At 38.3% G+C, this 126,056-nt stretch overlaps 4 protein-coding genes and 1 non-coding gene across 13 annotated transcripts; 4 read left to right on the top strand and 1 right to left on the bottom strand.

Annotated features, from left to right (window-relative positions):
- Nucleotides 1–25,551: 25,551 nt before the first annotated feature.
- On the top strand, nt 25,552–32,766 carry SIKE1 (suppressor of IKBKE 1). 2 transcript variants are annotated; one of them, XM_060090314.1, is made up of 5 exons: nt 25,552–25,790; nt 26,024–26,129; nt 27,059–27,201; nt 28,403–28,516; nt 30,403–32,766. In XM_060090314.1, exons 1-5 carry the CDS (start codon nt 25,632–25,634, stop codon nt 30,502–30,504), a joined length of 624 nt encoding a protein of 207 aa, XP_059946297.1. In that variant the 5' UTR covers nt 25,552–25,631; the 3' UTR covers nt 30,505–32,766. The 2 variants fall into 2 exon arrangements, with proteins under 2 accessions (XP_059946297.1, XP_059946298.1); XM_060090315.1 differs by lacking the exon at nt 30,403–32,766 and adding an exon at nt 30,051–30,346.
- A 10,567-nt stretch (nt 32,767–43,333) lies between these two features.
- Nucleotides 43,334–80,150, top strand: CSDE1 (cold shock domain containing E1). Of its 4 annotated transcripts, XM_060090306.1 has the most exons (21): nt 43,334–43,439; nt 50,604–51,025; nt 58,726–58,872; nt 60,517–60,715; nt 61,727–61,836; nt 62,238–62,330; nt 62,953–63,050; nt 65,519–65,600; nt 65,937–66,065; nt 66,186–66,311; nt 66,933–67,145; nt 69,008–69,148; nt 69,234–69,398; nt 70,695–70,802; nt 71,412–71,587; nt 72,201–72,313; nt 73,549–73,668; nt 76,571–76,749; nt 77,614–77,777; nt 78,340–78,472; nt 78,842–80,150. In XM_060090306.1, exons 3-21 carry the CDS (start codon nt 58,735–58,737, stop codon nt 78,887–78,889), a joined length of 2,535 nt encoding a protein of 844 aa, XP_059946289.1. In that variant the 5' UTR covers nt 43,334–43,439; nt 50,604–51,025; nt 58,726–58,734; the 3' UTR covers nt 78,890–80,150. The 4 variants fall into 4 exon arrangements, with proteins under 4 accessions (XP_059946289.1, XP_059946291.1, XP_059946290.1 ...); XM_060090308.1 differs by lacking the exon at nt 58,726–58,872; XM_060090307.1 differs by lacking the exon at nt 62,238–62,330.
- On the bottom strand, nt 53,284–53,369 carry LOC132484773 (small nucleolar RNA SNORD35). Its single transcript, XR_009531323.1, has one exon. It is a non-coding gene; the product is annotated as a small nucleolar RNA SNORD35 (small nucleolar RNA).
- Nucleotides 80,151–80,292: 142 nt separating the features above from the next.
- On the top strand, nt 80,293–90,351 carry NRAS (NRAS proto-oncogene, GTPase). Of its 3 annotated transcripts, none has more exons than XM_060090310.1 (7): nt 80,293–80,414; nt 80,914–81,041; nt 83,077–83,255; nt 85,530–85,689; nt 86,255–86,378; nt 86,692–86,733; nt 86,841–90,351. In XM_060090310.1, the coding sequence occupies exons 2-5, from the start codon at nt 80,931–80,933 to the stop codon at nt 86,372–86,374; spliced, it is 570 nt and encodes a 189-aa protein (XP_059946293.1). In that variant the 5' UTR covers nt 80,293–80,414; nt 80,914–80,930; the 3' UTR covers nt 86,375–86,378; nt 86,692–86,733; nt 86,841–90,351. The 3 variants fall into 3 exon arrangements, with proteins under 3 accessions (XP_059946293.1, XP_059946295.1, XP_059946296.1); XM_060090312.1 differs by having other exon boundaries at nt 86,823–90,351; XM_060090313.1 differs by lacking the exon at nt 86,692–86,733.
- Nucleotides 90,352–103,849: 13,498 nt separating this feature from the next.
- Nucleotides 103,850–124,474, top strand: AMPD1 (adenosine monophosphate deaminase 1). 3 transcript variants are annotated; one of them, XM_060086630.1, is made up of 16 exons: nt 103,850–103,970; nt 105,284–105,295; nt 108,642–108,822; nt 110,144–110,309; nt 113,338–113,503; nt 116,466–116,685; nt 117,147–117,276; nt 118,314–118,508; nt 119,101–119,232; nt 119,993–120,156; nt 121,524–121,650; nt 121,834–121,997; nt 122,689–122,809; nt 123,472–123,645; nt 123,844–123,954; nt 124,316–124,474. In XM_060086630.1, exons 1-16 carry the CDS (start codon nt 103,850–103,852, stop codon nt 124,472–124,474), a joined length of 2,343 nt encoding a protein of 780 aa, XP_059942613.1. The 3 variants fall into 3 exon arrangements, with proteins under 3 accessions (XP_059942613.1, XP_059942622.1, XP_059942631.1); XM_060086639.1 differs by lacking the exon at nt 105,284–105,295; XM_060086648.1 differs by lacking the exon at nt 105,284–105,295 and having other exon boundaries at nt 103,949–103,976.
- The last annotated feature ends 1,582 nt before the right edge of the window (nt 124,475–126,056 follow it).

The raw sequence follows: 126,056 nt of genomic DNA, 5'->3' as shown, positions 1-126,056 counted from the left end.
CCATAACAAATATAATAATAATGAAAAAGTTTGAAATATTAAGAAAATTACCAAAATGTGACACAGAGACACAAAGTGAGCTAACTGCTGTTGGAAAAAATGGTGTCACTAGACTTGCTCAGTGCAGGGTCGCCACAAAGCTTCAATTGGTAAAAAACCCAGTATGTGCAAAGCGCAACAGAGCAAAGTGCAGTAAAATGAGGTATGCTTGTAGTTATAATCCAGGGCATATATGGGATACAAACATAAATAGGCCATTGATTAAAATATGCCTTTTAAAATATGAAGTATTTCTCTCTTTTATATGCTTATAGTAATAGTTGCATTATTTTCAACATAAAATGTTCACTAATTAAATTTTTCTTCAGACTTCTAAATGTCTAACAGAAGTGTTATAATATGTATGCATGGTAAAACAAATTTTCAGAAATAATATGCTTATAAAATTAGCTTAAAACAAATTATTAATAACGTAGAGAGAGGTATGTAATCAAAAACTTCCTATCCTATTAAAGTAAAGAGAAAAATTACAGTGGTCTTGGAATGATTCTGTTTCATTACCTTCCTAGTAAATATATATTTAAAGAGAAAATAACTTAGTTAAGAGAGGAGATTTTGTCAAGAGGATCAATTTGGCCTGCGTAAAGTCTATTTTTTTCTTTAACAAATATAACTTTATCAAAACCCATATTTTTCACAGATTATGATAGCTATTTTACTGAAAAGATGTGTAATTGCACAAATGAATTTGCATCTCCTCTGCTTTAACCATAAATTGTTCTTAGTAAATCTTCATGTCTAAAACCTTAACAGGAAAAATATATTGATTACTGAGAACTATATCTATATGTTAAAGAATTTTACAGTTTTCACATTTTTACTCTTGCAATATATGTCATTTGAATCATGAATAATGCATTGCTTATTGACATAATTGACATAATTGAAAAGTATATTGCTTCACAAAAAAAATTTTAGTTTTCATAGTAGCATCTACTAAAAAATGAGTGATAGTGCTATATGATACATAATAATAAAACGATTTTTTATGGTAGTGCTTCTTTGAGCCAGAATTCTCTGAGCTATTGGAACCAGGAAAAATGAAAAGAATATATTTGAATAATAACATAAATTAAGGCTTCTTGATTCCTCCATAAGTATCTGTCCTTTAACTTTTGAATACAGAGAGGACTTTACACTGTGAAGTCTTCTCATGCTTTTATTATACAGCTTTATCAAGAAGTAATTTATATAACATCATATTCATTCTCTTAAATTCACTGTACAGTTCAGTGGTTTTTAGAATATTCAGAGTGTGCAGCTATTACCATCATCTAATTCCAGAGCATTTTTGTCAGCCCAAAATGATCACCCCATACCTGTAAGCATGGCACCTCATTCCCTCCTCCCCCCAATCCCTGACAACCACTAAGCAACTTTCTGTTTTTATGGATATGCCTATTTTAGACATTTCATATAAATCTAATCATATAATCCATACATAGTTTTATATGAAAAAAGTATTTAATTAATATGTTAAGTAATTTTCACATCATAAGACAGAAAGAAAATAGATTAAATATTTAGAAAATTCATGACTATGAAAGTAATATTTTATATACTTCAGAAGTATAGAAATATTTGTGTCTATTTCCACAATCTGACATAATTTTCATAATTATATCATCATAAAATTTTCAACAAAAGTATAATTCCCTGAATATATCTTTATCAGAATTTATTTCAAATGGTTTGAATTTACATATAACCTATTGCTTCAAAAAATAAAATATTTTATCAATAAGTTCTTGATTTAAAAACAAGTTTAATTTTTAAAATATAACAATAAACATTACTGTGAAGTGACTTATCACATCAAATGTCAAGTCCAACCATAGTCTAAAATTATCTTGTCATTCTTTAGGAAAGAACCAAATTATTGTGTAATCTACTTGATTAAATTTCTTATTTTCAAGGGGAAAATGCTTTTTATAGCTTGACTATCGTAGTAACAGCAATTGTCTTACCTTGCAAAAATTAAGTTAATGCTAGTGGAAACTAAAGATCTCAAAAAATACCCTCTAATTTATTAATATCTTGCTGTTTAATAATGAAGTGAGTTGTCAATAAAATTAGCATTCATATTTAATTTAGACAGTATAAAATACATTTTTCTTATTTTAGAGAGAACAAAATACTCACAGTTCAATGATATTACTAGAGATTGTCTTTTCCTCACAGAATGAGTATAGATAGATTTAGCAATGACTTTAACTGTAACTTTCCATCTGGAGCAACTGAGCCTTTTCTCTATTTATCAAGGAGTGGAAATAAGGGCACTCTGCATACATTTAGGCTCTAGACACTCTGCAGAGCAATGCTTCAGCTCCATCTCAGAGACAAACTTCCCACACAATCCTCTCAGGTCAAAGCAAGGGCAGTTACAAGCTGACATAAATCAAATAATAACCAGATCATCAGGGATAGAAGCCTTTGGGACCTTCAGGTCACACTCTCCCAGAGTTACTTATTGTTTATTTAATACATACTTTGTTTTCATGGTTGAATTTGACATTCTTCCATTCTGATTACAAAACATTGGGTCTCTACAAACTACTAAATAATATATACAGGAAGGAAAAAAACCCTTCATTAAATTCAAACTCCACTAATACAGGTGCTATAACAATTCAACTTGAAGTTTATCTTTTCATTACCTATAAAAAAGGGAATTTGTTAAACCAATTAGTAATGTGTAATAATTCATAGATTGCTGCAATGTTAGATGTATACAAATCATCTAATCCAACTCTCTCATGTTTTTGGCTAAGAAAAACTGCAACACCAATAGATACTACTCCTTGTTCAAGTTCTCATAGCTAGTTAGTAGCAGAGATGAAACTCAATGAAAATCCAAGCAGTTGAACAGGATATATAAATAATTTCATTATGATTTTTTTAATGTCACATAAATAAAGTCTGTTAGATACCAGGCTCAGAGTCTTATTCCCTTAAGGCATTTCTACAGAGGCAAGTCCACAAATGCGTTTTCTACCACTAAACTCCATTCTCCTAGTCACACCACCTCTGACCTGATGACTGACTTTTCTCATCTGACTCTACGCTCTTGTCTCAGTCCTGACCAGTTCCACTTGCATGTAAACATGGCATAGCCTCAGTATGTATCTCTACCTTTCCTGGCATCTGATCTTGTCCACCTCCAGTTTCTGACTTCAAACTATAATACTGATGATGAATTCTTCAAGGGTCTTCATCTACTACAGAGCAGAATTCCTGATAAAATCTGCAAGTCATGTCACATGGAGTTTTGTTTACTTTTTAAAATAAGAGGCTCTGTATCTGTGAATTTTAATTGGTTAACCAAAGAATAACAGTCATGCCATTATAATTCATTTGTGTTGATTCTAAAATGTTCCAAAAATAGGCTCCAGATTATGTCTTAAAAGAGGTACTCTCCACTAGCAACCTTACATTGAAAAATAGCAAAACAACTACATGAGCCTGGAAATGATGAGGTTCTATGTCAATTTCTACTGCTTAACCCTAATATGTAAAACTTTTTCCTCAATAAATGATAAAATAAGTAAAAAAAAAAAAAAGAAAGTAAGAAAAAATAGCAAAACAAACATATAGTACTTGATATCTTTTAAAAGCAATGCTTAACTTCTAAATATTTATCTGGAACATTTGTTTCTTAAAAGAACATATTTTTTAAAGAACTTTAATCCTTTCACTATTAGTATTCAAACATCAGGGATAATGTATACAATTTTATTGCTTAGATAATTCCCAACTTTAACCTCTGTTTATAAGCAGAATTATTAGCTTCTGTAGTTAAAAAATACAATTTCAAATGCTCAATGATTCAAACTTTTCACTTATTCATATCATCCTGACCATGCATACCCTCAATCCCATCCCAATTATATCTGAGATTTTACAATTCACTGACAATCAGCTTCCTTGTTTAGTTTTACAAAAAATGATTTGGGAATTCCCTGGCAGTCTAGTGGTTAGAATTTGACACTTTCACTGTGGTGAACTGGGTTCAATCCCTGGTCAGGAACTAAGATCCTGCAAGCTGTGTGGCCGCAGACAAAAAAAAAAAAGATTCATCCAGAACTTTACAGCTACAAATTTTTACATGTACGTCCCTGGTTTATAATAATACTCTAGACTTACTGTGGCATTAGCATAGTGCTCATTCCAAGGTACTTAAAGATATGTGCAAATATATCTTGATATTTTAAAATAAGGAAAGCAGATTTATATTTTTCAAATTTTACACAAGCTACTGTCAACCGAGCATTCTACTTGTAATCACATGGTTCACTGATATCCCTTAATATGCATAAATGAGGAAATTTCTTGAAATTTATTCTTTTTGGACTGTCACTCAATACACAGGTGGCTTATATTTATAGATACATGCTATTTAAAATAAATATTATCATTACATTATCAGTAACAAATAATCTAAAGAGTTACAAATCTAACCCACTTGTTTGCTGTATAGTTAGGAGCATCATTAGGGAAGGCTCTATGAGAAAGTGACATCCAAGACCTAAAGGATGACAAAAAGCCAGCCACAGGAAGAGCTGAGGGATGAATGTTTTAGAAGGAACAAGACACTGTTCTGTGTTGGCTTGTGTAACATCAAAAGAAGGTCAGTGTGGTGAATGGTGACAGAAGACAGGAATTGAACAAGATGAGACTGGAGAGAAAATAAAACCAGATTGTAAGAGCCTTAGAGAGAAGTCTGAATTTTATTCTGGGTATAACAGGAAATCATTATTATTTTGTTGTTTTGTTTTTAACTGACGTTTTTATTGAGACCATTGTAGATTAACCTGCAGTTCTAAGAAATAATACAGAGAGATCACGTGCTTATTCTAGTTTCCCCCAATGGTAACATTTTGCAAAATTGTGGTACAATATCACAACCAGTATATGGACATTGATAAAAACCACCTTATTCAGAGTTCCCCAATTTTACCTCTGCTTATTTATGTATGTGAATTAAATTCTGTACAATTTTATCACTTGTAGGTTCATGTAGCCATCACAGAGTCAAGATACTGAATAGTTCCCATATCAGAACCCCTCGTGTCACCCTGTTTTAACCACACTCACCTCCTTCTTCCCTCTCCCCATTCCTAACCTCTGGCAGCCACTAATTTGTCCTCCATTTCTAAAAATTTGCCTTTTCAAAATGTTATACAATTGATCATACATTGTGTAACCTTTTATGATTGGCTTTTTTTCGTCAGCATAATTCCCTGGAGGTTAATCCAAGTTGTTGTGTAGATCAACAAACCACTCATTTTCATTGCTGAGTAGTAGTCTATGGTTATGGGTGTACCACAGTTTAAATATTAAATACCCTTGGAAGGGCACATGGGTTAATTCCATTTTCTGCTATTGCAAATAAAGTTGCTATGAACACTCATGTACAGATTTATGTGTGAACATAAGTTTTCATTTCTCTGGAGTAAATGCCCAAAAATATAATTTCTAGTTTTATGATAATTGTGTATTTTATAAGAAACTGCAAAACTTTTCCCAAATAACTGTATAATTTTATATTTCTACTAGGAATGTATGAGTGAACCAATTTCTCTCCGTCTCTTCCAGAATTTGATACTGTCACTATTTTTAATTTTAGCCTTTCTGATAGATGGGTAGTGATATCTTGTGGTTTTCATTTGTGTTTCCCTTGTGGCTAATCATACTGAACATTTTTTTTAATATTTATTTATTTTATTTATTTATTTTCCTTTTTTTTTTTTTTTTTGGCCACGTCAGATCTTAGTTGTGGCAAACGGGATTTTTGTTGAGGCATGCAGGATCCTTACGTTAAGGCACGTGGTCTCTTCCTTGCAGCGCTCAGGTTTCTCTCTAGTTGCGGCACTCGGTCTTCTCTGTAGTTGTGGCACGTGGGCTCTGTAGTTTGCGGCATTCGGGCTCTCTTGTTGAGGCGCACAAGCTCAGTGGTTGTGGCACGTGGGCTTACTTGCCCCACGGCATGTGGGATCTTAGTTTCCCAACCAGGGATCGAACCTGCATCCCTTGCATTGGAAGGCGGATTCTTTACCACTGGACGACCAGGGAAGTACCCTGAACACCTTTTCACATTTTTTTTTTTTTTTTTGCCATCTGTATATCCTCTTTGGGGAAATGTCTGTTCATGTCTTTTCCCCATTTTCTAATTGAATTGTTTATCTTCTTATTGTTGAGCTTTGAGGGTTGTTTATATATTTTAGATACTAATCTTTTGTTGCATATGTGATTTGCAAACATTTATCCTAATCTGTAGTGTGTCTTTGCATCCCCTTTACAGGGTCTTTTGCAGAGCAAAAGTTTTTATGGCCTTTTGTTTTGTTTTGTTCTGTTTCATTTATTTAACATCTTTATTGGAGTATAATTGCTTTACATTGTTGTGTTAGTTTCTGCTGTATAACAAAGTGAACCAGCTATGCATATACATATATCCCCATATCCCCTCCCTCTTGCGTATCCCTCCCACCCTCCCTATTCCACCCCTCTAGGTGGTCACAAAGCACCGAGATGATCTCCCTGTGCTATGTGGCTGCTTCCCACTAGCTATCTATTTTACATTTGTCAGTGTATATATGTCCATGCCACTCTCTCACTTCGTCCGAGCTTACCCTTCCCCCTCCCCGTGTCCTCAAGTCCATCCTCTACGTCTGTATCTTTATTCCTGTCCTGCCCCTAGGTTCTTCAGAACCATTTTTTTTTAGATTCCATATATATGTGTTAGCATATGGTATTTGTTTTTCTCTTTCTGACTTACTTCACTCTGTATGACAGAGTCTAGGTCCATCCACCTCACTACAAATAACTCAATTTCGTTTCTTTTTATGGCTGAGTAATATTCCATTGTATATATGTGCCACATCTTCTTTATCCATTCATCTGTCAATGGACACTTAGGTTGCTTCCATGCCCTGGCTACTGTAAATATTGCTGCAGTGAACATTGTGGTACATGACTCTTTTTGTCATAACTTTTTTTTTTTTTTTTTTTTTTTGCGGTACGCGGGCCTCTCACTGTTGTGGCCTCTCCCGTTGCAGAGCACAGGCTCCGGACGCGCAGGCTCAGCGGCCATGGCTCACGGGCCTAGCCGCTCCGCGACATATGGGATCTTCCCGGACCGGGGCACGAACCCGGGTCTCTTGCATCGGCAGGCGGATTCTCAACCACTGCGCCACCAGGGAAGCCCCATGACTCTTCTTGAATTATGGTTTTCTCAGGGTATATGCCCAGTAGTGGGATTTCTGCGTCATATGGTAGTTCTATTTTTACTTTTTCAAGGAACCTCCATAATGTTCTCCATAGTGGCTATATCAATTTACATTCCCACCAACAATGCAAGAGGGTTCCCTTTTCTCCGCACCCTCTCCAGCATTTGTTGTTTGTAGATTTTTGATGATGGTCATTCTGACCAGTGTGAGGTGATACCTCATTGTAGTTTTGATTTGCATTTCTCTAAGGATTAGTGATGTTGAGCATCCTTTCATGTGTTTGTTGGCAATCTGTATATCTTCTTTGGAGAAATGTCTATTTAGGTCTTCTGCCCATTTTTGGATTGGGTTCTTTGTTTTTTTGATATTGAGCTGCATGAGCTGCTTGTATATTTTGGAGATTAATCCTTTGTCAGTTGCTTCATTTGCAAATATTTTCTCCCATTCTGAGGGTCGTCTATATCTCCTTGATTAAAACTATATCACTGGCCATTCAGCTTCAAGGGAGGCTAGGAAATGAATATTTTATTTTCCAGTCTCTAAAGTAGAGAAAAGCAGGGAGAAGTGTATTGCAATGGGCGCTAAGTGAGCCAACCCAGAGTACCTGCCACATTAGGGATGATGGAGAATAAGGAATAATGGATTACTCCCATGTTTCTGGTTGACAGATTATATTACAGTTTGCTAGGATGTGTAAGAGTGGAAGAGATATGGATTTTTAAGGGAAAGCAATAGTTCAACTTTGCACATGGTGAGATTAAAATGTTTGTGAAGTATCTAGAATGTCAAGCAAAGAATTAGATACATGAGGCTGGAATTTAGATAAGTCAAGGCTGGAGGTAATAATCTGGGAGTTGTCAAGATATTGATAGCATTTAAAGCTGTTGAACTATATAAGATCACCTAGGAAGAAAAAAAGTAGTTGGACACAGCCTTGAGGAACTCCAATATTTAAGTATTGCTTTGGGAAAAGGTAACTCACAAAATAGATTGAGTAGCTAAAAAGGTAAGAGAGAAACCAAGACAGAGGCATCAAAGAAATAAAGGGAGATATGTGTTTCATGGAGAAGGTATTCTATAGTGTAGAATGCTACTGAGAGAAGCTAAATAAGATAAAGAAAAAAATTTTTCCACTGAATTTAGCAGCATGAGAGTAAATGATGATTGAATTAATTAGAACTGATTTCAGAGTCAAGAAACGAAAAATCCACTTTAACCCCAACTAGGAATCTGCTATTTTTCCCACACAACAAAAAGCCTGGATGTAAGCAGCTAAAGGCATTAGGGAGCCAATTGTCAGAGCCTGCTGATTTGTGATTCCCTTGGACTCTCCCTCATGGCTGGAAAGTTCTGGACTCATGTACAAGACAGAGGGAAAAGAAAGCAAAGGTGTGGTGCCAGCAACATATGCCCCTTTAACTAGAGTAGAAGAACTTTCCCTTCCCTCGGAATTATTTTGCATCTCATTAGTGAGAACTATGTAACACAGCCATCCTGAACTGCAAGGGAAACTCTGGGAAGGTGAGAATTTAAGTTTTCTAGCCTCTACAGTGAAAATGGACAAAAGAAAGAGGGGTTGAGAATGGATGGTTTAAGCAATCGAAAGTGCCTGCCATGATGACCTCAACAACAACAGCTTTAATGGTGTGGTGAGACTGAAACCAGATTACAGGGAACTGAAGAGTGAATGGGAGGCGAGGTAGCAAAATGCAATGAATAGAAACATTTTCTATTCATTTGGCCAGAAGTTTATCTGTGAAGAGGAGCAGAGAAGTAGGATGGTATCTAGATTGGGTTATAAGGTCCAGGGATATTTTTTGTTTTACTTTATTGTCGTTGTTATTTTTAATATGAAGTAGTAGGCTATGTTTGTAAGATGATAAGAATGATCATTGTGAGGAGGGGTGAGACTAATGATGCAGGGAGGAAAGAGAATGAAAAGGAAGACTCCAAAAAACTCATGCCCATAGGTTCTAGCCTGCTTGTGATCTTCCCTTCCTGATCACCTGGACTTTAGACTCACCTAGCCAGCCTCCACAATTGTATCAACTTATTCCCTGTAATAAACCCCTTAAAATCCCTGGTTCTGCTTCTAGGATTGAATCCTGATGTAGAATTTGATTCTCAAAAAAGTCCTTGAAAAGGCAATAAAATTATGCACTAGTTTCTATGAAAGAAGAGAGGAGGTACACTTGACCTGAGGAAGCAAGTGAAGACTTCTGGAGTGAGATTTCACTGAACCTGAGTCTTGAAGAGTTATTAAAAATTAATAAGGCAAGGCAGGAGTGGAAGCAGCAATGAGCTAGTGAGCCAGCTCACTGGAAAACAAACAAACAAACTTGATTTGTAGAATTCAGCAATTTCCCTGGTGTATATACTCCTAGCATGGCCAATTTTAAGCTCTCAACATGATGTCACATGAACGCAGAGTTAGAAAGAGATGCACACAATTGGCTTTCATAAGTTAGTATGAGTCCACACCACTAAGTAGAAGGTATAGGGCCGGAACAGCATGTACAGTCAAAAAGTAAACACTAAACTTCTTTCTTGTACAAGACCCTTTATCATGGAGAAAAGATCCAGTGGAACCCCTTCCCCACCAGTTGTCATAGCAGTAAAAGAACAATGCTCAGAAGCATAACTGCATTTTTTTGGCAACATACCAATGATGAGCACCAAAATGATTAATTCAACTAAGGAACTTCTAGACATTGTCCTATAAAAGCAGATAATATAATTTGCCTGAGGTCAATGACAAGTAAAGGCCGAGGTGTGATCAAACACTAGGCAGCCTAGAGTGAATGCTCTTTCCACTATAGGATTCTTCACTACCACATCCTACTATAAGGACTAAACCTGGAGTCCAGAATATCTAACACCTGGAAAATCCTCACACTCCCATTAGTCTGGAATCAAATTTTTAAGAATCACTGTGGTAAGATAGAAATGTCCACTTGGTTTTGAAGGAATTTAAAAGCCAGTCTTTAAGCCATACATCTATGCATTTTGACAGGGTGCCAATACCATTCGATGGTGATAGAATAGTCTCTTCAACAAATAGTGCTGGGACATCTCAATATCCACCTGCAAAAGTATGAAGCTGGACCCCTACCTCACACCATATCAAAAAATTAACTCAAAATGGGCCCATGACCTAAATATCAAGAGCTAAACCATAAAACTCTTACAAGAAAACATAGGAGTAAATTGTCATGATCTTGGATTTAAAAATGGTTTCTTAGATATCACACCAAAAATATGCGTAACAAAAGAAATATAGATAAATTGGACTTCACCAGAATTAAAGACTTTTGTGCATCAAAGAAAATTACCAAGAAGGTGAAAAGAAAATCTATGGAATAATAGAAAACATATTCCAAATCATATATCTGATAATGGTCTAGTATCCAGAATATATAAAGAACTCTTACAAATCAATAACAAAAAGAAAAAATTCAATTAAAAAATGGGGAAAGGACTTGATTAGACATTTCCCCAAAGAAGATGTACCAGTGGCCAACAAACACATGAAAGGATACTGAACTTCATTAATCACCATGAAAATGCAAATCAAAACCATAATGAGGTACCTCATCACAACCCCTAGGGTAGCTATAATAATTTTTTTTTAAAACAGAAAGTAAGTGTTGGCAAGCAGGTGGAGAAACCAGAACCCTCCTACATTGCTGATGGGAACGTAAAATGATTCAGTGTTGTGGAAGATCATTTGGTGATTCCTCAAAAAGTCATATCATTACTACACGACCAAGTAATTCTACTCCTAAGTACATAACCAAAAGAATTGAATACTCAAATAAATACATGTTCATATCATCACTATTCATTTGAGCCAAAAATGTAAACAATGTAAATGTCCATCAATAGTTGAATGGATAAATAAATTGTGGTGTAAACATGCAATGAGGACTTCCCTGGCGGTCCAGTAGTTAAGACTCTGCACTTCCACTGCAGGGGGCATCGGTTCCAACCCTGGTTGGGGAAGTTCTGCATGCTGCCTGGTGTGCAAAATAAACAAACAAACAAATTAATTAATAAATAATTAAAAATAAACGTGCAATGAAATATTAAGCCATAAAAAGAAATGAAATACTGATATATGCTACAACATAGATGAACCTCAGAAACATTATTAAGTGAATGAAAGTAAACACAAAAGGTCACATATTGTATGTTGCCATTTGTATGAAATATCCAGAATAGGTAAATCCATAGAGACAAAATACACATTGGTAGTTTGCCAGCAGCTGGGGGTGGGGTGAATGGGAAGTAATAGTTTAATGGTCATGGGCTTTCCTTTTGGGTTGAGGAAAATGATTTGGAACTAGATAGAGGTGGTAGCTGCACAGCACTGAATGTACTAAATACAACTAGAATGTTCACTTTAAAATGGTTAATTTTATGTTACATGAACCTCACCTCACATGAACCACACTTCACCTTGTTTAATAACAAGAAAGGCCTGGCTCTATAGCTGAGGTTCATATTGAGCAAACAGAAAGGCTGTCTCTTAAAGTTGCACTGATTTTCATTTTATGGTAAGATCAAGTAAATTCCATTTTGTGTTTTTGGAGCTGTTTCACTGGATTTGAAAACTAAACTAGATGTGGCTTTCAATTCTAAACAAAACAGTAAGCAATAAAGTTACATGATAGGTGGTTTGGTTGTTTTTTTTCCTCAAGTGTTTTAAAACATTTTTGAGGTTTTTAATAGTAAAAGGAAATCATATTTAGTACAGCTGGATCATTTCTACATAATTGGCTTTTCATTCTTGATCTGGTTTTCAACTGTTTACCCCACTTTAGTATTTAACCATTATCAGCTTCATTAATGAAACAGAAACCATCTCCTCTAATCATTTATAAAAATGCTTGTCAAACAAAATTTAAACAAAGAATAGGATCTGGGCAAAGTAACATCTCTTTAAAAGCTACTGCAACTAATTATAGGAGTGTTCCAAGTTATTTTGTTGTTGTTTTCCATTTATTACGAAAGAATCTTAAGATCTACAGCATTTCTCTTGGCAAAGTTATCTGAATTCTTTAATACAAGAGTAATTATTTTAACAATACTTTTCACTGATATGAAAAGCAGAGTCTTCAGCTGCTTATTTATGTCTATAAGCTATAAAAATCAGATTCCTATTTAATCAAGCCACCTTTAGAGACATCATTTTCTAGTCTACTTAGTTTTCAGTTGATTGAGTAAAAAAGAGCATGGGAGACAGTTTAAAACATATTTCTTAGTTTATGATATGCTTATGAGATTGCACAAGCAAAATTACCAGTTTGTGTATCCAAAAACAAAATTAGATTTAAATATTCAATTCCAAAAGACTGTTCTACTGGAATTTAATGAGAATGCCACAAAGTTTTACGTGATTTATAGTTAAATATGCTCCACTCTTGTAATCATTTCTCCTCAAGTCTTCATATTTTGTAGGGTTGAGAATGTTAGAAAAATAAGGCAAAAAACTAGAACGCTAATTCAAAATATAAGGGATAATGATGAGATGCAAGCTTTATATATATAAATGATGCTACTGGCTGATCATCAATTGAGCATGTTGTCTGAGCTTCTTTTCTAGTTCACTTTGCTGAATAAGGGGGTCAATCTGTAGCTATAGAGCAGGAAAGGTTCTTAGGGTGATTCAGTCAATGATCTTTTTTCATTACTATTCCGTTAGACTATTGGTCTGTGGCAATCTTCTTCACTATTGTGTTCCCAGTGCCCATCACAGGGCTTGGCTCATAATAAATGCTCAATAAGTATTTCTTGATCGAATAAACAAATAAATGCATGAAGAATGAATGGCTGCTATGCTAACCAGCCGAGCTAACTATCCAGGGAGTGAAAGTAAAGATGTAATAAAGTAACGGCTCTGGCATTCAAGAAAGTCAAAATACTCAATTAAGGACTTCATTATCTTATACCTCCTGTTTTGAATCCAAGATTTATTTATGCTCATTTTGTGGGAGGAAAACTGAGCACTAGCAGTTGACACTTTGTTTATGAATCTATTAGTGTTTTATCTCCCTGGGCTATAATTGTTTTTATTCATATTTATCCTAATGAATTCATCATGTATACCTTATAAGCAGAGACCATGTTTATTTTTATTTCCCCAGTGCTTAATACAGTCACTTGCACATAAGAGATAATCAATAAATGCTTGTTGAACCCAAAGTTGATACTTTCTCTAAAATATTTTCTTCTTCATTTTTATTTTGTTCCTAGTATATTAATGTAGTACAGACCTTTCAGAATATAGAATCTGTAGACAATGGCAGGGACATTTCTATCTATTTATAATTTATACTTAATATATTTTTAAAATCTTATTGATTAGCACTGGTTTATGAAGAAACAGCTCCAAAAATATATGGCTTTTAATTAACATTAAATAATAATTTATGAAATTTCTTCACTCAGCTTTTGCAGAATATTATACATTTTAAAATATCATTTTAATAAAATAACCAATGAAAAATTAAATCTTATAACAATCTCAATTTCAAGAGTGGGAAATTTTTCTAAAGTATTCTAGTTACAACTTTCCTATCTAGAGAATTTTTAAAATAATACTACTCAATATTTTCCCATAATACTAGTGAAAATCTGCAAGGGAAAAGTATTATTTTTTCTCCAAAGTGGCAAAGGTATAGGACCACCTGTTAAGGGTTCTTATTTTGAGGGGAAAAAAAAAAGTCACCTGGTTTAAATAGCCAGGTGAATCTCCTTTGTATGAATTAAAAAGCTGAATAATATCAGAGAGAATTTGAGAGTCACCATTTATGATACTGACACGCTTTACCTGGAAATTTAACCATTGGTTTTAGACTGTCAGATATTTTGTGTAAATGCACCTTAAAATATAGAATTAAATCTTCTAAGACTTCTTTTCATTCTACTTTCCCTTTTCCTTAATCAATATCATGTTTGGCATAATGTTACAGAAATACACATGATTTGTGCAGGCCTTTTTTTGGGGGGGGCGACTTATCAGACTGTTTTATTTAATGGGTCCTTGACAGATCAGCTCAGGCTCTAATTGTTAGGATAAAATATTAGTCACATTTTTTATCCAGTGTTTATGAATACTTGGCACCTCCTTTTATATTAATGCCAGAGTTAGAATGGGTATTTTTTAAATTATCTATGGAGGAGGAGAGTTGCTCTTCCTTGTTTTTTTAACTAAATCAAGTAATTCTTTGTTAGCAGCTCTTCTGAGTCCTGCCAGAATGAATTTGTATCATTTTGACAAGATGCAGAAGTGGCGCTAATAGTTATTAAAAGCATTAAAACATTAACCTTTAGCAACCTCATTTTTCACTTGCTACCCTCATTTAAGTATTTTATCAAACTGAAGTCAAACACTAAAAATTAGAGTGAACAACTAATCTATTCTTTTCAGCCTAGAAAGAATAAATGTGACAGAAAGTAAAAGCATTAGAAGGAAGAGACAGCATAAATTGTTGTTTTAGTGTTAATTAATATAATTTTAGTTATCTATGACTGGTGAAACTGAAGTGTCGGAGAGGGAATTGTTCAAGAAACAATTATCATTATAATTATCATTTAATCTTCAGAATTTCAAGATTACAGATTTGATAGTATCAGGACTCGGTTTATTAAACATTACATGAGAGACTTCCCTGGTGGCACAGTGGTTAAGAATCCACCTGCCAATGCAGGAGACACGGGTTCGAGCCCTGGTCCGGGAAGATCCCACATGCCGCGGAGCAACTAAGCCCATGTGCCACAACTACTGAGCCTGTGCTCTAGAGCCTGCAACCACAACTACTGAGCCCATGTGCCACAACTACTGAAGTCCGTGCCCCTGGAGACCGTGCTCCGCAACAAGAGAAGCCACTGCAATGAGAAGCCCACGTACCACAATGAAGAGTAGCCCCCGCTGGCCACAACTAGAGAAAGCCTGCGCGCAGCAACGAAAACCCAACACAGCCAAAAATAAATAAATACATTTATTAAAAATTTTTTTAAATTTAAAAATAATCATTACATGAGCACTCTAGATTAAAGAATTTTCAGGGAATTCCCTGATGGTCCAGTAGTTAGGACTCTGAGCTCTCACTGATGAGGACACGGGTTCAATCCCTGCTCAGGGAACTAAGGTCCTGCAAGCCGCACAGCCAAAAAATAATAATAAAATAAAATAAAGAATTTTCAGATCAGAATATTTTAGCCCCTCTAATCACAAATTTAATTGAATTCAATTTACAGCACACCTTAAGAGGAAGTTCTTAACAAATATTAACGACTGCCCCAAATCTCTTGTCACCTGACTATAAACTAAGCACTTCACTGGCTCCTAAGGCAGAGCAAAGATAAATAAAACATAATTGCTTTATAGGTAGGGAGTAGGACATGTATATAAGTAACTACTACACAGGGTAGAACATGATAAGTGCTAAGCAGACAAAGAACTGTGAGGACACAGCAGAGGAAGAAATAATTAGCATAGCCCACAATAAGCATTTGTAGATGAAATTTATCATTCTTTCTAGCCACCTGGTACCTGAAACTTTTCACTGTTTGGAAAAGTTCCTCTCCTTATGATTCTTGGTAAGGCAGAGCCCAGATTTCACTATGGAAGCTAAAAATGTGGCATTCTTCCTTGCAGCTAGAACATGACTTAGGCTCAATTGACCAGACACTGTCCCCCACACCAACTCTTCCCAATAGCAAAGGCTGCAAAGAACTCTCTGTGGGGGGCTTTCCTGGTGGTACAGTCGTTAAGAATCTGCCTGCCAATGGAGGGGACATGGGTTTGAGCCCTGGGCCGGGAAGATCCCATATACCGCGGAGCAACTAAGCCTGTGTGCCACAACTACTGAGCCTGCTCTCTAGAGCCCGTGAGCCACAACTACTGAGCCCGTGAGCCTAGAGCCTGTGCTCCACAACAAGAGAAGCCACCTCAATGAGAAACCCACGCACCGCCACGAAGAGTAGCCCCTGCTCACCGCAACTAGAGAAAGCATGCAAGCAGCAACAAAGACCCTGCACAGCCAGAAAGAAAGAGAGAGAAAGACAGAAAGAAAGAGAAAGAAAGAAAAGTTCCTGGAGCAACTACAGTAGAGATATTTGAAAACTCTCTGCAGAGCAAACTGAAGCATCTAGTGATAAAGATGGTAGGTGCAATGGTCTCACTACACAAGTTCTTCAGCATGATTTTGAACATTGTTCCTGGTTGCAAAACAGTGAACCTGATTTTCCAGTCTTCCTAGTGGATCTTTAGGCAACACAATATCCTTAAAATAAATGATTCTGCATTCAAACCCACCAGAATTTTATTCTACAGCTAGCATGTAAGACTGTTGGTGGACACAGCACCTAATAAATGGTAGCATGCTTTTCTTGTGTCATATTTCTATCTGCTGACCCAGTCCAGGATGTTAAACAGGACCTTCTAGTATATGTAATGCAATGGTCCTCAAGTCCACCTAACCATCAGAATCAAACTGAGGAGCTTTCAAATTCAAGCTAATGGAACTTGATTGGGAGAACCTGATGGCATCATTCATTTGTTCCACAATATTTATTGAATACCTACTATTTTTCAGGCACTCTGCAGGTGCTAGGGATCAATGATAGCAAGAACAAACATTATCTCAACTCTAGTGGAAATTACTGTCTTGTGGGGAAACAAAGTAATCTCATATGATGAGATTTCATCAGATGTTTCTCACTGATGAAACATCACTATAAATAAAATAAATGTGTGAAAGAACATAATTTTATGACAGTATATAATAAAAGAACCTAACCAAAACTGAGAGATTTCAGAAAGCTTCCCAGATGAAAGATTGAGTTGAGATCTGGAGAATTAAAGGCATTTGATTTAGGCCTTGAAGGATCTCTGGCAAATATGCAAGAATGAAAGTGTCAGATCAGTGATTAGATTAGATGCCATATATCCTGGAACTCTGAGAGAGTTGGAGACCAAGAGACCTCTTTTTATTTTTTTTTGATGGTTCTTTTTTGTTGTTATTATTGAGAAATATTGACATACAACATTTTCAGTTTTAGGTGTACAACATAATGATTCGATACATGTATCTATTGTGAAATGATCACCAAACTAAGTCCAGTCAACACCCATTACCACACATAATTACAATTTTTTTCCCTTGTGATGAGCTCCCTCAAGATCTACTCTCCTAGCAACCTTCAAATATACAATAGAGTATTATTAACTACAGTTATCATGCTGTCATTACATCTGAAAGACTCATTTATTTTATAACTGGAAGTTTACCCTTTGTCCACATTTACCCATTTCACTCATACCCCAGCAGTGTCTAAACTAGGATTCTAGTACCCCTAGAAATGCATGAAAACATCCTTACATCATTGAAGGATTTTTTGAGAAGTCAATTTCAAGAATCTCAAGAAGGCTTTTTCACAATTGATCTGTGTAAGAATGAGCTTATGTTCATAATAATAATTAACCTACTTTACAAAAGAAGTACATATTCCTCATCCAACCCAAATATTAGCACAATACTTTCCCCTGGGTTATATTTCCAGAGCATCAAACAAGAGCATAAATGAAAATGCTAGTTTGGGAGAAATCTCCTTTAACAATAAATCAAAGCACACTAACCCATAGGGCTTCTTATCTTGCTTAGTAAGACTTAGCATTAGATATTGGATATTTTGGCCCGCATTAGGATATTCTGAATTCAGAACAGATGAATCAGTATAAATTAGTGAGGATTTTTCTTTTCAATATAAATAGAATACATATTTAATATATGTTATATATTTATGTATAATATTTATAAATGGAATATTTGGGAGACTCCCAAATTTTTTGAGATACAGTGACTGAAACCTACAGATAAATGATGTGCTTTATTCAATTAAGTATTGAAACCAAATTTGTCAAATCATATAATTAAATATTCCTGTTAGTTAATTCTCATCTTATAAATGTTTACTATTTCCTACCTAATTTTACCAAAAAATAAGTGTATTCAGATATAGAGAACAAACTAGTGGTTACCAGTGGGGGGGGAGGGGCAAGGTAGGTAGGGGTGAGGGAGTGGTAGGTAAACACTACTGGGTGTAAGGTATGCTACAAGGATGTATCATTCAACACAGGGAATATAGCCAATATTTTGTAATAACTGTAAATGGAGTATAACCTTTAAACATTTTATTAAAAATTCAAAGAAGTCATAAAAAAGTGTATCTATATTTATGGTGAAAAATCACAAACAACTTAAAAACGGTAAGTAGGTTGATATTTTTTTCAAAATTCTTGTAGAGAATATACTAACACAAATGTATAAGGAAAGGGTTGTGCTCATCTTTAAGTGAGTGTGAGCAGTGACCATAGTTTTATTTGGCAAGCACTATATTTAAAAAATTTTTTAATCTGAATGTATTTAGGTAGGGTTGGGGGGGAGGCATACTCTCTTGAATTCTTCACCACAGAGCCTTCCACTCCCTATTATTAGCACTTAGCTCAGTTAACTCATTTACTATTCCTGTATGGCCCCTCTTGGGCTTTGAGTTTACAACTCCTATAAAGGTATAGTATGTGTTTGGAATAATACTAGGAGGTAGCTGTTGAGAGTCAATTCTCCAAGGGTCTCTAACATTTATGCACATCTTGCAACTGATGCACTTTTCCCCTTTATTCATACTATCTTTTCAAAGGTGTTTGACTAGAAAACAATCTTTAAGGATGAGATAGTGTCTCCCTCCAGACCAAAAGGGAGGCACGCTTACTACCCTTTGTAAAAAATCCATGTTCCCTAAGCTCCAGTTTCTCCTATATCAACCTACTACATGTGCAGGTGTCATCCTGCTCCCTTTACATCACTTTGTGGGAAGTGAAGATAGGGGAACCAACATGAAAGTCCTGATGCTCTGGCTACTGTTATTGCAGATAGTAATAAACTGCCCTTCACATCTGATCCAGGAATTTTGAGCATGGTTCCCTCTATCTAGTCTTCTAGGTGGTTCTTTCCCCAGCCACAGGCAGTTTCCTAATATTCTTGTGCTAATCAGTACTTGGCTGAAGAATTTAGGATGACACTTTGCAGATCCAGGCCTGGGACTAGGGTAAGGCAAGAGAGGTGCCCAGGAACAAACTTTAAGGAGGCCTTCACTCTCAGGCTCAAGCAAAAACCTAAGAATAAGTACCTCCTTGAAGTCTGTGGTCTGGACTTCTCTCTTGCCTCACCCTAGTCCCAGTCATGTCCACATCTCCAGAGTACTCTTTCATTTCTCTCTCTCTCTCTCTCTCTCTCTCTCTCTCAGGCTTTTTTTTTTCTCTCCACTATTTTATCCTCAGAACTCTGGGATGTTGTGAAGAGTAAATGTTCTAATATCTGTAAATGTTTATTACATGCTTAAAACATAAAATGTGCTCAATAAATGTTTATTATTATTGTGGCTATTATTACAAAGATATTTTTGTGCTTTTTGGTGGATATATTTGGGTTTTGTTGCTACTTACTTTCTAACAAAGATGTTCCATTAAATCAAATTCACCAAAGAATTCCTATAGCACTTTTTAAAGGGAAAAGAAGATGTCTAACGATATCTGAAAAATGTTCACATTGTTTAGAAATTCAACATTACAACCCCAAACCTTTATTAAAAGCATATATAAACTTATAAGTGGAAAAGCTGAAACTTTGGCATCAGTCCAGTGGAGGAAGTCAACTACATAATCACTACTACCCCATTTGGGAGTAACAAAGCTAAAGTTATAACCCTGCCAGTACTCCCCACACATACACATACCACTCACAAGTAGAAAAAAAGAAAAGAAAAATAAAGCAAGCATGCCTACTTAATCCAACTTTCCAATATATCAAAAATTAAAGCCACTATCTTCTTGGGAATTGTGGTTTATATTGTGTATGAAATTTAAAAACCTAATGTATCACCAGTTTTGCTCCACTTGCTCTTTTAAGACACCTGTCTTCTAGCAAAATTCATTCATATTTATGGATGTCCCAAAGAATGTATTACATATGATAACAGACAGGACCAGTCAAAGACTATCTGGAATCCATGTTGTTTTGCCCCTCCTGTCCCACTAAAAGCAGTAATCTCTACTAGGCTCTCTCTACTGCATGGTTCTGCCTCTATCAAGCACCACTGCCCCCTCAGTTGCATATCAGTCCATCCACAAAGTACCATCCCCCATGTCCACTGCCTTCTTCTTCAGCTGGGCCTCATTACAGATTCCCAAAGACCTCACTCTCTTCCACTGCTAGTACTACAATTTGTCTCTAAGAAGTTGAACCACGCTACAGAAAATTGTAAAATCATGGAGACTGTGCCACCACAAAAGTATAATTTCTAATTTTAGTCAGACCCCTAACACCATTCATTTATCTTTAAACATTGGTACCTCTCCTTCTATGAGAGATCGCAAATCTCCTATGATAGATTGCAAAAATGACACACATTCTTTCCCTCCCAGAAAGAAGTGGAGTCTGTTTCTCCATCCCTTGAATGTGGGCTGGCCACATGATTTGCTTTGACCAGTGAGACACTATAGTATACATGAATAAGCAGAGGTGAAAAAAAACTTGCACATTTGGGCTTGTAATGATCTTGTTATCCCATAGCCACATGAACAAGCCATGGCTAGCCTACTAAAGGATGAGACACATGACCAGTCACCCCCATCACTCCAGCTGACAGCTGGCCTACCACCAGACATGTGAGTGAACATGTCCAGGACCAGCTAGCCTCCTGTCAACCAGTCAATCACAAACCAGAATCAGCCAAGCCTGACCCAGACCAGAAGGACTACCCAGAAGACTCATGAACAAAATAAATGATTATTGTTTTAAGCCACTAAGTTCTGGGGTAGTTTTTTATGCAGCAATAAATAAATGATATACCCTCTGATTCACTTCAGTAATTACTTTATTCCAAACCCTTGCACCATTTAATAACCACCCCTACTACCATTCTCAGCACCTGATTTTACCTCCTTCTTTAATGAGAAAAACAAACATACTTAACTCCCACCCTGTCCTAACACCACACTACAGTGTAGTGGTAAAGAGTACTGATTCTGAAGCCAGACTCCCAACTCCTACCTTGGCTCTGGAACATATAAGCAGTATGACCTAGAGAAAATTACATGTTCCTTCTCTGTTAAAGTAGGGGTAATGATAATACCTACCTCATAAGGTTGTTGTGAGGATTATGAATAAAGCCTTAAGATCATTACACTGCACATAGTGAATGTTCTAGAAATATAAGCTACTATTATTTTTATTGTGACTAGTCAGTGATCCAGAACTTGATTGTTAACAGCTTTATTCACATATTTATTTATTCATATCCCATAAAATTCATGTATTTAAAGTGTACATTTCAATGGTTTTTAGTATATTCACAGAGTACTGCAACCATCACCACAATCTAATTTTAGAGCACTCTCATCACCCCAAAATAAAGCTTGATTTTTAATTTTTTTTTAATTTTTTTTTTTGCGGTACGCGGGCCTCTCACTGTTGTGGCCTCTCCCGTTGTGGAGCACAGGCTCCGGATGCGCAGGCTCAGCGGCCATGGCTCATGGGCTCAGCTGCTCCGTGGCATGTGGTATCTTCCCAGACCAGGGCACGAACCCACGTCCCCTGCATTGGCAGGCGGACTCTCAACCACTGCGCCACCAGGGAAGCCCCCAAAGTTTGATTTTTGAGGCCTGAAAAACTAAGGTGGCTCTGATCCAAATCCTTAAGGAAGGGCCAAGAGTCCAACAGGGAAGACCAAATACTGATGACAGTCCAATGAGTAGGAGCAGAACTGTAAACAAGAAGTGAAGCCAAGAATCAGAGTCAGATAGAAATAGGGTTGGAGAGGAAATGAGGTTTAATACTTAGACACAAACAGCACCAGACTGTCTCCAGCTAACATTATCACGTATGCCAGACTGACTTAAAGGTGTAGCATTAGGTGAAGCTTCTCACTCCCCACAGTCAGACCTACCCTGTGAAGGCTGACAAAGCCAGGATTGCCCCAGATTTCTGCCCTCTAAAAAGGTCCTAACATATCCTGGTAAGCTTCAGTCAAGGTTCCTTGGGTTACACGTATAACCTTCAAATTATCCCCAAGTTCTCCAGAATTGAGGTGATCACCTTTATCTTTAATGTCCAGCTAACATAGTCTAAGCCCCCATCCTATGTGACCTCAGGGAGTTCTGTCCACTCCCTAAGTATTTCTAAGATTCCTTGTGAAATGCTTATGTGTTCCACAAATATATTATTGTTTCTTGCTATCTCCTCCTCCAGTCTACTGCCCTGTGTTTCTCACAAGATCTCTTCATACTATCTCAAAATCATTTCAACATCCTACCAGGATTATCTCCCTAAAGCTTTGCCCCAAGTGTAGACTTAAGCACCTACCTAAAATCCCTAAGTACAGCTAACCTGAGGCTTTAGTATTTATAAATTTAACTGCTGGCTCAAATATAAAAGGGACTACAACACGGGAAAAGATGATCATTTAAAACAAAATTTTAATTATCATTGCCCTAGAATCTACTGGCAATACTTTATCCCTGAGGGTTCTCTAACAGTGAGCTCTCTCCTTATCCTCCAGTTGGTCATGGTGTTGTAGAATGGCAGCCTCTAGTAATTATGTTCTGTCACAGAGCAGCCTAAGACTGGAAATATGAAGAATGCTATTAACTGTAGGCAGTCAGTTTTATTAAAAATGCAATATATGTGCAAAAGATGCACATAATTCGTTCAGACCCTTCCAGGAGTATATATACTATACAGTATATGGATCTTATTACCTTTCTAAAGTATTACATTTTCTGAATCTCAGAACATATCATGTCCCAAGGTTTTGAATAAGGAATTATGGACCTGTGTAATCAAAAGCTGACTTAGGGAAAGTGGTCAATATCTGGAAAGAAAAGTTTGAGCTAGATAGATAATACTAAAGCTCTCTGATGCATAAGACATTGTTTGCAGGAAATTTAACCTATATGGTAATTATGAGGATTAAATAACTTAACTACTATAAAGTCCTTAGAACAGTGACAGACACAGAGTAAGCACTTAACATCAGTATTGCTGTCAATACTGATAGCAATTCTGGATACAATCCTTTCCATAGACCAGGTGTTAGAGACGGTTATGGTACCATAGAATTAGTATATCTTCTACTGTAAACTTTGGCTTCCCAGGTTAGGAAAAAGTGGGGAGGACAGGATCTAGGCCTCCTGAGGCATACCATAGAATGGTAATCGGAAAAAAATTCCACAGGATAGCATAATAAGTAGAATTCAGTAGAGTCGATTACATACTTTTGTGGCTTTCTAATGGACCTAAAATGTTGTCTTGCAGATTTCAGTAGGAACAGATTGTATGAGTGTAACAAAAAGAGAATTAGAGAATTCCACTAGATTGTCTCTCCTATGGGCCACTGCCTGTTGTGTATACTTAGCACCTCTCCTTTGCATAATGTAAATGTTCTGTGGGACTGTGGTTCAAATCATGTGGGAAAGTGGAGGAGAGCACTAATTGCTTGGAATTGTGGTTTTAGTAAAAGAATATATTAAAACATTGTTTGCAAACTCTGCAATTGTGGTATAGGTGGGCCAGCAGTATTATCTATAGGAGGTGTGGTAGGCAGATTTTCTTCCAGAATCTGCTGGGAATACAAAGGTAAAAAGCCCAATTCTCCTCCCGCACCCCCTTCTCTGACCTCTCACTACTGCTGTGACACTCTTGCCCCTTTCACCATGCTCCTAATCATGCCATTACCTTCAATTACTTATAAGAGTATGAACTCTTTCTCCCATTAGAATGTAAACTCCCTATTCACTTTGTTATACAGCAAAAACTAACACACCATTGTAAAGCAATTATACTCCAATAAAGATGTTAAAAAAAAAAGAATATAAACTTCCTAAGGGCCAAGACCTTGTGTCATTCTCTGCTGTATTCCCAGACACTAAACATTGCCTGAAACAAGACTCTCCAAAAGTATTTACAGTACTAAAGTAATTAATGAAAAAGAACAAAGTTTGACACACAAGCTTGACAAGGTAAACTCATAAACCGATATAACAGCACAAGTCATTGCTGTTCTGGTTAAATTTATTTTCAATTAATAATCGAATTAAAACAGAAAAAAATAGGTAAGCAGAAAATAATGACTCCATCTCACACACATTAAGATGGCTATTAAAAATAAAACAGAAAATAGCAAGTGTCTACAAGGATGTGAAGAAATTGGAACCATTGTGCACTGTTGGTGAAAATGTAAAATGGCACAGCCACTGTGGAAAACAGTATGGTCATTCCTCAAAAATTTAAAAATAGAATTACCACATGCCCCAGCAATTCCACTTCTGGGTATACACTCGAAAAAATTGAAAGGAGGGACTCAAACAGATATTTATACATGTGTTCATAACAGCATTATTCACATCAGCCAAAAGGTGGAAGCAACCCAAGGGTCCATCAATTGATGAATGGATGAATAGAACGTTGTGTATATATATATATATATATATATATATATATATATACACATACACACACACACACATATATATATATATACACACACACATACATATATATATGAACACTATTCAGCCTTAAGAAGGAAGGAAATTCTGCTATACATGGATGAAACTTGAGGACATTATGCCAAGTGAAATAAACCATTCACAAAAATGACAATTATGATTTATATGATTCCGCTTGTATGGGGAACCAAAAGTAGTCAAATTCATAGAGACAGAAGGTAGAATAGTGGTTGCCAAGGGCTGGGAGGAAGGCAGAATAGGGAAAGTCTAATGGGTGCAGAGTTTCAGTTTTGCAAGATGAAAAGAGTTTTGGAGATGAATGGTAGCGATGACTGCACAACAACCTGAAGTACTTACCACTATTGAATGGTTAAGATGATACACTTTATGCGTATTTTACCAATATTAAAAAAAAAATTTTTTTAAACGGTTACAATAACAATCCACATCAATCAAAACCAGTAGGGAAAGGAGAAACTCGGACTAGCCCAGCTTTAACAGAACTTGACCACCAGGCTGTGGAAACAGGAAAGCAAGGGCGTGGCAAGGGCAGGCCTCCCGGGCTCTGCCCTGGGCGAGACTACAGGAAAGCCGCGGGTTGAAGCGGGTCACTGGCCGCCTAGGCTGCCACTGCGCAAGCGCATATCGCGGCTACCACCGAGACGCCTTTTAAAAGTACCCGGAAGTGACGTCTGTAAAGCTGAGACCGGCTCAGGGAGATCTGAACACTTCGCCCAGGTGAGCGGTGCTGCGACTGTCGTCCTGGGGCCGCTATGAGCTGCACCATCGAGAAGATTCTGACAGACGCTAAGACTCTACTGGAGAGGCTGCGGGAGCACGATGCGGCCGCCGAGTCGCTAGTGGATCAATCAGCGGCGCTGCACCGGCGGGTGGCCGCTATGCGGGAGGCGGGGACAGCGCTTCCGGACCAGGTCAGGCAGAGGGTGGGGGTCCGTGCCCTCGGGTTCCGGGCATTTGAGGGGTGGAGGGTGAGGTAGAGTGGGCACTCGGCCTGGAATTTTGTCCTGGTCCAAGAGGGCGGTGGTGAGAACTTTCTGCGGGGTCGGGGCTGAGGATGCTGCCCTGAAGCTCTGCCTCCTGCCTATTAAGTTGCATCTGCGGCTGTTCTGTTTACTGCGCGATTAGTCTGTCTCTGTTTGTCCAGTATCAAGAGGATGCATCCGATATAAAGGACATGTCCAAATACAAACCTCACATTCTGCTGTCCCAAGAGAATACACAGATTAGAGACTTGCAGCAGGAAAACAGAGGTTGGTCAGGCCTTTTTGTGTAGTTATGATTTTTTCATATCCAGTAATATTTCATAAGTTCTTGCAAAACTGACAAACTGTTCACAAAAGTGCACATTCTGTATGTATTTCCAAGTCAGAGAGGGGCATTGGTGGTACAGTGGTAGAATTCTCGCCTCCCAAGTCAGTACTTTTAACAGAAAAGTTAGCCTGTGCTCGCCCAGTATCAGTAAAGTTTGTTACATTACCCTTTTCAAGGTCTTACTGATTTTTTATTTAAAGGCAGCTTATCAAAGAGGTGCTTAGTAGAGTTGAATTATTGCATGGCTTATTAGGTGTCCCAACATGGAGGCTTGCATAACAAGAGAATATCCTCAAGGACTTAAAATTTAATGGTTAAATATTAATTGAAATAAACTTTAAAGTTAAGATTGAAGGTTTTTTTTATGTTCCTTGTGCAAGGTGGAAGAGGTAAATCGTATCCTCGGGTGTATATTCTCGGGCTTAATGAATACATTATTAATGATAGTATGAATAGTTATTTGTACATCAGTTTACAGAGGGCTTTCACGTGTATCACGTCATTGCATTCTCATATCTTCATTTTGAGGTAGACAAGCAAGGTTTTTATTATTACAAGGCAGATAAGAAATAGGCTCAGAGAGGTTCAATGATTTGCTTAAGAGTCGTAATCTAGTAACTAACAGAACTGAACCTAAACTCATGTCTTCTGAGGCCACATCCCGTGTTGTTTCTACCAGCTTATGCTGCCACTGCCTAGAAAGATATTTTTCACATAGACCGTAACTGTTGAGTTCTGTGGACTTAAACACTAATTTACAACTTTGGATTCATGTTACATGAAGCGTCATAAAATTCCAACTGTTTGAGTTTGGCTTTAGGACGTATCTCTCAGACATCACTGCCAAGTTATTTTATTTTTTTGATAGAGCTATGGGTTTCCTTGGAGGAACACCAGGATGCTTTGGAACTCATCATGAGCAAATACCGGAAACAGATGTTACAATTAATGGTTGCTAAAAAAGCAGTGGATGCTGAACCAGTCCTGAAAGCTCACCAGTCTCACTCTGCAGTAAGAAACTTTGATGAATAAATTCTAAATGAATTGAAATCTTGAAATTGTTTTAGATTGTGTGTTTGCTTTTGAAGAAAAGTAAGCTTGTTTTCCTTTCATGTTTATCACATTTGCTGTAGGTTTTACTATAGCTTTGTAAAGATATGATTAGAAAGAAGGGGGTAAAGGGCTGCTCAGGGCTTTTTATTTGAGTAAGGCTAAAGTTCCTCCCCCCTTCACCAAGATCTTTTTTCAAGATGTTAATGAATGCTTAGTTAGTTCTGCCACTAAACAGAATGCCAGTTAGTGTTGAAGGTGCTCACTAAATACTTGGGTGGTTATTATTGTACATTTCACTGGTCTGTAAGCTCCTTGGTTGTAAGGAGTATGAATTCATCTTTTGTCCCAAACATAGTACTTGGCACATAGCAGGGGGTCAGTAAACTTTTATTAAACTGAACTACATAGCATCATACTATGTTGTTAGGAGAGAGAAATATGATTTTAAAAAAAAGACATGGCATAGTTTCTATACTTTGGTTGCTTATGATTTAATTTGGGAGACTGAGTAATTGTTCTTAAGTTTGTAGAGTGCTTCAGAGTTGTCATTGTACATTCACAGGTAGTATATCATTTAATCCTAGATTAATAGATTGACACCTCACTATTTACTGCGGTGGAATTTATGGAAGATAAGTTTCATCTTAGATCCCACTGAAAGCATTTTAATGACTTCAGTTAACTAAAGTCATAGGGCACAGGGATATTTTAAATATGTGAATGGCTTTCATCTGGACAAGATAATAATCTGTGGTCCAGAGGAGAAAACTTGATCCTTGAAGGAGACAGAGTTTAGCTTTTATGAAAAACTTGCTAAGAGATATGTCCAATGATAGAATAAGATACCTTGGAGTATGGTAAGCTTCCTGCCAATAAAAGTATTCAAATTTAAGTTAAACATCCATTTAGAGATAGTGTCCAGTATCCAATGGGTGGTTAGACTAGAATTGATCTTTTGAAAACAAATTATCTGTGAATATCAGAAGATAACTTTATTATGACTTTACCTCTGAGGACTTAAATTGTAGTGAAACTCCTTTGTAACCTCTGTACCACAGATTAAATGAACTTTTAACATCATAATGCACGTGTTTTCATGAACTTCTTATCTGTAAAAAAAGATGACTTTTTCACCTTTTTATTCTTAATATACTCACAGGAAATTGAGAGTCAGATTGACAGAATCTGTGAAATGGGAGAAGTGATGAGGAAAGCAGTTCAAATGGATGATGATCAATTTTGTAAGATTCAGGAAAAACTAGCACAATTAGAGGTGAGATTGTTGATATTTTAGGTTCACAATATTTTACAGAGATTTCAGACTCCGGAAGATATGCCATCACTGTATTATCACTGTTATGTACTGATGTTTCCTTTGTGGTCTGATTTGAAATTAAAATACATCCTCCATACCCTTTTCAAGAAAGGAAATGTAATCAGCAGCAAACAATGAAAATGCCAACTGTGTACTGGCTAGAAATTGAGATATCATATTGAGAGGGTAGAGAGAGTGGAAGGGACAGATTACACGTGAGCTAAGGTGCCTCATCTGCCGTAAAAAGAACTCAAATAGGCAATGTCTAAACTTGATGATCAGGAAAATAGCAGTACTGGGCATATTATGTAGAATTATGGAAGTAAATACAAAAAGAAATAGATAAAAATATTAAAAGTGGTTGCCTTTGGGAAACAAAGTCAAGGGACTGCAGTCTTTTATAAGTCTTATAGTCTTGATTTTTTTAAATTAATTTTTATTGGATAGTCTTGATTTTTTTAAAAGCTATTTTCATGTAATATTTTGATTAAAATGGGAATAATTTACAAAGAAAGGCCTGGGGTGTTAATGTGCCCATAAAATTGTTAAGGAAAAGCATTACAATAGATCAGCAGTCCCCAGCTTTTTTGGCACCAGGGACTAGTTTCATAGAAGACAATTTTTCCACAGACTGGGGGTGGGGATGGGGGGATGGTTCAGGCAGTAATGTGAGCGATGGGGAGCGGCAGGGAGCGGCAGATGAAGCTTCGCTTGCTCACCCGCCGCTCACCTCCTGCTGTATGGCCCGGTTCCTAACAGGCCGTGGACCAGAAGCCATCAGAGACCCGGGGGTTGGGGACCCCTGCAATAGATGATTTGAATGTTCCTTATTACAAGATGCTGTCATGGGCCCTTTGAGAAATACTGAAGAGAAAAAGACAGGGTCCCTGCTCAGAGTCTAACGAAAGGAATAAGACTGGTTGTATTTTGGTATGAAATGGTATATAAATGCTAGGAGAGAGATACAGAGGATTGAGGGAAGCACTTTATATGGTACAAGGTTTAATGACCATGGGCTCTAACTCTCAGTGCAACCTGAAAATGCTATGGCTTCCCAGAATTTCCTTCAGAGAGAATAATGATGAAGAGTGCAAACTGCCCTACCTGGAAATCAAAGGGAGTGGCAAGGTCCCAATTAGGAACTAGGAGTTAGGTAAAATGATAGAATGATCTTGTCTACGCCGTCCCTAATTTATCTCACTTATGGAAACAGCCTAAGGAAATGTGGGACAAATTTTACTTAATATTTTAAGTGGAAAAAACATGGGCATTGGATTGAGACCCCAGCAATACCACATCTAAGTTGTCTAAGTTTGGACAAGTTTTTGGACTTTTGTGGGCCAGTGTCCTCATTTCAGAGAGAACATGGATGTAGGCAATGGTACTTACCCTACCTATTGTGTGAGATAATAGATGTAAGACACGCATGTGATACCTGGCTATGTGCCCAGTAATTCTTTTCCCCCTTTCCTTCCTTTCTCAAAAACCGTAGGACATCTAGGAGAGAAGATTGAGCGAGTGAAATTATTATTAGGAATTTGAAAGATAGAAGAAACAATACTAAAACTTGTGGGAACCATAAAGAGTTTGACAAGCAGTGAATTCCTCAAGTGGAGAGGGACCTTGTTTGTTTCTGCATAGTCCTAACATGTGGCATGTGGAAATTACTCAGTAAATGTTTTTTAAATGAATAAATAAGTAGAATTTTAGGAAATTCTCACATCTTTTGTTTCCTTAAAACTTTTAAAATTAAAATAATATGCTGTTTCAGGCCCAAAACAACGTGTTCTGATGCAATTTGACAGTCAAAATACCTGAAATGAACATATACTTTTTTTTTCCAGCTTGAAAATAAGGAACTTCGAGAATTATTGTCCATCAGTAGTGAGTCTCTTCGGCTCAGGAAGGAAAACTCAATGGACACTGCTTCCCAAGCCATCAAATAATTCAACTTCTGAATGACAGCTAGAGATTGTTTATCGAGGAAGGAAGTTATTATCTCTCTATTCGAGTATTGTCCATTCAGTGTCTTGCCTCAGACTTGATTTAACGTTGATTAAATGTATCAAGTGGCAGTTTAGAATTCGCAGTCAAAAGTGGCTGTCCACGAAACAGTTTTGGGGTATGTTAGTGAAAATACTCACTAAAATACACTGAGTTTCACCATTCCTTTCTCTAAGAGGCTACTTTTAATTTTCATTTCTGGGACCTCAATTTATATGAACTGTTTTCAGTTCATTTTTCTTCTTTCATATCTCTGAAACTTAGAGCATTTTATTATAAACCAGCAATTTTATTTTATATAGGATTGTAAATTGCAATTCTTAAAAATTTAAAAGAGATTAGCTTTTTCAATCTATTTGGCATAAACTTGGATTTGTTTCCATTTGAGAAAAATAATACAATTCCACAGAAGTAGATTGGAAGATTCTCTAATTTGTAATGTCATTCACCTTTTTTGAAGTTTTATGTCTCTCTGGTGCTAAGAGTTGGCACTTTATGGCCTGGTGTCTTTACTCTTAATTTGAGAGAACCTATTGCTATTCCCTGGGAAACATACTTGAAAATAAGTCAACTGTTTTTTTTCTAGTGGTAGTATAATCATCGTATTGTTCAAATGCTGAAAAATACATCCTGTGTGGGTTTACGCACACATGTGCTCTTAGTTCAGATGCTAAAAGTAACTTTTATTTATTCTATTAGATGTTAGTAGTCAATTTTTCAATTTTGTCCTACTAGGAAATCTTCAGCTTGGGTAGTTTACCCAGTGTGAAGAAGATATAATAGGTTTATTCACATCATAGTTCTTAGGTACTACATTCTACAGTTTATATATAACTTCCATTTATAATTAAGAACCATCACTTACTTGGATGTCTTTCATTACTAGTACTAGTAGTTGGCTTTCTTTTTAGATCCATTTTTCACAAGGAAGCAAAGTTTTATCACTTAATGAGAGTTTATTATATTCATAGAAGCTGTGTTGAGATTCAAATGCTAAGTGGTCAGCTAGGCCCACTCATCATTTCATTCCCCCATCTCAGTTTACTCACATTTCAAATTTATAAATTACTTCATGTAATACTATCAATTTAGGTTTGCCCCAAAATAATTGAAATAATGAATGCTAAACCTGTCAATATTTCCCAGTAACCGTAAGCACTATACTGCATGGGAGAGACACGTCATTAGAAAGAGTTTTTTGTTAGTGCTTTGTGTGGTGTAACCTTTTTTTTGTACAGCCATAAAGAATTAACTCCAAATAAAACAACAGATTTTCTCCAAGATATCCTAAGATCCCAGTAATACCAAAGGACTTTGCCTAAAATGGTAGGCTGTAATGAATCGGTATATGTCATTTTTGGATTTGTCAAATTTCTATACAGGATCCTGCAAACAATTTCCACCTGAAGTGTGGACGTTTTTATCTCATTTCCTAAGAGTATGTAAACTTTTAATCTAGCCATTTGCCTTGCAGTATATGCCCTAAGTGCCACTCTGTGTTCCACAGTTCCATTCAGGAGGCAGGTACCCTATACCATTGGTCAGCTGCCATGGCCAGTTTTCAGTGAAAATCTTAAGGTAATCAAATGGCCCATTAAACTATAACATGGTGTCCCTTTATTTGCTTTATGTTCCTTTAATAGAGTTGTTTGTAAAGTTCTTTACATCTCAGATATCAGGATAAATCTAAATGTTAAGTTTTCCCCCTGGCAAATCAAAAGCTTGAAGCATGAGCCTCAAGAGTTCTCAGCACCCTATATAATATGAATTCTAGCTGGTGTTAATACTATGAAAATAGTGTGTAGTTAGAAAATTGAAGGGGAGAAGGAATGTTCTTGACTTTGGTCTGAGTGGGTATGAAAGTTTATTCTTCAGTGGATGATGGAACTTGACTGGTGTGCAAAATTTTAGTACAAACTTATCTTTTCTAATAAAAATCTCATTTTGAGAATATCAGCTAATTTTACTCAGTAATGAGTCTAATTATTAGGAAGTGCAAGGGTTTATTTTTCACTTACATAGCAACCTGTCAGGTACACAGGATTTTTCATAAATACTCTCTAATTATCACATTGTAGTTTGGATAAGTATAAATAGTTGTTTCTGAAATGGTTTTAGAGGTTTCCTCATGGTTAGAAATCATAAGTTACGTGATTACAAGTCAAAGTATAAAATTAAAACTGTTTGGAAATATCTTGGAAAAATGCGTAAATATTATTGATACCTACCTTTATTACCTTATATTAATACTTTATGCATAATTTGATTCAAACATTGAAGGTCTATTTCAGTGTTCCTCAAAATGTGGTTCACTGACGTACTACAATAGAAGTTTGGGGATGGAATCCAGGAATTTGTATTTTAATAATCATCCCAGATAACTTCTAAGGACACTAGTTTGAGACTGTCTAGTCTACTATGTTAGGCACTTGATTTGTAGTTATGAATTTTAAAAAGCAGGGGGGAGGCATTGACAGTGTTTTTGAAGAAAAATCTGGTAGAAGAGGCAAACAAGGTGATAAATCCAATATAAGGATGTATAGAGTACAGAGGAGGGACTATTTACAACTTGAGAATCCAACAGAGACAAAATGAGTAGAACTAGAAAGCTTAGTGCTTTCTAGTTATTATATAATCTCCATTTCAACTGTACCTTATTTTACAGATGCTCAGGCACGAGGAGGTTGTTGTTATTCCAAACTGAAACCAAGATTCAAACCCAGACTTAAACATATTCTTAACCATTAAGTTAAGATTCCTTTAAATGCCAAATACTATTCAGAGTTCAAGTGGTTCTTGAGAGGAAAATCTATTTTATTAATGGTGCAAAAGATACACCACAGCCCATGTATTAGAAAATATCATGAATTTAATAAATGGAGTCTTAAGGAATGAGACATAATTGTCATCTGTTTTCTAGAGTGGTGTAGCTGAGAGTATGTGCATGCAACTGAAAAGAACAATGCTTAATCAGTGCTTAACAATCCTTACTGTTGATACGCACAGGAAAGGGTGCAGTTCTGTCTTTCAAATGTCTCCTTAGCATGTTGTTTTTCAGCCTTCACGCAATTTTCTTGTTGCAAGAAGGTTGCTGCTCTGCCAGAAGTCATGTCCATGTTTGAAGGCAGAAAAAAAAAAGGGAAATGTCGTATGCCAGCTATATGTATTCTCTTTTATGAGGAAAAGCAACGCTTTCCCAGAAATCCAGACAGACTTCCCTTTGTCTTATTTGCCTGACCTGTTACATGGTCGCTTCTAGCAGCAAAGGAGGCTGGGGACATAGCTGCCGCAAATAAAATCAGTATTCTATTAGCAAAGAGGAAAGAGTGTTGAGAAAGCAGCTAACAATGTCTGACACACGTCCTCTTACACTGAATAGTTTTTAACAAGTGTAAGCATTAGCCAAAGGAGTGTGTTGGTGTTGAGTGGCCAAGGAATGGGCTGCGGAAGACATCTGTCATTTCTTTTAGGCTGCCCATTATCCTAACTCCTATACTACAGTTAGGGAACCCATCACCTAATGAGGCAGAGCCTTCCTCCCTCGTAAAACATCTGAAAGTGTCAGATGTTTGTTTTCCCAGCCACTTTGCAGCCAGTGAAGATACCTCTGCCTTAAATGAGTGATACAAAGAAGCAGGGAACTATGCTGAATTCTTTGAGTAAAGGCAGTGACTGCAACACTGGCTACTACATCCACCTCCACAGAAGCAGCAGCAAGTGGCTGTACTGACAACATTCAGTATCCAGTGTCAGCAAAGTCAACGGTGTAAGCTGCAGTGTCTGCCCCAGTGGACACAGTGGGGTCTTCACTGAAGTAATTATCTGAAGTGATTATAGAGGCTGTATAGCCTCTAATTCTGGTTTTCTGGCTATCCAGAGATCCTGAGGATTATTAGCTTTTAATAAAACCACTTTTTGTTAAAATTAACCTGAATTGACTATAATTAAGAACGCTGACTGATAAAATAAGCATAGTTTAAAAAGCAACAGCGCAAATATCAATTTTGTCAACACATTATGCATAATTTTGCCCTTATGTTTCAATGTAATTTTTGACTTATAAAAAGATGTGACGGCTTCCCTGGTGGCACGGTGGTTGAGAATCTGCCTGCTAATGCAGGGGACACAGGTTCGAGCCCTGGTCTGGGAGGATCCCAAATGCCGCGGAGCAACTGGGCCCGTGAGCCACAACTGCTGAGCCTGCGCGTCTGGAGCCTGTGCTCCGCAACAAGAGAGGCCGCAATAGTGAGAGGCCCGCGCACCGCGATGAGGAGTGGCCCCCGCTTGCCACAACTAGAGAAAGCCCTCGCACAGAAACGAAGAGCCAACACAGCCATAAATAAATAAATAAATAAAGCAAACTGTCAACAAGTAAAAACAAACACTATTAGAAGATGAATTTCTCTTAAAAAAAAAAAGATGTGACATGCAAATAAATTATCAAGCATAACTCATCACCTAATTTAAGAAATAGAACATTACCCATGTTACATTTATTTATTTGTGCTCCTCTCCTGTCTCTACCCGTCTGCTCTTTTTAATAGTTTTATCACATGAGAAAAGACCTAAAATATGTATATACATAACACTAAAGTGACATTTTTTAGTTTTGCTCCTTTTTGAGCTCTATGAAAGTGGCATTAGACTGTATAGTAGTCTATGGGGATTTGATTTTTTTCAGTCTTCATTATGTTTCTAAGATTCATTGTGTTGTATATAGTTGTCATTCATTTTCATTGATGTACTAGATTTCATCATGTGACTACAGTATATTGTTAAGAGATACATACATATAAAATAATAAAATTATACATTTTTTAAAATCCTTGCTAATATCTGATTCCTAAATTTTAATTCTTCCTCCATCTACCTCATTGATATTAGATACGTTTCACTATAAGCAGTTGTATTTCGTATTCTGCAGTTATTTCACTTGCAATTGTCTCATGGCAACTTTCAAAGTGAATTAAGGAGTATTATCCACTAATATTCATAGTGGAAAGCAGATGATGCTTTTTCTTTTGTCACTCTCCAAGAATGCCTAAGAGAAAGTGGAACCTTCAGAGCTTCGATGAACTACAATTCACTCAACGTTTCGTCTAGCCTCCTAGAAATGGATTTCTGTATGTTATTGATCCTAAGATTCATTTTTATTTCATATTTTAATGTCTCTGAAATTGAGATATGTCTTATACATGTAGGGGTTGTCATCTAGTTGATTCTAAGCATAAGAAAATTGGTTTGCATTCCTGGTGGTGTGACTGGATAAAGTCAAGTTCTTGATATTTAAGTCAACAAACTAAGGACCATTTGAGAAAGGAATGGGGGTTTAGCTGTTTTCTGTGAACTTTCCATTAGCACTTAATGTAAAATCAGGAGTGCCAGCATAAGAATTTGGAGTATGGCTGTATTCATTTTCTATTGCTATGTAACAAATCACCACAAATTTAGCAGTTTAAAGCAGCACCTATTTATTATCTTACAGTTCTGTAAGTCACAAGTCCATGCAGGGCTCAGCTGGGTTTTCTCAGGATCTCACAAGGCTGAAGTCAAGGTATCATCCGAGGCTAGCATCTGGGCCCTCTCCCATACTCACATGGTTGTTGGCAAAATTCATTTCCTTGCAGGTGTAGAACTCAGAGGCCTTCAAGGCCCACAGGAGATCATCTCTGACTTCCCTTGCATTCTACCTCTAGACTCCCTTTTAAGAGCTCATCTGGGGACTTCCCTGGTGGTCCAGTGGTTAAGACTCTGTGTTCCCAATGCAGCGGTCACAGGTTTGATCCCTGGTTGGGGAACTAGGATCCCACATGCTGCCGGTATGGCCAAGATAAAGTCTCCAGCCACTGAGGGGGGAAGAAAGAGAAAGAGAGAGAGAGAGAGAGAGAGAGAGCGCGCGCGCGCGCGCGCGCGCGCGCGCGCGCGCGCGCGCTCACCTGATTAGGTTAGGCCCACACAGAATAAGCTCCCTCTTGATTAACCCAACTGATTAGATATCTTAATTACACCTGCAATGATCCCTTTTGCCATTGACGAGATATAAGTGATATCCGCTAAGATCTACAAGCCCAGCCCATGCTCAAGAGGAAGGAATTATACACGGCAAGTGTACCAGGTGATAGGAATCTTGGTGATCATCTTAAAATTCTGCCTACCACAGTGGCTTTTGGCAGCTTGGAATAAAATCCTGGAGACAACAATGAAACACTCTTAGGAAATTCTGCATTACCAGTATTCTTGGTGGCCCAAGAATACTTCTGTGTGGAAAAACCTGCACATCTATGAGACAAAAAAGAGATTAGCAAGATCCACCAATGCATGCTAAAATAAGTGGACTAAAGTTCAAACAAAAAGGATATTTGCAGAGTCTCTGTATCAGTTTCCCAGAGTTGCCATAACAAATTACCACAAACTGGATGGCTTAAAACAACAGAAATCTATTCTCTCACAGTTCTGGAGGCTGGAGGTCTGAAATCATGGTGTTGGCAGGTCGGTTCTTTCTGGAGGCTCTGAGGAAGAATGTGTTCCATGCCCCTTTTCTAGCTTCTGGCAATTCCTGGCATTCCTTGACTTCCATATGCATCATTGCAATCTCTGCCTTCTTAGTCTTCACATGGCGTTCTCCTTATATGTCTCTGTGTCCAAATTTCCCTCTTCTAAGGACACTGGTTGTTGGATTAGGGTTTATCCTAGTCCAGGATGACCTCATTTCAACTTGAATTTATCTGCAAAGATCCTATTTTCAAATAAGGCCACATTCTGAAGTTCTGGGTAGACATGAATTTTGACAGGATACTGTTCAATCAAGTATGGTCTCAAAGTATCTCCACAACAATATTTAATTATTATAAAGGGAAAAACAGTAATTTTACCATGAAAAATCCTGGCAGACAAAACTGACCAATTGATTAGGTAAACATTACTAATAATACTTTTCAACATCATGTAAGCCCTGATACAATGCAATGAGAAGGGTACATGACCTCTGTAACATTCTTCCAAACAATGCATAACCTCAATCTAATCAAGAGAAACAGCAGACAAAACTGAATTAAGGGAAGTTTACAAAATAACTGACCAATATTTTCCAAAGCATCTAGGTCATGAAAGACAAGGAAAAGCTGAGGAACTGTCATAGGATAGAGGAAACTAAGGAGACATAGTATTAAACGTAGGGTGGGATCCTGGATTTGATTCTAGGAGAGAAAATGGATATTAGAGAAAAAACTGGTGAAACCCGAATTAATTTTGTAGTTAATATTATTGGGTCAAGGTTGATCTCCTACTTTTGAACATTGTTCTATGGTGAGGTAAGATTAACATAATAGAAAACTGGGTGAAGGGTTTATGGGAACTTTCTGTGCTGTATTTCTAATTCTTTTGTAAGCCTAAAATTATCTCAGAACAAATATGCATTCCCCTGATTACTAATGAGGCTGAGCATAATTTCAAATGTTTATTTGCCTATACAGAGATTTTTTTAATATAGACATTCAAGTCTTTCCTCCATTTTCCTTTTCTTTGATTTTTTTTCTTATCGATTGATATGTGTTAATTTACTATACATTCATGATAATACATTGTCAGTTTTATATGTTGCAAATATATATTCTCCTAGTCTGTTGGTTTTTAATTTTTTTATGGTGCTTCTTGATGTATGGCATCTTCAAAATATGTTCAGGGACTTCCCTGGTGGTGCAGTGGTTAAGAATCCGCCTGCCAATGCAGGGGACACAGGTTCGAGCCCTAGTCTGGGAAGATCCCACATGCCACGGAGCAACTAAGCCCATGCACCACAACTACTGAGCCTGCACTCTAGAACCCGCGAGCCACAACTACTGAGCCTGCACGCCTAGAGCCCATGCTCTGCAACAAGAGAAGCCACTGCAATGAGAAGCCCACGCACTGCAACAAAGAGCAGCCCCCAATCGCCACAACTAGAGAAAGCCCGCACACAGCAACAAAGACCCAATGCAGCCATAAATAAATAAATTTTATAAAAAATAAAAACATGTTCAAATTTATTACTAAAAAGAAAGACATTCAGAAGAGTTGGACTAGTAAAGAAGTTTTAGGAATACCTTAACTAATTTAATTTGCTTTTTTTTTGCTTTATATACACACAAGTGTGACACAATTTTTTTAAAAAAAAACTAGGTCTAAATTAGTTTAAGAGGGCTCTTTTAATAAATATAAAATTCTAAGTAATAAAAGTATTATGTCATAGTGTGCTGCTTTTTTTTTTGGCTGTGCCAGCACAGCTTGCAGGATCTTAGTTCCCCAACCAGTGATGGAACCCATGCCCCCTGCAATGGAAGCATGGACTCCTAACCACTGGACCGCCAAGGAACTCCCTATGTCATAGTGAAAATGGCAACATTTTCTTCTTGCTGGTACATAAATAATGATGTATCACACAGTCAGTACTGTCTTAGATTTAATTAAATAAGTATAATTCATTCATTCAATGAACATTTATTAAGTACTTACTGTTATCTCAGTAACTATCCTAGGTTTAGAGGATACAATGATGAACCAGAGAACTGAAGCTTACATTATCGTTCAGGAAGTAGGGCAATGAAAAATTAAATTCATAAATGTGTTAATTTTGGATAACAATACATGTTATAAAGACAATAAAACAAGCTAATATTGTTATGGAGAGCAATGGTAATAGTGGGTACTTTTACTTTAGAAAAGATCTTTGTGAGGTGGTAACATTTGGGCTGAAACCTGAATGATAAGAAAGTGCCAAATATCTGATGATTTGGGGAAAGAGCATTCCAGGCAGAGGCAAGAGTAAAGGCAAGGATTCTGAAGTAGGAATAAATTTGCAATGTTGGTGGCAGTGGATTAAAACAGTGAACCAGAGGTTAGACTTAGCAGAGACTAGGTCATTTAGGGCCTTGTACTATAGATCATTGTAAAAGAGTTTGGATTTTATTCTAAATACAATTGGTTTTATTTTTAATTAAGTTTGAAATAGGCTTTGCTCCAAGCTTCTCTCTGGCTGATTCCCAGAGCTAAAATGTTATAGTGATTACTTTTAGTGAAGCAACTTAGCATGTCCACCTAATTCTTCCGTTAAGTGCAATGTTGACATTTTAAAGGGAAGCATTATAGGGCTTACCTGGTGGCACAGTGGTTAAGAATCCACCTCCCAATGCAGGAGATATGGGTTCGAGCCCTGGTCCAGTTAGATCCCACATGCCACGGAGCAACTAAGCCCATGCGCCACAACTACTGAGCCTGTGCTCTAGAGCCCGTGTGCCTAGAGCCCATGCTCTGTGACAAGAGAAGCCACCGCAATGAGAAGCCTGCATACCACAATGAAGAGTAGCCCCCCGCTCACCACAACTAGAGAAAAGCCCGTGTGCAACAACGAAGACCCAATGCAGCCAAAAATAAATAAATAAATTTATTTTTTTTTAAAAAAGGGAAGCATTATATAAAGCTTCTGCCTTATTTTTATTTAAATTCTAATATTTATTACATAATTGTTATTCTTACATATTATTCTCATTTAAACAATCATTTAAACTGTTTGGGGGTTTGTTAATGAATAACAAGTTTTGCATTGTGGGGTTCTAGGGTTAAATCTTATTTACATTCTTTTGGAAGTAATATTCTTTATGAAAGTTTTTGCTCTAACTTGTGTTTTCCTGTTCTGATATCTTGAATGTGGATTCCTTTACCATCCACTATTACCATAATTTTATAAAGGAAGTTCCCATTAACTTCCCTAGCTAGGAAAGACATAATGTCAGAATAAAAACTGTGCTTAAAGACTTCCCTGGCGATCCAATGGTTAGTATTCGGTGCTTCCACTGCAGGGAGCACAGGTTCGATCCCTGGTCCAGGAACTAAGATCCTGCATGCTATACGGCATGGCCAAAAAAAAAGAAAAAAACAAAACAGTCCTTAAATCTTGAATCAATTTAGCCTTACTTAAAAGAAGTCTCTACATTGATCTAATTTTTCTCATTTCACAGACAACTGACAAAAATCTCATCCATCGCTGCTCAAGAAAACCTTATAAATGCGTAAAGGATGCTTACTTTTTTTTTTTTTTTTGGCTGCGTTGGGTCTTCGTTGTTGCACGCGGGCTTTCTCTAGTTGCAGCAAGGGGGGGCTACTCTTCCTCGCGGTATGCAGGCTTCTCACTGCGGTGGCTTCTCTCGTGGAGCACGCGCTCTAGGCGCGTGGGCTTCAGTAGTTGTGGCTCGCGGGCTCTAGAAGGCAGGCTCAGTAGTTGTGGTGCACGGGCTTAGTTGCTCCGCGGCATGTGGGATCTTCCCAGCCGAGGGCTCAAATCCGTGTCCCCTGCACTGGCAGGCGGATTCTTAACCACTGCGCCACCAGGGAAGCCCAGGATGCTTGCTTTTGATTCTCAAATAGACTCCAGAGAAATGTGCTTATTGATAATGGTAGAGAAAAAAAAAAAAAACCCACAACTATAATCAATCTCATTGTCTATGTTTCTCGAAAGAAAAAATAGTATGATAAATAACCAAAAATATATGCAACTTTTAAATTCTGATTATTATTCCTTAATGGAGTAAATATCTTCCCCAAATCCATGATTACCCTATTGTATAGGAAATGGTTTCCCAAGTGATTTCACAAGCTTCTGCTTTAATTAACTTCAGTTTAAAAAATAAACATAAAAATATAACTACATTTTGGGGTTTTTTTAATTTGACTTCAAAATTAATCTGAAAAAATATTATTGCCTTAAAATGTGATCTCCTAAGAATGAAACCTACCTCTACCTAAAAATGAAACCTATGAGTGGTACTTGTAGAAAGACTAAATCATTTAAACTAGTGATTTAAATCAGTGATTTAAGACAAAATCATTTAAACTAGTGAATTACTCCACCTTTTACTTTAATGCATTGGAAGCTAAAATGTATGCTTCTGGATTGATACACATTTGCATTTTGTGTTAAGTGTAATTTGATACTAATTATGGACCAAGGAGGAATTTAAAGGCAATTGAGACATAGAATGAGGATGATAAAATAGTTACGTGGTTTAAGAAGGTCTTTAGAAGCTATGTGTGATGGTAGAAATTGAGACTTTATTCTTATTAATAGGACTTGTATTTATAGAATTTAGTGAGACTATTATTTCTTACATTTCCCATTGCTGTGATATTTGAGAATGTGTGCTCTTAGACCTAATTCTACTTTTAGCCCAGCTTCACATGACCTTATTTCTAGTGCAAGAGCTCAGGGCAGTTTCTCTGTAACACTAGATTAGAATATCCAAACGAGATCTATTGCTGGGGAGGAGAAATCTTAATTTAAGATTTGGACAGAGGAAACAAAACAGCTAGGTTGACATATTTACATTCTGTACTTCCCAACAGAACACTCCACTTTCTAACAACTTCTTACATTGTTGTTCAGTGCTATTCATTCAACAAGCTTTTGAGGGTTGTCTATGCCAGGCACTGTCAGGAAAGAGCAATGCAAAGATGAATGTCACAGGCCCTGTCCTAAAGAATCACTAGCTAGTATAAACTAATAATTACAATAGAGTGAGCTACGAAAGCGCTGAAAATGAAGCAAATTATCTGTGCCTGGGAAAGCGTGGGAAGGCATCAAAAAGAAGAGGCAGCTTGGAGGTGGTATGGGATTAGACCAATAGCAACAGAGGTGGAAAGAAAAATCTTTGAACATCAGAAGTAAGATACTACCTCCTCTTATAATTCAAGATGATTTGCTCAGAAATGAGCTGTGCACCTTTCCTTCATTGCAGTTATTTCAATGTGTATGTTGAGATTTTGGTTTTCTGATTATTGAATGATGCTAGACTGAAAGTTCCTTGAGGACAGAACCATGACCTTTTGTCTTTACTATAGTATACACCCCAACGACGACGCATACGATATGCCAGACAAATAAGTGTTGAAGGGGAAAATAAAGTGGTGCGAGAGTTCTCAGAAGGGTGACTGGTCATTTTTTATCCAATATTGTCAAGTGAGAGAGCCACAGAATCTGTGAAAAAGCATTCCTTTCACCAGAGGGGACTGACTGCTCTATCGTTTGGCAAGGTATAATTCATTGAACTTTTCTGGGGCCAGAATTAACCATTTTCCTCCTTCCCTCTTTCCCTGTGGGATGAGTCATCCATTTGCCCTGATTTCAACCTTTTGATTACTGATTCACCCTTTTGATTACCTGATACACTATGTAGATCTTCTGTTAACTAAAAAGGTCAGTTGAAGGAGTTTGTTTTTTAATGATTATGCTACCTTGCTCACTCTTGTCTGTTGCAAGCAACACAGTTTGTGGGAAACAAATTTCTCACGTATGGCATTCAAATTACCTTGCTTAAAACCTAACTCTATATTAAATAAAAGTCCAGTCTAAGGTAGCGGACAAGAGAAAGAAGGCTTGCACTGTGAATAAAGAGGAACTGGGGTTTGGGGAACTTCCGGATTATCGCTGAGAAAAGAGAAATCCTTTATATGACATTCCTGATATGCCCTCCTAATTGTTCGTCTTCAAGGTTTATCCTGGTCTCGGGGCCTAAAACATATTTAGGTTTGCAAAGATCAGAGACGCCGAAAGTCACCCGCCACCCCGCCCCGTGCGTCCCACTGGAGTCAGCAAACACCGAGATTGCTTCCTGCAGCTCACGGAGGAGTGGAACTAAGGGAACGTAGACACCACCTCGGTTGTGGTTAAGCGCAGCTCACTGGCCGGCCTCACTCAGCCCTCGTGCGCAGGCGTACTAAGGGTACGCTCCCCCCCTTCCTGTGCACGCGCTCGAAGCCCGCAACTCTCGCGAGAGAAGCGAGATTTATTCCTACGTACCGGGCCGTGCTGCTTATGGCGGCGCTGGAGAGGGGGCGCTGAGCTGTTGGGGTGAGTACGACCTCAGGGTCCAACTGGGGGTAGCAAGAAGCCACGTTAAGGGCGGATGAGAGGACCAAGACAAACAGGAGAGACTTCTGAGGCAGGTGGGCACTCCTAGAGCTCCGGGTAGAGAAGATCTCACCCTGAGTCCCTGCCCCGGCCTTTTCCACCCGGCTCCCGTTCAGCTGTCTAGGCCTCACGTCAGGCTGCAGAGCAGAAGCGAAGAGTCCAGGCCAGGCGGTCGCGCGTGGTGGTGGTGGTGGTGACTAAAGTGGGGGGAGGGAGCGAAAATGGAGGCTCCGACCGCAGCCAAGATGGAGGCAGGGGTGCGGGGCTCGGGCGCGGAGGCTGCTGGGAGTTGTAGTCTGGCTGCTTCCTCCTCTGCGGCTTGGTGGGGGAAACGAGAACTACAAGTCCCGGCGGGCGGGGCGAGGGGGTGGTGGCGCGGTCCTTTGTGTGAGACTGGAAGAGCTGGAGGCATAGGAGAGGGGCCTGTTCTGACTCTGAACCCTGTGGTATTTTGGCCATCACCTGCTTGGGGATCTGACTACGAGTACCAGAGCGCAGTGCGGCAATGGCGCCTCCTTTGTGTATGGACTGAGACCTCGCTCCATCTAACTGCTTAGAGACACCTCCTTTCCTCGGCACATCTGGCACGGTAGTGCGGCCGAATTGTCATCCTTACTTCCATTCACCTAGAGCTTTTTATCTTGGGTCTCAACACCCAACTTTCCCCTCTAGTCCTCCCCTTCGGCTTCTTGAGAAAGAGAACCAGCCCCTAAACTTAAGCACATGGCTCTCACCCTTCTAATCCTGGTGTTAGGGCGAACTCGGTGAGAACTCAGTGGAGTTCTTTCTCCTTACTCCCCCTCTGGTTCTTATGGTGTAAGAGCCCGGCCCATATTGTGCAATGAAAGGCATGGCTTCGTCATTCTGTGTAGAATTAGTTTTTTAGAGCCCTGGTCGTAGACACTTTCGAGGTTCTACCACCCGCTGTATCATAAGTAGGAAATCTTAGTGCTACGGTTCTTTTTGCTTTAAGGTTTTCCTTTAGAAACACCCAGTAGCTCCTCTCTTGCCTGACAAGTGAGGCAGGGAACCCTCTCTAAAAACAGCCTTCAACCCGCAAATACAAAAGCTGAACGTTTTTGTGTGAGGTAATTTCCTTGTTTTACACCTAAAATGAGCGAAAGAATGTGGTCCTCTTAAACAGTTGGTAGACAGGATGAAGGAGGAGGGAGGACGCCCAAAGGCACTGTGGTAGTTAAACCTTTAAATCCTTCCTGTGGGAGACTTAGCTTTTTATCAGGATGGTATGAACTGGCAGCTCTTGACCAGAGCTACCAATCTATAAAATGTAGGTACCAAATTATAGCCCGCTAATATAAGTTGTTCTGTATCAAAACGTTGAGTAATTTTCGAGTCTCTAGAAGGAAGCATTTTCAATACTACGTTGAGGGGCAGTATAATACCTTTGTGCACTTTTGGTACTAACCAATATTGAGTATTCTTGGTTTGGGTAAGGAGGGGGTTTATATACTTCAATAGGCATATGCCTGAGTCATAAGATCTTGATAAATTTTCAGCCTTGTTTTTTTTTTTTTTTTCTTTTTAGCCATAGGCCCGAAATAAAAGAGATGGTAGTGGTTTGAGTGATTTTGCAGCTGCTCTGGATGTTTACCATCGAGATGAGTATTTATAGCAGCTGAGTTGAAAAGTAAAGCATTTGAGGCACAGAAGATAGGTTTTCTTTTTTTGTAAATAAGTTCTGACTTAACAAGTATGACCTCTAGAGTATGGTTGAAAATTCTGGTAAATTCCTAGCAAATAAAAAATGAGAATGTGGAAGCTGACATGTAGTCCTGCTTTATCCTACTCCTGTTTTCCCTTCCCTCCATCTGAAGACACACAATGAAGGGCCATTACAACATTTTAAAAAATATTTTCTTTTAAATTGTGGTAAAATATACATACATAACGGAATTTACCGTTTTAACCTTTTTTTTTTTTTAAGTGTACAGTTCAGTAGCATTAAGTTCATTCACATTGTTGTGAGGCCCATACTTTTGACAAGGTAGTTTAAACATGGAAATGCTCTGTGGGCAGATTTTTAAGGAGTTGAATTTGAGGATTGCATTACAAAATAAAAATCTTGAGATCTTGTTAAATAATAAATAAATACAAGGCATTGGTTTGCCTTCTTAGTTTAGTCTTTTCAAAAATCAAAGGGGGACTACTTTGAGATTTTTGTCCCAGACTGTCTTATGGAGAGCTGTAACTTGTAGGATTTTTCATGATAAAGAATTACAGCTAGAAGAATTACAGCTGTATTTTTTAAGACTTAATAGCTGGAATGTCTTCAGTGGTGAAATTGCTGTGGTGGAGGTGACTTGTTTTCTTGAATCCCATCATTTCTTGCTGTTAAATGCTTTCTGCCAAATCAAGATTTTTTAAAATTCCTTTGTCTTGGTATTAGAATGTTTTCTGCTTGCGTGTGTGAGTATCTAGTTAAAAAAATAATTCAAAACTTTTTTCCAGTTCATACATACTGCCAAGCCAGAGGAATTCTTAGAGATGTTTCTGTTGTGCTACATTTTTTATTAGGGGTATTAAACTGAATATTGTGTATTGGAAGATTATTTTTGGAGCATTATTTGTCCTTTTATACTGAGGTATAATATTAATGTGTAGTTGAAAATAATTGATCAGCAGTTTATTCACGTTGAACCTGTAGGCTATCCATTGGTTTGCAGCTGCAGCCAATATATAACCAGTTAGTTGTTTGCATTTCTGCTTCTCGGATGTAGTAAGTGCAAACTCCTGCTATGGGCGAGTTTGCTAGGTACTGCCTCCTTTTATCAGTGCAGGTCTTTGCCCAAGGGCCCTACATTTACTATTGCTTTATTGGGCATGCCAATGCCTTTTTCCCCTCATCGGTCTGTATCTGCTCTGACCAGTGTGATAGCCATTAGCTGTGTGTGACCATTGTGCAGTTGAACTGTACACAGTTCTGAATTGAAATGTGCTGTAATATAAAATAAGCATTGGATTTCCAGGGATGTTAAAAACATGTCAGTTACCTGTGGGAACTGATGACATTTGGATTTGGTTAAGTAAGATACTTAATTAAAATTAGTTTCACCTTTCAAGTCCATATGATTACTAGAAATTTTTAAATTACATATGTGGCTTGCACAGTATTTCTGTTGGATGGTGCTGGTCTACACTATTCTTTGATTTTTGTGTCTGGAGCATTTCTTCAGCTTCTTTCCATACTGGCATTTGTCCTATTTCAAAGTATTAGTATATGTAAAAGAAGTTAAGTGATAGGTGGGTGTATAATTTTAAACATCTAGTAACAGCACAATTGTTATTACTAAAGGAAACGTATAGAAAAAGGTGGTTGCAGCAATTTGATTTTCTTTTATTTCTGCTCAACGTGTTGATGACTTAAATTGTTTTAAGGTGGTTAATTATCTAAACTTTATCATTTTCCTTAGATCCCAAAGTAAAACTGAATTAAAACCTGTTAGGCACTTTGGTTATACAGGTTAGAGAAAAATGTGATATACTTAAACTTGTCTTGGGTTAATGCATCAAGAAATACCAACTGGGGCTTCCCTGGTGGCGCAGTGGCTGGGAGTCCGCCTGCCGATGCAGGGGACGCGGGTTCGTGCCCCGGTCCGGGAGGATCCCACATGCCGCGGAGCGGCTGGGCCCGTGAGCCATGGCCGCTGAGCCTGCGCGGCCGCAGCAGTAAGAGGCCCGCGGACCGCAAAAAAAAAAAAAAAGAAAGAAAGAAAGAAAAGAAATACCAACTGGGGGGTTAAGGCAAGAATTAGTGGTAGTCATATAAATCAACAGTAGAGAACCTTTTCAGTTCCGTGCTGCCTATTTGGGTCTTTGCTCTTATTCTCAAAGAAAGTACTCTGAAGAAAGTGGGTTAGGTGGAGGGACTTTTATAGACTGGTTTAGCATTTCTTTATTCTTCCCAAGTGAATGCTGTACAGACTTTGAGTATAATTTTTCAAAATGATAAACTGGGTTATGTGGTAACATTTTAGATAGATTAATGCCATATAGATGTATTAGTTCAACATGTATTAGTTTAGTGCCTACTCTGTGCCCGGCTTCAGCTAAGCCTTTGCGATAAAGCAGCGAACTGGAGGAGACAGTAAATAACAAAACAGGTGATGGTAGTTTTAAGGCAGGTGAAATAGGGCATGACTGTTTGGATTATCAGATCAAGTAAAGGAAAATTAACTTCTAAAGCAGCATGACATAATTGATAATTAACTAATGGTGATAGTGTTCCCATACAGAGCAATGGGAAAAGGAGTTGATTACTTAGTAATCAGGGAGACTCTCAGATCCACATTTAAATTGTTCCTTAGTTTTTTTAATTAGTACTCTATTTCATGTGACTTAAGAAGCGTCTGGCTTTGGGGGCGGGGAGAGGTTGTAGGGGGTACACTTTGGTTCAGAGGATTACAGTGAAAGAATTGGTCAGTACCACCCATGAATGTTAATAATCTTAGCATGAGTGGGTAGCAAATTTATTAAAATGTCCAATGGGTATCTTTTAAAAGAAGAGGTTATTTCTTGATTGGATAATTAAGACTTTATACAGTTCACCAAAACAAAATTTTTTAAAGTTGGTGGAACTGTCTACCAACTTGAATTGTATCTTTTTGCTGTATTAGTTTCTGCTGTAGTAAGTTTAGCAGTACCTGGTTAAGTGCTATCGGGGGCTGTGATAAAGAAATAAACTTGAGTTTGTCTCTCAGAAATCTGAAATATAATTGAAGGAACAAGATACATAAACATGTAAGTAAAGTGCAGAAATGATTTGGTACCAAAAAGCATGATGCCAGCAGTGGGAGTTACTGTAATAAATCTGTGCTGGAATGGTCAAGAAAGGCTTTTTTTTGTCGCATTGAAGATGACAAAATGTATTCTTTGTGGAAAGACCCATATACACAAAGACTAGAATTCAGGGATCTCCCAAGAGTTGCGTTTTAGAATTAGGGAGGAAAATGCACCTATCTAGAAGAACTGGAGAGCAGAAGAAGGTAAAGATGTAAAGGTAGAAGAGACACACCTTGAATGGTGGTGGTTAAACGCTGGCTGCAAGTCAGAAACACCTTGGGGGGCAGGGTGGGAAAGAAAATACACCAATGCCTAGGACTTAACCCCAGTTAAATTAGAATCTCAAGGTGGGATCCAGGCTTTGATTTCCACCACCACCCCAAGTCCCAGGTGGGTTGGATTTGCAGCCAGGATTAAGAACTTCCCATTTAGAGTGCTGGAAAAATCACTGAGGATTTTGGACAAGGAGATGAGATGAATGAGATGAAATTGGAATTTTAGATAAATCAGTCTGGTAGTGTTATGTGGCAGAATATGGAAAGGGTTGACACTGGAAGTTAGCAGATGTGTCAGACCCCTGGACTAAAATATGATGTCATTTAGGGCAAAAGATGAATACACAAGGTATCTTGAAATATTGATAAGACTTGCAACATTGGGTGTGTAGGTGGAGAGGAAGGAACCAAAGATCATTACAGAAGTGGCCCTACCTCAGGCCAGTTAAATTACTCTTTGAGTGGGGACTGGGCATGTGTATGTCTTAAAGCTTCCCAAGTGATTTGAGAATCATTGCTCTAAGAAGTATCTAGTCTGGGTAATAGAATGATCCAAATAAAATTGAAAGATTTGACAAATGTAACATTTGATATTTGAAGTTACTGTATAAAGTCATGGAATGTTAGGTATACCGAATAGCCACAGATCAGCTGTTACTGACTTTTCATTTTGCATAGGAGAAACTGAAACTCAGGGAGATTAAATAATTTGTGACATTTTACTGGTAAGTATCAGTGTGATTAATATTGAGCTCTCCTACTCTGTTTCACCAGGTCTGACCTCTCACCTTATAGTCATTATTTCTGATCTTAAAATATACTATCCACCTCTCAGCATATCTAAAACCAAATCCACCTTTTCTTTTCCCCATATAAGTCATTTTAGTTAATAGCACCATTTTAGCTAACATTTGAGGCACTGCAAAATAATAATTTTTTACAGCTAATACAAAGCACAATTCTGTGATTTTATTTATACATATATTTCACTTCTCTTCCCTTCTCATCTTAATTGTTTCTCTTCTATAGACATTCCTCATCTGTTTATGGCAACAGCTCTAATGAGATGTCTGTTTCCTTCACTAAGTGATCCTTCATAGGATTTCAGGATTTCATACCCTTTCATCAAGAACTAAGGCTCTCTGTTTCCTGTTATATCAAGTTGAAACACTTCATAATCTGGCTCTACTGCATCTGTCACACCATATATCTCATTTCACTTTAACCCAGCCCTCTGTTCTAGCCAGGCGAGCCTATTGATTCCTCTGAAACAACAAGCCACACTTGCTGTGACAGTCTCATGCAATAAAGCTCCCTTGATGCCAGGCATACAAAATCCTACACATGGTCTCTGCTCTCAAGGGACTTAGGATTTAGTTGTATACTCTGGCTTGGTTTATGTGATATTTTATGCCTAGAATACTCAGCTGTTTTCTTTTTCTTAAAAATCTACCTATTTCTCCAAATTAAGCTGAAATATTCTACCTCTTAACTAAAAGCCTTCTCTGACCATGTTGCTTTGATGCACAGACGGTGATGCATAAACAATAAATAGTATTTCTGGAATAGCATGTGATGTAGTAGATTCCCAGATATTAGTTGAGCAAATTAATTTTGGACATTTTGTCCTATATTCTAGTTTTTCCTCCATGTATAAATAACTCTTCTCAACAAGGGTGTAAACTCCCTGATGGCAGGAAATTCTTATGTTTTCCACAGTACCTAACACGGTGCTAGGTAGTTACAAAACACTTATACTAAGTAGAATATTATATTATGTAACTTCGAATTTATTTGTGGGGAGGGGGTGTCAATAAGGACTGAATAATATCGGGTTTTGAGTGTACAGTACCAAAGGAGGTATCCATTAGCACTTGGGAGATTGCTCAAATGACATTGAGTGTGTGTGCTTCCATGTTTTCTGCATTGCTTGATTCTAAGTTAATGAAATGAGTTTGTCCCTCTAGCTACCCTCTGTCCCTGATTCTTTTATGTAAGTTATACTTAATGTCTTCATTCTTATCTCTAGTATGAAGTGTAACAGAACAGACTTTACCACCTGAAACTGCTGCTTCAAGTTCAGATCAGGCAAGGAACAAACCTCGAAACAACCAACAAGACCAAAGAAGAGTACACTTAAGTTGAAGACACAACACTTGATCTGAAACAAGAAGTTTGTGCCTACTCAACAGCTTTGAAAGAGCACTTCCCAACGCTGCTAGTAGTCTTTGTTTTCTTCAGTGCTGTACTGTGAGATTGCCTGGTGCAGCAGCAGTTGTATTCTTTATTAGCTTGATAGGTCATTTTCTCTCGCACTCGCGCTCTCTCTCTCTCTTTCTTTTCTTTTCTTTTTTTTTTTTTAACACTAGCAACTTTCATCCTTTGAAACGTGCTGAAAAAGAAGAATCAGCAAATACTACTGAAAGTGCAATATTTGATTATCACTGCGAGGTAGGTTTATCATTTCCTATTGGCAAGAATCAGTTTATAATTCTAGATTTTCTAATTATTTGGTTAAATTTAAAATCTTAATCTGTTTGCTTCTAAAGGTATTCTGAAAACAGTTTATATTATCAACTATTAGTCTGAAAATATCAACACTAGATTATTTTATTTAACTTGTTGTCTTTTGTTAGATGAGAGTATTTATGCCCCAAACTGGGATTTTCCACCCCAGATTATATTTATTAATACGTGCAGATCTCTTGATTTATTGGTCTCTTAGAAAGAAAAACTCCCTTTGTACTACTTAAAAGTTAGGGTTTCAGTTAGGAGTGCCCTTTGTAGTCTTTGAGGTAACTTTGGGTAAAGAAAGCCTACCGAGAAGGGTCATTTGAAGGTGAGTTGTACTTTGTTAAGAGGGAGAAGAGTTTTTGGTAGAGGCATAGAGGTAACGGAATGAGCAGATTTGGGGAGATCTGAAAGCACGTGGTATATGTTGAGTAGTCTATTATGAACGGAGGAGAGAATACAGTTTTGTGGGGCAGAGAGAATAACTGGAAGGGGAGGCTTGCTGGAGGCAGGTTCTGCAGGGCCCCACTCTACTTGACTTTATTTTTCAGGAAATTGTCAGCTGTTCATAAACAAGGGCTTAATGGATTTTGTATTTCAAACCTGAGATAGTTTATTGCTTCAGATTTTAAAGTTACATATTCATAAATGTATCTTTTAAAGACAAATGGTGCTACTTTTAAGGAACAGGCTGAGGATGGGAAGACCTGTTAGGAACAATGGACAGAGTGTAAGGAAGATAAAAGCTACGGTAAAGGCAGAGAAAGAGGTAGACGCTAGGTGTTTTAATGGTAGAAGTAATAGGACTGGTGACTAGTTGAATGGGAAGTTGAGGCTGGAGGGAATTGATTTAGTCTATCCAGTTGTCCAAGTTAGAAATCTTTGTTCATAGGAATGGCGAAATTCAGGTAGGGATTTGTGGAAATCTGTTTTATTAAATAGGAACCTGAAGTTGCGAAAATATTCTAGTATGGAATGTTAAACAGTGGTTGTTTGGGGGAGGTAAGATTGTGAAGGGCAATTGTTCCTTTTTAATCTTTAGTTTCTAGAGTTTCTAAAATCAGCAGAAATAAAGGCTTGGAATTCAGAAAGGAGTCGTCACTTTATAGGTAATAAAGGAAGAAGTGCCAAAGAAGAGAATGTTGAAAGAAATAGGTAGTCCAGGTAGGAATGCCAAGGAAGAGAATTTCAAGAACTGCATGGTAATCCTTTTGTAAAACGCTTCATTGATCAAATGAGACGGAGAATGAAAACAGACCACTCCTAGGTTGTTGTCTTATAAAAGCTTCATCACCATTTCAAGAAGCAGTGGGCCTTTATCTCCAGTTTATTTAAAGGTTGAGGACAAGGCTGTGGTAATGACCTTACTGTAGACCAGAAATATTCCTTAATTTAAAACTACCATTAACACCAATTTATTTAAAGCATTGACTAATTTAATCCTCACATCCATGGTGGCATTGGTACTTTTGTTTTTAATTAATTTATTTATTTTTGCTGTGTTGGGTCTTCGTTTCTATGCAAGGGCTTTCTCTAGTTGTGGCAAGCAGGGGCCACTCTTCATCGCGGTGCGCGGGCCTCTCACTATTGCGGCCTCTCTTGTTGTGGAGCACAGGCTCCAGATGCGCATGCTCAGTAGTTGTGGCTCACGGGCCTAGTTGCTCCGTGGCATGTGGGATCCTCCCAGACCAGGGCTCGAACCCGTGTCCCCTGCATTAGCAGGCAGATTCTCAACCACTGTGCCACCAGGGAAGCCCAAGGTATTATTTACTTTTTTTTGTTTGTTTCTTCCTATCTCCTCATCTGATTTTTTAAAAAATAATTTTAGACTAGTACCAGTTGTGCTGGGTTAGATAAAATAATGGGGATTGAAATTGTACAGCTCTATCATTACTATTCAGAAGGGTAAAAGATTAGATGTTACCGCCTTCATTGCACTGACATGAATTGTAGAGATGGATTTAAAGTAGAAGTGCTTTTTGTTTAGCCTAATTTTGTATTCTGAGTATTAGTTTGCTACAGGAACATCCCCCCCGCCCCACCCCCGGGGGGGGGGGGGTTGGAGGTGGGGGGAAGCAAAGCTGTAAGGAAACAAGACAGGGTGACTAGGGGAGGGCTGTTGACAACCTGTCCTAAAGGATCCCAGTTTAGTCATCGAACTTCTCAGCAAGCCTAAGCTCAAAAGCCGCTCCCTGCTCCTCCTGGCATCAGCTGAGCCATTGGCATTATTGGCACTGGCCACAGTGGTGTCACAGACCATTGTGAGAGGAAGCCATCATCTGCTACGTGAACACTTTTAATTGTAAATGCATGCCTAGCTGTCAAAAGTTATATAGATTAATTCACATATTTACAAACAGATAAATAACAATTGGGGGGTTATTGACAGTAAAACATGTTGTGGTTGTACAGTTGTGAATTATTCCATTTAAAACGAGTGCAGCTAAGGAAACAGATTTGGTAATGCAGTAGAACCACAGATTTTGTTTTTATTTATTTTTTTACTTTAATTTTTATTGGAGCATAGTTGCCTTACAATGTTATATTAGTTTCTTGCTGTACAGCAAAGTGAATCAGTCATACATATACATATATCCACCCTTTTTTAGATTTCCTTTCCATTTAGGTCACCACAGAGCATTGAGTAGAGTTCCCTGTGCCATACAGTAGGTTCTCATTAGTTATCTATTTTATACATAGTAGTGTATATATGTCAGTCCCAGTCTTCCAATTCATCCCACCCTGCCCCTTCCCTCCTTGGTAACTATAAGTTTGTTCTCTACATCTGAGAACCACAGATTTTAAAAGAGCCTTTGTAAAAAACAGTAAAAGTAGTACATAATTAGGAATGAATAAAAATATTGAGGAGTGGGATTGGCCTTAAAAAATATCAATGAATAAGGCTTATAAGAAGTTTGTCATGTAGAGATAGACATGGATTGTTTTGATGAGTATTTTGATCAAAGACAGTTTAAGATGACAAGAAGGAAAGCAAAGCTAGGAACCTTAAAAGAAAACTAAAGCCTCAGGTGAATGAGAAGATAACAGGGTAACTTGGCTAGGGGTATGGAGACCTATGATCAGGAACTGTAAATGTCTTGATTGATTTTCAAAGTCAGGTGTGCAAACTTTGGAGCCTGCTCTCCATCCCTAGCAAAAATCCAGGAGCAAACAAATAAAAAATAAGATGTTTCAATAAGGAGATTTGACAGAGTATCTCTTGATAACATAGTGGTCAGTATGGAATATAGGTTGGATTATAAGCAGTAAAAGGCTTAGACTAACGGACTGATTTTCAGAGAGGTCTCCATAGGTGTGCTGCCAGATTCCATTCTTGCTCTACTTTTTAAAAAGATTTAGTAGTAAGTAGTTAATGTGTGTGCTCTGTACTAAGCACCATTCCAGGCTTTTTGTATGAAGGTAACCCTAACCATCCCCACAACCCTGTGAGGTGGGTATTAAGGAAGGACATAGAATGCTTAAAAGACAGATTACAAAGGCTAATAATTTAAAATTATCCCTCTAAATTGGAACTCCAGGTTAACTAAGAAAAGAAATTTAAAAGCATTAGATTAGTTTTTTCTTTAGTAACAAATGATCAGTTACACAGGTACTAAAAGGAGAAAATCTGATTTTACTAATTTATTAAGGAGTAATAGAGCTTTTTTTTTTTTTTTTAGTTATATAATGTTACTCAAACTTTAGTCTACAAAATCAGGAAACACACAGTGCTTTCTATATATTGGTCAGGGTACAGTAAGAATAGTAGTGAAATGTACTTCAGTGAATAATAATTTAGAAAATATCCAGAAGACAGCAGTTAGCCTGAAAAACAGTTGCATTCCGAAAACTGAAAGGAGCAAAGGAAGTTAAGGGGAAATATGTTTAGATTAAGAAAACAGTCATTTTCTAAAACTGTCATACAGTGAAATAGGTTGCCTTTTCTAAACTAATTCCTTTTCAGTGGGAGCCAAGCAGACTAGGTTAGGAAAAAGCGGGGGTGGGGGGAAACAACTCAGAGATGTTGCAAGAAGAAATTACGGAGCACAGAATTTTGATTTTTTTTTTTACCCACCTCTCAAGGGACTTTGGAAATCACTTAGGTCATCATTTTACATCTGTGGAAACAATTCCAGAGAAGTTTTTAAAAAGTATGAGAAGCAAGACTAAAAGCCAGTCTTTTGATTCTAGTTCTGTGTTCTTTAGGGAACTTTAGTTGATTTCTTGAATTAGAAGTGAAGTTTAAATTTGACCTGTGATTCTTTCCAGTTCTCCTTTAAAAAAAGAAAAATCATTGTTAATGATTTTTTTTTTTAATTTTTTGGGCCGTGTTTGGGTCTTCATTGCTACGCGTGAGCTTTCTCTAGTTATGGCGAGCAGCGAGCAGGGGCTTCTCTTCGTTGCAGTGCGCGGGCTTCTCGTTGTGATGACTTCTCATTGCAGAGTGTGGGCTCTAGGCCCGAGGGCTCAGTAGTTGCGGCTCGCAGGCTTAGTTGCTCCGCGGCATGTGGAAATCTTCTCGGACTAGAGATCGAACCCATGACCCCTGCATTGGCAGGTGGATTCTTAACCACTGCGCCACCAGGGAAGTCCCGTTAATGACTTTCTGATTAAAAACAAATACATAGAAAAGAGTAAAAAGTCTAAACTTGGTGTTGGGGGTATTCGTCTGCTGTGTTTACTACTATACATGTAGAACCTAGAACAGTGCTGATGGCATTCAAGTTCTGGTTTAGCATTTAAAGCAGTGGTTAAGAATGTGAGCCATGGAGTGAGTACCGAGTTCTGTTCCCATTTACCAATTTTAGCTCTGTGCACTTAGAACACCATCTAAGTGTTACATTGTCTGTGAGTATTGAAGTAGACTTTCCTGGTCTTTCCTTTTTAAAATACAGTTGAAATCATATTATAGAAATATTTTTGTCATTATATAAAGTACTATGGAACTTTAGATTGTTTCCGGGAATTTGTTATTAAAACATTTTAATGAACACATTTGTGCATAAAGCCTTGTCCACATTTCACATTTCCCCATGATAGGTTTCCTGCGGTAGAATTGTTAAGGAAAGTACCTCCACATTTTGGTACATATGGTTAAACTGTATTTCAGAAAGGTTGCACCAGTTTGCCACCATGAAAATATATTAGCATGTTGTTCTTAACCTACTTTCTCAATTTTTTTAATCTTTTATCTGATAAATGAATAATTTGTTTTATCTAAATTTTTGCTTGCCAGAATTGAAGTTAATATGTTTTGTGTTTAATGAATGATCTTTTAAGACTTATTTGTCTTAATGTCTTTCCATAATTCAGCAAATGAGTGCTTACTATGTGCCAAGCACTGTCTAACACTAGGGATTTAGCTTTGACCAAAAAGCCCCTGCTCTCATAGAGCTTATATTCTGGTAGTTTAATTCTTACTGATTTGCTTAAATTCTTTAATGATACACTCATATATTTACATTTTGCGTTTGTTCTCTTTAGGTTTGAGTATAAAAGCTTATACTTTTTATGTAATCAAATATTGATCCCTCCCCTTGGCGTTTTTTTCTATTGACTTTAAACCTAGAAAGTCCCCCCTTCCAAAAGCTTTATAAATGCATACATTTTTATTTAATATTTGTTAAGGCATTTAACACAGTTCATCTAGAATATATTTTTTGTATGCTGTGAGATGAGCAACTAAATTGATTTTCCCCCTATTTAAAAAAAAGCCAAGTAACATTTACCTACTGGTCCAGTACCACCCCCCTTTTTTTGATGTTGTCTTTATGTTAATTTTTTATAAACAAGCATCTGTTGTTGAGCTATCTACTTTTTCCATTGGATTTCTCTTTTTACGTAATTGTTTGGTGGTTTTGTTTGTTTTGTTTGTTTTGTTTTTTAAGGAACATCCATTTTGTTTAACTGTGCTTCTTTAAAGTTTTGATGGTGCTGGTTTTAAAAAAATTTAGCTGAACTATTAGGAATTCTTTTAAGGGTTAACATATTGTCTTATCTGAAGTTGCTTGAGTGATATATGGGTTTCCCTTTTTAAAAAGTAGCCCTCAAATTAGATAAAGGCTAGAGAAAAATACTTAAGTCAGGAAAGGTGCTGGGAGAAAGGAGAGGTTCTGGTTCAATTCTGTTTTGATGTGCACATCCAAAGGTGGGATGAGATGAGCAATGTAGCCTAAATTCCAGTACGCTTGTTGGGGAACAGTTTAGTCTTAGAAAGAAATGATAGCTCTAACCCCTTCTCATTCTGGTTCATTTTCCCTTAGGGTGAGAAAAACATGAGTCTTACCTCTTCAGCTAGGACTACTAGGACTGGAGACTTGAGAATGTGATTTTTGCAGCTTCCTGGCCTATGTATTACAGAGCGTATCATTGCATTCTTACTTGTATAGTGATAAGAACTAGTCTAAACATGAAAAAAGCACAGCTTGTAAGTCATGGTCTAAGTCAGTGATGGTGGAATAGTGGTCTTCAAATTAATTTGATCATACTGTTTAACAAGAAGAGCATGTATGGTCAATATGTACGTGTATATATTTATAAATCGTGTGATTATACTGCTCCATTTGCATTGTGAAGCAGTGGTACAAATAGGACAAAGGTGAAATAAGCAATATTGTGAAAATAGTGTACCTGTTAACAGTGTAGAAACTTTTTAGCCCCACTAGAAATATATATATCTGGATGCTTAGTTTATAAGTGTTTAATTTAAAAACTTTATACTATCATGAATTAATATCTGAGGGACAGTATGCATTTTATGTTTTATTGATACTGGTATAAGTCTGTATCAGAGTCTTGATCTTAATGTTTTGTCAGACTTGTCATCTCATTAGATGGTCATTTATTTCATAATGTAGAGGTACAAGAACTAATACTAGGATTAGAAGTATTGCCTCCCAATTCTCTGCCTTTGCTTGCTTTATTAGCATTGTCTTCTAAGATTCTTCTGTGGGAATCTTGTTCAACAGTTTGTCTCTTTGTGAGGGTAGTTTAGTTAAACTAGATAGCTAATTATGTACACTTAATTGGAGAGATGTAAACTTTAATATGCTGAAAGTAAATGAACGAGGGCTTCACTGTCAATCTCTTGTGAGGTTCTCCACTCTTTCCTCAGAGTACTTAAGTGATGTATGACATGTGATACGACCTGACATATCAACGCAGCAAGGCCTCTTCTATAAATACATAATAACCATTTGTAAAAGCTAGTTTTTATCTCTGGCCAAATATATATATTCTAGTTCAGATATTTTCTTCCTACACCCCATTAGATTATCCTGTGTGTACCCTACTTGAGGGAGACAAGTGATTGAGAATATTGGATTCTGTGTAAAGTTGTGGGACATTGAGAAGAAGTTGGGCTCAGTTGTCTTGCTGTAGCAACCACCAGAGTCCTTATGGCATTTTTAAAATTGTAAATGTTATGGATTAGGGGTTAAGTAAGTGCTTTAAAAAATACATTTCAGTTTGACCGTTTAATGTTAATGCTACAATTTATTTTGTTGATAGAAATCTGATTAAATGAATTATATTTTGCTAAAGTAATTTAATGATAAATGTAAAGATAAACAGGTTGACTGTCAAATGTGTGTTAAATTGTTATTGATCATAGTTGTAAACATTGTGCTATGTTATCACAGCTGTTTGAGATGGAGAACGTTTTTACTGTGTCATCAGATCCTCATCCCCCTCCTACAGCCCCTCCTTCACTTTCTTTACCTTTATCTTCATCTTCTACCTCATCTGGGACTAAAAAACAAAAGAGGACCCCCACGTATCAGAGATCTGTAAGTCAGGGAAGCAGTCATCCCAGCTTTTTTTCTTTGTGTTGAGAGCATGACTAAGAAGGGCCACTCAGTTTGATTGAAATGCCCTGCAAACTCACTTTCTAACTTCCCTAAGTATTTCCTTCACCTTGAATCTTGAAAGGTAAGTTTAGTAGTTTAGGCCTTGCTACTCAAAGTGTGTCCAAGAATTAGAAGTATTGATATCACCTTGGGAGCTTGTTAGAAGTGGAGAATCTCAAACCCCTGCTGCTGAATCAGATTTTGTATTTTAACCAGATCACTGGGTAACTTCAGTTTGAGAAGCCCTAGTTTTGAGTCAGCATTGTAGAGGTAGACCTTCTTGGTTTGACTTTGGCAAGTCATTTAATCTCAATGTCTGTTTCATCATTGGTAAAATTGGGACAATATTACTTCCTCGTGGGCTTTTGTAAAAATTAAATGAGTTAGTACACATCCGACACAAAAGAGTGTCTAGCATGAATGAATTAGAACTTAACCACCTACAGATGTGATGGCTTTGATTTGCATGATATGGCTATCCCACCCAGTGTTTACTTAAAACGTGGTCTATCTTTCTAGAATTTCAGTCATCTTTTTTTTCCTGATGAAAAATTTTTTTACTTGCCCAACATCAAACTTAAATGAAAATGCTTATAAGTCAAATTTTCAATGAAAGGGTCTTAAACTAGGTATAAAGATGTGGATATGTTGCTATAGTAAATCAATTATAGACCTAACCTTTTCTAGGGATTTTGTCTTATTTCATGCTTCACTTAAATAAAATGAAATATCTAATGTGATAGACAGTATCTGATGATTAAATAGGTCCCAGTGCATTGCATTTAAATAGCCCTTCTGTTCACTAAAGAATGTTTTATTTTGCTTTATCTGACCATAGAAACAAATGACAGTATTTAGAGATTTCAGTGTCTGAAACAGGTGAAAAGATTTCTTTAATTGTACCTGTGAAGTGATTGAAGACTTTTAGGATTGAAGAGCTTTTGTTGTCTTGGAGTTCTTAGAAAACTCTTGCTTTCTAACTCATTGTTTTGAGTCATCTTCCATTAAAGGACCTGAGCATGCATGTATTTTCTAGTTTGAAATAAGTATTGCATGGAAAGTTTCTTTTATTGTTTTAGTCTCTACTAACTTAAATAATTGCCTTCAAGATGCATGGCTTACCAAATAGCAACAAGGTTTCTATTTACGTTTCAAAATAAGTATTAATAAATTTAATGAAATGTCCTGGTAGTTTGGGTTTCCATCTCTTGAATAGTAGTTACCTTTGTTCTGATACTGTTGTTTTAGTAATTTAAAGTTAATGTAAAGGCAACTTTTACTTATATAGTTACTTTATCTTAATATTTAAACTCCAGAAATTCTCTTTGTTTGGTAAGTGAAAATTCTATCATGAATTGGGACAGTTCCCCAAAAATAATTTGAATTACTTCCTCTGAAATGTTTTATTAGCTAAATTAACATTTCAGTAATAAAAACACATAATCTTCCCTTTATTTGTTTTACTTTTATTTTCTTTGCCTTTTTATGTTAAAAATTCAGTGATTTGTTAATCAGACTTATTAGTAAGCTATGGAGGTAATATACAGATCTATATGTATTGAGTTCTTTCTCTTTTTAAAACAGATGAGCTTTGATCCAAATCTTCTCCACAACAATGGGCATAATGGGTACCCCAATGGTACTTCAGCAGCACTGCGTGAAACTGGGGTTATTGAAAAACTACTAACCTCTTATGGATTTATTCAGTGTTCAGAACGTCAAGCTAGACTTTTCTTCCACTGTTCACAGTATAATGGCAACCTGCAGGACTTAAAAGTAGGAGGTAATCTGTTGGTTCTCCTTTTTATAAAACTAATCACAAGTTTATCTTGCATATCAACTTAGTCATGACAGTGTTATGCTTTTGGCCTTTTAATTGTACCAATTACTGAAGTTCGTTTATATAAATTAGCAGAATCCTGATTTCTGTTGTGGTGGTAGTCTTTTTGAGGGAGTAAAGAGTAACTGATTAAAAGATATCTTTGAATATTTTTTAAATAGACACTTGATATATTTAATTGTTATTCCCCCAGTAATGACTGTTTGGCTATATATTAGATTTTAAGCCAGTGAAAATATTAAACTTCATAATGTTAGTTTTAATTATTTTGCCAGGTACTAGTTTGAGTAGTACCTGAAAGAAATAACTCTTACAGTGTCACCACTTGGATTATGTGAAAATTCATTTTGGCTGACAACATAGAAATTACTTTCACATGTGAAAATGTGTGGCTTATTAAAGGACTGAAGTTACAAGGTCTCAGTGTGTTTTTTTAAAATATCTTTGAGAAAAAAATAACAATAGTTACATGAATATTTGGCATACCAAATACTCTAAACTGTACAAGAGTGTTATTTTGGTTAACCCTCATTTTACAGATGAAGAAACTCAGGGTATAGAGGGGTTTGGGGGGTGAGGGAGGAGGCTTGCCAAATCTCACCATTACATTGCGTCAGTTGTAGTATGTGTAGGTGCCATGAAAACTAAGATATGGCTAGCTTAGTCTAAAGCAGTGGTTCTGAAACATTAGTGTGTATCAGAATTACCTACAAGGCTTGTTAAAACGCAGATTACTGTACGTGATGCCCACAGTTTGTTTTGGAGTAGGTCTGGAGTAGGGCCTGGGAATTTGCATTTCTGCTACACTCCAGGTGATGCTGCTGCTGGTCCAGGGACCACACTTTAAGAATCAACAGTCTAAGGAAACTCAAATGCCTCATTAAGTTTAGCTTGAAAGTGAGATACCATTTTGCCAAAATTAGTCCAACAAACACAACACTCTCTTTGTTTTAGATGATGTTGAATTTGAAGTATCATCTGACCGGCGGACTGGGAAACCCATTGCTGTTAAACTGGTGAAGATAAAACAAGAAATCCTCCCTGAAGAACGAATTAATGGACAAGTTAGTGACTTAGATGCTTTATGTTTTCTTAGGGCCCTGCATTTGCATATCTTTCACATTAGAAAAGGAAGATTCTCCCCATCTCCTCAGTTTGCACGCAAGAGAGCTATAGTCTATAAAAGTTACTATTTTAAAATTATATCAGAAGCACTGGCATTTCTTGACCTGAAATAAAAATTTGGTCAAGACTCAATTTGGGTTTTTACATATAACCCTAAGTCTATACTTACAGTCAGCTTATGTACTGTAAGTTTGAAACTTGGCAGCATGACATCCTCTTGTGGATCATATTAAAATGTATCCCTTTATATAGTATAGAGGATATTAAAATTCAGTTTATATTGCACAGTGCTGCTCCTGAAATGATTAGCAATGGAAATTTTTTTTTTTTTGACTGGTAGGTTGTGTGCGCTGTTCCTCACAACTTAGAGAGTAAATCTCCAGCTGCCCCGGGTCAGAGTCCAACAGGGAGTGTATGCTACGAACGTAATGGGGTAAACTTGTGTATTTTTCTTAAACCTTTGCCTGATCCACCATGTGATCTATAAGCGTACTTTAAAATTCAAAATCGAAAACGTAAGCTGCAGTTGATAAAAATCAGTTTAAAATTTGGTTTTGAAGAGGCTTCGAGTGCAGCATTATCAAAAAATCTAAACAGAAAAAAATCCATAGGACTTCCAAGTGTCTTAGCTTGCCCAAGTGTGACCTTAGTTAGAACATTAAGGTAAAATGCTTCTTTTACTCGCTTTTTTTGGGGGTTGTGGGAGGGGATCTTTTTTCTTGTTCCTTTTAAGCACTAACTCAGCTTTTTTGTTTGGAATGCCTTATATAAAAATTTTTTTTTTTGAAATGTAACTACAGCCTCTGGGCAAATGCTTCCACGTGTGTAAGCTTTTTGAAGTTGGATTGCTGCTCAGCTGTGGACTCGCAGAAGTCATCAGCACCTTGGAGGGGAAGTGTGTTTATGTGAATAAAACTATGTACTTGTCAAAAGGCATTTAATTTTAAGAAATTTGGCTTTAAATGCCAGTTTAAGAAGTATTTAACAAAGTAAATCACAGTATACACTGAACATGCATCCTGCCAGTATAGTAATAATACCTTATTAATTCACAGGAAGTGTTTTATCTGACTTACACCCCTGAAGATGTTGAAGGGAACGTTCAGCTGGAAACGGGAGATAAAATAAACTTTGTAATTGATAACAATAAACAGTAAGTTCTTTTTTCCCACCTAAGTGGTGTGGGGGTTTTTTTGTTTTTTTTTCCTTTTACAATAAAATTTGAAGCAAGTCAAAAACCTAACTTGTAAATCTGGATAATTTTCATAATCTTTTAAGTTTTTATTCATCAGCTAAGCATTTGAGCGTCAATTCTATGACAGGCATTATGCAGGGTGTCAGAGATAGGAGGATAATTAAAACATGGTCGGAACTTTCAAGGAACTATTCTAGAGATCAGTGAAGGTTTTGCCATAGCAGCAGTGCTTGAGGTAAGCTTTAAGATGAGGAAGTCACTAGGGAGATGAGAAAACCATTCTGGATAGAGGAAGTACCATTTGGGGGAAGAGGCCAAAAGTTGGAGTTGATTTAATTGACTGGATCATGGAAAGATGAAGTTTGAACTTTATTCATTCGTCACAGGTGTCTTTGAAGGATTTTAAATGGGGAAGTGTGATTGGTTTCTATTGTTGGAAGTGGTGGAGATGGTAGGGTTTTGGAGAATAGGGATGCTATAGACTAGAGGCAGAGTTATGAAAATTAATATGAAAGAAGATGAGGGTCTAGTATAGACAGGCCAGGGGTGTTTGGGTATAAAAGTCAAGTCACATTGAGAAGATAAAATCACCAAGTTTTATAACTTTTTAGATAGAGGTGTGTATTAGAACTAAGGGAAGGGGAGTCCCAAATGCCATTTTTCTGGCTTGGGCTACTGGGCAGATAATGATACCATTAACTGGACTAAGGAGGTACAGCAGAAAGTATTAAGGGTGGGAGAAGAATTCTGCTTATTTTGGCATTTTGAATTTGAGGTGTCTGTGGGGGAAGATATTAAATATGTAGTTGCATATATAGATCTGAACAAGCTACTTATGGGCAGGAGATTGAGCTGTTGAATTCATTGGCATAAGCAGTTAAGGAAAGTGTAGTTAAGAAAGCCTAGGGATGATTATTTTTATTTTGGAGTGGGAGAAACAGATACAAGTACAGGAGGAAGTTAAAAACAGGAGAAAGTGCTGGGAACGGACTTTGAATGGCAGTACAGAAAGAAAAGTCCCAAGAGTGTGCAGAATTATTAGCCTTGAACCTTACCTCTTGTAAGACTAGAAGGAATCGGATTGAGTTGTAGATTGATATTAGTAGTGCTAGTCTGAGGCCTCAATTTAATGTTAAGTTAGGAAACTTGGGAATAGGGCTTGAGTTTGAGGTGGATGGGGAGCCAGTGAAAGGGCTTTATTTAATCTTAATAAGTTCTTGAATGTGCTAAGAACTTGTACTAAATATTTTATGTACAGTTGTTAATCCTCAGAACAGCCTCATCTGGTAAGTTTCTTCATCTGTAAAATGAGGTATGTTCTCATAAAGTAACTTGCCTAAAGTCATATAGGGATTTAAATTGATGTTTGAATCCCAATCTGGCTCTAAGTAAAGCCTTTTCATTGTAGTAAGTTGCAAGAGCAAATAGGATTTTTCCAGTGTCCTTGTTAGTCTGTTAAATTTTTGAAATAAAAAAAGCACAATTGGGCGACAATTTGTCCATGAAGAATTAAGGGAAGTAGTTAGTTGGTCTGCAGATCTTATAAACAACACCAACAAATACTGTTGCATCAGAAAACTGTATGTGCCATCTTTAAAACGGAATCTGATTTACATTGCTGCTGCAGCAACACATGGTTTTCAGTGGAGGTGAACGTCACTTTTTTTTTTTAATTAAATTTATTTATTTATGTATAGCTGTGTTGGGTCTTCGTTGCAGTGGCGGGCTTCTCATTGCAGTGGCTTCTCGTTGCAGGGCACGGGCTGTAGGCTCGCAGGCTTCAGTAGTTGTGGCATACGGGCTTAGTTGCTCCATGGCGTGTGGGATCTTCCCGGACCAGGGCTCGAACCCCTGTCCCCTGCATTGGCAGGCGGATTCTTAACCACTGGGCCACCAGGGAAGTCCTGAATGTCACTTTTCTAAAGCATAGCAAATATCTCCTATAATCACTGCATTTACTCATGTTTCTTTTATGACTGTTTAATCAGAAATAATTGATGGGATAGCTACTAAGTTCAGTATTCATTGCAGACAGGACCATCTCTTATTTATCTCTTTATCCCCTGTACCTTTGTTTGCAGTACGTAATACCTACTCAGTGTTTGTTCACGTAATGGCCTTTCTAAAACTTTAGCATTCCCCATCTGGTTGCAACCAATTTGTGGCCTTACTTCAGCAGTCTGAGAGAAACAATGACATATATGTGTGCCCAATTTAAAAGGCTAGGGAGTTTGTGCAAAAGTCCTTTGCATGTGAAGCCATATGAAAAGGATTATGTATTATAAAGCCTTATATTAGTGATGATACAGAATTCCTGAGGCCTCAGAAACTAGTTTGTTTCTCTAAACTCATCATGTCTAACCAAGCCAATGCATTTTTCACCCCTCTTTGGTCCCCACCGTCCCCACCCGATTCTTTTGTTCTAGTACTGGTGCTGTAAGTGCTCGTAATATTATGCTGTTGAAAAAGAAACCAGCTCGCTGTCAGGGAGTAGTTTGTGCCATGAAGGTAAGTGTCGATCAGATTTGAGAAGCTTTAGTTTTTTCTTTGACCGCTTTAAGTCTTTCAAACCCAAGCCTTTTGTTTTTCCTCTTTATATTTCCTTTAAAAATATTTAATTGTTAACATCAGAAGTAATCTCTTAAAATTCCTTGGTTACCAATTATGTTCTTTAAAATGGGCCATTTAGTAGATGATATTAATATTAGACTTTACCAAGTAATATTGTTTCCACTGGAGTATAATTTTATGAAAAGGCTTATTGATTGTAAATTGTAATCATAAATATGTGCACTGAATAGTACATAATATCCCTGCTGTTTCTTCATATTTGTTTGGCTTTAGGATGCGTTTGGTTTTATTGAAAGAGGTGATATTGTAAAGGAGATATTCTTTCACTATAGTGAATTTAAGGGTGACTTAGAAACCTTGCAGCCTGGAGATGATGTGGAATTCACAGTCAAGGACAGAAATGTAAGATAGTTGAATAACTTGATCTTTGGCCTTCTTTTAAGATAAGTAGTGAGTTAAAATTTTAGGAAACACTTAAAGTGACATGGTTCCCCTCGCCCTCTCCACTCCCTTCTGATTTAGGGTAAAGAAGTTGCAACAGATGTCAGACTATTGCCTCAAGGAACAGTCATTTTTGAAGATATCAGCATTGAACATTTTGAAGGAACTGTAACCAAAGTTATCCCAAAAGTACCCAGTAAAAATCAGGTAAATAGTGTTTTTTCAGAAGAATCATCTTATACCTCATCAGTAATAGGATAATATGGCATGGTATACAGAAGTTTTATTACTTTCAATTAATGTAATTTTGTGACAGTGGAGCAGTTAAGTATTTTATGTGTGTAATTAAACTAAATCAGAAACCATCGGTACATCCATGAATATGTTTTTCTTTCTTTTTTTTTAAACTGGTGATAACGGAGAAGGGGGAAAAAATGCTGGTTAGATTGGGAAAAAAATTCATGTGTGCGTGCGTGCATCCCAGTTTGGTTTTTTTTCCTGTTGGTGGTGGGTGGGGGTGGGGTGGGGTGAAGAGATGAGACCAGTGGTGTCATTGCTAAGGAAATGTAGAACATAAAAGACTGAAATTCGTTTCCTTAAATAAAATCTCTCAGAGTGCAGGATCTTAACTGCAGTATCATGGTTTTATGGTTGTGTCATGTGACCATAGAACACAAACCTTTCAAATTGGACTTACATTATCAACACCTTTTTTTCCTTTAGGGAACTATCTGTTATAAAATGGGTTTGTTGTGTGTTCTTCTTGTTTGACTTAGAACTAGGAAGGGTGAGAAATCTCCAGCTAAAATAGTTTTTCCTTTTCATCAGAATGACCCATTGCCAGGACGCATCAAAGTTGATTTTGTGATTCCTAAAGAACTTCCCTTTGGAGACAAAGATACGAAATCCAAGGTGACCCTGCTGGAAGGCGACCATGTTAGGTTTAATATTTCAACAGACCGTCGTGACAAATTAGAACGAGCAACCAACATAGAAGTTCTATCAAATACATTTCAGTTCACTAATGAAGCCAGAGAAATGGTAAGTGTTGGATATTATTAGATACGTACCCAATCTTGGAGGCGGCAGGGCAGTGTTACAGTCAAGTTTGTGATATGGTATCGAAAATTCTTTGAGTTTTGACAGTATTGGGCAATTACCTTATTAAGGTGATTGAGAACACAGACACTAGAGTCAATCTGGGTTTGACACTTAGCTCTGCCAGTTACCTTGAAATAGATGTGAGAAAATTTTAGAATTAAAATCTGGAGAGGATGATTTCTAAGGTCTTTTGAGAGTCAGTGATTCTCTGGCCCTTAAATATGAAGACTGAGAAGATTTAAGTTCATCATTGTAGAAAGTAGATCTTTCCAGACTGTTCCATAAAATGTTTACTAAACAGTAGGTTTGGTTTCTTTCATTTTTACAGCAGGACTTTGCAAATTCTTTTTTAGCAAATATATGTCTGGAAATGATATATGCCAGAATTGTTGCTGAAACATATTTTACAAGTTCCGTTTTTGTGAATTAACTTTATCAGATGTAATTTACATTTGCTTCTGTTTGGAGTGATAACATCTATAGTATATCTCAGTGTTGTCAGTAGAACTGGATACATTCAATGAAAATTTAAGTTTCTTGAAACTTTTTAACTGTTAGGAGAACTGATCTTGTTTGACATTTGCAATGTGCTTTAAACTTTAATCCATGCTTAGTTTCTTAGATCTGTTTTGCTTTACACTATGGAGTACATTGTTGAATAGCTTGCTTACCATCAGGATATAGCAAGGATTAAATGTCAGAGTATTGTTTAGGCTATATTCAAAACTGATTATAGAATAATCATCTCTGTAATATGTAAATATGCAATATGTAAGTCATTGGTGGGTTGATAATTGTATTTTAGTAAGTATTTGAATACTTGCCATGTGCCAGTTACTCTGGATATAATGCCCTTACAGAGCTGATTTTTTTTTTTTTTTTTTTAGATGTTGGGGGTAGGAGTTTATTTATTTATTTATTTATTTTTGCTGTGTTGGGTCTTCGTTTCTGCGCAAGGGCTTTCTCTAGTTGTGGCAAGCGGGGGCCACTCTTCATCGCGGTGCACGGGCCTCTCACTATCGCGGCCTCTCTTATTGCGGAGCACAGGCTCCAGACGCGCAGGCTCAGTAGTTGTGGCTCACGGTCCTAGTTGCTCCGCGGCATGTGGGATCCTCCCAGACCAGGACTCGAACCCGTGTCCCCTGCATTAGCAGGCAGATTCTCAACCACTGCGCCACCAGGGAAGCCCCAGAGCTGATAATTTAGTATGAAGGAAAAAAACTTGAGGATAGAACTTCATATATTTTATTTTTCAAACCTAAATCTTGAGTCCTCCTGTGCCTAAACTCACAAATTTTTGAGGTAGAGATTAGAGAGTTGCCTTTAGTTGACTTCTGAGGTATTTGGAGTATTCTTCTGTAGATTTTTAATTTCTGGAAGTTACAGTGTCATAAAACTTGGCATTATTTGGAATCCTGGTTTTTGCCACTTACTAGCTGTGTGCTTTGGGCAAAGTGCTTAACCTCTTTCAACCTCAGTTTCCTCTTCTTGTAAAACAATATTTTTCACAGAATTGAAAATTAAATGGAATATGTTGTATGCATTTACTTCAAAAATGCTAATTTCTCTAGTGCGTATTGGCCAAGAAGTGGCATCTGGGGAGTCTCAGGCAATTGCTTAGAGATTAATTTACTTTATTGAAATCAATGAGTTTGTGTTTAAGTGGAAAGATTAAAATGTGGGTACAAAATTTGGCTGTTTAATACAGAGAATTCCTAATGAATTTAACTTGATACTTCCAAACTTGAACGTTGTTGTCTTGACAGTCTTCACAGCCAGTGAAAGTATTGTTTTGGTTTCAGGGTGTAATTGCTGCCATGAGAGATGGTTTTGGTTTCATCAAGTGTGTGGATCGTGATGCTCGTATGTTCTTCCACTTCAGTGAAATTCTGGATGGGAACCAGCTCCATATTGCAGATGAAGTAGAGTTTACTGTGGTTCCTGTGAGTAGTTCTTGAAAAAAGTATGGGGGGTTTTCTTGATCCTTCCTTTTTTGGTTTTAAAGTTACTTTTGTTTATCATTTGTAGGATATGCTCTCTGCCCAAAGAAATCATGCTATTAGGATTAAAAAACTTCCCAAGGGCACGGTTTCATTCCACTCCCATTCAGATCATCATTTTCTGGGCACTGTAGAAAAAGAAGCCACTTTTTCCAATCCTAAAACCACTAGCCCAAATAAAGGCAAAGAAAAGGTAAGTTTTAATCAAAACGGTTTTTGCGGTTCTTTATTCCTCTTCTGCTTAAAGGCAACCACTGTCCACACAATAATGGAGTATTGTCTCTTTCAGAATTCCCTGTAATAGTAACAGTGAACTAATCTAAAGCAAGGTTTTTTTTTTTTTGTTTTGTTTTTTTTCTTTTTGCGGTATGCGGGCCTCTCACTGTTGTGGCCTCTCCCGTTGCGGAGCACAGGCTCCGGACGCGCAGGCCCAGCGGCCATGGCTCACGGGCCCAGCCGCTCCGCGGCATATGGGATCCTCCCAGACCGGGGCACGAACCCGTATCCCCTGCATCGGCAGGCGGACTCTCACCCACTGCGCCACCAGGGAGGCCCTAAAGCAAAGTTTTGAATCTCATCAGTATTAACATTTTGAGCTGGATAATTCTTTGGGTGGGAGGGGGTGGGGATCTGTTCTTTGCATTTGGGGATGTTTAGCAGCATCCCTGGCCCACTAGAGGTCAATATCTCTTCTTCTTCCCATGTATAACAGCCAGACATGTCTCCAGAATCTGCCAAATGTCCCCTAATCACCCCCAGTTTAGCATTGCTCATCTAAAATGATAGTACTTGTCATCCAAGCAATTTAAAACTTTGAAATTTTGGTAGACTCATTTCACACATTTGAACTCCATTTATTGAAAAATCCACTAAATCCGTAAATATGAAGCTATCCATAAGATGACCTCTTCTCTTAAGTAAATAACAAGACTTGTATAGAAACAGGTGATTCAAACAATGTTAAATACTTCTATAAAAGGTCAATGAGAGAGCTTTGGTAAAAATTAATTCTAAACTGACAGGATCTGGGATGGTTTCACTAAGGTATTGACATTTAATAGGTGGAGATAAATGAGGAAAGGATATTTCTCACTGAATAGAGGTACAGATGAGAAAAATTCAGGGTTTCTTTATAAAACACTAATTAGTTTGACAGGAAGATAGGGCTTCTTTTGGGGGGGGAGGTGATTTCTGATTGGCCGTGAACACTATAGAATAGGCATGTTGTCAGTAAGCGCTCTCTCCTCAACATTAAAATTAGGTTAAGACTTTAAGACCAAATTAGGCAGACTGAGTCAGCCCTGGGTTAAAAGGCAAGACCATCTATTATTCATACGAAAAATACGTATTTTAGAGAACCCTAGATAGGAAATTTCTACAGCTGTACCAGTTCTTTGGCTCAGGAGTTTGTAATAATTGCAGTTGTGCTTATATTGTTTTTTTGGTGGTTCTTAATTCTTTTCATTGTTTTCTGACTGTATTTCTTTAGGAGGCTGAGGATGGTATTATTGCTTATGATGATTGTGGGGTGAAATTGACTATTGCTTTTCAAGCCAAGGATGTGGAAGGATCTAATTCTCCTCAGATAGGAGACAAGGCAAGATAATTCTGCTTATTTGAGAGAGGGGGGAGGGTTAAAGGTTATCATCTTTATCATAAATCCTGAAAAATGGTTTCTTTAAATTTTATCAAGTTTTGCTAACATTCTTTTGTGCTTACAAGTTTAATATATGAACATCTTCCTGTTTAAAAGCAGCTTATTAATAAGAACAGGGTCTAGCAAGCTTTTTGTTAAAGCTTTTTGAGGAGTTAATATTTAAGCATTAGATATGTCAAAAGCAATTACCTTATATAAAATTAATAATATTGGTAAGAAAGTTAAAACAGTTACTGAAGCATTATCAGAATAAAACCACGCCAAAGGTTTTTATGTTGCTGTTCATTTTTGTCATACTTAGTATGTCTGGTTTTCCAGTTGACATCCTTTAGAGAAATTAAGAATCTATCAGGAATACACACTGGAGAGCAAAACTTGATCCTTGTGAAAAGTGGAATGAGAAGTAGAAGTGATAGTTCTGGTGAATATCTGTTCCATCAGAGTATTTATAAAAAGGATATTTAGAGTGGAAAGCAAGGTCTGGGGGAGTTGTCATTTCCACTTGGCGTGAAATGACGTGATACTAATGAGCATCGTTATTTTTCACAGGTTGAATTTAGTATTAGTGAAAAACAGAGGCCTGGACAGCAGATTGCAACTTGTGTGCGACTCTTAGGTCGTAATTCCAACTCCAAGAGGCTCTTGGGTTATGTGGCAACTTTGAAGGATAATTTTGGATTTATTGAAACTGCCAATCATGATAAGGAAATCTTTTTCCATTACAGGTGAGGAATGCCTTTTAGGAACTTAGAGCTTACAATCCATTCTTTGGTTTTGGAGTCAAAAACATTAGTATTGGGTAGTTATGTATTTTTTTAATCTCAGATTTCATATTGGTGAAATTTTGGCAATATATAAAGTTAACTGTCTACCTCTGTATAGAAAACATGTGGTCAAAAGATACAGAAAGACCTGTACCTGCTTTGAACATTGGATAGGAGCCTTTCTGCTTCAGTAAAAGAATACAGTTTTATGTGTTGCTACCAGAGAGTTGTATATTTGATTTGGTGTTATGATAATAGTACAGTGGTTAAGAGCATGGGCTCTTAGAACCATACAGTTCCAGTTTGAATCCAGGCTCTGCTACTTAGTACCTGTGTAAGTTTTATCGAATGAAAATAACCTCCTGTCATCTTAGTTTCATTATCTTGAAGCTGAGGATAATGGTACCTCTTCATAGGATGTTTCTGAAGATTATATGAGTCAGTGCTTAAAACAGTATCCAGCTTAAGTAAGCACACCATGAATATTATAATAGAAGAAATAAAGGCTACTTGCTACTGTTGATGTTTGTGGTAAATGCTTATTCAAATGTCATTTCCTTTCCCTGCCCTGCAGTGAGTTCTCTGGTGATGTTGATAGCCTGGAACTGGGGGACATGGTCGAGTACAGCTTGTCCAAAGGAAAAGGCAACAAAGTCAGTGCAGAAAAAGTGAACAAAACACACTCAGGTAATGAATTGTGACTTCTGATTATTAGGCCTATGTTTTGGGTAGGAGGGTGAAGAGTAGGGTGGGAGAGGGAGAGAAAAGCCTACTGTTCTAGATCAGTGTTTCTCCAGGTGTGATCCCCAGATCCAGCAGCATCACCTGGCCCCTTGTTAGAAATACAAGTTGTCTGACCCCACCCCAGACCTACCAAAACTTTGGAGATGGGCAGTCTGTTTTAACAAATCCTTCAGGTGGTTCTGATGAACACTGAAGTTTGAGAACCATTGTTCTAGATTTTCTAGGTCATTTGCTTTGAGTTTATTATCAGTTCAATATCTCTTTTTAAAAATAACCCCAAGATAATAAATCTCCATGGGATTGGGGGAGGGGGCATTCCTCTAGAAAACAGTTTTGGAGGAGAATGAGTTTAAATGTGAAGAATAATGGCAACTTAAGGAAATCGTTGCTATTTAGGATCTTTGACTTTTAAAAGGCCTACAACTTACTTTTTTGGCTTTTGTGTAAACTCACCAAATAATACTTTTTCTTGGTGTTGAGAAATGGGAGCTAAGAATGTTCATTCAGTTTAATAAGTAAGTGTTTTAGAAACTGGGAGTACAGCAGTGAAGAAATAAGACAGATTGGCAAAAAAGATGAGTGAAGTATCGGATATAGTATGTTCAGAAAGATATTAAGATAAAATAAATTGGGGAAGTATATAAGTATTGGGGTTAGCAATACTTGTAGAGACCAAGGAAGGCCTCACTAAAAAGGTGATATTTGGTCATGTGGAAAAGGTGAGAGAGCAAGACATGTTTAAATATGTATACTTATTAAGTCTTTAAACATCTTTATTTTATTTATTTATTTTTATTTTTATTTTTTTTGCGGTACACGGGCCTCTCACTGTTGTGGCCTCTCCCGTTGTGGAGCACAGGCTCCGGACGCGCAGGCTCAGCGGCCATGGCTCACGGGCCCAGCCGCTCCGCGGCATGTGGGATTCTCCCGGTCCGGTCCTGGTCACGAACCCGTGTCCCCTGCATCGGCAGGCAGACTCTCAACCACTGCGCCACCAGGGAAGCCCAACATCTTTATTTTAATAGTAGTTTAGAAGTATGGCATTTCAGGACTAGCAGGCAACCAGCCAACCCTCTGTCAACATTTGTTCTGTTAATGTTCGCTTTTTTTTTTGGTCCTATGCAATAGAGTTTAAATAAAATTGTTGAGGGAGAGGTATACATGCTTTTGTTTTGTAGTGAACGGCATTACTGAGGAAGCTGATCCCACCATCTACTCTGGTAAAGTTATTCGCCCCTTGAGGAGTGTCGATCCAACACAGACTGAGTACCAAGGAATGATTGAGATCATGGACGAAGGTAAGAGCATCGCTATCAGATTGTTTTGAAATTTGCCTTACCTTCAGATGAGTGTGTCAAAGATTTTAAAATATGGTAGGGTGGCAGTTGTTTTCAAATTCCTTAAAAACTGAATCAAGGAAAAATGATTTTATTCCCACAATACTTGGTTTTTATTTTTTATATCCCCTGGAAATGAGATCAGCCTGGGTTTATGTTGTGAATAAGTGACTGCTGTGGAGCATATGGCTGATATGTGAGCTACTAACGCTGAGTTATATTGAAATAGACTGAGAACAAAATCTCACTAAAAATATGCATTTAATGTTTGATAATCAGACATTCAAGTTGGCTGGGTTTAGTACAACTTTGCAGTTTTCCTCTGTTATTCACTGGTTATTTACATCAGTATTAACAAAATTTCCTAGTAACTGTTCAATTCTATAAACTTTTTTGCCTTCCTGTTAAAAGTTTACTATATCTATTACTTAATAGCCAGGATTCCATGGGGATCCTACTACTTTTCTCTAGGTCAAGGCTCCCTACATTTTCATTTCCTGCCTTTTTCTCCCCATCTTTGACAACTCCGAGTCCTGGTGTCATCCCTTACCCCAAACAATTAACGTCAGAAAGACCAACTTTGTGCCTAAAATAAGTTTGCAGTAGAAATGGTAGTAGGGAACACTGGATGATTAATACAGCAGAATTACGATAATGATGGGGTTGATGAGAGGATTTGAAATTTTAACCAAAGACGATAGCTTGGCTCACAAAGGGAATAAAATCTTGTCATCTAGGAGTCATAGGAGAACATAAAGTGGGGAAGAGAAGGTCATTTGAGAGAAGGAAATGAGCCTTGATGAACCTGTTCCTTTACTACATGAGGTTCTTAGAAATTTCTATTTTTAATAGAACCAGTACCCTAATACACACATCTCCAAATATGAATTGACTTTATAGCAAGTCAGTCTTAAACTAATGCCATGGTGACACCGTATCCTTAAAAGGGCCACGAGGGTATGGGCAACTAACTTAAACTCATGAGATAATATCAAAGTGTCCCATTTCCTCCTCTATATCATGCACCCTTTTATTTACTTTTGCATTCCCAACCCCCAATCCACTTAATTCTTCAACACTGGCTATTTGATAGTCTAAAAGCAAGGTTTTGTGGAAAAGGAAACTTTCCTGAAATCTCTAAGCCTAGAGTTTTCTGCTACTAGAAAGGTAACTTTTCCCCACTTGGTGGTGAGAACAGCTCTTTTATTTAGGAATACAACTAACCCAATATAAGACCATGGGTTTTAGAGCTGGACAGACCTAGATCTGAATACCAGCTCTTCTTCCACTTCTAGCCGTACAACCTAAGTCAAATTAATTAAATCTTTACTAGCTTAGTTTCTTCGGGGTTTTGTTTTGGTTTGGTTTGGTTTTTTTTTTTTAATTTATTTTTGGCTTATCTTATTTTGGGTCTTATATTGGGTCTTATCTTATTCTTATCTTATTTTGGGTCTTCGTTGCTGCACGAGGGCTTTCTCTGGAGGAGGCGAGTGGGGGCTACTCTTTGTTGTGGTTCACGAGCTTCTCATTGCGGTGGCTTCTCGTTGAGGAGCACGGGCTCTAGGCACGCGGGCTTCAGTAGTTGCGGCTCACAGGCTCTAGAGTGCAGGCTCAGTAGTTGTGGCACATGGGCTTAGTTGTTCCACGGCATGTGGAATCTTCCCGGACCAGGGCTTGAACTCGTGTCCCCTGCATTGGCAGGCGGATTCTTAACCACTGCGCCACCAGGGAAGCCCCAGTTTCTTCATTTTTAAAGTGAGGATGATATCTTCAATCTCAGAATGTTCTATAAAGATTAAATATGCATCAGTATAAGTGTTTAATAAATAGTGGTTACTGCTAGTACCACTAAGTCAGTCTAGCTGTCTTTAGTATTTCTGCATGACTTGATCTATTGGAAATCTCTCCTCAAAGTTTTTAGTTCCCGTAAGTTTGAGAAGAAAATCTTCACTTACCCCTATAATCATCAAGAGAATGGTTAAAAGCATTCCCAGTTTTGAAGGTTCGTCTTCCATCTAATGTTTTTCCCCTCTTTTCCACCTTTGTTGATTCAGTGAATTCACCATCCAGGTGAACTGATAGGCATCTGGATGGACTCTTTGGCCTGGTTTTTATCCATAGTCTGCACTGACCTCCAGCCAGCTTTTTACTCTAGGGCAGAGCTCAGCAAATATGAAAGCTGTTTTTATAAAGAAAGTTTTCCTGAAACACCACCAAGACTGTTTACATACTGTCTTTGATTGCTTTCTCACTGCAACAGCAAAGTTGAGTCATCATGACAGAGACAGGATCCTACAAGACTAAAATATTTACTATCTGGCCCTTTAAGAAAAAGTGTGATGGGCCCTGATCTAGAAGAAAGGTGCTTGTAGGTTTGAGGGAGCCACAGTCAGAACAAAGAAAGGAGGTGGAATGCCAAGAAATGATTTATCTATTTTGTGTTTTTGCCTGTGCCTGGCTTGTTTAATGCCCAGTCGGGTATGGATCAGAAATGTTTTTGACTGGCTCATATTGTGAATTTGGGAAGAAGATAATCCAGTGGATCATGTTAGCAACCCATAGAGCTTTAAAAGCTCAAAGGTAATGAGATTGTGAGTGCTAGTGTTATTTTTTTCCCCCATAAATGTGGTTTAAAACTGTTCATTAGCTAGTAAGGTGATAATGAGCTACAAGTTCTCATATGTTTTTGTGGTAGTATTTAGCATTCAAGATTTTATTGGAGCTTTAAAGTAGAATTTCTTAGGTATAAAAAAAATCTTCCTAGTGAATATATTTTTAGCAAATTAAAAATTCATTAGGACCATCAGCAGAGGGCTGTTGTGAAATATTAGCTTTTAGACTTTGTACCTGTTTCTCCTTACAGGGGATATGAAAGGTGAGGTCTATCCATTTGGCATAGTTGGGATGGCCAACAAAGGGGATTGCCTGCAGAAAGGAGAGAGCGTCAAGTTCCAGTTGTGTGTCCTGGGCCAAAATGCACAGACTATGGCCTACAACATCACACCCCTGCGTAGGGCCACAGTGGAGTGTGTGAAAGATCAGGTAAGTGGTTATATCTCTTGATCTGAATTTGATCCTCTTATGAGTTGGTAACCAAATAGTAACCAAAACCTTGAAAATTTTCCAGCCCAGGGGGAACCATCAACATTCATTTGGTTTTTATTTCTACTTTACCCCCCTTTTCAGTGATTTGAAGTAGCTTATTAAAAACAGAGAAAACCACATGGAAAGAAAAAATGGCAATAGTAGCAAAAGGAAAGTAAGAGTAGTATTAATAGCTAACACAATGGGGAAAATAAGTTTGGAGTGAGATTTCCAGAATAGAAAGACTATAATGTTTTTCATACTTGAGCTCAGAGCTTCTTTTACGGACCACACAAAGAAAGAAACCATGTGTAGAAGTGTTCATATCATAAAATAAGCTTCGGGCAAACAGAACTATTCCTGGTACTTAAATCTCAAGGAAATCTCCGAGTCCTCAGAGAGGACATTTTTTGGTATCAGTACAGTGACTAACATTTTGTATGGCTGTTTCTAATAATACCATAATCCAGCTTAATAATTTTGGAAGGGATCAAAACAATGCATATGTTCAAGTAACAGCTTCCTAATGATTTTGCTTAATTCAGAAGCTTAGTTCATACAATATATGTAGGCACAAGGTAACCTTTCTTTGTTTCTCAGGCTATGATAGAGTGGATGGCAGTGGTTTCAAAGATACATTTCTTCCCTGACAAGTTTTGCAGACCCATATGCTGTTGTTATAGCCCAGGCAGCGAGCATCAGCACTGACGCCACATTTTATAAACCCCTACTAGCTAGGGGCAAATTGTGCTTCATTCAAAGTGAGTTTCTTTTCCCTGCTGTGTGGTATGTCTTTTTTATGCTGTCTTTTTAAAATTTCAGTTTGGCTTCATTAACTATGAAGTAGGAGATAGCAAGAAGCTCTTTTTCCATGTGAAAGAAGTTCAGGATGGCATTGAGCTACAGGCAGGAGATGAGGTGGAATTCTCAGTGATTTTTAATCAGCGCACTGGCAAGTGCAGTGCTTGTAATGTTTGGCGAGTCTGGTGAGTTCTTTGTTGTTGTTGATTAGTAACCTCCCTGGACTGTCTCTTTCGTAATCTCTGCTTTATCATTTTTTCACTTTTCCATCACTGCTTTTTTTTTATCCTCTTCTGCCTCTTTCTGGTTATTTCTTCATTGTCGCAATTTTGTAGTTTAGCATTTCTGGCAGTATGTTTTTCTTTTGTTCTAATAACAAAATAGCATGAGAGGAGCTGGGAGTCTCTGGAAATATTTCTTCATATTTTCCTTTTCTAATGTTTTTCCATACCTGCTACCTTTGTTTTATGTGTCTGTGGAACTGGTTTTCTGGTTGCAGACCAGTCTAGGGGTGACCCTCACCCAAATGATTCTTCCAGCTCCTAAGCAGTAATAAACATTGAGTTCAGAATAAAAACATAAACTTGTCTGCCCTGTCTTGCTAGTTAGTTAGTTGGCTAGGTGAGGCAAGAGTCTCCTCTCATTAAAACTGAGTCATTTGGGTAGTTAGGTAGAAGACACACTCCTCTGCATGTACTTTTCTTCCCACCAAGTGTTGCTTCTTCTCACCTATTGACTTTGTTACAGCGAGGGCCCCAAGGCTGTTGCAGCTCCACGACCTGATAGGTTGGTCAATCGCTTGAAGAACATCACCCTGGATGATGCCAGTGCTCCTCGCCTAATGGTTCTTCGTCAGCCAAGGGGACCAGATAACTCAATGGTATGAGGGCATACAAGTTTTTGGGTGGATGGGGGGCAACTGATAGACAAACATACTACTTGAGAACCTATTTTAGCAGAATTCAAAGAGCTTACTTTACCAAGGTGCTTCAGTATTGCTGTCATAACTAGTTAGCATCCCTGCACATTGGTTCAGCCCCTAACGTAATGGTTGCTTACAGTAAGAGGAACATTTCTTGGTGTTCCTGATGCTTTGAACGTAGTTTAGGAAGGCTTACTATAGACTTCTTCCTCTGCAAAAGAATTGGTGGTGATTGAGAGTAATGCTTTGGTAGTCCCTTTTGGAATTGTGAAGGTACAATGATTGTCATACACCCAGGTCATTAACTGAAATTTTATTTCCTCACAGGGATTTGGTGCCGAAAGAAAGATCCGTCAAGCTGGTGTCATTGACTAACCACATCCACAAAGCACATCATTAATCCACTATGATCAAGTTGGGGGGATTCTGGTGAAGGGTTCTGAATATCTCCCTCTTCATCCCTCCCAAAATCTGGAATACTTATTCTATTGAGCTATTACACCAGTTTTAACACCTTCCTCTTGTTATGTTTAAAAAAATAAATAAATTTAAGAAAACCATTTTAAAATTATGCACAGTTGCAGCCTGGAAAACTTAAGGTGGCGCCTTATAGAATCAATATTAGGAGCTTTATTTGGTGCATTTAACGCAACTGGTAATTGCAAAATCCACTTCTGCCTGTGTAAGTGAAAAATATAGACTGTTACCTTGTTGGCCCTCTGAAATTCTGCACTTGATACTTAGTATGTACTCTACCTTCATTACTTCTGGCAAGATGTTCTGCCTTAGCACTCAGTTGCATTCTTTTTCCTTTTCTGTTCATTATGCTTTAATTCTGAGGACCATATGATGATAGAATATATTAAAAATTACAAAAATTTGTATAGGCAAACCAGTTCTTTTAAGTTGATGGCCAAATGTTAAAATGTTATTTTTCATATCATTTATAATCTTGTCACAGTCCACTTAATGAAGTTTGGTTAGATTTCAGTGAAAATTATCTTCCAGGGTAGTTTCCCCACCCCCACCCCCCGGGATGGGGGGTGTAACTTTACCACAATTAGTATATATGGTGCAGAATTTCATGCAAATGAGGTGTGCCAGCAGTGTGATAATTTAAACATATTTAAAGAAAAACAAAAGGATGAATGCACAAACTTGCTGCTGCTTAGATCACTGCAGCTTCTAGGACCCAGTTTCTTTTACTGATTTCAAAACAAAACAAAACAAACAAAAAATAATAAAAAAGTTGTGCCTGAAATGAATCTTGTTTTTTTTATATAAGTAGCCGCCTGGTTCCTGTGTCCTGTAAAATGTACAGGCACTTGACCCTTGGTGTAGCTTCTGTTCGGCTTTATATCATGGGAACGGATTGGTCTGATTTCTTGGCCCTCATCTTGAATTGGCCACGTACAGGGTCCCTGGCCAGTGGACTGAAGGCTTTGTCTAAGATGACAAGGGTCAGCTCAGGGGATGTGGGGGAGGGTGCTTTTATCTTCCCCGTTGTCGTTTGAGGTTTTGATCTTCTCTGGGTAAAGAGGCCATTTATCTTTGTAAACACGTAACACTTTTGCTTTCTCCAGTTTTCTGTTAATGGCGAAAGAATGGAAGCGAATAAAGTTTTACTGATTTTTGAGACACTAGCACCTAGCGCTTTCATTATTAAAACGTCCTGTATGGGAGGGGCGGGTCTGGGTGCGGCCTGCCGCGTGACTCCTGGGTTGGAGGCCCACGTGGCCGGGGCGGGGACTCCGGCGCTTGGGGCGCCGACTGATTGCGTAGCGGGCGGGGCCGGAAGTGCCGCTCCCTGGTGGGGGCTGTTCATGGCGGTTCCGGGGTCTCCAACATTTTTCCCGGTTGTGGTCCAAATCTGTCCGAAGCGGAGGCAGTGGAGCTTGAGGTAAGGCTTTGGCGTGTGTAGCGTTCGACTTTGGAGCGTGCTGACGACTCCTTGTTGCCAGGAATCGAGCGGAATCTACGAGCTGGAGACAAAGGCCCTGGGCGGGGGGGTCCTTCGTTTTGAGCCCTACGGGGGAGCTTTTTGGAGACAGGCGGGGGAGAGAGAAGGGGAGACGGTCTGGAGGCCGCCCCCCAGAGCTCAGAAGATTTGAGGGAGTAGGAAGAGGGGTTTTCTTTACCTTAGGCTGAGGGCGGGGCCCAAGGGCTATTGAAAAATAGACGAGGGTGGGGGTAGCTAGAAGACTAATCCAGGATTCTGAGATCCACAGTAACCTGCAAGTGTTTTTGCACTCCTGAATCACTTTGAGAGCCAAGTGGAGATGAACGTGTACGGAACCAATACATTTCAGACTCTGGTTTTAGTTACTGTTGATTACAGAAAGCTTTGAAGTACTGTAGATGTGGTTCGACAGTAAACCCTAATTGCTGCTTTCCCACAGGTTCTTGCTGGTGTGAAATGACTGAGTACAAACTGGTGGTGGTTGGAGCAGGTGGTGTTGGGAAAAGCGCACTGACAATCCAGCTGATCCAGAACCACTTTGTAGATGAATATGATCCCACCATAGAGGTGAGGCCCAGTGGCAGCCCGCTGACCATACCTCTCTCTTTCGGTTTACTCTTAACCCATTCCCTTTCCTATACCTTTCAGCTATTCCTTAGCTAAAGGAATAATCAGGAGAGAAAAAGTTATTTGGGGCACTGTGTTCAGTAATACAGTAAGTAAAGCTTTACCTGTTTTTGGAGAAGAGTTCACTTTTATTAGCTACTGATGATTTTCTAAAAAGTTTACAGTTTTTAACAGTTTTGAAAACTGTTACAAACTCAGTGTTGAACTCATTTAGTTTCTCCACGTATGACAGCTCCGTTAAAAAGAAACACAGGTCATAGAATACCTGAATGATAGCAGGATGGAGATAAAGGATTCAGAGATCTGAGTGTTTCTTAGCCACTTGAAGCAGCTGAGACTGGGTTGGGGAAGAAAGCATGAGATTTTGAGTCACTGTGCCTAGGAATACAGTCCCTATTTGCAGTTAGTTATATGATAGTGAGCAAATCACTTTTCTCATCTATTTAAATTACCATAAACCTGTCTTGCCTGACACCCAGGGGATGTTGTGAAAAATCAAGTATGTTAAATTTTTGTGGATGCTAACGCACTGTGTAATTATCACTTATTTAAAGTTTCTGTTGTTTTTGTGGGAGTTCATGTTATAGATTGGCTTCAGTAAATGGCATCTAAAGTCTTTTAAGTAAAGAGTTTGTAATCTTATTCAATTTAGAAATGTCTAACTCTAGAGATTATTTTAATCCACATCCTGGTCTTCGTACCACCCAGCCATTGAGTGTTTAATGCAAGCTAACTCTAATATAGCCATTATTTAAAAATTAGTGATTAGTCCTTGGCAAAATTTTATTTTAGGCTTACCAGCTTTAGTATTAATGGTTAGAACATTTTAATATTTTTCAGAGTTTTATTTGTTGTGAGGTAATTTAAATAAGGTATATAAATCTTACATCTGTAGCTCAGTGGCTTTAAATTTGTGTACACTTACGTAACCGCCACATAGATAAAAATATAGACTATTTCCAATGCCCAGGAGAGTTCTCTCGTGCCCCCTTCTAGTCAGTAAACCCCCCTATCCTGCCAGGAAATGACCACTTCTCTGACTTCTATTATCATAAATTAGTTTGACTAAAACCTATCTTTATCATTTTAATTTTGCTGATTTCCTCAGAACACTCATACATTTGACCCTATTTCATGCTTTAAGGAAATTTTGACAATGTGAATTCTATGTTAATTTGAAAGTATATTACAGTCCCGCAATGGTGTGAGTTACAGAGGTGCTGTTCAATGGGCTGGCAAACTATGTTGCATACTGTTTCTGGAGCCAGATCTTTACTAAGTGTGATGAGGTTATTTTCTTTGAACTGAATTCCCAGAACATAAATATTAAAATACAAGTAAAATTTTTGTCTTAGAGCCAAATGGAAATTTTTTTTTAAATATGATCTATGCATGTCTATCTTCCCGAGGAATTAATGTAACTATACCATGTTTGGAACCTTTAGGAATTTGATTCAGGAATATTCCCCAGAGGTACAGTCTGTCATGAAGAGAAAAATATTTTGATATTACAACCTTGTCTGAAGTAAAAGATATTTGTGTATTTAATCATAAACACAAAAGATAGTGCATCCTGGACCAAGTTATAACTGGTAGAGGTATGTTTAGAATTGTAAATGGACAACAAACAACTCAAATAAGAGAAGTACAGTTCATACTTCAGTGAATGTAATCTCTAGTCTAAGTGTGGTAGAACTGTCTTTTCAATTACCATGTTTTCTTCATCTTTTCCAGGAACAGAGTGACCACATTTTCCTTTCTGTAGGCATATAGCATTTGGGGCTTTTTTCCTAGGGTGACATTAGGTACTTTCTGTTTGTGATTATATATCAGCAGTTTGAGAGACAAACCAAAGAGACAGAATTGGACTTGGTTAGGAGCTTATTTAACCTTAGCAATAACATTGCATTCCCTGTGATTTTTAATAAAAATGGAATCTCCCTCTCTCCCTGCCCTCCTCCCCTCCACACCCCAGGATTCTTACCGAAAACAGGTGGTTATAGATGGTGAAACCTGTCTGTTGGACATACTGGATACAGCTGGACAAGAGGAGTACAGTGCCATGAGAGACCAATACATGAGAACAGGCGAAGGCTTCCTTTGTGTATTTGCCATCAATAATAGCAAATCATTTGCAGATATTAACCTCTACAGGTACTAGGAGCATTGTTTTTTCTGAAAGGATGATCTTTAAGTGTGTTCTGAAGTTTTGGGGTGGGAATGAGGATACCACACTAAGGAAGATAAATTTTTTAATTATGAAAAGGATTGCTTTTAGGTTGTGACATTGAGAATCAGGGGTTATTACGAAAAGTTAATACTGGAGTTTATTTTATATAAGCTACTATGTCTAGAATGCCTGATAATACATAAATGAAGCTTGCTTGCTAATGGGAGTGATTCAGAGCTAGAGGTGTTATGAGAGACTACAGAGAGAAAAACACCTCTGAGAAACATTCTTCAGTAAATAATAGAGAAGATAGTGGGAAGAAACAAATGGGGGGAGGGGGGTTAGATAAAGATGAAAGCAAGGCAAAGGGGGGTTAGATAAAGATGGTCTTTCTCCACAGAACCTTAAAGTTTCAAAGCTCGATTGGACCATAAAAATTGTAATACAACATTCTTATTTTACAGAAACAAAGTTCAGAAGGTGGTTTGTTAGGTTTTCATAGTCATGATTGTTATTCGTAGCAGAGCCAGGACCAAAAACCCAGGGCTCCTTTTTCTTAGCTCTGTGTTCTTTAAGCAGAATAATATAATGGTTAAGAATATAGACTCTGCCTGGGTTGAAACTTGGCGCCATCATCTCTTAGCCATGGAACTTCGGGGCAAACTACTAAATCGCTGGGCCTCAGTTTCCTTGTCTATAATATGGAGATAGTAGTACCTACCAAGAGTTGCTGTGAAAATTAAATGAGTTAATAAATATGTGAATCACTCAGAGCAGTGTTTAGCACACAGTAAATGCTACACAAGCGTTCTGCCTGTAGCCTGAGTCTTGGCGTATGCTCCATCCATATGACGATGTCGACTCTCAGAAACAAGCTAGTCTAAAACTGGTTTTCTTCCCCTAAACCTGCTCTACTTTCCATTTTCTCTCTGCAGTTAATAGCAGCACTTAATAAAATGCTTAGCACTTGGCAATCACCAAAAAAATATTTGCTGAATTTCTAGAAATCATTTTTCTCCTTAGGTTGTCTTATATTATCCCTTCACATAGGTTACTGCCATCACACCAGAGCTCAGTTCTGCAGATAGCCAGTGAAATGCATTTCAAGTACATGACTTTGTATGTAATCCCAGGGTAGAGTCTAGAGCAGTGCTGTGCAGTATGGTAGCCACAAACCGTATGTGGTTTAAATTTAAATTCGTTAAAATTGGGCTTCCCTGGTGGTGCAGTGGTTGAGAGTCCGCCTGCCAATGCAGGGGACATGGGTTCAAGCCCTGATCCGGGAAGATCCCACAGGCCATGGAGCAGCTAAACCCATGCGCCACAACTACTGAAGCCCGTGCGCCCAGAGCCTGTTCTCCACAACAAGAGAAGCCACTGCAATGGGAAGCCTGCGCACCACAACAAAGAGTAGCCCCTGCTCGCCACAGCAACGAAGAGAAAAGCCTGAACACAGCAACAAAGGTCCAACACAGCCAAAAATAAATAAATAAATTTATTTTAAAATAAATCAATAAACTGATTAAACAATTTAAAAATCAGTTCCTTGGCCCTATTAGCAACTGACTTTTCAGGTGTTCGGTAGCTTCATATGACTAGCATATATAGTTGGACAGTGCAGCTAGAGAACATTTCCATCATCATAATAAGTCCTATTGGACAGGGTTGATCAAGAGAATCTGGAACAGTAGTTTCCAAACTGCTGTGTGGTATGTCTTGTCATTGAAGAGAGAACTGTCAGTTGGGAGTTCCAAATCCTTTAGGCCCCTGTTAATAAGAGCAGTTCTGGTGTTTCCTATTTTATATCTTGGACTTCCAGCTGTAATTTGAAGAAAATGTTTGGACACCACCCATCTAGAGAAGTGGATAGACTGTCTTTCATTAAATACTGTCACTCAAGGGAGCTTCAAAAAGTTTTTGGAGGCAGTAAGATTTACTTTTTATACTTCAGACCTTAACCTAGAGTGTGATTTCGAGTTGCCGGTTAACTCCAGAGCCAAGCTTTTTGGAGAATCAAGGAGCCTAACAGGGACATGTGTCAAGATAGAAGGTGAACTGGTACTTGGCTTCCCTGTGGCTGCTGCATCAAGTCTACACCAGTCTTCTTAGTATGCAAGCCCTTTTATAAGTAGAAAAAAAGTGAAACTCAGTATAGAAGCTAATAGGGCTAGGTGAAATTTGCTAGATTTTCTTTTTTGCCCTAGCTGTTTATTCCTTCCTAAAAGTTTATTCTTATGATAACATATTCCCTTTTTTAGGGAACAGATTAAGCGTGTAAAAGACTCAGATGATGTACCTATGGTGCTAGTAGGAAACAAGTGTGATTTGCCAACAAGGACAGTTGACACAAAACAAGCCCATGAACTGGCCAAGAGTTATGGGATTCCATTCATTGAAACCTCAGCCAAGACCAGACAGGTATAGTACAGCCTTTAGCATCTGGCAAGGGTTTATTTAAGGCAGAAAAGTTTGATTGATTAACTCTTCACTAGAGATGTGATCCACATTCTTTGTTGTTTTGGATTTTTTTAATACTGTTCTATTTTTTTAATCTTCAGTTTAAACCCAAAATGAATTTATTAATATTCAAGTGTGGTTTCTTTTTTACTCATGCAAATTAACATGCACAAATATTTCTAAAATGAAGACCCTTGATTAAAGATACTTAAAACATTAGTCCTTTATCCATCAACACCAGCTACTATTTAAGGCATAGGCCCTCCTGAATGGAATCTTTAGATCTGGTAGTTAGTTCTGTATGTCCCATGTTACCCATTTTCCTTTACTTGAATGTTATCTTTGCAGAAAGTGCTATTTGTATATCAGTCTGCTAATGTGACTCAATAGGAATGCTGAATCAGCCTATTAGCTAATAATTTAATAATTGCAATTTTAAATCCACATAAAGAAGTACAAATGAGAGAGAACTTACAACTTGGGTTGTGTCTGTTAAGCTGTCTTTATCATTTTCTCTCTTTTATAGGGTGTTGAAGATGCCTTTTACACACTGGTAAGAGAAATACGTCAGTACCGAATGAAAAAACTCAACAGCAGTGATGATGGGACTCAAGGTTGTATGGGATTGCCATGTGTGGTGATGTAACAAGGTGAGCATGTGGTCTCTTGACATAATTATAAATATTATTTAGGCAATTTGGAGGAGTGTTGCTATTATCTTTTCTATGTTGCTATTTAACAGAGTTTCTGCTCACTTACAACTATAAAATAAAGAACTTTCCTTATGGCACCCTTTCTGAGAGTACCACAGCCTATAACTGTTTTTAAAACATTTAATTATTTTACAGACTGTTAAATTTTCAATAATAGTAGAAATTAGAAGACATTGTTTATGAAATGTATTACCAGGAGCTTGAAGGATCACTACATGATGATGACATGGTGTGTATTCTTTTCTCATAGATACTTTTAAAGTTCTAGCATCAGAAAAGAGCCACCGTCAAGGTAGGACAGGTTTGGAAACGAATGTATTATCATTTATGTCGATTTTGTAACCTTGTTTTTCTAATACTCTCTATGTACCATTTATACAGATTCCATCTTTATTTCAGCTGCACTGACACCTTGGTCCTGACTTCCCTGGAGGAGTATTCCTGTTGCTATCTTCAGTCTCACAAAGAAGCTCCTGTGATTTCCCCAACTCTCAGTAGATCAGTATAATATTCTCTATTTGAGAAGTTCTCAGAGTAACTACCTCCTCACTTGGTTGTCTGACCAGAGAAATGAACCTCTTGTTACTCCCAGTATTTCTCCACCCTGGGTTCTCCCCGAGCACACACAAACAAACCTCCGCCACCCCAGGTTTTTCATCTGAAAAGCAATTAATGCTCTGAAACAGAGAACCAAACTGTAGAAATATGAAATTCTGTAGAAAACAATGTCTTGAGCTCTGAAGTAGCAACTGCTGGTGATTTTTTTTCCTTTTTACTGTTGAACTTGGAACTATGTTGGTTTTTGGAGAAATGTCATAAATTACTGTTTTGCTGAGAATATAGTTAATGTTGCTGTTTGGTTTGTTTGTAATGTTATCAGCTATATTCTATAAACTGGCATCTGCTCTGTATTCAGAAATACAAAAGTGAATACTGACTTTTTTGAGTCTATCCTCGTCTTCTCGACTTTCTTGTAATTAAATCTGACTTTCACAATGAAGTGCCTTTTTCCTGGAAGTGGTTTGTAGACTTCCTTTACAATACTTCAGTGGAATAGATGTCTTAGAAACTGTTATACATGAAAATGATTGTCTGAGATATGTCTGCGACCCGTCTAGCTTTGAGGGAAAGATATACCAATATGATAGCAGATGCCATTTTTTACATGTATGAAGTTGATTTTCTAGAGACCTGTTTTCGGGCTCTCCCAAGAGAAAGGTGAGACTATAAATGATTAGGAATAATTTTGCTTACTTTTTACCTAATCTCCACTTTTTTTTGTTTTGGTAGTTTACTACCTGCAAAATGTATATAATTTGTTTCTTCTAGCTTACTGATAATCTAATGTTCAGTGAACTTCCATTCATATTTAAATTTGGGTCATATCAGAAAGTCTACATTTGCAGGTGTTCAAAATTATAAAAATTAGATGCAGGTTTATTTAATAGCTGTGATCAGTGATTCTCAAGCCTCAAATATGTTAATAGACAAATTTTCACTGCGTATCATGGTAATTATTCATGTATATAATTGCCCTCGGTCCCCTTCTCACCCCATCCCCTGTCCTTCACCCCATAGCAGTGGCTTGATTATTTCAGTTGAGTAAATCATGGTGCTAATAGACCAGGGTCACAGTTTCAAAACTTCATTGAGCCAGTTAGCATCACAGAGAGAGAAATTCTTCCACATTTGCTCATTGCACCATTAATTCCAGCTAGTAGTTTTTGCCAGATGCATGTGGTTAGTCCTGCAAGGAGAAAAGAGGTCAGTTAGCACAAATTCTTAACCATGACTGGAAAAACTTGTTATCCTGAGAAGGGTCAGCTTAGAAGTCCTTATAAATAAAGGATCTAAACTCTGTTTTTAGCTACATGGGAACCAAATTAAGCCAATATTTTTTCTCATGTTTTTGAGAATGAGGGTGCCTCAGATAAAAATTTTTAAATTTTTCTTTATTCATAATATTCTTTGAAGGGTTTAAAACAGGATGTTGATTAATTAGTCTGGGCATACCAGATAAGCTGATGAGTTTGTTCTTGTTCTGAACAAGAAGTAGCCTTTGGATTGGAATTGCTGTTTGAGAAGGGAATAGAGAATATAATTAATAGCTATGAGGATTTGGAGGCTTGGCTTTTCCATTTGCAGATAATATCTTGATAATTCTAATGAGTAATAGACTTGGATAACTTTTGATAAAAGAATACTTCCAAAACGACCACTTCCTGTTCTCATCTTCTAATGTATAAATACTTACTGAGGTCCTCTTATCTTCTAATACGAATTTTCATCTATTAAGCAAATTTCACATTGCCTTGAAATGAATTCGGAAGAGAAGAAAAAACATAATGTACCCAGAGAATGAAAAACCCAGAGAGTTGTGCTCCTTCGTGTTAATTCTGAGAGCTTTCACAGTCCACGCCGGTAAACAGAAACTCTCTGCCACTTTGCTTCTGCTCCTCTTGGAGCATTGCTCTGTCATTTTCTTGAGGATAGATAGAGACTTGTCACCTCAGTTGTCATTGTCTTCCTCTTCTTCTTTTGTCTATGTGACTGACTGTGTGATTCTTATGAATGTCAAATTGGGGGGAAAAAATAACTCATTTTAGGCTCTTGTGCCCATTACCCTTGTATGTTTGTATATTTTAGTTTTCTCAAGTATGTTCTAAGCACAGAAGTATCTAAATGGGGCCAAAATTCAGACTTGAAAATGTTCTTTTAATAGCTTCTTAAAGAGTTACACTTTGGTATGAATTTTGGCACAGTAGAGTGACAAACTTAGTTAAAACGCTGAATAACTTCAGTTAGTGTGGTATCAGTTTTTAGAATATGTTTGTGATTGCTGAAAACAATTACAGTTTACCTCAAAATCTGAAAGTCTCTTTCCCCAAGTTAAGTGCCTGGCCAGCTGTCATAAATTACATATTACTTTATGTCTATTTGTTTCTTAAAGGTTGTACATTCAAGATTGTGAAAACAAGGTGTTCTGTGTGAAGGCTACCATGCCTGTCTGTAAATGAATCTGTTGAGTGCTGTATTTGCTCCAACAGCTTACTATAGAATGCTACTTGGTCATATCGTACTTATTACAGTTTTCACTTCAAGAGTGTAATAGGTAAAATTATCCTCAATCTGTATTGTAGTGGGCCCCATGTTTAGTCTTTCATCATCCTTTAAACTGCTGTGAATTTTTTGTCTTGACTTGAAAGCAAGGATAGAGAAACACTTTAAAGAGATAGTTTGGTTTTTTTCCATTCTGGAATTTGTGAGCATAGTCATGTTTTACTTTACATTTACAGTCATGAACTCTTAAGCTGGCAGCTACAACCAAGAACCAAAAAAGGGTGCATTCTGCTTCTTGTAATTCATCTCTGCTAATAAATTATAAGAAGCAAGGATAATTAAATTAGAGAAAGTATTTAATTTGGGTGGTTTCTATAAACAAGAGACTATAATTCTTGTACATTATTTTTCATCTTTGCTGTTTCTTTAAGAAACCTAATGTGCCACGAAATTATTTTAAGGTGTTTCTTATAAGAATTGTTTTTAAAGTGTTCTTGTTATCAGAGTAATTGTAGATATATTTCAAAATATAACTGGTAATTTTTAAAGGCCTGAATACTGACCTAAGAAGCAATTGTATGAATTCTCTGGAGGCAAGGGAGGATCTCAATGGAAGTTGTATGACTTTTATATTTCTGTGCCATTAAATATAGGTAAAAAATGTCAATTGTGCACTTCTGCTGTTTAAACAGGAACTATTGGCCTCCTTGGCCCTAAATGAAAGGGCTGATATTTTAAGTTGACTATTTTATTGTAAATTAATCCATCCTAATTTTTAAAACTTTGGTTGAATATTTTTCTTGTTAAATGTTTGAAAAATAAAAACTGGAAGTTCTTTGCTTAGTCATAATTGCTTTTTCCACTGATTGCCTTTATTGAAAGTTAATATTTAATTCAGACGTTTGGATGTGACATTTGGACAATACTGGAAGATCTGAGTTCCTCATTTTGTCTCAGTATAAAATATGTCAGAGCCTGCTTTATTATGTCGGGGTGATTCAAAGCTATATGGCAGATTCTCACACATTAACGTGAAGTGCTAAAAACTACCATTGGATCTTTTGGTCTATTTTTGTACTACTGTACAGTCTACCAATCTTGGTGTAGGTTTGAGAGCATAAGTCTAGGAGCCAGAGAACATGGGCTCCAACTATAATTTTACTACTCTAGCCAATAGTTTCCTCATTTTGCAAAATAGGGAAGTTGAATTAGGATATCTCAGATTTCCCAATCCTAATTAAGGAGATATAAAATGATTTCAAACCTAGGCTTTTTCTTTTTTCTATTTATTTTTATAGTTTTATTTATTTATTTTTGGCTGCATTGGGTCTTCGTTGCTGCGCGCGGGCTTTTCTCTAGTTGCGGCCAGCAGGGGCTACTCTTCGTTGTGGTGCGCGGGCTTCTCATTGCGGTGGCTTCTCGTTGCAGAGCACGGGCTCTAGGCGCGCAGGCTTCAGTAGTTGTGGCTCACAGGCTCTAGAGCGCAGGCTCAGTAGTTGTGGCGCACGGGCTTAGTTGCTCCGCAGCGAGTGGTATCTTCCCGGACCAGGGCTCGAACCCTTGTCCCCCTGCATTGGCAGGCGGATTCTTAACCACTACGCCACCAGGGAAGCCCAAACCTAGGCTTTTTCAGTCAACACTGGAATACTGTGATTATGAGGACCTTGATTCATTCTACCAAAGACATCAATTTTTTTTTCACTTTTTTCTTTAAAAAGGCAGAAATATGGATCATTAGTATTTGACTGAATTAAGCTTAAGGAAACCAAATTTAAGCAACAGGATACTGTTTCTAGCTACTATGATGAGTGTAAATATTTTATATTGTGAAATGTATATGAAAAACAGAATTATGGACTGGTGTATCTAAAACAGATTTCCTCCTAAGTCGGTCACCTATGCCTCACATCAGATCTTTTGTTCTTCTAATATTTGACACCCTGATAACTGAGAAAGAGGAAAGGAGGAAAGGATATTATCTTACTGATGATAGCTGCTGTTCCGCTTGGCAAGATGAAGCTATAGAAAGACAAACAATGGAAAAATAGCTAAGGAAACTTGTTTATTTGGGATATGAGGGGACCTCCTATGCATCTCCGTGCTATTAAGGTTTCTGTTCTCAGAACAAGCAATTCTCAAGGTCATTAAGAGGCCAACAGAGTCACATGAGTTGTTTGATATCCATAAATACATGTAAAGGGGCCAAGAGTTTGTGCTAGTGATCATTTTGCAAAACCACTTAGGACACATTTCAGATTATGTCTAACTCCATGACTTGAGAGCACAGAGAAGCAGTGTCCAGTATCCAAAGGGGAAGGGTATGCTTTGTAATGCTTTCAGTGTAACTCTGGGCAATGAAATGTGGTCCTATACCTTAATAAAAGAAAACTGGAACTCTAGGAACATCCGAAATACAGATAATAAATACCCTTTGCAGTGCCAAAAGGAACATCAAAGATTCAGATTCAGGAACTGGAAGTAAACCTAGTGAATTAATCATTCTTATCTGGAGACATTGTATTCATGACTTACTTTGCACTTGCACCAAAATAGTCTGCTTATTAACCTATAATGGGGAGGGGGGAGATGTTCTTTTTCAACTTAATGTTTAATCTCTTCTTAAAACTAGTGTAAATACAGATTGCCATCAATTTGTAGGCACCGTATAAAGAGAACAAGGCAACAAGGCGTAGTGCCTGCAATATTGGGGGTTAAAGCAATATTAAATGTTTCTAAAGATAGGCAACTACATGCCTAACCAGGGAGTATGTGGTTGGAACTGAGCAGTTGCCTACTAGAGCCTTCAGATGCAGTAGGCTGAAATGTTATCCAGGCTAGGAAAAACAATCTTCTAGAATGGCTACTGTGGAAGTAATAAAATTGGCACTATTGACACTTGCTGGAGGAGCTTGAGATGTGTGAATTTTGTATGATATTTGTCTGAAGGAAAACTGCACACTATTTTAAAACACCTTAGTGTAAATCAATTCTCCACATCTACAATTGAGACCCAACATTTAAAAAAAAATTTTTTTTATTCATTGGAATGAAGTTTAAAGACATCTTGAAAATTAGATCAAGAAATCTCATAAGTTTATGCTTGTTTTGCCTGTGAATTTGAGGAGTTTGGCATATGATATTAAAGCCCAGCAAGGCACATGAACTGAAGTTACCAAGGCCTGTTGCCCCATCGTTCTATAGCTGGTGTGACATTTCCTCTCAGAGAAACACATTTGGATTCCACTAGGAGGCATAGCCACATGCCCTAACAGAATGTTTTTGTTTCGTTGGCTCAGTATGTTTTCCTTACAACTTTCCTTCCTAACCCATGTAGCAGGTTTTTATTGAACCTACTATGTGCCTAAATGCTGTGCTGCTCTGGGCATACAGCAGTGAGCCAGATAGGCTGGCTCATTCATCTTTTATATTGCATTGAGGAGAGATCTCGAAAACAAAAATTTCTTAGTTGCAATTTGGTGATTATTTCAAAGGAGAAGGATATTGTTTACTGAGACATAACTCGCTTAGCCTCACTCTTCCACTTGTCGCCCTCATGGCACTGCCCAGGGTCACCTCCTACCCAATTTTTCTGTGAATAATCAAGGCTACCCAAAATGCACAGAACCTGTCTCATGCCTCAGTGCCACTTGGGTCTCTCCTTTTCAAGTCAAGGCTCTCATAAAAGGAAACTGTATATTGCTTCACAATTTCAAAGTGCTCTTACGTAAATCTCATTTAACCCTCCACAAAAGCCATGTAAAAGTGGAATGGTCTACATTTTACTGATGTGAATCCTGTAAAAATAGATGGGTTTATTCCAGGTTTGAACCCAGGTCTTCTGACTTCAGATACTGTGCTCTTTTTGGTTCACTAGTGCAATTGACCCTTGAACAACACGGGTTTGAAGTGGGCAGATCCACTTTTAAGCAGATTTTTTTTCAACAGTAAATACTACAGTACTACACTCTAAGGTTGGTTGAATCCAGGGATACAGAGGAATCGCGGATACTGAGGGCTGACTGTAAGTTATAGGCGGGTTGTCGACTTCATGGAGAGTGGGCGCCCCTAAGGCCTGCATTGTTCAAGGGTCAACTGTAGCTTTCAAACCATGCTGCTCAAAGCCCTTGGAGTATGGTAAAGGAGATTTCAGGGAAAGCCTGAGTGGGCAGGGCTCTGCTTGTCCTCCCTTGTCCTTCAACCCAGGCTCCACTTTCATCTGTTTTGGGGTGGGGGTTTTTTGGCATATTATCCAGATATTTTATTTTTATAACCTTAAATATCAAGAATGACAATTTTTAATTCAACTACCTGAAGTTTTGTATGAATTGACCTTGTGTTTCAAGTAGTCAATTTTATTAATTTTATGAGTAGTAACAGAACCTGGTTTCAAAAAAATTGAAAAAAATTGGAAACCACGCGTAGAATTACTTAACATTTACACAAAGTTAATCACTTTAAACTTTTGTTGTTCTGTCATCTTTTGTGATTTTTACGCACAGGGTCACATGCTCTGTGTGTGTGTGTGTGTGTGTGTGTGTGTGTGTGTAAGATTGAATCATCTAGATATACAGTGTTCTGTACCTTACTCATTTCACTTAATAACATAAATTCCACACCTTTTCTAAGCCAGCATATTTACAACAACATCTTTCTTTTGAGAACTATATAGTACTGTAATTTATATAACCTTTTCTCTGCTGACAAACACACGGGCTGTTTTTTATTTGATGGTTGATTGTTTTGTCATATCAAATATCATTATACTCAACATATATTTGCCAGTATATGCATAGAGCAAATTCCCATAAAATAGTTGGGTTTACACTTGATGCATTTTAAATTTTTTTAATTTTTAAATTAAAAAAAAATTTTTTTTTTACTTGACTGTGCCGGGTCTTAGTTGCAGCATGCTTGTGGCATGCGGGATTTTTTTTTTTTTTTTTTTTAGTTGCAGTATGTGGGATCTAGTTCCCTGACCTTGGGAGTGCAGAGTCTCAACCACTGGACCACCAGGGAAGTCCCCAGTACATTCTTTATTTTAATACATATGGCCTTAATTGTCTTCCAGATATTGTTTTATCAATAGATTCCTTCCAACAGTGCATGAGAAGATGTTTTATCCCAGACCCTAGGCAACCGTGGGATATATCAAAATTTCAAACTCTTACCAGATTAATAGGTAAACTGTGATATTTTTGTCTACTGTCCAATTTGCATATCTTTAACTATAAGCACTTTCATTTGTTTTTCATTTTAGGCTTCCACTCAAGATTTAGTTTGAAGATTCCATAAGTAAAAGTTTAAACACCCCTTGAATTTGATCCACTCCTACAACCATCTGTCAAGCTGGGAATCACTATGCTGCATCCTCATGTCTAGTCCAGAACCCAATACTCTAGGCACAATCATGGTCATTGCACAACTAAACAAGAGTGAGGCCGTAAATGACACCGTGGTTAAGAGCCCCGACACAGGAGCCATAATTCCTGGGCTTAAATCCCATCTCTACCACTTCACAACTGTGAGACCTTGGGCAAGTCGGTCTCTGTACCTGAATTTCTTCAACTGTAAAATGGAGGTAATAATAGTTCCTCAAAAGACTGTTGTGAAAATTAAATGAATTAATATATGTTAAAAAACAACAACAAACTTGGAACAGTGTTGAACACTGTTATTATTGCACAGACCCCACGGCATGCCTCCCTCTCTCTCCTGACAGAATGCAGTATACTTTTGATGTTTAGATTGCTTTGTTAAAAGCAAATTGCTGAATTTTAGTTCCATGCAACAGGCAGGAAACAAAGTCATTTTGTCTCACGGAAAAAGATGAGTCTTACGAAGTTGACTTCTTTATTTTTAGGCATGTATGGGAAATTATGACTGACAGGGAAATGAAGCTAAATACAGTAAAATACCATAAGATTTCAGAACTTGATTATATTCCAAACTAAAACTCATTCTTTAGGTTTAAGGTAACTTTTATACACCTCTAACAGGGTGACAAAAACACTCCATAGTTGCTGCTGGCAGAAGGGCTGTATTCCAAACCAGAGGTTGTAATGAACTCAGAACCGCTGCCACTGAAGCAATGTTACAAAGGTTAAGCTCATCCTGAAAGTTTAGTATTGGTAGCCCCGAGCCCCATAGAACACTTTGGCATCTGAACCATGAGTGACTGTGAGGGTATGGAGGAGGGTGGGGTGAAGAGCAGGTTGGAAAGGGCTGGGCGCTCCCAGCAGGTTTCACAGCAGGGACAGAAACCTGCTATAGTAGAATAGAAGAAGGGCTTTCTGGACAAAAAAGCCAGGCAGCAGTGATTGCCTGTGCACAGCTCATTCCTGTTAAGTGTCTGTCATCTCCTTCCTGTAGAGCCTCAGGTTACAGGTATCTCTAACATGATAAAAGACAATAAATCGGGCTTCCCTGGTGGCGCAGTGGTTGAGAGTCCGCCTGCCGATGCAGGAGACACGAGTTCGTGCCCCGGTCTGGGAAGATCCCACATACCTCGGAGCAGCTGGGCCCGTGAGCCATGGCCGCTGAGCCTGTGCGTCCGAAGCCTGTGCTCTGCAACGGGGGAGTCCACAACGGGGAGAGGCCCGCGTACCACAAAAAAAAAAAAAAAAAAAAAAAAAAACAATACAATAAATCTCAGCTTTAAACAATAGTTTGTAAATTTGTTATTTGGAACTCTGAATGTTTTCCATTGGAATAATGTTCTAAATGATGGGAAGCATCTGGGTAAGCTCCAACCAATGTAGTCCATAATTTGGATGAAATATTCACATTAACAATTTTTAAAAGACATAGAAAATAATGATTTTCTTTTGCTAAAAACTAAAGCAAAAATAGAATTAAATGAGACTAGTTTATATACCGATGCTTGAAGAAAAACCAAGTTTAATTACAGAAAAAGAATGAGTAGATAGACTTGTCCCATTTAAGGGAACTTCTGGACATTTTTCCTTTAGGGCTGTAGATGACAATAGGACCAGAATATGTTTTGTTTTGCTTTAAATTCAGTTTTTTAATGACAAAAATAATACTTGTTCATGGTAGAAAATGCAAATAAGACAAAAGAAAAAAGTAAAAAATTGCCATCATTCCACTGCCCAGACAGAACGCTGGTATAAGTTGTCCAGGCTGTTTTCAACGTCTATATTGATAGATAAATTAAATGCCTTTTTTTTAATGAAAACAAGATTATACTATGTATACATCCTTGTAAAATGCTTTTTCACTTAATAAAAATCTTTGAATGTTTTCCAGGTTAATATATATTCATCTACTCATCATGTTAATGACTGAATGGTATTGTATATTATGGTTGTACCGTACTTTAATCAGTCTTCTATTGCAGTTGTTCCTACTTTTTAAAAAATATTTATTTATTTATTTGGCTGCTTTGGGTCTTTGTTGCAGTGCGCGGGCTCTTCATTGTAGCACTCAGGCTTCTCTCTAGCTGTGGCGCGCAGGCTCCAGAGCTCGTGGGCTCAGTAGTTGCAGCGCTCAGGCTTAGTTGCCCCGCTACATGTGGGATCTTAGTTCCCCGACCGGGGATCAAACCCATGTCCCCTGCATTGGAAGGCGAATTCTTAACCACTGGACCACCAGGGAAGTCCCTGTTCCTACTTTTTTACTCATATAAGTTTGGCTACAATTAACGTTATTCAAACACATCTTTGAGCACTTGTATAATAATTTTCTTAAGATCAAGTCATAAATATTAAATTATTTTATCAATGGATAAGCATATTTTTAAAGGTTTTTGATAAATATATTGCCAAATTTCCTTCCAGAAAGGCTAAAATCTTATACTTTCACCAACCACATGAGTGTCTGTTTCCCCATATATTAAACATTGAGGATTATCAAGAAACTGGTTCTTTTTTATAATCAAATTCACTTCAAATTGTGTAGGGAAACAAAAATAAACTGTAAATTTAAAAAAAATGGAGTGTTACAATATATGCAGTTTTAGGACTCTTCATAGTATAATCAATCATATTTTCTTACCTGCATCAGGTGGAATTCCCCAAAAGACAGCAGTTTCTTAAGATCTTTTCATTTTTAATTTGATGGTAAAGACTTGAAATTTGTCCTTCACTTTTCCCCACTACTTACACCTACCAATATTTGTCTGGACATTTCTACCTGCGAACAACTTTATAATCCTTAATTTACTTACTCTGTGAATCACGAATATTAAAAATTATACAGGCCTTGACTACCCCAAACACTACCCCCACATCTCAGAGTGTCTGTGTCTGCATTCTTCTCCCCTCCTCCACTCCAGACTCAGCGATAAAGCGCCTCTCCTCTCTTCCAGGTTCTTCCTCCACCTGGGTATTGCTTCCACCTCCTGGCATGTCCTCCAAGACTGGAAACTTGTTCTGACCTGTAGTTTCCACTCTCTTTATATGTTTACTTTCCTCCATCTACTTGTTTCTGCCCCTAGAATTCTATAAATCTCTTTTTACCCTAGTTCCCTCTAGTTATCATTCTATTTTTTCTCCTTCCATTCTCTGCCAACATCATTAGGAAAGAAGAGTCTCCACCTTCCGCAGCTCCCATCCACTTTTCAACTCACAACCATCAAGCCTCCTCTACTCTCATGGCTCCTCTAAAGCTTCTCAAACAGGGGCTTCCCTGGCAGTCCAGCGGTTAAGACTCCGTGCTTCCATTGCAGGGGGTGTGGGTTCAATCCCTGGTCAGGGAACTAAGATGCCACATGGTGTGGCAAAAATAAATCAATAAATACAGAGGTGGGAGAAGAGGCCCTTGAACAGCTTCCAGTTTCCACACCTTTTCATCTGCAACCTTGAAACCATGCTCGGTACCCACCCTCACCATCCCACAGTCAGTGATTGACCATGATGAGGGTATAGAGTTGGACCAATTCTGCTCCGTCCTGAATTCCTATAATGGCAGTCTTTTTGGGGAGCTCCCTATTGGCCTGGCCAAGACTTTTTCAGACTACAATCTAAGGCTCTTCAGTCCCAACCATACTGAACTACTTGCAGTTCCACAGGTGGGTCATGAATTCTTGAAAAGAGTGCATTTATGAAAAAGGGTTTGGACTGTAAAATGGGTGGGTATATAAAAAATGTTTGAGGGGGCATCGGTGGGATAAGACCATGAAGTAGCGAGGATGATCCCATAGGTTCGAGGAACTTTGTTTTCTCTGTAGTGCTCCATAGTGATAGGGAAATTTATTCAAGAAGTTCGGCCATTTGTATGGATAAAGTCTTTCATGATCCAGTAGAGACTTGTGTGAGATATCTAAATATCTATACTACTAATCTAAACAGTTCTGAGAAGTGATCTACTCTTGTCCTCCATTACAGGATTGGCTAAAAACCATCTCTCATCACTAGAAATAACCTTGTCTTGTTTTCTTCATAACACCCATTACTACCTGAAATTATTGTGTATTGCCCATTAGAATATAAGCAGAGGCCTTGTCTCTCTTGTTCACTAAATGGCATTGCTCAGGACAGTGTCTGGTTAGGTTTTCAAAAGTTGAGGCCACACAACTAGTAAGAGGAGGAAACAGAATTAGAACCGAGGTCTAGTTCACCTTAACCACATAAACTTGGTCTTCTTAAGTGCCCAAGAAATATTTGTTGAAACAATGAATGAAGAGTTAGTGAATGTTTTTGAACTGAGAATATAATGATCAAAGTTGTGTTTCAAGAAGATTTAGCCTGGCAGTATTTTGCAATATGGATTGGTGACAGGGAAAATAATTAGAATCTATTGCAATCATCTGAATTTGAAGTAACTCATGACTTATCAGTTAGAATTACATTGGTTGCTAGTAGCTAAAAAACCCAGACTAATCAGTGGATAAAACAAATTTATTTTCTCATATATTAAGAAGTCTGGAGGTGGGCAGTCCAGGGCTACTGCGGTGGCTTCAGGATACCATCAGGAACCCAGGCCCTTTCTTTCTGCTCAGGCATTCTTCACATGTGGCTTTTGTCCTGCTTGTCACTTGTGTTACAACAATTGTTGATTTGCACTCAACCTACCCAGATATTTTCTTATTCCAGGCAGGAATAAGAAGAAGGGTAAAAGGCAAAATATATGCCAGCTGAGTTGGCCTCTTTTAAAAGAGCTTTTCCAGACATCCCGCCCAGCAGTTCTGCTTCTATCCCATTGGCCAGACTGTGTCATGTGGCCGCTCTCACTGCAAAGAGGTCTAGCAAATATAGTTTTTTGGCTGACCACATCGGTTAACATTTTTCAACATTAGTTAACTTTTGTTAATAAGAAAAAAGAGAAAATGATTTTTGAATAGACAACTAGGGTATCTGTCACACATAGAATGGGAAAACTGGAGGGTAACATATAAAGGTTAATAAGTCATTTGAAGGAGAAGCTGATTTGCGGGGGGAAATGTTTGGTTTGTATATATCAATTTGTAGATACCATTGGGAAATCCAGATGGAAATGTCACAAAAAAAGAGTTCAAAAGGAACAAAAAATATTTTGGTTGAGTAACAACTTTGTAATGTGTTCTAATATTGTTGATTGAAAGGAGAGGATGGCCATAAAGCTAAGCCGTAAAACGTTCTCTTTTTGCAGACAAAGAGGCTTGTCCCAACTTTCAGTAGAAAATAGTAGTTAAAAGATAGTTCAGTCCATGCCCACAATTCTGTTCCAAATCTGAAGTTCCACACTGATACTACTATCTTTAATATACGATTTTACAGTTCATAAATTCTGCTGAGTCCAGCTAAGTACTTTATTTACCTAACAGTAATTATCACAGACAGGTGTACCTTGGAGATATTGCAGGTTTGGTTCCAGACCACCACAAGATAGTATCACATAAAGCAAGTCACACAACCTTTTTTGTTTCCCAGTGCATATAAAAGTTATGTTTGGGCTTCCCTGGTGGCACAGTGGTTGAGAGTCTGCCTGCTGATGCAGGGGACATGGGTTCGTGCCCCGGTCCGGGAGGATCCCACGTGCCGCGGAGCGGCTGGGCCCGTGAGCCATGGTCGCTGGGCCTGCGCATCCGGAGCCTGTGCTCCACAACGGGAGAGGCCACAACAGTGAGAGGCCCGCGTACCACAAAAAAAAAAAAAAAAAAAAAAAAAAAGTTATGTTTACATTATCCTGTGGTCTATTAAGTGTGCAGTAGCATTATATCTAAATAACAATGTACATATCTTAATTTTTAAATACGTTATTGTTAAAAAATGCTAACCATCATCTGAGCCTTCAGAGAGTCTTAATTTTCTTGCTGGTAGAGGGACTTGCCTCGATGTTGATGGCTGCTGACGGATCAGGGTGGTGGCTGCTGAAAGCTGGGATGGCTGTGGCAATTTCTTAAAATAAGACAACAGTGAAGTTTTCTGCATCAATTGACTCTTCTTTTCATGAACGATTTCTCTGTAGCATGCACTGCTGTTTGATAGCATTTTACCCACAGTAGGACTTCTTTCAGAATTGGAGTCAATCCTCTCAAACCCTGCCACTGATTTATCAACTAATTTTATGTAATATTCTAAATCCTTTGCTGTCATTTCAACAATCTTCACAAAATTTTCACCAGCAGTAGATTCCAGCTCAAGAAATCACCTTCTGGGAATTCCCCGGTGGTCCAGTGGTTAGGACTCAGCACTTTCACTGCCAGGGCCCAGGTTTGATCCCTGGTCGGGAAACTAAGATTCCGCAAGCTGTGTGGAGTGGCCAAAAAAAGAAAGAAAGAAAGAAAAAAAGAAACCACCTTCTTTGCTCATCCATAAGAAGAAACTCATCCATTCAAGTTTTATCATGAGATTATTCAGTCACATCTTTAGGCTGCACTTCTAATTCTAGTTCTCTTGCTATTTCCACCACATCTGCAGTTACTTCCTTCACTGAAGTCTTGAACCCCTCAAAGTCATCCACGAGAGTTGGAATCAACTTCTTCCAACTCCTGTTAATGTTGATATTTTGACCTCTTCCCATGAATCATGAATGTTCTTAATGGCATCTAGAATGGTGAATACTTTCCAGAAGGTTTTCAATTTACTTCACCCAGATCCATCAGAGGAATCACTATCTATGGCAACTGTAGCCTTAAGAAATTTATTTCTTAAAGAAGACTTGAAAGTCAAAATTACTCCTTGATCCTTGGGCTGCAGAATGGATATTGTATTAGCAGGCATGAAAATGACATAAATCTTGTTGTACATCTCTATCAGATCTCTTGGGTGACCAGGTGCTTTGTCAATTGAGCAATAATATTTTGAAAATAATTTTTTTTTCTGAGTGGTAGGTCTCAATAGAGGGCTTAAAATATTCAGTAAATCATGTTGAAACAGATGTGCTGTCATCCAGGCTTTGTTTTTCCATTTATAGAGCACAGGCAGAGTAGATTTAGCTTAATACTTAAGGGCCTTAGGATTTTTAGAATGCTAAATGAGCATTGGCTTCAACTTCAAGTCACCAGCTGAATTAACCCTAACAAGAGAGTCAGCCTGTCCTTTGAATCTTTAAAGCCAGGCATTGACTTCTCCTGTCTAGCTATGAAACTCCTAGATGGCACCTTCTTCCAATGTAAGGATGCTTCTTCTACATTGAAAATCCATTGTTTAGTGGAGCCACCTTCATTCATTACTTACGTACATCGTCTGGATAACTTGCTGCAACTTCTTCATCAGCACTTGCTGCTTCACTTTGCACCTTTACATTATGGAGATGGCTTCTTTCCTTAACCCTCATGAACCAGCCTCTGCTAGCTTCAAACTTTTCTTCTGCAGCTTCCTCATCAATCTCAGCCTCTGTGGAATTGAAGAGAGTTAGGGCCTTGCTCTGGATTAGGCTTTGGCTTAAGGGAATGTTGTGGCTGGTTTGATCTTCTCTCCAAACCACTGAAACTTTCTCCATTGCATCAATGAAACTGATTTTCTTTCTTATCAGTCATTCGTGTGTTCACTGGAGAAGCACCTTTAATTTCCTTCAAGAACTTTTCCTTTGTATTCACAGCTTGGCTGTTTGGTGCAAGAGGCCTGGCTTTTGGCCTGTCTTGTCTTTCAATATGCCTTCCTCACGATGCTTAATCATTTCTAGTTTTTGACTTAAAGTGAAAGACATGAGACTCTTCCTTTCACTCAGACACTTTGAGGCCATTGTAGGGTTATTCAATGGCCTAATTTCAATATAACTTGTGTCTCAGAGAATAGGGTGGCCCAAGGAGAAGCAGGGAGACAGGAACCAGTCAGTGGAGCAGTCAGAACACTTATACAACATTTATCGATTAAGTTCACTGTTTTATATGGGCATGAGTTCGTGGTGCCCCAAAACAATTATAATGGTAACATCAAAGATCACAGATCACAAATCACCATAACAAATATAATAATAATGAAAAAGTTTGAAATATTGTGAGAATTACCAAAATGTGACAGAGACACAGTGTAAGCAAATGCTGTTGGAAAAATGGTGACAGTAGACTTGCTCCTTGCAGAGTTGCCACGAACCTTCAATTTGTAAAAAACACAATATCTGCAAAGTGTGTTAAAGTTAAGCACAATAAAATTGAGGACTTCCTGTATTTTGCTGTAACCAGGACTCTGTGTTATTGTGGAAGGAGCATGAGATTTTGGTCCAGAGAGACTTGGCTTTGCATTAACAATCAGAATGACTTTGGGCAAGGCACGTCACTCCCCAGAGCCCCAGTTTTCTAATTTGGGAAGCAAGGGTAAGGTACTCCTTGCCTTATAGCATTGTAAGCAGGATCAAATAGATAATATTTGGAAAGTGCTCTGTGTACTATAAAATGTTATGCATGAGAAATATATTCTTTTTGTAACAATATATAGAGTAAGGGTCCCTGAGCACTCTAGATGGCAGTTGTGCTTCCACAAGATTTGAAGTAAATTTATGACTTAATTCATTAAATAAATTCTGTCAGGTGAATTTCTGCCAAGTCAGGAATATTTCTTAAGGTGTGTGTGTGTGTGTGTGTGTGTGTGTGTTGAGAGTTTGATGAATGTACCAGCATATTCCCCGACCACAGAAAGCTGTTCTCAGGACTGAAATCCTGAGGACCTTGACTTTCCAGAAGCCTGGACGATTTCATTGTGTTTCGCTAGGGTGGAAAATAGTCATCAGTGGTCCAGTCATACAAGAAAACTACACGCGAAGAGAATCCAATCCATAGGAAGATTTAGAGCGTATTGAAATGCAATTTCTGGCCTACCACAGATATCTTGTCTAAAATCCCACGGTAAACACTGAAGGCTTCACCTGTTTTTCACAGTCAATGCCTAAAGCTATAAATAGGTCTAAAGCTCATCTGTCTACTTTTAGCAGAGAAGGGTCAAATTACAGGGGCAAAGCAAAATAATAAAATGAATGTCAGCGTGTTTTATAATGTCAGTCAGTCATCCCCACAGTCTCCTGTCTCTTCCTTTCTACTGTGCTATCCTAGAATCAAGGATCCCAGCACAATGCCTCTGTTGAAACTTCCAGGTAAGTGTGCAAAAGTGTTTGGAGAGTTCACTTCTTTTAATATGCAATCAATCCTTAACTATCATGTCAGCTCGGGAATCCTTTATTTAAGGTTCATAGTATTTTTAACTAATACATTTCAGGAAAAGACAAGACAAGGTTTTCAAGGGGATTTTGGTTTTTAGTTTTAGGAGGGAGGTAATCTTCTAAAACTGTATCATGTAGTAGCATCCTTGATGATCCCAGGAGAAAACTGTGTAAGATATTTATTATCTACTCTGCTAGTCTAAACAAAACCTGTGCTGCCACACTTGGGAGAAGGGTCCTATACAATGTCTTTAGCTATACCATTAGCTGAAAATCATGAGAATAATGGCAATATTAATATTAATCTGTCTATTCTGATGGTTCACAATCCAGGTTTGTACACAGAGTAATTTTCAAAATAATAATTTTATAAGTCTTTTTCATTATAAAAGTAATACATTTCATGTGAAATAAAAAGAGAAATTTCACTGAAAAATAAGAGTAATAAACACTCATTTAGAGAAACTGAGAAATTTAGAAAAGTAGTTATAAAAAAAACCCCTCACAATCCTCATCATCCAAAGATAACTTTTAACATGTTAGTGTTTTTCTTTCAAACTATTTTCTTTGAAAATTTAAAGAATTTTTTTTAAAAAACCACAGTTGAGATTATATTATACATGTGACTTTGTATCCTGCCCTTTTTTTTGGCTTCACATTATAACTTAATCAGTTACCATGGCACTCCAAACTCTTCCTAAACATCATTTTAAATGGCTGTATAATATTCCAATTTTCTTAACCAATCCCTTAAGTTCTTTATGATTTTTTTAAGTATAAATGTGCTCTGACAATAATATTTGTACCTAAAGCTTTTTCCATGTTTAAGGATTATTTCAGTAGAATAGATTCTCAGAAATGGCTGTTTGGTAGGTGTTAATTGTTTACCAAATAATCTGTTTTCATTTACCTGCAATCCGCATTGTATGAGAGTTTCCATCCCTCTTGATCAGGTTTTTAAATATCATATTTTACAAAGAGTACCTTTTTAAAATTATAAACATAAATTTAAAGAGACAAATTAGAAAGGAAAAGAAAACGAAGAGCTATATAATAACTGTATTCCCAGGGTTTTCTATTGGCAGCAAATTGTAGAAAAATGGAAGAATGAGCTTTAATAACACATCCCACCACACCCCTTTCTTATATAAACCTACCTATTTCTATTCCAAAGCATTGATTAGTAGCCACAATGATTTTTGAAAGTTGTTCATATATTTTATCTTGTTCTATTTTATTTCATACAGCTGAAGAAAAATGTGAGTATTTTGGGCTATTTTTTCCTGCCATTTGCCAAAGTATCAATTTCTAAATGATACTATTCTTTAATTCAGAAGCATGTGTATTTTTCAGCAGTGTTTATTAATGATACCATTAAAAGCCAACAAAGATTTATAATGACCATAGATCTCCCATAGCATAGCAAATGAACTCATGAATTTTCCTGCCTCCAAAAAAAAAAATCCCTTTTTTAAAGAGAACCTCAGAGGACATTCATTTGATATTCTGAAATAAAATAATCTTCTCCTTTAGACATTAGTTAAGGGGACCTTCTGAGTCCTGCCGTAGTAAACCCTCCTCCAATGCAAAAAATTCCATGGTGAAATTTTGTGACCAGATAAAGTGAAACCCATTTTTGATAAAATTGTAAATTTTTATGTATGTTCCCCTCCATCTCAAATCAGACTTGTCCTTTGACGGACTGATATTACTCATGGTGCCTCTGAGTTCCTCTATGAGATTCCATGTGGCAGATGAAAGATCTACAACCTGTCTTTCCTACACATTAATAAAGCACTGCTGAGAAATAAGCATGTTTTTCTGGGTCTGTTGGGTGAAGAAGCAAGCATGATATTTCTATTCTCAAGAGTCTTGCACTTCCCATGTTAATAATAATAATCCCCAACTTCTGGATAGTACTGTGTAGTTTTTAAAGTATTTCTTGTTCAATCTTTACAACAATTCTCTGAAGTTGACATTATTATTGTTAATATTCCTCTTTTATATGATGAACACTGAGGCTTCTTGTGATTATATGGTTTTCCCAAGGCCACCCAGCTGTCACAGACACTTTTTCTCACTCCTAGTCCAGTGTTCTTTCTGCTTCACCACTCTGCTTCTTGTTTCTATTCTCTTATCTATTCTCTGTCTAAATGTGGATGTCCTAACCTCAAGACATTGCCACTCAGATGCTCCATTATCTCAAACATGCTCAAAAAAGAACACAGCAATTATCTATACAAACCTCAGGGAGTCATCTGTACTTTACTCCATGAATTAGGTTGTCACCAAATCTTATCTACTCACCTTTTGAAATGTCACTTTCACTCTTTCCTCTCCCTAATCACCACCACTCCCTGAAGTATTTTTGAAAGGCAAAGCTCTTGAATTAGGAATCAAATTTCAGCTGTGGTTACATGAAGCCAAAACAACTGGTTGATTTAGTGGAAGGAAATATCAACCATATAATTTTTGGTGATAATGTAAGCTACTTCTTGAGAGTAGAGTTTCTACTTTTCAACTGTCTATAGTGACTTAGGGAGATACAACCTAGTAAAAACAATGTTTAAAAACATGAAACAAATAGATATGTGCAGTCCCACATAATGGATGCTTGTTTTGGAAGAGCCAGATCTCAAGCAAGTAGGATTTGGTTCCTGGGACTCCATTTCCATACTTTCCTTCCTGAGACCTCCAACAGCATTGCCACAGACCCGTCATGACAAGCCAGTTGCATAGTCATCTTCATTCTCCTCCTCATCATCATCAGAGCTGACTGGCCTATTTCCATTTGCTCCCCATGGTACATGAAGCCTCTTCTAATCTCTGCTTGTCATTCATCCTTTAGGTGCATGTGCTTGCCTGTGATGCTCAGGGAGGAATGATACTATTTCTGGGGAACAGTTGGCTGTGGGGTGGGGAGGCATTCTCAGGTCATCAAATGTATCTACTTAGTGTTTTATTTGTTCCTTCATGGATCTTGGTGCTTGCCAAAAAACTAAGGATAGCATCCAAAGATGCTTGTCAGTTTCAGGAAGTGCTTGAGCTCAATGAGACAAATAGATGCATGAAGTTCAGCCAACATATTGGGCTTCTCTGTTACTCTGCTGTGACAAGCCAAGTTTGAAAACTGGCTGACATGACTGTTAGCATTGGTGAAGTTATGAGTCCATTACTCTCATTTCCAATGTATGCTTCAGCCTATACTAAGCCATACCATTTATCATTTCCTTAATAACCCAAACCTAACCCCAAATACCAAATATCAGTCTGAGCAATGCTACCAAATTATGTCATTCAGTTTAATCTGGTGTTTTATTTTCCTTTAAAAAATTGCTCTAAAAAAGCATTTTCACATATATTATCTCACTTGATGTCACAACAGCCTTGTGAGTGAGGTTGGTAGGTATTAGTATTCCCACTTTATACATAAGGAAACTGAAACAGGAGAAGGTGAAGGAGTTGGTAAGTACAGAACAGTACTTAAATACAGTACACTTACCTAAATTGTAATTGAAAATGTGTCATTTTGGAGACTTGTATAGACACTGAAGGGGCAGGAGTGGGGGGATCTATCTTTCTGCATGCAGTTTGCTTTGTCATCACATGAAGAATGTTTCTGTCTTCTGCTGTTGCTCCAAATATCCAGCTGTTTGCCATTCTCATTATTTGCTACCTGCTCTTTTCTGGAAATACCAAGAGACCTTTAGAAGTATTGGAGGTTATAACTACTCAGATGGAAACAGCTGGGTGTCTGGAAAACACAATAGAACTTAACAGAAAAGCAGATACTTGATGGCCATCACCACCCTATATGATAAAACTGGTTGTCTTGTATCCTAAGGATCTTGGGGTTGGTTGTTCATTGCCAGGCTAAAGGTCATCCTTCCACCCATTTTAAGAATGGGAAAATTAAGGCAAGTAAAAGTAAAATGGGCTGTCCAAAGGTCACTCATTATGGAAGGCCACATATCCACAAGAAATGGGACTCCCAACACTAGGCAGTAAATATTAGAGATTCCCCTCCCCCCAACACCAGCACATCACCAAGTCATCAGGATTTGAAAAAAATGAGGTTGTGATGTGTGACAGAAACACAATATCTGTCTTATAAGGAAGAAAGGCCCTAAAGTACACATTTATTTTTCAGAACTATTTAGATCACTTATTCTGTTCAGGAAGAAGAACACCAAGGACCAACAACCCTATCCACATCTTTAAAACCGTCAGAAAAATTCCACCAACCTGATAGGAAGGACTATGCTGCATGGTTACTATGAAATCAAACTTAGCCCCACCAGAAACAGGTGATCTTGGGTTAAGTGCTAGTCCTGCAAGAGCCCAATACCATCTTTAGGACCCTCCTAAAGTGTGCTGTAAGAATCTGACCCGTGATTCTGAGAATGGATGTCCAAGCTACCCACACAGAAACCCACTAAAGAGAGAATAGGCATGAAGCTCCATCATGTTTCCAGCACACTGGGCGGAGAGCAGGGGAGCCATGTACCCAGGGCAGTCCTTAGCACTGTGCCTTATGTGTAGCAGAAACTCTTGGATGACTCCTGAGAAAGTGCTTGAACACTAACACGTGAAAACCCCTTTTAGCTATTGATGATGCAACGCGGAGCTTTGCTGAAAAAGTGTTTGCCTCTGAAGTCAAAGATGAGGGAGGCCGTCATGAGATCTCCCCTTTTGATGTGGATGAGGTCTGTCCAATTTTGCACCATGAGACGCGCGAACACCTATTCCAGCTGGAGGCTCTGTCCACCTCCACAGCAGGCAGGAGGTAAGTGGTGTAAGTAGAATGTTTTGTACGTTGGGACACAAGGAAGGGGCAATGTCAGGGCAGATGGTTCACTCTGAATGGTGATTCAACGTGGAGGAAAAACTCTGTCAGAGTTAAACCCACACTCCCCCCAAACACACACACTGAATACACTGGGGTGAAGCGACAAGGACCAAAAAAGAAGAAAACAGTGGCCTTCCTACCTTCATCCAATCTGCCTTTAGTTGAAGCATTCCTGTTCACCCAAGCAAGAGGACATGATCTACCATGTGATTGTTCCAAACCAAAGTGGACTGATGGCTGCTGTGCACACACTCAATTTCCACACTATGTAGAAACTGGAACTCAAGAGCCTCATCTTTGGACTCTGTCCTTAGTCAACCTTAGTGTTGTGTTACCTGATAGGAGTCCTGCCCTCCAGCCAGTCTGACCTCCTCCAGGCCTCAGGGATACAGCCCTCCGTTTCTGCCCTCAGGCACCGCCCATCCTATGCCTGTGATGCGTAACTACTGCCTTCCCTGAACAGATCCCTCTCCACAAAGTCTGTTTATTTTCCCTTCTTTGAACTACTCTAGTACTCACTACCTGTCACTATGTGCCACAGTTTAGTCCTCAAACCTGTTATTGACCACTTACTTGGACCCCCCTCCTCAAAACACTCCCCCCACCCCGCAACCAGCTTCATGGGGAGAAGGTCATTCTGCAGTCCTTCCCTTGGTTTTATTTCTTTAAGGAAATAACAACAATCTACCTTCTTTGGCATCCCCCATAGGACCTAACATAGGGCATGGGTCAAAGTAGAAACTGAATAAATACATGTTGATTTGAGGAAGTAATGTTGATTAAGCAACTTACAAGTTCCAGGTAGTGTGCTAAGCATTTTATAAACATTAAATCTCACAGAAATCCTGAATGGTAGACATTATTACACCACTTTTTTAGAGAGAGAGACAGAAGCTCACAGAATTTAAGGGACATGCACCAAATGACACAAGTACTAACTGACATAGCCTGTGCTTACTGCAGCACCCAGACCTCCTGTTCTGCTGGGAGTGGGCCTCCTGTGCAGGACAGTGTCATGCTGAGAGTCTTCTAGTACATTCCCTAAGGCCCACTGTTCCAAGGTATACGAGGACGAAGGGAACACTGTAACATGATACCCCTTTCCATAAGGTTGGATCCTGTTTCTGACACCCAGCCCACATTTAATTTTTGCTGTTTTTCCTCAAAATGAAATTGTATAGTGGAACATCAACTTATCACAATGAAACTCGCAATGAAGATAAAGTTAACTCTTTTTATTTTTCAATTTCAAACCAAGAAAAAAGCGTTTCTTCGGAAAGAAGACCATTAGTTTGTCCGTTCCACAAAGTGAAACATCTTCCACCAAATTGTCCCCCATTGATGAATACATTTCTTCGTCTCCCACCTACCAGACCGTGCCTGATTTTCAGAGAGTGCAGATCACAGGCGATTATTCCTCTGGGGTGAGTTTCTTCTTGCCCCTCACATGTAGCTGCTAGAAAGACACTCAGCTTGATTGTTTCAGCTTCTTTCCTTCCTCCCCTTGCTTTTGAGGAAGGTGTTAGCTCACCTGTCCTTTGCTATACTTCATTATCACTTTTCAATACCAATATGCTATGACTTTTAAAAAAATTTTTATTGAAGTATGATTCATATACAATGTTGTGTTAACTTCTACTGTACAGCAAAGTGATTCGGTTTTACATATATATATATATATTCTTTTTTATATTCTTTTCCATTATGGCTTATCACAGGATACTGAATATAGTTCCCTGTACTATACAGTAGGACCTTGTTGTTTACGATATGCTATGACATATTTCTGTTTTGCTTTTATCATCTCACATAATTTCTCCTCCTTTATCTCATTTGCTTGCACATGCGAATACGCAGTAGAATGTGACGTGTGTGTTACAGAATACAGCGGACAGATTTTGGCAAAAGAACCAAAGAGAGTAGCAGCTGAACTAGTCTCACTGAGGGCATCATAAAGCAGAAAAGGGAGCCTCAGGGAGGCCCGGTGGGCAGGGTGGGGAGGGGCTCTTGGGGAAAGATGGACCCAGAGCAGACCTAGAATGGAGAGAAGGGCTGCAGGTAGCATTAACCAGTCAAAGAAAACACATCAGGAGAAAGAGAGAGAAAAGAGGAAAGAAGAGTGGAGGGACCAGAGAAAAGAAGACGCGAGAGGACTTTGCTGACAGTGCAGTGATTAAGAATCTGCCTGCCAATGCAGGGGACATGGGTTCGATCCCTGGTCCGAGAAGATCCCACATGCCGTGGAGCAACTAAGCCCGTGCGCCACAACTACTGAGCCTGCGCTCTAGAGCCTGCAAGCCACAACTACTGAGCCCACGTGCCACAACAACTGAAGCTCACCTGCCTAGAGCCTGTGCTCTGCAACAAAGAGAAGCTACTGCAATGAGAAACCCGTGCACCGCAATGAAGAGTAGCCCCTGCTTGCCACAACTAGAGAAAGCCCGCGTGCAGCAACGAAGACCCAATGCAGCTAAAAATAAATAAATTTATTTTTTAAAAAAAGAAGAAGAAGAAGATGAGAGAGGTCAGAACATTCTAATGCAGCTATTGTTTTTCTACCAACTGTCCTGTCCAATTTCATCACAGATGCTTACACAGTAGATTATTGCTTGGAACAGATTCTGATATGCCACAGGGATAGTAAACTCAGGTTGCAAACAACTTGACCTGCTTGTCCTATCCAGAACAGTTGGTCAATAAATAAATCTCTGCCACATGGACTTGCAAAATCAGCATCATATTGGTGAAATTGCTGTTTAGCCATTGGTCTATGCTCCAAATATAGTTTTAATGACCAGTCCTAAACCCTCTTCTCAAGTAACTGACCCACTTAGGGTCAGCCCCAAGATATTTTAAAATGACAGAGCAATGAAATGGACACTATTCTTGTTTATTCGTTTTCTGCATGATAACATGTGTGCTCTATAAATGGCAGGGATTTTAGATGCTAAATAACTGAAATGAAATGTTTAATAGCAACGTGGAAAACAAAGTTTGGAGAAGGCCAGAGTTCAAAAAAACCACAAATATTAAGAGACAAACTTGATCCCTATGTGCTTGGTGGAAATGAAAACAGGAATAAAAAGAAAGAAGATGAGAGGAAGGACAAGGCTCACAGAAGTCAGGGATTAGCTTCTCCTCCTATAAAAGCTGGAGGGCACCTGAAACCTCGGCCTGGAGTCTTTTTTTTTTTTTCTTTCTTTCTTTCTTTCTTTTTTCTTTTTTCTTTTTTTAACATCTTTATTGGAGTATAATTGCTCTGAAGAACCAAGTATGTGGCTACACCTGTTGGCTGAAGGTGGCTGAGCTGCTGAGCTACACTCCACCTAGTTGTAGCCTGTACCTGAATCAGTCTTTGCCTTTATAACTGAACAGAGAGGTAAAGGGGGAATTAGGGCGAAGTTCCCAAGGCCATTCATCCCAGAAGAACAACAAATTCAATGTAATCAGTCCTTATTGAGCACATACTCTGTGCCAGGCACTCTGCGCTAAGTGCTGAGGACAAGAAGGTGGATAGATACAGCTCTTGTCCTCAAGGAGCTTTTAGATGTGTGGCCCATTAGGTAGCAAAGGAACAAGCATGCTATTGGAAGCAGACCCCCAGACCTAGCACCTGTGCCAGACTCTCTTGGCCAAGGTCAGCAAGTCATTAAAAAGAGTTCAACTGTTTAGGATTAATATCTGGACTTCAAACCATTGGGAACAAGCTTACATTGGTCCCAGAAAGTCTTTGCGTTCTGATGATGAGCATGCAATGATTTAGAGTTATAACTGTTTGGGCATGTCAAGCCCAGCCAGGAGTTGGGGATGGGGCCAGGGAAATAGACCAGTTTTAGGAAATTTCCAGCAGTTCTAAGAAAATTTTACTCTAGAATCTCTGTTTTTAGTCCCAGATAAAATTCTGTTCAAAACCGTCCCAAAGAATGACTTCTCACAGGATGATGTTCTGATCCGTCTCTAGCTACAGAAGGCAGTGCATGGGTGACAGGATTTGAGGGAAGTGTGACACCTTATTCCTCCCCCAATTTTTCCCACACTGACCAGCAGGTGATCTGAGTTCTCAAATTACACCAACATTGTCTTTCAGTTGAGATATTGTCTTCAGAAGCCCATACTTAAAATGTTCTTTTGTTACCTGGAGAAAGTACTGTCCATGTTAGAATGGGTTCTTTTAATCATGTTTGTTAGATAATCACTGCTATCTAGCAAAAACCAAAAACAAATACGGGACTGTAAGGAAAGACTCATAGGACAGACACGTTTTGGCAGAAATGGAAGAGCGATTAAAACTTCAGGGCCTGCTCCTTGAGGGAGACCCAGGGCCCAAGTTGAGTGAGAAGCAGGAGCGGCTCAGCAGGGGCTGTGACACCCAGGAGAGCTGCGAGGTGCCAATGACAAGCTTTACCCGCTTCTCCAGTTTTCACGGGAGCTACTCTGAAATTTTCTTGGTAGGTTACGGTTGAAGATTTCGAAATGGTTTGCAAAGGTCTTTATCGGGCATTGTGTATACGGGAGAAGAATATGCAGAAGTCGTTTCAGAGGTTTCCAAAAACCCCTTCCCGGTACTTGAGGAACATTGAGGGTGAGGCTTGGGTAGCAAATGAGAGCTTCTATCCAGGTAAGTAATTTTCTTATATAATGTCTGGAATATAGCTTTAGGTTTAACTACTAACTGTTAAATGTGCCCCATGATTATAAGTAACCCAGTTTTAAGATATCATAGTCATCTTTGGCTCCGTTCTCTCTCCCCCCCAAGTGCCCAGTCACTTGATTCAGTCTGTACAATATCTCTCAGAACCTCCTCTCTTCACCATTCCTCAAGCCCTAAATTAGGTGCATATTTCTCTTTGTCCAGATCATTGCAATAGCTTCCTAATTACTCTGTTAAATTCTAATCTCACTTCCTTTCAGTTCATCCTCACTTTGGTACCAGTAATTATAAAACAGATCTGAGCACATCCTTCTCCTGACAAAAACCTTTAACTAGTCCCCCTACAAACTTAAGTCCAGTCTTGAGGCTGACATTCAAGGCCTACTACCATCTAACTATGTTTTTTTGTGTGTTTTTTTTTTTTTTTTTGCGGTACGCAGGCCTCTCACTGTTGTGGCCTCTCCCGTTGCGGAGCACAGGCTCCGGACGCGCAGGCTCAGTGGCCATGGCTCACGGGCCCAGCCGCTCCGCGGCTTGGGATCTTCCCGGACCGGGGCACGAACCTGCGTCCCCTGCATTGGCAGGCGGACTCTCAACAACTGCGCCACCAGGGAAGCCCCTAACTGTGTTTTATTTACCTGTTATTTATTTATTTTTGGACTTGCACACTCAATCTATTTATAAACTTACCTCCTTTACTCCACCTTTGAACTCTTTGTCCTGGTTGGAAGCATATCCTGTTGTCCATTTAGATCAGCACATTCCTGCCCCTGTACTGTTGCCATGCCATTCCCTGTGCTGCATTGCCCTTCCTTTCACTTTTTTACTATATGTCCAAATGTCCAGATCCAGTCTCATCCTTCAAGGTGCAGCCCAACCATTATCATTTCCTTCCTTCCTCGGACCTCTGGATAAAAGTAAACTACAGGTTTTGACTTTCCATAGCACCTTATTTACATATCTCATTTTTACTTTCTTTCTTATATAGTACATATTTTAAAACAATCAGATTTTAATAATTTCTATTGTATAACTGTATCATAATTTATTTAACCAATTCCTATATTTAGGCGTTTAGATTTCTGACTTTTTTTTTTTTTTTCTTTTTGCGGTATGCGGGCCTCTCACTGTTGTGGCCTCTCCCGTTGCGGAGCACAGGCTCCAGATGCGCAGGCCCAGCGGCCATGGCTCACGGGCCCAGCCGCTCCGCGGCACATGGGATCCTCCCAGACCGGGGCACGAACCCGCATCCCCTGCATCGGCAGGCGGACTCTCAACCACTGCGCCACCAGGGAGGCCCTAGATTTCTGACTTTTAAAAATTTATTTCCAACAAGGTTACAATAAACATCTTTATTAAGACATCTTTGTACAATTGCTCTATATCTTTAGGGTTAGACTTCTAGAATTGAAATTCAGGGGAGACAGCTATTTAAGGTTTTTGAACTATCAAATTGTTATGTTGTTAAAGATTTCCAGTTCTAGAGCTTCTTCTCTTTAATTCTTTTTAATATTAAAATCATATTAAACATGTTCCAGTTTGGTAACTCATAACATTGGTTTGTTCATCTTCTATAGTATTGACATTTAGGATGTCTTGCCTTCGTTTCTCCTAAATTATACTTTATCTCTCTAGTATATTTAAGAGTAGGGACTCGAAAGTTTATATTTGACATAGCAATGTACTGTCTCACTTCTTTCGTGTTCCTTATCTCAGTTTTGGATAGAAAATGTGCCAACTTTTTCTTTTTCTTTTCTTTTGGTCATCAAAATTTATAGAGCAGGTTCTTTTTTTTTAATATATAAATGTTTTTTAGTATATTTATTTATTTATTTTTGGCTGAGTTGGGTCTTCGCTGCCGCACGTGGGCTTTCTCTAGTTGTGGTGAGCGGAGGCTCCTCTTCGTTGCGGTGAGCGGGCTTCTCACTGTGGTGGCTTCACTTTGTTGCAGAGCACGGGCTCTAGGCACACGGGCTTCAGTAGTTGTGGTACTCGGGCTCAGTAGTTGTGGCTCGCAGGCTCAGCAGTTCCAGCGCACGGGCTTAGTTGCTCCACGGCATGTGGGATCCTCCTGGACCAGGGCTCGAACCCGTGTCCCCTGCATTGGCAGGCAGATTCTTAACCACTGCGCACCAGGGAAACCCGATACAGCAGGTTCTTATTAGTTATCCATTTAATACATATTAGTGCATATATGTCAATCCCAATCTCCCAATTCATCACACCACGCCCCTAAAACCTAAAACTGCTCCAAAAAATTAAGTCTATTAAAAAATAACCACTCTAGGGCTTCCCTGGTGGCGCAGTGGTTGAGAGTCCGCCTGCCGATGCAGGGGACACGGGTTCGTGTCCCGGTCTGGGAGGATCCCACATGCCGTGGAACGGCTGCGCCAGTGAGCCATGGCCACTGAGCCTGCGCGTCTGGAGCCTGTGCTCCGCAACGGGAGAGACCACAACAGTGAGAGGCCCGCATACCGCCAAAAAAAAAAACACTCTAAATTAAGACTGATAGAGAAGCTTGGTTTAAATAAGGAAAAGGCCCAAACTCTACGTTTTAACAGTAGTTTTACTTTTATTTCTACACAGTCATCTCAAATGTTAATAAAATGCTCTTAACAAGAAGACTTTAACAACTTTAATAAATAACGAAAATGGTTTGTAAGTAGTATTGCAATTATATAAACAGCAATTCTGAAGAACTTGAAAATCATTCTTACACTAGATAAAATGTTATAATTATTTTATACTACTAATTTAGCCACCTTTGGGAAATAATGTAAAAATAAACTTTAGCTTAGCTCTGAATAATTACAACTTATGACATACAGAATTCCATACAAATGAGATCTTACAGTATTTAACTTTGGTTATTTTTATGTGGTCATTCATCCTATGTGCTGATATACTATTGTGTGTTTTATTGAAAAAGTCTCTACCCCTCCTATGAAGAAGAGAGAAGACCCCTTCCGAACAGATAACCTCCCGGAAAACCTCGGTTATCACCTCAAAATGAAGGACGGTGTGGTTTACATCTATCCTAATGAAGAAGCAGCCAGCAAAGAGGAGCCTAAGCCACTTCCTTACCCAAATCTGGACACCTTCTTAGATGATATGAATTTTTTACTTGCTTTAATTGCCCGAGGACCCGTGTAAGTGTTAAGACCTAAACTACTGCTACTATTACTACTACTGACAGTAAGGCTATGTATTAATTAATTGCTTATAAGGTTCAAACACTATGTTAAAACCTTCATGTGCATTGTTTCTTTTTCTTCTCACAATCGTTCTATGAGGTGGGTATTTTTATAACTCCCGATTTACACGCTGAGACTTTGACGAGTTAAGTGATTTGTCCAAAGTCACACAGGTGGCTGAGACAGGCTTTGAGCCCCAATCCTCCCTCATTATTATTTATGTACTATTTTGATGAAAAGATTAAGTCCTTGGAGCCCAATACTTTTCAAGTTAGATTAATGAGGAGTAAGCCAGTTCCATTTGGAAACAAACATAATAGTTTTCTACAGGTTATAAGGGTCCTGATAGTTTTGAAATTGTGACTGTTTTCCTTAAATGTCTGGAATTTTTTACAATCATGATTTAATTTTCACAGTAAGACCTATACCCACCGGCGCCTGAAGTTCCTCTCCTCCAAGTTCCAGGTCCATCAGATGCTCAACGAGATGGATGAGTTGAAGGAGCTGAAGAGCAACCCCCACCGGGATTTTTACAACTGCAGGAAGGTAAACATATTCGGTGCTCAGGGGTCATTCCTGGACAAAAACACTAATCCACTTATTTCTTGAACAGGACAAGAAAGATACTGTTTTTCTGATTCATGTAAGATTTCTGCAGGTTCGGTAGAACTTCATGAAAGCAGATAGATGATGTCTAAAAGATTAAAATGCCTTTTCTACTGTTTTCCGCATAGAAAGGTTTATCACATATTGCCATAAAAATTATAGTTATCATCAACAACAAAAATAATAAAAACGAATAGAACCTCAAAAACCGCTATTCTAGGATTTGAAAGGTCTTCATTCTAGTCCTCTTTCTTCTACTTCCTGACTGTAAGACATTGGGGGGGAAGTGATTAAATATTTCTGAATTTCAGTTTCCTCATTTGTAAAACTGGGAAATATCTCTGCTCAATCTAGTTCACAAGAGGATTGTGAATAACAAATGGAAAACTAATCAACTAGAAACACTTCCAAGATGTGTCCTGACCACTTAAATGATTGCAAGGAAGTGGGAGTAGGAAATATATGAGCAGAGCTTTGGGACCAAACCCTGGCTCAGCCACCTGTATAACCCTGTGCAAATTACTTAATCTATCAAAACTTCTGCTTATAAAACTGTACTCATAAAAATACCTAACTCATAAGTGCCATCGCTGTGCCATGGCTTCATCATTTCAACCTTTCTCCCTTTGGGGCTGAAAGCTGTAGCAGCTGCTTCACTTCCAGCTGTGTCTCATGGGTGGAGAATTGTCCCCAAGACTTTTGTGTGGATCAAATATAGGAAGTAAATTTGATGCACAGATATCCAAGAGAAGCAGGCAATATTATTATAATCCAGCCTAATCTTTCACATCCTCACCCTTTCACAAGGGCACAAAAAGGTGCTATGGGTTCATTTTTTTCTCGGCCACCTCCACCAGCTGCCAGGTCACACCCCTATCATATACTCTTTTCTCCCATCATGGTGGGATTGGCAGGCACCACAGAGAAGCATAACTCAAGCTGATTGTTGGTTTTTCTTTGTCTGAATATACACACAGGTGGATACCCATATCCATGCAGCCGCTTGCATGAACCAGAAACATCTACTGCGCTTTATTCAGAAATCTTACCAAGTTGATGCTGACAGAGTGGTCTGTAGCACCAAGGAGAAAAATCTGACCCTCAAGGAAATTTTTGCTAAATTAAAAATGCATCCCTACGATCTGACTGTTGATTCTCTGGATGTTCATGCTGTAGGTTGAAAAGATAATGTCAGTTTCATCTAATACTCAGAAGCCCACATGCCTTTCTCCTACAAACTCTCCCTTCTCAGAGCCCACTAAACTACATGGGCTTACCATGCTGACTGAAAGAACCCATGGACAATTTTGAGGTTCTCTCATTGTCAGCTGTATTGGATTCCATTCTTGGAGCCCAAGCCCTTCTCCTGTTTTGTTTTGTTTTGTTTTGTTTTTTAAATAAATTTATTTTATTTATTTTATTTTTGGCTGTGTTGGGTCTTCGTTGCTGTGCACGGGCTTCCTCTAGTTGTGGTGAGCTAGGGCTACTCTTCATTGCGGTGCACATGCTTCTCATTGTGGTGGCTTCTCTTGTTGTGGAGACGGGCTCTAGGCACGGGCTTTAGTAGTTGCAGCACGCAGGCTCAGTAGTTGTGGCTCGTGGGCTCTAGAGCACAGGCTCAGTAGTTGTGGCACACTGGCTTAGTTGCTCCACCCCAAACCCTTCTCCTGTTACCAGACCCCTGTTCCTTGTGGCCATTCCCTAACTCTCTGTGTTCAGGCAGCTCTGATAAAGATACACTTATGCTCCTGTTTCCTGATGCAGGGACGTCAGACTTTCCAGCGTTTTGATAAGTTCAATGACAAATACAATCCTGTAGGAGCAAGTGAGCTACGGGACATCTACCTGAAGACAGACAATTACATTAATGGGGAATATTTTGCCACTATCATCAAGGTGAGGAGAAATCAACCAGATCTATGGTACCTGGCCTGGTTCTTGAGGAGGGGGAAGAAGAGAGGGAGGGAAGGAAGGAGAAAAGAGGGAAGGAAGGAAGGAGGGAAGAAGAAAGGGAGGGAGGGAAGAAGGAGAGAGGGAAAAAAGGAAAGAGAAAAGAGGGAAGGAAGGAAGGAAAGAAGGGAGGGAGGGAGGAAGGGTGCTATCCCTGGGGTCAGGCAATACACAAATGAATGTGATAATTTCTTCTGAAACATTCACTGTAATGATTTTCAAAGACCTTGATTCCTAGGACAGAGACCCTAAGGGTGTGGATTTGGGATTAAGGACCCGGCTCTTCCAGGCTTTTGGAGTTTTAAGTTCAGGAAGAATTAGGATCAGAATCCATCCTGATCTTCATGACACCTGAACATTAGGAGGCGGGAATGACAGGTGCAGTTGGGAGATGTGTGTTTTGGGAGATAGGGGGCATATGAAAAGCTGAATTTCTTTTGCAGCAGTGCCTTGGGATTTCATCATCTTTAGTCTGACTCTTTTTCTCTCTAGACTCTATTACATCCTATCAGTCTCTTAGCCCGACTAGCTCCCCCCTCACCTCTCAGGCTCCTTACATCTTAAGCTTGATAGTTTTCCTCCGACTTCCTTTCATATTTCCTCTGTTCTACTTAGTACCCATCTCCTCTCCCTAGACCTCACAGGTTTAGACCCCTGAGGGACCCATGGGAATTCCTGGCTTTGGACTCCTCTCTTGGCTTTGCAGGAGGTAGGTGCAGACCTGGTGGATGCCAAGTACCAGCACACTGAGCCCCGCCTGTCTATCTATGGCCGCAGTCCTGATGAGTGGAGCAAACTCTCCACCTGGTTCGTCCGAAACCGCATCTACTGCCCCAACATGACATGGATGATCCAGGTCCCCAGGATCTAGTATGTACCCACCCACTGGAAACCCTAAAGTCTGCCTTCATCCCACCTGCCTCACCTCCTCCACACCAACAAGGAATGTGCAGCACATCTGGACAGAAATAAGCTTCGTTAAACAGCACTCAGTACTGGGGCCCGGGTGCCTGGCTTTGTCCCCTCTGGGTTTAGCACTCTTGATGACAGACAGGAGTTAGGACGGTCATTTCAGTTCAGTTTTCTAACCAGGTTTTTTGGTTTTGTTTTTTAAAACAGGGGATTTTATGCAGATCACAAAATAACTTATTGAGAATGATTAAGACTTAGGATAAGAACTATATACATTTTACTATACATTTTCTTTCTCTTGGTCTTCCTCTCTGTGTCCAGTTCACTCTTTCCCATGCACATCTGTACTGGGGTGTACCTTTCTTGTATCAGAACCTCTACCACTGTCTGCCGATTGTCTCATCTACAAGTGCTCAAGTTCTCCATAATTAATGAGTATTTATTAATGGTATTATCACCTGCTAATTACTCATTGCCCTCAGGGATGTTCATATCATTGATCTTTTATCTAAGTTAAGTGTTTATATATTGTCTGGCCACCTACCTCCATGCTGTGTGTGCCCTGTGACAACACAAGAGTTTTATCCTGTCTCTTTAGCCAAAAAAAAAAGTAGCTTTTTGACTGGAGTAAAACATCCTGTCTAATATCATTAAGGAAGAGATATTAAGGCATTAGAGTGTGGTGGTTAGAAGCATGGGCCCTGGCTCTGGACTGGCTATGCTTGAATCCTGGCTCTACCACTTACTAGCTGTGTGACCTTGGCAAGTTGCATGACCTCTCTGTGCCTTAGCTTCATCATCTTTAAAATGGGGTCATAATGGTACCTAATTTATTGTGTTTTATGAGGATTAAATTAGCTAATACTTCTGGCCACTTAAAAGAGTGGATGGCATATATTGAGTGCTATATAAGAATTTGTTAGATTGCCCCCTGGCCACAGCATATCAGAGGTGTTCTTGATAACTGTTTCATGCCCACGATGCCACACACGTAAAAATCACTGAACCTTTCATGACAGAGTTCCCATACTCTTCATTTTCTATCTGGACTTAGCTGTGAATGTTTAGTTTTCTTACCACAGAGGATTTGTAGAAGATATAGGGGCATGTGGTCCAGCAGGAAATTTATACCTCCTATGCCAAACCCAAACTGAATCCTTCTTTATGGGTAACCAAGAAGAGTGTACCAGAGTGGACCTAGGATGGAGACACCAGGTCTTCTCCTGAACATGGTGTTTAGTCCTTTGCTTGCCTTTGGTCCTTTGCTTTGAACTATCAGTCCAAAAAAGCTTTTCCTCATAAATTCTCTTCATTCCTGCCTCTAGTGATGTGTTCCGATCTAAGAATTTCCTTCCACACTTTGGAAAGATGCTGGAGAATATTTTCATGCCAGTGTTTGAGGCCACCATCAATCCCCAGGCTCACCCAGACCTCAGTGTCTTCCTCAAGCATGTAAGCATGGTCCTGAAGGCCTTCCTACGACTGCACATGAACCAGCCCGCCTACCTAGCCATGATTAATTCTTGATGCTTATCTCTGACATTTGGTCCTTGCCTTTGGAACCTGAAAGTTTGTCTGAGGGCTGGGACCCTGCGTTCAGACTGAACCCATTACGTGGCTCACTCTTCCTGACAGATTACTGGCTTCGACAGTGTGGATGATGAGTCCAAACACAGTGGCCACATGTTCTCCTCCAAGAGCCCTAAGCCCCAGGAGTGGACCATGGAAAAGAATCCATCTTACACTTACTATGCCTACTATATGTACGCAAACATCACGGTGCTCAACGGCCTGAGAAAGTAAGTAGATGAGAACTGGAGCTAGAAGGAGAATCTGTTTAACACACCCCTTTCCTCATACATTGGCACCCTAGGTGGTTGAGGACCTATACTGCTGGGATGCTGCCAGCTGGCCCAGAGCAGAAATTTCTTTCCCTTGTCTTTTTCTTCGGTTTCTTTATTTATTTAGGGGCAGGAATGGACAGTTTGGAGCCTTCAGTAACTTTCACAGTTCCTTTTCTTTGGAAGTTTAGGAATTTACACTAATCACTGTGCAATTTATTATAAAATTCCATACATTTTACCCTTCTTGATATATCTGGGTAAGGAATAAATAGAGGACTATCATAATGGGGTTTTCCGGAAATGTTTCCCCGCTAAAGTGTGAGTAGGAGAAACAACGACATAGTGATATTGGTAAACTTTGGGTGGAAACTGAAGATGTTTCTGTTCAGATAATCAAAACTTTCCTCCATACCCTCATATCCTATGTTGTCTCTTTTTTCAAAAAGCCTGTGTTTGGGAAGAATTAAGTTTATGATTTGGAATTGTCAGTTTTGCTGAATACATTGGATACCCCACTCCCTTTCACTCCCTTTCAGAGTGTTCTGGTGTTTCCTACCAGATTTTCTTATAAATCACTCTATGCCCAGAATTGTTGCCAGGTCCCAGTCAGTCACCTGTGATTGCTATAGTAGCTCCGTTTCCCTAGGGAACGAGGCATGAATACGTTTCTGTTCCGACCTCATTGTGGGGAAGCTGGAGCTCTCACCCATCTCATGACAGCATTCATGACAGCAGATAATATCTCTCATGGCCTGAATTTAAAAAAGGTGAGTTGGAAGCTCTCTTCTCAATATTAACTTTTATATTGGAGCTAGAGGAGCAGCATTTTTCCCTTATCATTCTGTCACAAGTCATTATCAACACTGGAATCAAATTAAAGTAGAGCAAAAAAAGATTTTTGAGATTATTTAGTGCATCTCATTTTACAGAGGCCCGGAGAAGTAAAGGAACTTGCTCAAGATTACCTAGATAGTTAGTGGCAGGGAGGAGTTAATGCAGATCGCCTGACTTGCATTTTAGAACTCTGACAAGGGATAAATCAGAGGCAGCTTGGCTTACCTGAAACTGGTTTTCACCAGATTTCATGTTATAGCATGTTTTAAAATGCCTCTGGTGTGAGTCAGAACTTTCTTGTAGAGAAAAAAAATGTTTCAAGGTGAAGTCTTTTGCCTAAGATGGGCCATCTAACTTAGACAATTAAAACACAAACAATTGGGTTTGACTCAGTGCTTCTGAAAATTGATCCCAAATAAATTTCTTCTAAATAGTATTTACATTTAAAAACTATTATTGTTCTTTACAAGGGGATTTAAAGAATAGGTGATAATTTTGTTGAAAGGTAAAACTTGAGGTAACCAGGAGGTTTTAACTTTTCTAGTTTGTATCCCTTTTTCAACATTAAAAATTTTTTTTCACTCTTCCTTTACAGAGTCCTGTGTTACAGTATTTGTTTTTCTTAGCCCAGATTCCCATCGCTATGTCGCCATTAAGTAACAACAGCTTATTTCTAGAATATGCCAAAAATCCTTTTTTAGATTTCCTCCAGAAGGGGCTAATGATCTCACTGTCTACAGACGACCCGATGCAATTCCACTTCACCAAGGTACACATATGGAATTTTGAGCAATACAAGTATATTTTTGCTGAAATGTTGTTTACCACCCAGAATTTTAAAGTCGAATCAAGATATTTCATTATTCTTTTTGTGCAGGGTTATTTCTTTTAATGCATTCCTTTTTCTTCCTTTCTTCTTCTTCTTCTTTTTTTTTTTTTTTGTCCTCATTTAAATAAATAACCCAAGGAGCCCCTAATGGAAGAATATGCCATTGCTGCACAAGTCTTCAAGCTGAGTACCTGTGATATGTGTGAAGTGGCAAGAAACAGTGTTCTGCAATGTGGAATTTCTCATGAGGTAGACCTGCCCTTGACTGGCTGTCCTTCTGAGTTTAGAATTTGGTAACTTGAATATTGAAAAATTAGTTGGGGAAACATGTTGAAAAATTATTTCACAAATCATGTGCAATTACTATGGACAGGGACTAGAAAAAATTATTCTGTCTCTCTGGCCATGCTTTTTGGGCAAGAGAAATAAAATATAATTAATTTCTCAGCAGACCGTGCACATTGAGGTACTGGATGAGTGCTTTAAATGGTTTATTGTTTTCCTTTTGCCCATAGCTAACATAAGGAAGGAATCTTTGTGAAGGATGTAATTATTGTCTATATCAGGGTAAAAAGAGACAACAATCATTCTGTTTCCTTTTCTCTTATAGGAGAAAGCAAAGTTTCTGGGCGACAATTACCTTGAAGAAGGCCCTACTGGAAATGATATCCGAAAGACAAATGTGGCCCAAATCCGCATGGCCTATCGCTACGAAACCTGGTGTTATGAACTTAATTTAATTGCTGAAGGCATTAAATCAGGAGAATAAAGCAAATAAACCAAATAATAATATGGGTGAGATTTTCATTGTAGAGTGTGAATAACAATAGTTACCAGTTATTGAATCCCTACTAAAGCCAAAGATTGTATTGGATATTGTTCCATTGACATTATTTCATTTAATGTTTTGCACAACTTTATAGGTATTATTACCTCCATTTTGGGGAAGATGAGTAAACTGAGGTTGGTGAAGTTAATAACCTGCACAATTGTACAACACAGGGAATATAGCCAACTTTTTATAATAACTGTAAATGGAATATAACCTTTAAAAATTATGAATCACAATGCTGTACACCTGTAACATATAGTAGTGTACATCAACTATACCTTAATTAAAAAATGAAATGACCTTTGATTAAAAACAATAAGCTGCACAAGGATGCACCTATTGAGAAGTAGCAATGGGGACCTGGGTTTTTCTGACTCTTGAGTGCCCATGACTTCCAGGTAAAACAGTTATTAAGGCAGGGCAAAAACACAAGCAAATGATGGGACTTCCCTTGTGGTCCAGTGGTTAAGACTCTGCACTCCCAATGCAGGAGGCCCGGGTGCAATCCCTGGTCAAGGAACTAGATCCTGCATGCCGCAACTAAAATATTCTGTTTGCCGCAACTAAGACCCGGTGCAGCCAAATAAATAAATAAATATTTTTTTAAAAAAGCAAATGATTTGATATAGGGAGAATGTAGGCTTTTGGTTTATAGAATGAAACTTGCTATAGGCACTTAGATTTCTGAAAAGTCCTTTTGACAGGATACATCTGAAGGGTGGCTTTCTTAGACAAAAACAGAACAGGTGTACCCCAAGATAGAAAATCTGTAATTATGAGCTATTATGCTTATGGAGAATTTATCTTATGAAAGGATTCTTAGTTTTAAGGATATAATTGACAATAAAGTTATAGTCAGCTGTAGTGCTACGTTTGAAATGATTTCACTTACCAAAATAAGATACACGTGTAACTTTTTAGAAACATTCCTGTTACTCAAGGTCAGGTGGAATTCAATCCAATTAGCCAGACCATACTTCTATACATATACAGTTGTGTTGCCATCTAGTGGTTGGGCTGATACTTCATTCCACTTATTCAATAAACAATTACTGATCAAACATCTAAAGTACCAGGTACTAGGCAGCAAAGATATAAAGAATAAGATTTCACTTCTACTCTCAAGTTATTCACAGCAAGAAGTTATAACATGAGTGGATACAAATGTGAAAAAGAGCATTTTGTGAAACATCTCAGTAAGTAATGACGTTTCAAATGGAAAAAAAAATTAAAAGCAAATTCCTGCATGCTTCCACATTCTGTACAGGTAGCCATAAGCATAGGCGTGATCCCAACAGCATGTTTGTACTAGCCTTGGTGTTAGAATGCTCCCCCTGGTTTCTGAAGTTGAAGTTCTGTTTGCTGAGTATTTGTAAGTCCCTTGGAAAACCTGATTTTATTTTACCTTGGCCTCTTTGTCATCAAAAGAATATAAATTGCCAAATTAAACTTTCTATTCTCAGATTTTAAAAGGCATGAACTACCATTATGTATATCTCCATCTTACCCATGAGAGGGC

Source organism: Mesoplodon densirostris, chromosome 2 (assembly GCF_025265405.1).
Source record: "Mesoplodon densirostris isolate mMesDen1 chromosome 2, mMesDen1 primary haplotype, whole genome shotgun sequence".
Lineage (NCBI taxonomy): Eukaryota > Metazoa > Chordata > Mammalia > Artiodactyla > Ziphiidae > Mesoplodon > Mesoplodon densirostris.
This window is presented reverse-complemented; position numbering and strand designations above follow the sequence as displayed.

Excerpts from the sequence above, each read along its gene's own strand:
- SIKE1 (XM_060090314.1), top strand. The coding sequence starts at position 25,632 with ATGAGCTGCACCATCGAGAAGATTCTGACAGACGCTAAGACTCTACTG. Across the intron at positions 26,130-27,058 it reads CTTGCAGCAGGAAAACAGAG|AGCTATGGGTTTCCTTGGAG; the intron begins GTTGGTCAGGCC and ends TTTTTTTGATAG. Across the intron at positions 27,202-28,402 it reads CTCACCAGTCTCACTCTGCA|GAAATTGAGAGTCAGATTGA; the intron begins GTAAGAAACTTT and ends ATATACTCACAG.
- CSDE1 (XM_060090306.1), top strand. The coding sequence starts at position 58,735 with ATGGAGAACGTTTTTACTGTGTCATCAGATCCTCATCCCCCTCCTACA. Across the intron at positions 67,146-69,007 it reads CTAATGAAGCCAGAGAAATG|GGTGTAATTGCTGCCATGAG; the intron begins GTAAGTGTTGGA and ends TTTTGGTTTCAG. Across the intron at positions 69,399-70,694 it reads CAAATAAAGGCAAAGAAAAG|GAGGCTGAGGATGGTATTAT; the intron begins GTAAGTTTTAAT and ends GTATTTCTTTAG.
- NRAS (XM_060090313.1), top strand. The coding sequence starts at position 80,931 with ATGACTGAGTACAAACTGGTGGTGGTTGGAGCAGGTGGTGTTGGGAAA. Across the intron at positions 83,256-85,529 it reads GCAGATATTAACCTCTACAG|GGAACAGATTAAGCGTGTAA; the intron begins GTACTAGGAGCA and ends TCCCTTTTTTAG. Across the intron at positions 85,690-86,254 it reads CCTCAGCCAAGACCAGACAG|GGTGTTGAAGATGCCTTTTA; the intron begins GTATAGTACAGC and ends TCTCTTTTATAG.
- AMPD1 (XM_060086630.1), top strand. The coding sequence starts at position 103,850 with ATGAATGTCAGCGTGTTTTATAATGTCAGTCAGTCATCCCCACAGTCT. Across the intron at positions 119,233-119,992 it reads ATTTTGCCACTATCATCAAG|GAGGTAGGTGCAGACCTGGT; the intron begins GTGAGGAGAAAT and ends TTGGCTTTGCAG. Across the intron at positions 122,810-123,471 it reads ATGGCCTGAATTTAAAAAAG|AGTCCTGTGTTACAGTATTT; the intron begins GTGAGTTGGAAG and ends CTTCCTTTACAG.